Consider the following 136,496-nt stretch of genomic DNA (forward strand, 5'->3'; position numbering starts at 1 on the left):
GGCTGGAGTACAATGGTGTGGTCTCGGCTCACCGCAACCTCCGCCTCCTGGGTTCAGGCAATTCTCCTGCCTCAGCCTCCTGAGTAGCTGGGATTACAGGCACGCGCCACCACGCCCAGCTAATTTTTTGTATTTTTAGTACAGACGGGGTTTCACCTTGTTGACCAGGATGGTCTCGATCTCTTGACCTCGTGATCCACCTGCCTCGGCCTCCCAAAGTGCTGGGATTACAGGCGTGAGCCACCGCGCCCGGCTCATTTTTTTTTTTGAGACAGAGTCTCATTCTGTTGCCAGGTGCCAGGCTAGAGTGCAGTGGCACGATCTCTGCTCACTGCAACCTCCACCTCCCGGGTTTAAGCAATTCTCCTGTCTCAGCCTCCCAAGTAGCTGGGATTACAGGCACGTGCCACCATGCCCAGCTAATTTTTGTATTTTTAGTAGAGATGGGGTTTCACCATGTTGGCCAGGATGGTCTCGATCTCCTGACCTCAGGTGATCCAGCTGCCTTGGCCTCCCAAAGTGCTGGGATTACAGATGTGAGCCACTGTGGCCAGTCTCAAGCACATCACATTTATCGTGCACTTTATTTCTATTATTATTACATTGTACTATATAATGAAATAATGATACAACCATAATGTAGAATCACTGGGAGCCCTGAGCTTGTTTTCCTGAAACTAGAGAGTCCCATCTAAGGGCGATGGGAGACAGTGACACACATCAGGCACGAGATTGTTGTAAGGAGTGTGCAACCTAGATTCCATGCATGCACAGTTCACAGTAGGGTTCACACTCCTATGAGACTCTAATGCCGCTGCTCATCTGACAGGAGGCAGAGCTCAGGTGGTAATGCCAGTGATGGAGAGCAGCTGTAAACACAGATGGAGTCTCAGTGGCTCTCCTGCCACTCAGCTGCTGCTGTATGTCCCCATTCCTCTGTGGTCTGAGTTTTGGGGACCCCTGCCCTAACTGCTCGTTTTTGCATTCCTCGCCCCAGAAGCTTGTCCTCCTTCCTGTAGGGATGCCACTTGTCCCCACTGTCCCAGCTGCTTTTCCTCCTACTTGAGAGATGAGGAGCTGCTCCTCTGGACTTTTTTTTTTTTTTTTTTTCATGTAGTCTCACTCTGTCACCCAGGCTGGAGTGCAGTGGCGCAATCTCGGCTCACTGCAACCTCCACCTCCAAGGTTCAAGCAATTCTCTGCCTCAGCCTCCTGAGTAGCTGAGATTACAGGCGCCCACCATCATACCTGGCTAATATTTTTGTATTTTTAGTAGAGACAGGGTTTCACCATCTTAGCCAGGCTGATCTTGAACGTCTGACCTCGTGATCCACCCGCCTCAGCCTCCCAAAGTGCTGGGATTACAGGCATGAGCCACCGTGCCCGGCCTTCTCAGGGGCTTTTGAGGCCAGGAAATACATCCCTATTCCCTGACACTCCTCCCTCCTCCATTCCTGGGACATCATGTTTGCCTGGTTCACCTCCTACCTTTGTGGCATCTCTCCTCTGCCTGTCTCTGAGGTGTTGGGGACCCTCAGGAGTCAGTCTCGAGTCTTGTTCTCCACTCTGTTCTAGGGAGACTTCACCCTGGCTCCCAGCTTCAGAGCCTCTCTGCTCCACAATACATCGATGCTTTCTGGGCTTTTTATCTTTTTTAGACGGAGTCCCACCCTGTCACCCAGGCTGGAGTGCAATGGCGAAATCTTGGCTCACTGCTACCTCTCTCTCCCAGGTTCAAGCGATTCTCTTGCCTCAGTCTCTCGAGTAGCTGGGATTACAGGTGTCTGCCACCACGCCCAGCTAATTTTTTGTATGTTTAGTAGAGATGGGGGTTTCACCATATTTGCCAGGCTGGTCTCGAACTTCTAACCTCGTGATCCACCCGCCAGAGCCTCCCAAAGTGCTGGGATGCTGGGCTATTTTGTCTTTAGCCCATAATATGCTTCTAGGTCCCTACCCCGGGATCCAGACCCATCAGACTGAATATATCACAAATCTGCCTCTGTACCTTCTCAGCGTATCTGGTCCTCTTGCCTGGACTTGAGGGTCTTTCTCCACTGCCTAGACCACGCCCATTCCCCCTCTGAGGCCTCCCCTCCCTCCGTCGGCCCCTCGGGTCAGGCCTTTTCACCACCCTCCAAGTAACATTCCAGACACACAGATCTGTCTGAGACCCTCCCCTGCTGGCCTAGGAAGGCTTTTACAGTCCCACGTCTTCCTATCCCAAACCTTCCTTCCAGTCTCACGGAAATGCTAAATCATCCCTGCGTGGGTGGCTTCTGTGGGTCGGAGCCCAGCTTTGCAAAGTTCAGCTCCAAGACTGCTTCCTCCAGGGAGCCTTCCCTCCCTCCCTCAGGTAAGTGCTCCTAGTTGCTCTTTCCGCCCGTGCCTGACCACACCCTGCAGGCAGTGTCTGAGCCGGGCTTTGTCTTCCACCACGTCTCCTGGAACTGGTGGCAGGGACAGATGAATGAATGATTGAATGAATGGAAAGAGAGAATTCTACTACTGAACCACCAATGCAGCTCTCTGAATAAGTGAGTGAGTGAGTGATGGAAAGTGGTCTGGAGGCAGGGAGACGGACCGGCCGATCTTGGGAGGAACCCCAGCCTGAGCCCGCGAGGTCCCAGCTCCCGCCCGAAAAGTTGCGCGCGCTAAGGCCTTGAGCCAGGAGGAAAAAAAAAAAAAAAAAAAAAAGCGCCGGGATTGGCTCAGGCTGGGGGAGGCGGGTCTAGGACGATACACGAGTTTCTATTGGCTTATCCGCCAGGAATCTGCCCAATCGACGGGATCGCCTTCTTCAGAAGACCCCGCCTCCCTCACTCCCTCCCGCAACCGCGGAGGCGGAAGAAGGCGCCTTTCCATCGTCTTAGCAACCGTCAGCGGACCCCAGTCGCCCGGGCAACTGTCCCAGGCCTCCCGTCAGCCTTTGCCTGGGCCCCTCCAGTCACCCGGACAACCACTACCCGTTCCGGTCAACCATCAACCCGTCCCCCGTCACCCCGGCAACCGTCGCCGGACCCACCGCCCCCTGGACACCGTCCTGGTCCGGTCCGCCGACCTCCTCGCCCCAACGACCTCCTCGCCCCAAATCTCCGCCGCAGGCTCGGAAGTCCCGGGGCCCCACGTCTCAAGGGTCCCCTCCTCCTCCCGCCCGTCTCCTCGCCTCCCCGGGGCGGGGGACCTTGCTCCTACCCCGGCAGGGGCCCCGGGTTGGGCCGGGCCCCGGGGGTCCCTGCTCAGTCCGGGCGGTAGGACCGCCCTGTGCTGTGGCCGCGCGCAGCCCCCTGCAGGCCTCGGCGCTCGCACTTTTGCGTGGGACTGTCCAACCGCCACAGGGAGCTCTTCAAAATGCAAGCCATGTCCCTCCCCTGCTGAAAAACCTCCCCGGCTCCCCTTGAGAACCGAATCCAAGCTCCTGGCAGCCCCTGGCGGTTCCGGCTGTGTGGCCTCTTCTCTGAAGCCTCCTTGCTCACTGTTAGCAAGCCCCTGGCCTGCGTGTTGTGACTCCAGTGACCCAAGGTTCTTCCAGCCTGGGACCTTCCTAGTCACTGCTTCCCACTCCCCCAAAAAAGTGCATCCCAAGACGAGCGTTGTGGCTCATGCCTGGAGTCCCAGCGCTTTGGGATGCTGAGGTGGGAGGATCACTTGAGCCCAGGAATTTGAGACCAGCCTGGGCAACATAGACCTCTGTCTCTGTAAAAAAAATTTTGGCAGGCCAAGGCAGGCGGATTGCTTGAGGTCAGGAGTTCCAGATCAACCTGGCCAACATGGTAAAACTCCATCTCCACTACAAATAGAAAAATTAGCCAGGCTTGGTGGAGCGTGCCTGTAATCCTAGCTACTGGGGAGGCTGAGACAAGAGAATCGCTTGAACCCAGGAGGTGGAGGTTGCCGTGAGCCGAGATCTCACCACTGCACTCTAGCCTGGGCAACAGAGCACGACTCCATTCTCAAAAAGATTTTTTTTTTTTTTTTTTAAATTAGCCTGGCATGGTGGTATGTCCCTATAGTCCCAGCTACTTGGGAGGCTGAAGCAAGAGGATTGATTGAGCCAGGGAGGTCGAGGCTACTGTGAGCCAAGATCACACCACTGCACCCCAGCCTGGGCAACAGAGTGAGACCCGGTCTCAAAACAACAAAACAGTGCATCTCTCAGCTAGGGTCCCACCTGTGGGTCTTCAGAGAAGCCTTCCCTGATCCCTGTCAGCTCTCTCCTCCTAAAACTCTTTCTGGCTCATGCTGTATCCCTAGGACCAAGAACACTGCATGGTATCTATGTTGAGTAAAAGCGTGTTGTGCCTGGGACCAGGAGGGCGGAGGGGGATGACCAGCAGGCAGGCTCATCTCAGAGACAGAAGAATGTATGTATTTCTTAGGGCCCCTCAGTCTTCATGGTACAGGTGATGACAGCAACGTCCCCCAAAAACCGGGCAAAAGCCAGGGAAATACAAGCTAATGCTATGATCAGCCTGGGGCTGGGTGGCCCACCCTCCACTTGTAACCCCGACCCCAGAGGGCTCCAGAGTCAGCGGAAACTGTGGCTAATTTGGAGCAGAAGTTTCCAGGAGCTGGAGAGGCAGGACTCAGATCCCAGATGGCTGTTCTGGGACCTGGTTCCTTCCTGCCCCCAATCCAGAATCGCCTGCTCTAACAGACCCGAAAGCTGTTTTCCCAGGGATCTGGAGCAGGCCAGCCCAGGCTGGGGCGAGAGAAGTTGACCTGACCAGGCCTTGGGTCATGGGGGATGGGTAAGGAAAGGGGATTGCAGGAGCTCCCCTGGGACAGGCTGGAGAGGAATCTGCACATCCACCTGCCTGCTGATGAGGGTCTGCCCTTGGGGAGGTTGTCAGGAGCCAGACAGGGAGGCCCCCAGCTCTTAGGCTAGGATTACCCTCAGCAGCTCTGCCTAACAGAACGTTCTTCACTGATGTGGCAATCAAGCACTTCAAATACAGCTGGTGTGGCCAAGCACCGTGGCTTCTGCCTGTAATCCCAGCACTGTGAGGGGCCAAGGTGGGCAGATCATTTGAGGTCAGCATTTCGATACCAGCCTGGTCAACATGGTGAAACCTCATCTCTACTGAAAATACAAAGATTAGTCAGGCATGGTGACACGCCTGTAGTCTCAGCTACTCGGGAGGCAGAGACAAGAATTGCTTGAACCCAGGAGGTGGAGGTTGCAGTGAGCCGAGATTGCACCACTGCACTCCATCCAGCCTGGGTGACAGAGCGAGACTCCGTCTCAAGTTAAAAAGAAAAGAAAAGAAATACAGCAGGTGTAACTGAGCAGAGCATTTTCATTGTATTTCATTTCTATGAACATACCTTTAAGTTGAAGTAGCCAAATGCACCCAGCAGGATCGTATTTAGAGTAGCATTGAGCTGAAAACCCAGGCAGAAGGTGGAAGGCAGGGACAGGAAGGTCAGGGTTTAAGGTTTGTGCAGTTATTCCAGGGGCTGACTTTGGCAAGGAGCAGGGTGAGGCCCCAGGGAGGGGAGAGGTGGGATACTTGGTCCCGGCATCTGGCTCTGCTGGAGAAGAGGCATACCCAGGGTCAGAGCTTGTCACACATGCACTCGTCGATGCCTGCGTGTGAGCACAGGGGATGGTGTGTCCCAAAGCACCCATAGGTACACTTGGGTGAGATCCAGGAATCCCACGCCTAGGAGCGATTCAAGAATCCACCCATGTATGGACATTCTATGGACTCCCAGGTACACGCAGATGACGAGGGTGTGTTCCTTCCAGAGTATCCGTGCTTCCCGGGCAGGCCAGCAAGGGCCACTAGTCCAGCAGGTCTTGCAAGAAAGCCCACATGTACTGGTGCATCTCCTGAGGGTGGCTCTGTGGGATCCAATGCCCCGCGCCTGGCAGGATGTGAGCCTCCAACCGGCCCGGCACAAAGCGGCTGCCGATGGCTTCCACCAGCCCCAGCTCAAAGTAAATGTCCTTCTCCCCCCACAGCAGCAATGTGGGTGTGGCCAGCTCCTGGGGTTCTAGGGGGAAGTTCCTGTGGCCAGGAAAGACAGACAGGCAGAAGGATGACTACCTCCCACCTGCCTGCCCTGCAAATCTCCTGAGCTTATGCCTGGTGTCTGGTCTCACCTGAAGAGGTTTCGGTAGTAGTTGATGGGCCCGGTGAGACCACCAGGCTGTGAGAAGTGATAAAGGAAGGCCTCAAGCTCGTTGGGGGTCAAGCGTGGGATGCCTGTCTTGCGGTGGGCGAGGGTGGTCTTCAAAATCTGGGTACACAGCAGGACTCTGGCGTCAGTGCCCTGCCCGCCCACCCCCAAGCTGCTTCCCTCCCCACCCTCAACCCACACTGTCTGTACCTGGAAGTCAGACATAGACAGCAACTTCTCTGGCAGCCAGGGGAGCTGGAACAGGAACATGTAGTTGGAACGGAAGAACTGGCCAGGGTGGCGCATGGAGTAGTCTGGGGTGGGAGGGTTGGGGGAGAGCGATTCAAGAGTCCGCCTGTGTGTGGACACTGTGTAGACTCCCAGGCACACAGAGATAACAGGAGGTTAATGGCAGAGTATGTGAGGCCTGCTCCTGGTGTGGCCCCACACACCTGCACCCCTACACCACCCAGGTCATGCACACAGGACTCAGGAATGCCACTGCTGCCTGCTTGAGTCTGTGAAGGTACTAGGCACCCCTCCCGGCCTGGGCACCAGCTACATACTCTCCCGCCATGTGTGACTATTCACAGAATGGGAGTATCTCCCAGGAACCCCCATATCCACTGGTGTGCATTCCCTGCAGGATGCCTTTCCTCTGCCTTATTCAGCTAACATTTATTGAGCAACTACTGCGTGCCAGGCCTTGTTCTAGACATAGCAGTGAATGAGGCAGACAAAACTCCCTGTTCATCCTAGGCGACTTAATAACACCCCTCTTTCTACAAAAAATAAATCTTTAAAAATGAGCAGGATGTGGTGATGTGTGCCTATAGTCCCAGCTATTTGGGAAGCTGAAATGGGAGGACTGCTGGAGCCCAGGAGTCTGAGGCTACAGAGAACTTCGATTGTAGCACTACACTCTAGCCTGGGCCACAGAGCAAGACTGTCTCAAAGAGAAAAAACCCACAAAACCAAAAACTCCCTGCCCTCAGGGAGGTGACAGTCTAGCTGGGGAGACAGACAAGTAAACAATGACAGGCCGGGCGCAGTGGCTCACTCCTATAATCCCAGCCCTTTGGGAGGCCAAGGCAGGTGAATCACTTGAGGTCAGGAGTTACAGACCAACCTGGCCAACATAGTGAAACTCTGTCTCTCCTAAAAATACAAAAATTAGCCAGGCGTGGTGGCGCATGTCTGTAGTCCCCACTACTCTGGAGGCCGAGGAAGGAGAGTCACTTGAACCCGGGAGGCAGAGGTTGCAGTGAGCCAACACTGCACCGCTGCACTCCAGCCTGGGTGACAGAGTGAGACTCCGTCTCACACACACACAAAAAAAAAAAAAGAAAGAAAACGAGAGCACAGTTATGACCATAACGCTGCGTATTAACATCAGGTGATATGACAGATATTATTAACCTCCGCAGCCTGTTTCCTCCAGCTAGAACATGGGGATAATAAAACTTTTGGCCGGGTGTGGTGGCTCATGACTGTAATCTCAGCACTTTGGGAGGCTGAGGCGGGCGGATCACAAGGTCAGGCCTTGGCCAACATGGTGAAACCCCATCTCTACTAAAAATACAAAAATTAGCTGGGCGTGGTGGTGCACACCTGTAATCCCAGCTACTGGAGAAGCTGAGGCAGGAGAATCGCTTGAACCCAGGAGGTAGAGGTTGCAGTGAGCCGAGATCGTGCCATTACACTCCACCCTAGGCAACAGAGCAAGACTCTGTCTCAAAACAAAACAAAAGAAAAACCTTTCATAAGCCCAGGACCCTTAAGTAGGTTACTGTGTATACGTTCCTTGTTGCTACAAGTGCTTAAAAAGCATAAGGATTACTCCTAAGTGTATTGCCATTGATTTTTATTTTATTTTTTTGAGACGGAGTCTCATGTCATCCAGGCTAGAGTGCAATGGCACGATCTCGGCTCACTGCAACCTACACTTCCAGAGTTCAAGCAATTCTCCTGCCTCAGCCTCCTGAGTAGCTGGGACTACAGGCGCCTGCCACCACGTCTGGCTAATTTTTTGTGTTTTGTATTTTTAGTAGAGACAGGATTTTACCAACTTGGCCAGGCTGGTCTTGAACTCCTGACCTCCTGATCCACCTGCCTCAGCCTCCCAAAGTGTTGGGATTACAGGCGTGAGCCACCACACCTGACTTACTTTATTTTTGAAACAGATCTCACTATGTCATCTGGGCTGGAGTACAGCAGTGCGATCTTGGCTCACTGCAACCTCTGCCTCTTAGGTTCAAGTGATTCTCTTGCCTCAGCCTCCTGAGTAGCTGGGACTACAGACATGCACACCATGCCTGGCTAATTTTTTTGTATTTTTAGTAGAGACAGGGTTTCGCCATGTTGGCCAGGCTGTGTTAAACTCCTGGCCTCAAGCAATCCACCAGCCTCGGCCTCCCAAAGTGCTGGGATTACAAGCATAAGCCACCATGCCTGGCCATATTTTATGTATTTATTTTTTTGAGACGGAGTTTCTCTCTCGTTGCCGAGGCTGGAGTGTAATGGGGCGATCTCAGCTCACTGCAACCTTCACCTCCTGGGTTCAAGAGATTCTTCTGTATCAGCCTCCCCAGTACCTGGGATTACAGGCATGCACCACCATGCCTGGGTAATTCTGTATTTTTAGTAGAGACGGGGTTTCTCCATGTTGGTCAGGCTGCTCTCGAACTCCCTACCTCAGGTGATCTGCCCACCTTGGCCTCCCAAAGTGCTGGGATTACCGGCACGAGCCACCATGCCAAGCCTATTTATTTACTTTTGAGACAGGTTTGCTCTGTCACCACCCAGGCTGGAGTGCAGTGGTGTGATCATAGCTCACTACAGCCTCAAACTCCAGGGCAAAAGCAATCCTCCCACGTCAGCCTTCTGAGTAGCTGGGACTACAGGCATGCACCACCAATGCCTGGCTAATTAAAAAAAAAAAAAATCTGTAGAGACAGGTCGGGTCTTGCTATGTTGACCAGACTGGTCTTGAATTCATGGCCTCAAGTGATCCTCCCACCTCCGCCTCCCAGAGGGCTGGGTTTACAGGTGTGAACCACTGAGCCTGGCGTGTCATTAATTTCTGAATGAGGAGTTCCATGAGGGAAGAGACCGGGGATGACTGCCCCTGATGTGCTGATAGGTATACACAGAATTGCAAACACAGATACACGCCCCTGCCCCCTTGCACACAAGTACATCCCAGCGTCCCAGTCTCTTACACACACCTTGGTACACTGACATGGGGGCACCACCGACCACAACCATCCGCTCGACCAGGGATGGGTAGTAGATGGAGAAATTCCAGGCAAGGAGGGCACCCCAGTCGTGGGCCACAAGTACGCACTTGGAGTAACCTGTGGGAATCCGAGGAGCTGGTATCAATGAGGTGCCAGGTGGGGCTGAAGCAGGGGTGGGGGAGGTTGGTCCCAGCAAGGACAAAGCAGGGTATGTGTGATGTGTGGGACGAGGGAGGCCACACCCAGGATGGGGGTATGTCTGCACCCAAGCCTAGGATGACATCCTTGATGTCGGCCAGCAGCAGGTCAGTCTTGTAGTAGTCCACATCTCCAGGTGCATCCGAGGGGCCATAGCCTCGCAAGTCCACAGCCACAACGTGGAAGCGGCTCTGGAACTCCCGGAGCTGGAAACGCCAGGAGAACCTGCCAGGCAGGTGGAGGAGGGAGATTGAGTCAGGGCCCTCAGGTTGTACCTGCACCCTACACCCATCAGGGACCATTGGCAACCCTTCCTTCCTGCTCTAAACTTCCCCTAAAAGGAGGATGGGGAATCCCAGGCAGAGGGAGAGGCTGAGGCTGAAGCCAGCTACACCCTGAATCCAGGGAGCTTTAATTAGCCTCAATACCCCTCTGTCCCATCCTTTCAGGGCCTAGGGATCCTGGGTACGCTGGCTCAAGTACCCCTGTCCTCCTCTATGTTCAGCCTGTCCTGATCTACGCAGCCCTCCTCCCTCCTTCCAGGGAGCCGGGGCTCTACCTGCCGCCAAGTCCCGTACACCTCAAAGCCCCTGGGTCCCAGACTTACCAGTTTTCAGGGAAGCCGTGCAGAAACAGCATGAGGGGTCCGTTGCCTCGTCCAGCTGAGACATAGTGCAGACGCAGGCCCGAGCTCTAGGGGGAGGGCATGGCCTGAAGCCTGGGGAACCCTCCCTCCCAAGGCTTGAACCGCCTCGACGCCACACGACCCCGCAGCCCGGATGGCGCCGCCGTGCTCTCACCTCGAGGTTCAGGAAGCCATGGTCGCCCAGCGAGGGGTCGCTCAGGCAGGCTGGGGGTGCGCTCCGGCGGCGCCCGCAGCAGCCGCGCCGTGGCCGGCACAGCACGTGCGTGAGCGCGATGCAGCCGTAGACCGCCGCGGCCACCAGCGCCGCCGAGAACACGAGGCTCCACATGAAGGCGCGCAGCAGCTTCAGAGACAGGCGTGACGGCGCCAGCAGCGCGGTCACCACCAGCTCGGGCATGTCGCCGCGCTCTGGGGCCACAGCTTCGCTGCCGGCCGGGGGCACCTGCAGCGGCGGCGAGGCGGTGTCAGGGCTCAGGAGCCCACCGCCTTTGGCCTGACACCCCTCCGTGCTGTTGGGGCTTGTGGGACGCGATGAGAGAAGAGGCAGGCAGCTCAGGAGTGCACAACTCACCTGAGTGCCAGGTAAACACCTGGGCGCGACAGGGGCGGGAAACAAGGCTAGGGTGCGTGAGCTGGAGAGGGAGAGGTTGGAAAGGGGGGAAAGAAATGAGCGGGGCCTAGAAGGGCTTGGGCGGGGCTTAGGGTTGGGGCGGGGCCCAGCGAGACTCCGCAGTAGGTGGGTGTGGGTCTAAAGAAGGTTTTTCCAGGCCAGGCGCGTGGGGCCACGCCTGTGATACCAGCACTTTGGGAGGCCGAGGCGGGCGGATCACCTGAGGTCAGGAGTTTGAGACCAGCCTGGCCAACATGGTGAAACCCCGTCTCTACTAAAAATACAAAAATTAGCTGGCTGTGGTGGCGCGTGCCTGTAATCCCAGCTAGTTGGGAAGGCTGAGGCAGGAGAATCTCTTGAACCTGGGAGGTGGAGGTTGCAGTGAGCTGAGATCGCGCCATTGCACTCCAGCCTGGGCAACAAGAGTGAAACTCCGTCTTAAAAAAAAAAAAAAAAGGCAATTCCGATTCCAGACAAACCTTGGGGAGGGGTCCTGTGTCAAGTGAGCGGCACCTGGAGTGAGGGGCGGGCATATGCAGAGCAGGTGTGGCCCACAAGCCAGAAAAGAGGGAAGAGTTGAAGTGGTAGGCATGGCTTCCGCGGGTGGGCGGGGAGAGGGTGGAGCCTAGAGGAGGTGAAGCCTAACATTGGGCGGAGAAGGCGGGAGCCTGGGCCAATGAACTGAGGGTCGGCCTGGAGGTCTATGAGGCCGAGGGCGGGGTGGGAACCTAATATGGCGGGTCCGGCGGGCCCGGAAGCGGAAGAAGAGGGACAGGCAATGCCAGCTCTAGGACTAGAAGGGAGGCGCGGGCGGTGTTAGCTGACCGAGGAGGCTTCGGGAGGCCTGGGCGCTACCCGCCTGGTGCTCCCTACCCCGGGGCGCGGGACCCTCCCCTTGGTCTGGCTCCAAAGACCTAGCAGCACTGACTTTACCCAGCTCCGGTTCCAACGGCGGGTCCGGCGGCCTCGGCCCGGCGCGGTCCTCCTGTTGGCCCAACAGACCAGCCGGCCCACCCCTATACGTCTGTGATTGGACAGCGGCGGCCACTGATGTCCAAGCGACAGGCCCTGGCCCGGGAGTCAATCGACAGGTGTTGAGGCCCAGGCTCCTAGAGTGGGCAGAGGAGGCGGAGATACCCTGTTTCCTAGAGGGCCTGCCTGGTTCCCCCAGGAGGACCCAGCCTATTGAGTGACTAGGGTTCTAGCCGAAAAAGGAAGTGGGACAGAGCCGGGTGTGATGGGGCCTAGAGTCACAGAGCCTTGCGGCTCTGCTGTCCCTGCAAGAAGCCAGCTTCCTCCTATTTTGCAACCTTCTCCCGGTATCCTTAAACATTTTAGGGACACCCATTACTTAACCCGTATAGCAACCCTATTAAATGTAAGTAGTAGTATCACATCACTGTAATACAGAACATGAACCTGAATTTCGAGGCTGAAGTCATTTGCCTGAAACCATACATCTTGTTAATCAGCCATCCACAAAGACGTAAGGAAAAAGGCAGCTATCTGTGGCTACACCTCCCCTTCCTCCCGGAAGCAGCCGTTGGAACATTTTTAGCTTTTTCTTTTTCTTTTTTCAGATGGGATCTCAAAGCTCACTGCAGCCTCGAACTCTTGGGCTCAAACCTATATTTGGGACCACAGGTCTGTGCCACCACACTGTGCTCATTTTTCAAAAACTTTTAATAGAGATGACCTGCTATGTTGTATAGGTTGGTCTCAAATTCCTGGCCTGTGTCACCATACTCAGCTAATTTTTCAAAAACTTTTAATAAAGGCGACTTCCTATGTTGTCTAGGCTGTTCTCAAACTTCTGGCCTCAAACAATCCTCCAGCCTCGGCCTTCCAAAGTGGGATTTCTAAGTATGAGCCACCATGCCTGGCCTCTGTTTCTTGACTTAACCAATTTGTGACATTAGCTACAGACTTGCTCACGGCACTACCCCGGCACTGAATATGCTTTTTATCTATCAGCTTCCTTTTAAAAAACTCCACTTGTCACCTCCTGCCCCTTTTGACCTCCCACTTTTGTCCATATACCTTTGTGCTGTCAAAGCTGCTCAACATTATACTACCCTGGGTTCACAATTATGTCCATGAAGTTGCTAAAGGTAAATAGTGGTTTACGTTCTGCCTCAGTAAACAATGCATCTCAGAGCTGAGAAGATGTCTATGATTACATTGCTCACAGTGTACAAACTTTTGTTTTCCCTGGGCTACTTAACCACCACCTTTCTTTTGTTGTGTGATTAGCCTACAGCATAGCTTTGGTTTTTCTTTTTTTGAGATGGGACTCTCCACCATGTTGCCCAAGCTGGAGTACAGTGGTGTGATCTCGGCTCACTCAACCTCTGCCTCCAAGGTTCAAGCGATTCTCCTGCCTCAGCTTCTGGAGTAGCCAGAACTACAGGTATGCACCACCACAGCTGGCTAATTTTTTTTGTATTTTTTAGTAGAGACGGGGTTTCAGCATGTTGGCCAGGCTAGTCTCTAAGGGATCTGATCTCAAGCAATTCACCCACCTTGGCCTCCCAAAGTGCTGGGATTACAGGAGTTAGCCACCGCACCTGGCATTTTTTTTTTTTTTTTTTTTGACAGTCTCATTCTATCGCCAGGCACCAGGCTGGAACGCAGTGGTGCAAGCTCAGCTCACTGTAACCTCTGCCTCCCAGGTTCAAGCAATGTTTCTGCTTCAGCCTCCGAAGTAGTTGGGACTACAGGTGCGTGCCACCACGCTCAGCTAAATTTTTTTTAGGAGACGGGGTTTCACCATGTTGGCCAGGATGGTCTCGATCTCTTGCCCTTGTGATCCACCCGCCTCGGCCTCCCAAAGTGCTGAGATTACAGGCGTGAGCCACCGCACCCGGCCAGCTTTTGTTTCTTTTACACCCTCCATTAAATCAATTCTGACAATTTGATGTTCCCAGGATCTCTTCCTGACTCCACTAATCTGGCCGCATGGCTGGTGGGCACCTGAGGACCCTCCCTTCTTCCTCTGCTACACATCACTGACCCACACCCTCACCTCCCCACTCCTCCCACGTCTACCCTCAAACAAAAAGACAGCAGCCATCACAGGAGAGTAACTTTATATTCAGTACAAATGTTTATTTTCGCAATGAGAACTGCACAAAAAAAAAAAAAAGAAAAAAAGGAACCTTTCGTATATAAGTGAAAAGTCTACGAATTCCCTTCTACAAATGTCTAAAGTGTTTAATACAAGTCTCAGATTCACTGACATGATTATTGGCCAAGCGATCCGTGCATACAGTACATGAGGGGCTTGTACACACCTCTTACTCTGGTATAGGACTAAGGTTTCCAGTACTGTGGGAAGGATTGGGAAATGGCTGGAGAAACCAAATAGATCCCACTTCTAATTACAACCCAGTTAGAGAGACACCCATTAGGGAGGTGTGGAGAAGGCCATGGCAGAGTTACATCTTCAGCAGGAAGGTGCAGACAAAACTATCACTCCAGCTCAGCAGTTGGACCCAGCCTGGTGAAGTGTCTCAACAAAACCAGGAACAAAAATGAGGGGATGGGATGAGATGGAAAAAACCCCGAAGAACCTAAATACGTCACACTTGAAGTGTCACAGAGGTCTTTGAGGAAGTGCCTGGGTGGGCAGGGACATCGAAGAAGTGGAGGGGGAGCTCTGGCTGGATGCCTAAACAATACCCTCGAAGGGAGGTTTGGCCCATCCAAAGACAACAAAGGACCTTTCAGGTAGAAAAGTGGGGATGTAGGTTAATAAACAGTGCTAGAAATGTTTGTCTCTGCATACATATAAATTATATACTTCTATCTTACATCTTAGGGGCTCTTGTTGGGCATCACCCGTGCCTTGTGGCTGGGGCATGTGCGTATAGGTGGGCACACAGGGAGGGCAGCCACCTGTGGGCTTTCTTGGGCAGGAATATGTGTGCATCTGTGTGTTATGTGCATGGCAGGGTGAGGATTCTAATGGGGGGAGGAGAATGTAGATTTCTCTAAGAATATCTGATTAACCCTGAGCTTAAATGAAAGGAGTTAGGTCGAGGCAGGCAAAAAGTCGCCCGAGTCCTTTGGCGAGTGGGAGATGGGATGAAGGAGGGTGGATGGGAAGAATATTGTCTGGAGTTTGGCCAGGGTTCTGCTGGAGCATACCCTCCATCTCGGCCAGGGTCCACAAGGATGAGTACCCGGCTCTGGTCACAGCTTCAGCTTGCGGTGGCCGCTATGAGCCTGCGTGGCTCCTGCCCAAGGCAGGCAGGGATAGGCCATAGGAGAGGGGCTAGGTAATTCCTGGTGATAGTTCTTGTAGAGGGGTGGTCCGGGGTCCGGGGGGGGGGCCCTGGGCCTAGCCTAGGCAACAATTGGTTCACAAAGAAATGTCAGGGAGACGCCAGCATTAAAAAAGAGAGATGTGTTTATTCCATGATCAGTACAGACCAAATGCATATTCACTGTATGAAAGTCAAACCAGTCAGTGACTCCAGAGTTTGGCCAACACTGAGGCACCAGCGTCGTGGTGTAGAGTGGGTTCTCATGGCACACGTAACCTCACCAAGGGCTCCAATTATAAAATTAAAAAAAAAAAAAAAAAAAGCATGGGCAGGAGCAAGCGGCCGCTGGTTGGGGCTGGGCGCCAGGTGGGGGAATCTTTGCCTCAGTCTGTGGCGCCCCTAGGGCCTGGTGCCCACCTTGTCCCTTGGCCCGCCCTTCCTTTCTCAGTTTAAAAACAAAACAAAACAACAACAAAAAACCCTCATAACAGATCTGACATTAAAAAACAAGCCAACAAATGAGGGGTGGGGTGGGAGGAGGGGAAGGAAAAGAAATTGCAGCTTTCTGGTTTTATAATTAAAAATAGACTAATGAAGTTTGAAACTGAGTAAAATATAGGCAGGATTTTTTTGTGTTTTGTCTTTTTTGTGGATTTTTTTGAGCTTTTTTTTTCTTTTTTTACACCAGTTTGGTGGAGTCACCAACAAACTTCAAAGATATGCCAACTATGTTCACTATACAGTACAGCCACGGTCACACACTACCCACAGCGCGGTGGCAGCCGCCGCTCAATGAGGAGACGATCACACCATTTCAGAGATAAGCAGTGCCATTGTGTCTGGAGAAGAGATAATTAAAAATAAAATAGAATTCAACAAAAAATATATATAGGAAAAAAAACAAAACAAAACAAAACCAGAAACACAGGTGGGAAGGAACTGACTTTGGTTGGTGGCCTCACTCCCCGGGCAAGGCCTGCCCACACGGGACAGCCGCCTCACTCCGGATGCCATGGACCCACACACCTCCACGGCACTATTCCCTTTTGCACAAGCAAACACTTACAGAGAGCGGCTCTCGATTAAAGGCTTGTGGGGGAGGGTTTGGGGGGTCTGTTCAAGGCAAAGTCAGTGCCAGCGAGGGGGTGGGCTGGCCTCACCCACCTCCAGCCCACTTGGGCCTGCCCTGTCCTCCTGGGAGCGGGCAGCGATGGCTGGGGTGTGGGGAAGGACTCCTGGTGGGCAGGACGTCACGAATGTCATGTTCTTGGGGACAGAAAACCAGTCATGGTGGCGACAGCAACGATGTCCTGTGTATACTGTGTAGACATCTGGCGGAGAGAGGACCTCTGCCCCGCATGTGGGGATGCAGGGCTTGGGTCCAGCCGGCACTTGCTCATAACGAGGCGTGTGCTGAGCGGGCGTCCGGTGCGGCGTGGGTGGCAGGACGTCTGTCCGGCTGTCCGTAAGGCAGACAGGCTCTGCGATCCTCAGCTGCCCGTCAGGCCAGCCCCGGGCATAGCATGCAGGAGGGCCAGGCCCAGAGGCCTCCCCTGGCCGCTGCCCCTACCTCCACTGCCGCCCCTAACACTATGGAAAGTCAACATTTTGCCAGAAAATCAAAGTCAGAAGCCACCTAGGTGCGCTCAGAAAAGATTTTCTTCAAATATTGACAATAGATCACTCTGGAAATTCATGTCAATGGTAGCTGCCATCTGGAGGAGAAAGGAAGGAGTCAGGAGGATAACCTAGCCACCCCAAAGTTCCAAGCCCTCCCCAGGGCTGACCCCTCACAGCACCCCACCCCGATACAGCACTCAGGCCCCTACATCTAAGCCCAGAGGACTGCATGCCAGCCGGCAGGGCCTGGGCTTCCCCACTGCCCCTCCCTGTCCAGGCTCCAGTCCCCACTTCCCAGCTTCCCAAGGGGCTAACCCTTACACAGGGGTCCCCACCAGGCCCCCAGACTCACGGCTTCCCGGCGTCTTCGCTCCTGCTCCCGCTTCCGAGCCAACTCCCTCTGCTGGTCCAGCATGGACTGGGGCTGGGAGCTCTGGGCCTGGGGGGTGGCAGCGGCAGCCACTGCGGCTGCTTGTTGTTGCTGTTGCTGCTGCTGCTCCTGGCGCTGCTGCTGTTGCTGCTGCTGCTCCTGGCGTCGGCGTGCCTCCTCATGGGCCCGCCGGGCCTGCTCCAGCGCATCCTCGTCCTCTCGGCTCCTGGGCAGAGGGTCCTGGTCAGCCTGGGGACCTGTGTGGCCCCAGGAGTCCCCACACCCTGCCCAGAGCCTTTGCCCACCTCATGCGCTCCTGCCGTAGCCGCTCCTTCTCCTTCTCAGCGTGCTCAGCCTGAGCCTTCAGGGCCTTCTCACGCTCCTCCTTCTCCCGAGCAGCGCGGCGGAACTGCTCGAAGCTGTCGCTGGATGACTTGGCAGTAGAGGAGGGGGTGGTCGGATGCTTCTGCACTAGGCTGGCCCAGGAGCCCATGTTTTTGATTTTTAGGTCCTGCAGAACCGAAAGATTGGGGTGGGTGAGGGGCCTGCTGTGTCCAAAGGGCATGGCAGGGAACATGCCAAGCATAGCACCCTCCAGGGTCAAGGGGCAAATAGCACCCATGGGCCTCCCTTCCCGACCTTTTTGGGGGCAACAGGAGTCTTCGGCTCCTGTTTCTGTTTGTCCTTGTCAGGGGCCCCTGGTGGTGGTGCGTTCTGCTCGGGGGGCCGGATTACAGGCCTCCCGACATCCACAGGCTTCATCTCTGGCCCTGGAAGATAAACACAGCCGGTAGGCCCAGGCTCACCTCACCCCGGCGGGGCACGGTCCACCAGCCCCACAGCAAGGTCATGTCCAACATGGGCCTGGGGGCCTGAGCCCTGGCTGTGGGCAGGGAGGGCACTCACGCTGGGGCAGGTGGACGGGGGCCTTGATGCTCTCCGGATGCTTGGGGGGCTCCGGCCGCAGCGAGGGGCTGAAGGGCTCGCTGCGGATGATGGGTGAGTGGATCTTCTCCTCCTTCACCACTACCAGGGGCTGGGGCTGGACCACGGAGGCCGCACGCAGCTCCTGGGATGGCACAGGCACAGCGGCTGGTGAGGTGGGCAGGCACCCCTGGCCCCGGCCCACACCTGGCTCTGGGGGCTGTGGCCCAGCCCTGCCCGTTACCTGCTTCTTAGGCTGGACGTTTTGCTGGGGTGGAGACTGGTGGGTCAGGCTCTGGAACTGTGACATCTGGGGGGAATGTATCATAAGCGGGGAGGGGGCTTCACGGAGATGACCTAGGAGAGGGGACAAGGAATGTGTTATGGGGCTGGCCTAGAGCTGCTGCCCCTGGGCCACTTGGGCCTTGAGAGAATTGTCGGGAAGGAAAAGATGGGCTGGATGAAGAGCCTGCATGTGGCTGCCCAGGCCCAGGGGCAAGGGTCCATCAGCCCAGCTCCAAAAGAGTGAAGACCCACGCAAGTGACTAGGACTGGTGAGGACATGACCCCTCCCCCAAAAAGCTGAGTGCTCCCTGTCCCCCTGCACGTGGGACCTATGTCATATCCTTAAACTCAGTGCACAGCAGGGCTTTCTGGGGCCCTGTGGCACCAGGGCTGGTGTTTAGACCTCCTGTGTGCATCAGAACCACCTGGGACACTGTGGAAAACTCAGATCCTGACACATGTGGGCTTAGCAGGGCCTGGGCCCTAATAGTTTTTAACCCCAGAGTTCAGCCTGGGTTCCCGCCAACTAGCCTGGCCCACCTGGATGCTTACAGAAGGTGAAGAACCCAGTCTTGGGGGTAGCGAACCTCAGGACCCTCCCCATGGCCCTATTCCCCACTCAGCCTGCATGCCCCACAGAAGGGGCAAGCCTGGAACTGGCCTCTAACTGGGCCAAGTGGGGAGCAGGCAAAACAGGGCCTGGAGCTGTCTCTTCTGGGAAATGGGCCAGCCTGCCACCTGCATCCAACCCAAGGCTGGGAGGGATCCAGCAGACACAGGGACCCTGAATCACAGTGAGCCAGCACCTCAGGACTGTGAGCTGGAGGAGCCGAGTCCTGCCCATCCAACATGTGGCCTCCCTCTGCTGGAATCCCTGCAGGCAAGGGGCCTCACCGCCCCTTCACTAGCTCTAGCTTAGGACAAGCTACACTGTCCACAGAGGCAGGCAGCCTCTCTGCAAAGCTTCTGCTCCCAGCCTGGCCTCACACCCATCTCCTTCCACTGTCTGCCAGCACAGATACCCTTGGGATTTCCATGAGCCCTGCTGGCTGGAGGCACCCATTTTCATAGGCCTGGAGCAGACCACAATGCCCCAGGTGCGGTGGACCCTCCAGACTCTCTATAGAGCCAGGACCCACTTCTAATGCCAGAAGACATCTTGGAGCCTGCTGGAGCCCACATCGTGTCCAGGCCCACCCTGTCCTTGTGGCCCTCTGCTCTGTGTGGCTGGTTTTGCTGGCCTTGATGTCTCCTCCAATTCTAGCACAATAGAACCACTCTGGGCACTGCCATCCCCATGCACTGCTGGAGGGCCCCAGGCCCAGCCTGCCAGGGATCCACAGACATGTGACTGCAGCAGCTTCCCACCCATCTAGGGAAGTGCCTTCAGTAGCACCTGTTGAGGCTGATCCAGGCAACAGTAGGCTCTGGAGGCTGTGGTTTATAGAAACCACCTGCCTGCTGGTGGGTTCAGAGGGTGGCTCAGGGATGGCTTCTGAAAGCTGGCTGTGGGCCGAGGGATGCCTGTTAAGTCTCTTTGGGAGTCTTAACAACTTGACTTTTGGCCCAATGGCCCCAGAAGGATACCAACCCACACTGCTCTTGATGCTCCATCCTAGCCTGCTGGGGCTTGTATTGGGGCCGGGGCCTAAAGTAGAGCCGGCTGGAGGAGACCTGCCTCAGTCCATTGGGGCGCACGGTGCACCCTAAGCCTGGCGTCCCCTGTCCATCACACCCAACAGGAGACTGGTCCTGCTTTGTGTGAGAACAGGCACAGCCAGCAGGCTCAACACCAGTGTTTCCCAGGGAGGACAGACAGCTGTTCTTGGCTCAGGGCATGCAGTGATCCACTTGGCACCCAGCAGCTTTTTTTTTTTTTTTTTTGAGATGGAGTCTCATTCTGTCACCCAGGCTGGAGTGCCGTGGCACAATCTCGGCTCACTGCAACCTCTGATGCCCAGGTTTAAGCGATCCTCCTACCTCAGCCTCCCAAGTAGCTGGAACTACAGGTGCCTGCCACCGTGCCCGGCTAATTTTTGTATTTTCAGTAGAGACAGGGTTCCACCATCTTGGTCAGGCTGGTCATGAACTCCTGACCTTGTAATCCACCCGCCTCGGCCTCCCAAAGTACTGAGATTCTGGGCAAGAGCCACCATGCCTGGCCTGCACCCATCAGCACCTGGTACGCCCAAGACAGATGGCACATCTACATTGCTGAGGCCAGGACCCTCCACCCTGACCCTGCAGCACCACATTGGGAGGCACTGACCGGAACGTTCCCCTGCCGGAGCCAGCCAGGACATTTTGGCTACTGACATTTAAACAAGTGCCCCGGAAAGGCAAGAAGGCGTGGTTTGGCCAATGCTGTTGATGAGAAAAGGGTGGCCCGGACTGGGCTGGAGGCTGGGAGCAGGCAATGAGGTCAGCTCCCAGGCAGGCTCTGAGCTGCCTTTGAGCTTCCAGCTCAGTGCTCCCCATCATGGTTCTGGCTCCCCCTGAACCTTATTCCTCACCCTGCTTTCTATGTTGGCTGCTGCCTATCTGTAATCATCACCTCTGGAAGCATACCCTGACCCCCAGAGGTGGATCAGGTGCCTTGCCTGGGCTCTTAGCTTCCCCACCTAGCAAGGAGTCACCTAGCACTGTTGTGCTCCTGACTGTAAGAGAGGGTAAAGAGGGAGCTGCTTCTGGGTCATCTCGGCTCACAAGCAAGACAGAAACCTGATAAACACACTGCAGGAAGCACCAATGACCCTTCCAGGTCCCCCTCCAACCAGCCAGAGCCTTTGAGGCTCAGCTCTGAACCCACTGCAGCCTGAAGCATGAGTTAACCCTTCCAGCTCCCGGAGGACAAAACTACAGGCCCACCATCAGCCTCCCTAGACATCATGGGTGCGGGCTACTTACCAGTTGAATAGGGGTCCGACTTGTGGTGTCGGGGCGAGTGGTGGTGCTGCTGGATGACTTGTTGAGGCTTGGCAGGCTGCGGCGGGGGAGGCTGCTGGCCCGGTGGAGGGTGGGGGGGCTGTTGGCCCTGGGGTGGTGGGGGCTGTTGGATGTGGGTGGAGAACTGCATGGGCTGCAAGTGCACGGGCCGTGGAGGGGGCTGATGCTGCTGCTGGGGTGGGGGCTGGGGCTGGGGTGGTGGTGGTGGTGGCTGCTGCTGTAGCTGTTGCTGCACAGAGGGGTGGGATGGGGGCGGCAGGGGGGGTGGGGGCTGGGACTGCACCTTCACGGAAGGGAGTAGTGGCGTAGGGGGCTGCACCTTCTGCAGCTGCTGCAGGTACAGCTGCATCTGCATGGAGGTGAGGGGTGGGGCAGGTGGCTCTTCATCCTCCAGCAGCACTTGCGGGGGCTGGGCCATAGGGGGCTGTGGAAGCAGAGGTGGTTGGGTCAAGGCTGGTGACACGGCTGGAGGCCGGGCGGGCTTGGGAGGCAGGGCAGCAGCTCGGTTGCTGGGCCGTGATGGCTGCTGGGGCAGTGCGTTGTGCAAAGCTGGAAGGACACAAAACCAAGGCAGTGAGGCCTGAGCACCTGTGGCCCTAGCCTGGCCTTTCTGCTCTATCCTGGCCTCATCTGGACTCCAGTGGCCTCCTACTGGCCTCCCTCCAACTGGCGCTCCCTCCCCAACGACTGTGGCCTCACACAAACTCCAGAACAGAAGCAGCTTTCAGAAAGGGCTCTAGGGCAGTGTCATCCTGCCCTATGTTCTGTGCCCCAGCTCCTGCTCCCCATGCTCACAATGGCCCTTCAGGCCTAAGTGCAGAGCTCCATCACTCACTTGCCCAGCTGGTTCCCCAGGCCCCAGGAAGGTGGCCCTGTCTCCGTATCCCCCACGTGCATGCTGTCCAGGCTCCATGGGAGGAATCCCATCAGCATGAGTGCATGCCCCAACCCCTGATGAGAAAAGCTGCAGAGGGGTCCCAGCTTTTCTCATCTTACAGACATCTGGCCCAGAGAAGAACTGAGTCAAAATCTTCTAGATTGTTACGCAAATGATCTCAGATGTTTAACACAATAACAAAAATCTTCTGAAGCAACGTGTTAATAACTCCACGCAGGACCTGTCTTGATACATCTCCTTTAACTTCCAAGATGGCCCTGAGAAGCTGTGGACCTGCCTGCTAGAGACCAGAGCAGCTCGGGCCAAGAGGCCGCCCAGCCACAGTGCTCGGGAACTGCATGGGAGAAACTAGGTGGGAAAGGGTCTCAGCCCACACTAAGGCAGGCCATGGCTCACCTGGAGGAGAGACCACGGCGTGCTGGTTGAGATGGGGTGGAGTGCTGTGCTCAGGCGGCTGGGGCAGGTGAGGGGGCAGCTCAGGCTGCGGCAGGTGCAGGATGGGCTGGGTGAAGTGGCCGATGGGGTCAAAGACGCTGCCTGGGAGCTGAGGCTCCAGGACGGGCACCTGGGCGGCGATAAAGGGTGGGGGCGAGGACTTCATTGCCGGGGCTGCCTGCTGCGACATGGAGGGCGGGGGAGGCGGGGGTGGCGGCTGCTGTTGCTGCTGCGGAGGTGGAGGCGGTGGGGGCTGCTGGGGAGGCGGGGGCGGCTGCTGGGGCACAGGAGCTGGGGCCTGCTGCATCTGCTGATGGTGGTGGTGATGGTGCTGCAGACAGAGAGACAGACAGGCTGACGTGAGCCAGGCAGAATCGGCCAAGGCCAGACCCAACGTTCCAGCTAATGGAGGATGCCCCTGAGCCCATGTACCTTCTTCTGCTCCCTCCCGGGGTGCCCCTTCTTTTTTGACTTCGGAGCCATCTCTGCAGAGGAAAAGAGAAGGTAGTGAGGCTCTGGGAGAGAAGACGAGTGAGCTGGCCTTGGATGGAGAAAGGGGAGAAAACAGGGCACATTCAGGAGAAGGACCGGTGACCCCAAGAGAGGGCAGCTGGGTTCGATATGGGATGCTGGTCATTAAAGGGAGGGAGAGACATGCGAGGCATCACCTACCCACTTGCCTGCTGCTTTTCCTAGCGGGGACCATGCCTGAAAATGCCTCCCCTGCCAAGCTTCAGACCACCACGGCCACAAGGGAAGTTGAGACCTCCTTGCCCAACGCCTCCCACTGCCCACAGGCCAGTCACTCACTCTAGTGACAGAGTGCATGGCCTGGACCGCAACCTGCTGTTTTCAAACAACCTATGATGGCTGCAATGATCACATTCATCTGACAGTTGAGAAAAGTGGGGCTCTGAGAAGGGAGGGGACTTATCTATGGTCACACAGCTAAAAAGCAGCTACTCAGGGATCTCCAATTGCATGGCTGTTGAGGCCCACTCCTTTCCATCCTCCAGGGGAAGCAGAGCAGCTCAGCTGGGGCTGAGAGAGGCACAGGACGGGGAGGAACTTATTGGCAAGGGAGAACGCAGAGGGCTCAGTCCTGGGAGGAAAAAAAGGAGTAGACTGCCCCCCTGGGAACGACCACCAACTAAAGGGGTAGATGGACCTCAGAAGTCCCTGCCTTGGGACACAGTCACTGTGCTGCAGACTTAAGACAGCATGCGCCCTTGCTCCTGTGGGCCAACGGCCTGGCGCCACAGCAGGGTGGATAGGTTCAGGGTGTGACTGCTCCTTAGAGGTATACTTGAGAGCCAGCGCACTCATCTCTGTCCCCCACCCCGAGATTTACACCAAGGGACTTTCGCTAGCTGGATGTCCCCTCGCCAAACACAAATGGTGTACAAGCCCCAGATGAGGATGTGAGCCCTAGCCAGCGCTCACAGGTTGGCAGGTCACACAGTCGACAGCCACTGAATGGGAGGCGGGGCCCACGGTATGGCGCCTTTTGGATTCCTGTCACTGAGAAGCACCTCGTGGCACTGCCTGGCTTCACCTGAGCTCCTCGCCACGGTGCTGCCTCTTGCTGCTTGTGTTGCAGGACACATGCTTTGCCCAAACTGAGGGTCCTTCCACTTGGATCTGCTTCGTGGAGGGCCACGCTAAGCTTCTGTGAGGCATGTGGCCCTCAGTGCAGCATGGCACCAAAAGAAATGGGGAAGGACCTTGTGCCCTGTTAAGAGCTCACCATTCCATGCGAGACAAGACACAGACACAGACCTCAGCAGCTACAGACACACGTCCTCGTACAAATGGCCAGGGGTTGCAACTGGGGACACTGGGGCCCCGTCTCAAACCTTCATATGGGGCTCGGGATGCACTGGGTCAGAGTATGATCTCCTGAGAGGGATACTGTTGTGGGTTAGACATGCCAAAAGGGGACAGCTCGGGTAGATTTGCAGGGTCAAGGCAATGGGTCATCTGACTGCTGTGGTGCAGGGGGAGGAGCACTGGCTGCAGAGGTTGGCAGCGCCAGGACCAGGGGAACCCTGCACACTAGAGAAGTGGGAAGAAGAGGCCAGGGCTTCTCTCCCAGCACTAATGCCAGCACGAGGAAGTGATAGAGCCATGGTGTCTGGGGGCATGCCTTGGAGAGGATCTGGGGCAGGAAGGGCAAGTTAGGGGGAAGAAGCAGGGCCACCATGTGAAGTCAGACTAGGAAAAGCCCCAGGGATGTGTCCAAACGCACAGCTGAGGGAGAAAGTGTGTGTGGAGGGGAGAGACAGGCTGGGGTTCGCCTGCTGTCTCGTGGCCTTGGAAGGAACCTTGTTTTTTCTGTTGTAGAAGAGGGATGGTCACTCTAATCCCTCACAGTCTTCCTGCAGGCTGTGAGCAGAGGCCCACAGGAGGAGATGTAGGGACAAAGTGCAGCAGGGCCTGTGGGGGTTCCCGGGGCATGTCAGCTGCCTTTGAAAGGCCACAGGGAGTATCCTGGGAACTTGTCTCCAGGGCCCCTTGCAAGTGCTGGGGCCCCCAGGCAGGGCAAGCCTAGAGAGTTGGGGAGAGAAGGTGGGAGGCACACGGCAGACCCCAGGACCAGATGACTAAAGGGGCTGCTAGTAGAGGTAGCCCCATCTGGCCCACGTGGTCTGAGCCTGTGTCAGTTACCAGTAAAAGACAAGACAGGAAGTGCACAGCTTCACAACACACCAGGCCCAAGACACCCCCACACAAAACTCTCTAGAAAGGGTTACATGAAGATGGCCTCAAGTACGGTGTGATCTTTATTCCATGACAATCTTCAACTCAACACAAATTTCAGTCTTTACATAGGATGGTAATTGTACAAAGAAATAAAATGTTTTTGTAAAATCCGATTAAAACACTGATTCCGCCCACCCCCCAGACCCACTCCAGTGAAGGAGACAGGATGGAGGGTAAAGTCAGAGCAGAGGAGTTGAGTCTCCGCCTGCACTGAGCAGCTACCTCCCGCCCCTTCTCAGGACCCACGGCCAGCTGGTGCGTCGAGGCCTGGCTGGCACTTCCTGCACAGGAGGCTGCCAACAAGGAGAAGTGAGTGGGCACTGTTCTCTCTGGCTCTGTTCCTGGGGCACCAAGCAAAGGTGACAGCTTGTCTAATGAGCTTTCAAGTTCAACGAGCCCTGAGTGTTCTCTGCCAGATGGAAGCCCCATAGGCAAGAAGGACAGGGACCCTGGAGGAGAGCTGTCCTGTGGCTATGGCCCATGTGCGCACACACACAAGTTGTGTGTGGGGGTGGGGTGGGGGTGGGGGTGGCAGCAGAGGCAGCAAGCAGGCCCTACATTGGGAATCCAGGCTGCCAATTGGTCCAAGAAAGCAGAATCTTCCCAGAAAGACAATGCCAGCAGCTCCCCAACTGTCCTATGGGAATCTCTGGACATGAAGGCTCCCCCGCCTGCTCCTGACCCAGCCAGGCTGGGCTGCAATGGGAACACATCAGGCGCAGGCCAAAGGGCAGCTCAGAATGGTTGGTTTGGCCAACAGAGCTTGACTGGAAGCTGGATGTCCAGAGAAGATCATGAGCAGTCCAGGAACTCCTGAGCATCAATGCAGGGCCCTGGGAGGCTCCAGTGAGGCCAAGGCTAGCCCCTGCTTCCACAGCAAACCTGGGGCAGTTGCAGCTGCTGAAGCCCAAGGAGCTGGGGAGAGCTGCCAGGGCTCCCAGGTGGGTGGGGAGCCGGCACCTGAGGGCCTGCCCATGGCGACCAGCCCACTTCTAGTTCCAGGAGAAGGCAGGCCTTTAAGAAGCACCCACAAACTACACTTTAAAAAAAAAGAAAAAATGAAAAGCCCCTGAAACACAGATGCAGTTCCTTAAGGGACTTTTCACATCAGGCAGTTTTCTGCTGAGATGCTAGATTTGTGACCAAAAAAGGGCTGGTATTTATTTTTAGAGTGAAATAGCCTATTCAGTGCCTCTGGGAGGGCTTGGATGATGTGGCCATCCTCGCCTGCCCCAACCCCAGGGACTGTCGTCATTCTAAGGGACTGAAGACCAGGAAAATGTTCACACTGCTAACACCAATCAGAGGTGTTCACAGGGCAGTCCTAGTCCACTAGCCCAGATCCACCCCCTCTCTAAAGGAGGGAGGTGAAGTGGGATGGGGTGGCAGGGGGATAGTGGGCCTGAGGCCTATAATCAGTGCCTGCCTGGCAGGTCCTGCACACTGCAGCCTGGTTCCAGGAGGGACTTTCCCTATGTGACTTGAGAAGAGGGAGGCCAAAGAAACGGGAAATGCCCATCAGGCAACTTAAGCTTTTGGAAATGCACGGGAACAGTGGAAACGGAGGAGAGACTCCAAAAGGCTGAGAGTCAGCTGTGGCTCAAGCCTCACAGGGTATCAGTGAGAAGCATGCTGCGGGAAGAGTCCCACTGAGCCTTTCAGGGTTTCGAGGCCTTGCCTCTAAAGCTCCCCACTCCTTATCTGGGACAGCTCTAGAGGTCAGAGTGTTCTTTCTCACACTGAACAAGAGCTCTCCTGGGCTAATGTCACTTCGAGGTTCAGGAGGGAAGCAATTAGGGTTCAAAGTCCCAGAAAAAGAGGGATGGGACAAAGAGAGAGAACATACTTGGGGTCTAGATTTGCACACAGAGCAGCACCACATGAACGCATGTGTGGGGGATTGTCATCACCCTCCAGGAGATGCCACCCACCCAGAAGACCCAGATGACCAGGGAGGCTGGGCAGGACAGCCAGGCAGTCTTTACACAGGGAGGCTTGGGGAGCTGGCCAGGCAGGCAGCCTTCCCGAAGGCGGGACTAGGCATGTGCTGCTGGACATGACTAATCCACCCCGGGGGACAGGCCCAGGGCTCTGAGGAATTCCATAACTTGATGGAGTCCTGTCCCTTTCACGGAAGAAAATGGACTTAAGCTATAGCTTGCTGGGAAGGAATCTGGAACTGAAGACCGTTTTATTAAGAGTCCGTGTCCAATGATTAGGCAGGACCTACGTAGAGGGAGAGAGAAACCAGTGTGAGAGAAATGGTGTGGAATGTACCGTTTAAGTCACAAGAACAGAAGAACTGCAGACCGAGCCAGCCTCCTGCGCCCTGGTGGCTGATGGGCACAAGAACGGCACTGGAGACCGGAGCCCTGCCCGCCGCCTAGCTAATCTAGGATAGGGACAGACCCACCTCCCCCTTAGAAAGGCCACATAGGCAATACGTGTGGATGCCCTGGAAATCACCCCAGCCTCCTAAGCTTCTACAGAGTGGGCTTGGCTCCCACGGACAAACTCCATGTGTGCCCTGAATGAGCACACACCATCATTTCCTTTACTGTTCCTCAAGTGGCTTCTTTGGAACTTGAGTGGTGCCCCTGCCCTGTCCCCCCCCAGCCAGGTACAGCAAGCCCACCAGGCCCCCTGCTGACTCTGAGCTCATCTCGCCTAGGGGCTGTGCACTGTCTAGTCTCAGGGAGTCCATGTCAGCCCTTCCTCCTGGGTTCCCAAGGAAAGAGGTACCAGAGTGCAGAACCCCCAGTGGAGGAGAAGGAGCAAACTGCCTCATCTCTGCATTCCTCCAGATTGCCCAAACAAAAAGCTCAAACTCTAAAAAACACTATTATATACACTGTTGAGGAGGGAAAAAAGAAACAGAAACAGGCCAAGAAGAGTCTTTGTCCTTTCTTTCCTTTTCCGGGGCATCCAGCATGGCTCCCTGGACCAGGGAGGGGCGCTGGGCTTGTTCCCACCCACACAACAGAGTGGATGCCCCTGCTGGAGTCAGGGATGCAACTGACGCGCGCAACTCCCTGGCCCCTGAGTGCAGGCATGGGAAAAACCCGCCCACCGGCGGCCTCTCACTCAGGGCCACATTCCACACGGCTCGCCCTAACCCGCCCGCCCGTGAAGCCCCAGAATCCCTCCAGCTGTAAACGCTGAGTGTGTGCGGGGGGTGGGGGTTGGGCGGGTGTCACCTGGCTGTGCAGACAGACCAGCCACTGTCCCACCTTCAAGTCTTTTCGTACTCCCCCACCTCCAGGGTCCTCACCCTTCCCTGAGGAAAGCACCACACTCTGGAGCAGGCAAGCAGCAGGCCTGGAGATGTGACTAAGTCCATGAAAGACTCTTGGGTTCAGGAAGCTGAGACTGGTTGTGTGGTAAGAACGCCCCATGGCCTCTGTCTGCACTTCCCAGCTCAAATCTTTCCAAAACATTAAGCATTCCTTTTTCCCCTGGAGCTATTAAGAAACACCCACAAGTTCCAATCCTGGGAAAAGGAAGCCAGGAGACTAAAATAGCTGGACTGTGCTCTTGCTCCAACTAGAAGACCATAACAAAGCCCAGGAGAAGACCCTGTCCCAGTCCAGGTAGCTGAGGTTAAGGGAATATTCCTAAGAGGGACATAAGCTGTGGGTCTACCTTTGCCCACGAAGATCTGGGCATGACAGGTGGGAAGAGCCAGATATCAGCAATGTGACAAGTTAAAACTAGCAGATTGCTAGGACATGCTCTGCCCCATGTGCTGGGCAGACCCAACCCCAGTACTGATGACAGCAAAGCCACAGTGCTATCCACAGCCCACCTGGGACAGTATCCTCCTACAGCCTGCACCACCCAAATCTGCAGATGCCCTAGAAATGGTGGGTGGCATTTGTACCCTACCCCTGCCTGTCTCAGTATAGAACCCTCAAGCAGCTCCAGGTTTTGGCTGGAATCACAGCTCAATGAAAGACCACAGCAAAAGCAATGTGGGGGTTCAGAGGAAGTGGTGGGGCTTGCCCACTGCACTGCATGCTGCCAGGGCAGAAGTGGGGAAATACATGGTGGCCTGGGACCCAGCTGGGAAAGCAGCACCCACCCCCGCCATCCTCTTCCTGCCTGTGTTCCATGGCTCTGTCAACTGTAGCCTGGCCCCAGAGGACTGCCCCACGCCTGCATCGGTCCATAGCATCCTGGTCTATGGATAGCTGCCAGGAGGGGTATCTATGTATCGCACCCGCCAGCCTCAATCTAGTGCCTCCGTTTGGTTTCTTTTGGCGACTCATGTCTCAGGGCCTAACCCCATAGTAAGTGACAAAAATAGGCCCTTTCAGGAATTTCGGCTCTAATCCAAATAGAAACACAAGAACAAGGGGGGCGGGAGGGGGCAAAACAATTAGGCCCTGGGAGACCAATGGGAAATACCTTCAATGTCCCCCCACCCTGCCCCACTCCCTCAAGGCAGAGCTGCCTGTAACTGGCCACAGACATCAAGACTGCCCGGCTTCCTGGACCCAGGAGAGCAGCTGCTGCAGGACCTATGCCCCCTTTGCCCCCCGCCCACAGAGTATAGAGTCCTGTGTGGGACAGGGCAGCAGAAGGCTGCATTCATTGGTGTCAGGGTGTGAGTTCCCGCTTTGGGATCTGCCACACGAAACCCTTGTAGCAGACCCTCCTGAGAGCAGAACGCTGCTAGCCCATGACAGAGCTCACTCAGTGCACACAGAAGGCAAAGGAAAGCCCCTGGTGGCCAGGACTGCCAAGACAAAAGGGAGCCAGGCAAAACCCAAGGTGGGGAGGGCGCCTGGGAAGGGGAAGGCCAGAGCCCAGGCAGCTGCACAAGCGGCCAGGGCTGGACCGCCAGAGCCTGGGAACCTGGGAGCCAGAGGCTCTGAGACTGTAAATCTCGCCCTCCTTCCCGCCAGGACAGCTGTTCCCAGGACTCTCAGATTACTTCTTGCACAATCTTTCCACTTTTTTTGAAAGTGGGGGAGTGAAAAAATAATAATCGCGGCAGTGGCAGGAGGGGTGTGGGGCACTCACTCAGTAAGCCAGGAGCGCTAAGCCAGGAGCGCTCCCAACTCCTCTCCCAAAGCAGAGGAGTCCAGAAGAGGGTGCAGAGGCCAAGGGCAAAGGCCACGATCACAGACTGGAAATCAGGATGTGATGTCCACAGCCCCCTAAAGCGTCTTGTCTTGTGAGGGCTAAAGCAGCAACCCCACCATGGCCACGCCACATCATTTTAGTAATCAGGTCCCCTGCCAATTTCAGCATCTGGGGTTTCCACTTGGTCACTCAGATCCTTAAGACGAAAAGGCAACAAAACCCCTGGTGACAGCAGTCGGCTAGAAAAGAGGAGGTGCAAAAACCCAGAGGAAGGCAGGCTGGAGGCTCGGCTGGCACCAAAAGTGAAAAGTCAGCAGCCACCAGGAATGCTAATTGGATCCAAGAATACAGCCATTCACCCCACTCACCCTGCTGCGAGTGGAGGCTCTAGCATGGGGTGGCAGAGCCAGCCCTTTCTGGGCAGCCATAGGGTACAGCGCCTCCTGCTGGCTGATGGATTACAAAAACAGTGTGGGGAGAGTGCCGGTTAGAGATCAAAGCGTAAAAGATGGCGACAGGGAAGGCCAGAAGGATGGTGAGCTGCCCAGGGCATTCTCCACACAGTTGTGCTAGAAAATGTGGGCACGTGGAGTCCTGGAGGGTCCTTTAGCCCACTTCATGGCAAGTCTCCTCACTCACTGGGAAGCAGAGGGCACCAGGGGAAGAACAATACTGACAGGGACCGAGGTGCCACCTGCTCCTGCCGTATCTGTGCGCACACACCTCAGAGCAACATGGCTCTCTGCAGTTGCTGTGAAGGATGCCCAATCACCCTTGGCAAGATCAAGTAATTTACATGCACGGATTACTGAGGGTTAGCATTTATTTCTAGTTAGAATAAAATTCCTGGGGTGGCACAAGTCTGGGAGAACAGACAGGAGTCTACTGCCAAAACACACATTCCCAATGTAGATCCCCACTCCCCAGCCTGCCTGAGACCCTAGGGCCAGCTCTCAGGTGGCTGGCTGCAGCACGCTGGCTCATTGATGCAGCTGCATCAGCCTAGTGGCAACCCCATCGGCCCTGGACACAGAATGTTAGCACTGTCTCTCAGCAGGAGCTGGTCACCAGGCCTCCTGGGCACCATGGCTTCCTCCTCCCTATCCTCTCCTCTGGGCCAGTCTGAGTATCTATGGCCCTGAGAATAATGAGGAAAACACACACTTGGAGGACAGCAGCCCCCTCCCCACCCCTGCCAACACCCAGCATTGCTATCCACCTCTACCTCCCACTGAGGCTGCTGTCCCGAAGGTGGGCTCTAATGGGGAACCCAGGGACAGATGTGCAGGCCAATGGGGCATGAAAAGAAGGGACTGTTAGTTAGACTTCGAGTGGGACACGCAGGTCCTGGTGTGCGTGGAGTTAGGGCAGATTCAGGAGCAGCCAACACAGCAATGAGCACACTCTGGGGAGGAGCAGGCAATGGCTGGGGCCCAAGTGATGGCAGGGCCAGCTGCAGTCTGCTCCACATCCACCAGAAACCAGCGAAGCATCTCCCTGAAGCAGTCACACTGCGTGTGACTGGGATATGGGGAAGGCTCTGGGGACATGGAGTCTCCCCTGGGGCAGAAAGCTGGGTGCGGTCACATCAAGGTCCACACCAACGCCTGGGCCCCCACGCCCACAGTCCTCACAACCCAGCCTCCCCACCTGCCACCCAGAGCTCCACAGTGTCAATGCCCTTGGCCATTCGTCCTCCACGTCCAGCCCCTGGCAGGGACAGCAACAGAGTCACGCTGAGAGAATGGACACTGCGGCACAGAGTGCAGGGCTATCCCCGGCCCCAGGGAGACAGTTAACACAGACACAGGCAGACAGAGGGCCTAAGTTCTGGGAATGCTGTCCCTAGGTTCTAGCATCCTGGACACAAGACTGAGCTGCTATTGGGCACAGGTGGGAGGAGTTTGATAAGACAGGTAAGACACAAGTCACCTAACCTGTTTCGGAGTCTTCACTGTCAGAGGAACTGGACTCACTGGAGCTCTCAGACTCTGAGGACGAGAAGCCCTTCATCTTGGAGGAGCCGGCAATCACATCAACTTTCTCAGCTGCAACCCAAGCAATGGGAGCTGGTTAGGCAGGGCCCTGGCCCAGGAGGCTGCTCTTAGCCATGGGAACACCCCATCCATCTAGAGTAAGAACCAGCGAGGTGCCTGAGCACTGTGGGCCCCTAGGCTAATCCTAACTGCCAGCTGCCACTCCCAGAATCGAAACAGACTCAGTTCCCATGGGTAGACTGCTTACACTGGAATTACAAGGTTCCTTCAAACTCTCAAAGTCCCCTTTGGAGGGTTTATCAAGAATTCAAGAGACCAAGCAGAGGGATAATTTCTTAACACAAGGTACCGCTCAGCATGCGGCTTTGATTCTCTCACTTTTCTGGTAGAGGAAGAGGAGGACCCAAAAGGAACAAGCTACCCAGAGGTAATGCAAGGCAGGGAGAGGCCTGGGGGTCTCCCAGCATAGCTGTTCAGATGCACGCTGGAAATCATCATGTGGTATGCCCCAGGGAAGGGCCCAAAGGACCCCAAAGAGCCAGTATGGGCTCAGGACAAAGACTGTGTGCAATGCTGTAACACCAATCCTAATTCCTATGGTCCTAAGACGTAAGCTGCGGGCCAAAATGAGCTGTGACACAAAAGAGCTGCTTGGAAGAGTCCAGAGAGAACGCCACACTGAATTGTCCCTCCTACAAGGACAGAGGCTGGCTCAGTGCTGCATTAATGCATCAGTACGCAGGTCCTGGGACCCTGCAGACCCGCCTTTCCTCCTTCCCCCAAGAGGCCAGAGGAAGACTCAGCAGCAGGCAGTTGAGGTTGAAAGCAGCTGTGGCTCAGAACACAGCTTCAGCTGTGGCTTATAACAAGGTGCAGAGGGGCCCCAGACACATCGAGCCAGAGATCTACAAAGACACTGACAGCAACCTAGGGGTGAGTATGATGTCACAACCTTCCAGGTTTCTGTGTCAAGAACAGAAATGTTATAATTGGAAAAAAGGCACACAGAGAGAATGGACTGAGTAAGGAAGGGGAAGTGACACTTGGGGTCGACAGAAGAACCCCCATCCCCAGAGGGCTCAAACACACCTTGAGGTTTCCTTTTCTTCCGCAAACAGGAGGTGACATAGCGCTCCAGCTCACGCAGTGTGGATGGCTTCAGGGTCTCAAAGTCGATCTCGATCTCGTCGGGGTTGGAGTTCTTCAGTGAGGGCTCCCGTGACTGGATGATGTGCACCACTCGGCCCAGCTTCTCTCCGGGGAGCTTGTTGATGTCCAGGCTGAGCTGCCGCTTCTCCTCATAGGACATAGGCTTGCACTTGTCCTCTTCCTCTGACTCATACGTGGGAGGGGGCTTGCTCTTCATGGGCGCTGGCTCCTTCTTGCTATGAAGGGACGATGCAGACACCATCAAGAACGGGCCTCCTGAGGAAGCCAGGCACTCATTCCTCCACATGTATGCTGGGGAGAAGGGGTGCAGGGGGTGTCCTTCCCATACTCCTCACCTACTGGCCTTCACAGGAAACGAGGCATGGGCAACCCAATCTGTGGGAACACCCAGTGGACACTGAAAACAAACTGGCTTGAGGCTACCTGAGTTGCGGTGGTGTTACAGCCCTATCCTTGCTGCCTATCCTTCCCCGACCAAATGTGGTGAGCCCCAAAGGCTGACCCCACAGAAAAGGGCAGAAGCAGTGCAGCTAAAGTCCTGCATGCAAGCGGCCACCAGCCCACCCTGGGGAGCTATGGCTGCAGGGGCCCACATGGTGTCTCAGGGGAGACAGTGGAAGGAGGATCCTCACCCAGGGCAAACTCAGGGGACACAGACCTCGAATTGCTGTTGCTGCTATTATTTTTCTTTGTCTTTTTGGGAGGAGGTTCCTTGGCTTTACTCTTTTTATTCTCTTCTACTTCCTCTTTCTTTTTGTGCTTTTCTTTTTTCTTTTCCTTCTTGTCTTTCTCCTTTTTCTTTGGTTTGTTCTGCTGGGGCTGAGAGAGGGCTGCAAGCTGCTCGTGCACGGCTTTGAGCTGTGGACCAGACAAGCAAGACACACACCCAGGGCTGAGATGGTCTTCCCGTCACCCAAGACCCAGGCGTCTGCTCCAAAAAACATGACAGCATGCGCCTGAAGCATCAGGGTGTGGGCATAGGGGAGGTAGAGGGAGAGATGGCCCCCAGTTGTGGGCCTGTCATGTTAACCAGATTCCTAACATGCCTATGCCCACACCATTCCCTCAACTCCAAAGACTGCCTGTGTCCTCCTCACCAGAGGAGCCCATCAAGCCAACAGACACTAAGTGTCATGGCCATCCTGATCCCAGAAGGGCCCTTAAGAGGCTAAATAAGAGCATACATGTCAGGTACAAAGGGCCTGATGACTGGCTGCAGGGAGAGGAGCAACCAGGTAGGTTTGGGAGAAAAGAACATCCTGGCTCAACCTCCTCCTTCCCAAAACTGACAGGATCAAGAAGCCTCCTCTCTGCCCAGAAAATGGCCATTTCCCTTCCGCTCCCCAACTGCAAGCTCAACACATACACCATACATACGTGTATGATCAACATGCACTTGACCTAGCAGAGAGGTAAAGGCCACAGGTGGTCCAGTGGGTATTCTGCTCCCTTGGGAACTCAGTGCCAAGAACATCTCTTAGAAACTTCTGGGGAGGCCACCCAGGTCCATGGACTTTGGGGATTGGGAATAGAGCCACCAACACCCTCACCTGCTCCTGGAGCTCAGCCAGCCGCTGAGCTCGCTCCTCCTCAGAGTCATCAGTCGAACTGTCACTGTCTGAGGAGCTATCGCTGCTGCTGTCGCTGGATGAGGGTGGGGCCACAACCTTGGTGGGAGGGGGCACTGCCGGGGATGATACAGCCACCACTGGCTCCTCAGGCTCATCTGGCATCTTGGCAAAACGCATTTCGAACACGTCCTGGTAAGGAAAAGCCATGCCATAATGAGGGCTGCTGGGTACCCAGGCCACAGCCTAGTATCACCCTGGCCTCACTGGCTGCTGAGGCCAACTCAACAGTAAGCAACAGAGGGCAAAAGAGGATGGTGGCCCTCTCTCTCTGACACCAAGACAGGGAGGGGCAAGGACCAGCTGAGGGCCTCTGACAACTCTTGCAACACTCCTCTCTCAAAGCTCACTATGAAGAGCAAGGTGGTCCAGATGTAGCTGGGCACTCACTCCCTGGGGGACACAGCCCAGGTAAGGGCATGTGACCCAGGCCACCAAGGCAGCCAGCCCACTGAAATCTGGGGGTGCTTGACAGATGGCACTGGGCCAAGGGTACCCACAGTCCCCAAAAGAGTTAGCTGAGGATCCCGCCAGATACATGGCTCACACACCAGTGGGGAGCAGGAGGAGTCTGTAGTTTGGGAGGGTGTTCCAGGCAGAGGGCAGGGCAGGTGCAGAGGCCCCGGGTAGGAGTGTGCCTGCTACAAGTGCACCTCCTCTAAGAGGCGAAGCTCTGCTGTAGCAGACACGGGTCTAAGACAGTCTCCTCACACTCCTCACTCAGATCTGCCTTGGAGCACTTAACCAAGCAGGGCTGCACCACTGGTGTAGGCATTTCCAGGGCACGCAGGACAAGGTAAGAGAGGACCAGGCAGCAGGTGTGGGGCACTGAGGATAGGCTACAAGAGGGAGCCATCATGTGCAGGAGACCCTAAGACCTTTCAACCCTAAGATCCAGCAATTGGATGGAACCACGTGGGATCACTGAGCTCAAGTCAGAGCAGCCATGCGTGAACACTGGGGTCTGGCCGCACATACTGCCAACCAGCTGGCAAATCCCTGCCCCACCCTGGGAGCACTGAGCGCAATCCAGTGACGGCTCAGGACAGAGGCAGAAGCACCGGGCTGGCTTCCCAGGATTCTGGGAACTGCTTTAAACCGGGAATAAACTGATCAACGTGGAAAACACACTACGGCAAAGACCCTTCCCTAAATGTGTGTCAATGCTTCAGAGAACATCACGGCTCTGGAATCCCCTCCTGATGGCTCAGGAAACACACCTTGAGGTTTCCTCTGAAGGCTGCTAGAGCAGGCATGCCATATAGCTGTGGTGTGGATTCCCTCCCCTCTAGGCCACCATCAGTAAGACTTCCTTTAGCCAGTAACTTTTTCTTTTCTTTTTTTCTTTTTTTTGAGATAGAGTCTCGCTGTCACCCAAGCCGGAGTGTAGTGGTGCTATCTCAGTTCACTGTAACCTCTGCCTCCCAAGTAGCTGAAGTTATAGGGACACGCCACCATACCCAGCTAATTTTTGTATTTTTAACAGAGAGGGGTTCTACCATTTTAGGCTAGGCTGGTCTTGAACTCCTGACTTCAAGAGATCCCCATCTGCCGTGGCCTCCCAAAGTGTTGGGATTACCAGCGCTGAGTCACTGTGTCCAACCCAACCCAATAACTTTCTTTTCTTTCTTCTACTTTTTTTTTTTTTTTTTTTTTGAGATAGGGCCTTGCTGTCGCCCAGGATGGAATGCAGTCAATGGCTCAATCATGGCTCACTACAGCCTCATCCTCCTGGGCTCAACAGATCTTCCTGCCTCAGCCTCCTGAGTAACTGAGACCACCATGCCCAGCTAAATGTTTGTACAGACAGGATTCTGCCATGTTGCCCAGACTGGTCTCCAACTCCTGGGATAAAGGAATCCTCCCACCTTGGCCTCCAAAAAGTGCCAGGATTACAGGCATAAGCCACACTGCACCCAGCAAAGTAGTAACTCCTTGAGCAGGTCTGATGCAAGGAGTAAGACACACAAGAAGGGATGACCAGAAACCATCACCAGTTAGCCTGACAGAAGAAGGGCCCAGGCAGGAAAAGGTAGGGGGCTTCACATCAGAGTGGAGGCCCCAGTAAGAGTGTAACACAGACCTCTAGCCCTGCAGCACCTGGCCACATACCAGGTGAATAGTGCCCTGGATGTGGGTAGGCTCAGGTCCCAAACTGACTCCAAAGGACATCTGGGGCCACATGAGCTTCTGGAAGAGCCAGGCCTGCTGCCAAGCAGCAGCAAGCAGGTTAGAGGAGAAGTGGGCCTCAGAAGTGCTAGGATATCATGGAGGGAGATGATCAGCTCTCCTTCCCAGGACAGAGGGAGTACCCTCTACTGAGTGGCAGCTGCTTCAGTGAACTGATCTGTGAGCCTCAGCCAGCTTCAAGACATGAGGACATCCTCATTCCTCCCTGTCAGGTGATGACTGTTGTGTAAATGGTGGAGTGGAGGTGTGTGGTGTTCACTCTTGAGGCCTCCTTCCATTCCCTGGGTGCCCATGGCCCTGGCTCTCCAAAGGCCCCAAGAACAAAGAGCAAAGAATACAAGACATGAAGCCAGCTGGGATGAGAAACTAACATTGGCGGGGCTGGGAATTGCCGGCTGCTTGGCATGTCCAGTTGCATGACCCTGTCATGTCTTGGATGTGAGAACTCTGTTGCAGACTGAGTCAGGGGCATCCTGGGAAACCTACAAGCCACTGGGCCCAGGTCTGCTGTAGGAAAACCTTGCTGTGTGGCTGCAACAGTCACACGATCCCAAGTACCAGCTTGATGGTAAACAGAAACGAGCTCCCTGATCAAGGAGCTCATAGTCTAGTGGGAAACAGAAAGGCAAATGAATGGGCAGCAAGGGGTCACTATGAGCTGGAAGTGTGCTGAGACCTGAGGGTGAAAGAACACAGTTGGGGGTGCTGTGAGGCCAGCGAGAGGACAGTAACACAAGACTCAAGATGCACCGAGGGCAACCATCTCACAAGGGAGGCTGTGATGGTGAGCAGTAGTAGACAGTAGTAGTCACAAAGGAACACGGAGTGCAGGCATTCTGCTGTTGGCTTGACAGTGTCTTGAGATCCAGGTGAGGTCCAGCCCCCTGCCCGGCATCCCAGAACCTCCACCCAACTCCTCTAGAGATCTGAGTCATGAAGTCATGGTTCTCAGCTTCAGCACAGCCGCACTAGTTTCAGACAGTGAAACTAGCGGCTGTCAGGCTGTGGAACGTAGGTTTTCTCAAGGATCCCAGAATTTAGAGGCAGAGAGAGAAAAATGAAGTGGATCCTTTTCCAAGTAACTTTCAGGGACCCAGCCAAATTAAGAGACCCAACTAAGCAGGTCCCAACAGCTCCTGAACAGGTGAGCAAGGGCTGGCTGGCGCTTTGTCCCTCCCCTTCCCTGATGGGGAATTTGCTCTACCCTGTGCTGATGCAGAGAACTTAGAAATAAGAAAAACAGGCCGGGCGCGGTGGCTCAAGCCTGTAATCCCAGCACTTTGGGAGGCCGAGGCGGGTGGATCACAAGGTCAAGAGATCGAGACCAACCTGGTCAACATGGTGAAACCCCGTCTCTACTAAAAATACAAAAAATTAGCTGGGCATGGTGGCGCATGCCTGTAATCCCAGCTACTCAGGAGGCTGAGGCAGGAGAATTGCCTGAACCCAGGAGGCGGAGGTTGCGGTGAGCCAGGATCGCGCCATTGCACTCCAGCCTGGGTAACAAGAGCGAAACTCTTGTCTCCAAAAAAAAAAAAAAAGAAATAAGAAAAACAAAGACTGAAATGCCACAGACACAAATGCTCACTAGAATAAAAGCCTGCCCTGAAACCCCTCCAAATCAATTCTGTTGTTGAAGCAGAAACACCTCTACCAAGTGCTGGCACAGAGAGGTGCCATACCCAAGGACAGTCAAAGTGGTTTGGGGCAGAGGAAGTCCACCCGCAGCACCCCCTACCCCTTGCCTGAACTGGTCCCACCCCTTGAGAGCAAGGCCTGTGTCTACTCCAGTCCAGCACCTGGAGTCCATTATGTAGGAAGAAACTCTTCTGCTGCAGGCCCTGGTGTGGCAGACATCCTAGTGGCCTTGCTATTGGTAAATTCCACGTTCAGGCAGGCTTATTCCCCTCCCAGAAGGAGAAAAATGCAAAAAACACTTGAAACCCCAAAATCTTTGTTGGAGAAAATTGTGAAAAGGAGGTGGCTCCATGGGGTCAGGAGAGGAAAAGGAAAAGGGACAAAAATGAGGAAGGAAGAGCTAAACATGGAATCAGAGGGTGCTTTCTATCTTTGTAAAGTAGCTCAAAAAAGTCACCTTTGGTACTGAGAGAGAATCTGTTTCTGATGAGCTGTTCCTATGAAGGTAGATGAAGGGCATGAGTATCAATGTGAGCAGAGTGGGCAAGAGCTGTGCACCTGTCTTCTCAAGACAGCAGAAGAGGGAGAGAGAGCACGACGGAGGAGCTGAAGACACAAATCTGAGGGCACCACTGCCACTGGGTGGCTCTGAACAAAAACTGCATAGAAATTAAAAAGCCTGAACTTCTTCAAGGATGGGAAATACAAACATGAATGATGAGGGGGCAATGTTGCTTGTGAAGAATGCACACAAACAGCAAAGCGAAGAGAGGGCAACAACTCCCCAAGCCCCAAGTCACAGAAAATAAAAACTAAGAAATGGGCAAGGCACCGTTTGCAGGATTGCTAATGCCTGCAATCCTGACAGTTTGGGAGGCTGAGGTGGGTGGATCACCTAAGCCCAGGAGTTTCAGACCAGCCTGGACAACATAATCAGACACCATCTCTACCAAAAAAATACAAAAATTAGCCAGGCATGGGAGCACATGCTATCCTAACTACCTGGGGAGGCTCAACTGAGCACAGCAGGTTGAGGCTGCAGTAAGCAGAATGAGAATCTGTTGCCAAAAAATAAAAACAAAAACAGTAGAAATAAAAAGCTCCAAGCCTGAGCATGCATTTAAATAACAAGAGCCACGTCCATACTAGTAAGAAAGAGCCCAACAAACCTCACAAGGGAAGTGTTTATCCTACTTCAAGAGTTTGAGCGGATGTCCTCTGAACCAAAGGCCGCCCCTGATCCACAGCGAACAGGAAAGATAGTGCCTTAGGTCTGGTGGGAGTAGGTAGGGTATGCTATGGTGGGGAGTCTGGGACAACATGGGGAACTGGTGCAGCTGAGAGGCAAGCAGGCAGGGGGGCTCTGGTGACCTCTGCCTGGCACAGATCATCAAAGGCTTTCCAAGTCCTTACTTCTGCCTGGGAAGCAGATGGCTGCGACAGCCAGGTGTGCAGAAACCCGCTTAAGCCTACAATGAGCACATCAGCACCTCGTGATGGCAGGTGGCCCAGCCAACAGCCTGTTGGTCTGTAACTCCAGCACTTAGGGAGTCTAAGGCAGGTGGATCACTTAAGCCTAGGGGTTCCAGACCAGCCCGTGCAACATGGCAAAACCCCATCTCTTTAAAAAAAAAAAAGGGAGGGGGGCACTAAATTAGCCAGGCATGGTGGTGCAAGCCTACAGTCCCAGCTACTCAAGAGGCTGAGGCAGAGACCTGCTTAACACAGGAGATGGAGGTTGCAGCAAGCCAAGACAGCACCACTGCACTCTAGCTTGGGTGACAGAGCAAGACTCTGTTTCCCAAAAACTAAAAAACAAAAAACAAACAAAAAAAGGGCCAGGCTCAGTGGCTCACACCTGTAATCTCAGCACTTTGGGAGGCCAAGGTGGGCAGATCATCTGAGGTTGGAAGTTAGAGACCAGCCTGACCAACATGGTAAAATCCCATCTGTACTAAAAATACAAAATTAGCCATGTGTAGTGGTACATGCCAGTAATCCCAGCTACTCGGGAGGCTGAGGGAGAAGAACTGCTCGAACCCAGGAGGCGGAGGTTGCAGTGAGCCAAGATCAAGCCACTGCACTCCAGCCTGGGCAACAAGAGCGAAACTCCATCTAAAACAAAACAAAACAAACAAAAAAAACCCAGAAAAAAAAATTAGAAAAGATGATAACGACAGTACTAAATCGTGATGTCATTCTCCAAAAACTTTAATCCAACCTTATTAACCAAGAAAAGACATTGTTTAGACTTAGGTATTTTTCCTTTTTTAAAAAAATATTAGTAGAGTTAGTCTATACATCTATGCTATAATCTCCCCTCCTTGCCCACATGTGCTCGTCACAGTGTGCACCACCCAGGCTCTCAACTTGAAGGAAGTGGCCCAGGACCCACCATGAGAATTGTGGCCATGTGGAAACAACTTCTCTGCAGCTAGAAGGCTCTCTTAAGGCTCTGGTGAAGAGATGTCCACAGTGCAGATGTCCTCAGCTCATGACTGTGACAGTGCCTACTTTGCAAGAATACCCTCCATGCCCAACCCACCTGAGACAGGTCTGTTATACAGAAGAGACTGGGCTATGCACAGCACACACCCATTCTTCCAGCCAAAAGCAACTGAGTGCTGGTGGAGGGTGGGGAGGGAGGGCTTCCAGTAGAACACCCACTCTGCTTTAATTATAATCAAATAACCCCAAATTAAAAGGTAGGTACTAGGCTGAGTTTAGGCACTTTTCTAAAGCAACATGGCATTATCCCAAGGAAGGTGACAGAGGCCCACAGAGGTCTACTACCACGACTACCTCAGCCTGCTCTGCTGAGGGTGGCTGGGTCCTCCTGATCCTCACCTGGAGCTTGCGGGCCATAGCCACCACCTCATGGTCGGGAGGGTTGTATTTATAGCAGTTGGAGAACATCAATCGGACGTCAGCACCGAACTCCTGAGCATCACGGTACTCACGGGCCTCCAGTTTAGACTGGAAAACAAGACAGGTCCCTGTCAGCTGTGTCTGCCACATGACAGTGGAGAGGTGGCTGGCAGCAGACAAAAGGGTTGCCTAGAGGAGCACGCTGGTTTCTCAATGGCTCTCAAGTTTGGTCCAGGCTGTAGTGGGGGGACATGCCATCACCACAGATCCTAACCTCAGGGCTGGGATTGGCCCTGCCAGCATCTCAACTCACCCACCTGGCTCAAAGGCAGGTAGACTCAGAACCCACAAAAAGCAGAGCGTGAACCAGAACTGAGGGGAAGAAATGATGGAGAGGGCTGGGCCCACCTCATCATGATGACACAGTATGGGAACCGGTCAAAGGGAGACAGCACTGTCCCCTGCTCTGCCTGCCCCATGTTTAGAACTCCACTCCCAGAAGAAACATGTAACAAGTCATAAAACCAAAAAGGCCTCAAAACACTATGGTGACAGTGTTAGCACTTACAGCGTGCCTCCCACACGGTGAAGACAGCAAGGTCCTCCCCATCACAAAGAGCCTGGAGAGGCCACTAAGCCCCAAACTCTCATGAAGCATCTACAGTGTGTGCAAGGCCAAAGGGCTTGTCTTGCTTTTCCTCAGACAGGAGAAGAGGCAGCACAGCTGCCTACAGTCACAATGGCCAAGCACTGGGTCTTGGAGCGTGTCCCAAAGCACCCAGCAGGGGGCGCTGAGTTTCTCTGGGTTTTGGGGAAAAGCCCATGCAGCCCTTGTTCCAGGCCTGGGTCTCCTCTTGGACCGGAAGGTCTGGGGAGATTCCATTGTGGAGAGAGGGCCTGCCCACCTTGTCCCACCCTGCTAAGGCACATCCAGCTCACCTTGATTGTGCTCATGTCCATGGGGTGCTTGATGATGTCACAGTAGTCGTGCAGGCCCAGCGCCTCCACATCCACAGGCTTGTAGAAGGGCCAGGCATAGGCGGCGTGCTTCTTAGCAAACATTTCCTTGAGGATGCCGCTGCAGCACTTGAGCTGCTCTGAGACCTTGCTGCTCTTCTCTGATGCTGGGTGCTGCTGAGAGTCGGGCACATCCTTCTTTGGAGGTTTCACAGGCCGGCTGCTCTCCCGCCTCGGGCCCAGTTTGGTGGTCTTAGGCTCCGGGGGTAGTGAGGGTGGCTCGTGAATGGGGTCAATGGTGGTAGGGGTGGTGGTGTCTGCTTTCCTCTTCACTCCTTTCTTTGTCTGCCAAGAACACGGGGGCCAATAGGCAGAGTCAGAAACAGCAGCTGGCACAGCTGCTCCTTGGGGTTACCTGCAAAGCCAGGTCCCGTCTAGGGGCCCAACATTCACGTAGGATGGACCCAAAGATAACTGCATAGGCAAAGGGCCAAGGACAGGCAGACCCTGTCCCACCACTCTGCTCTGCAGCTGGGACAGGACCTGCCTGTGGCAGGAGAAAGCTTACAACCAAGCGCTCACTTGAAGTCAAAGAACCTCTGGAGGCTGCTTCCTACCTAACACCAGGGCATCTCCCCAGCTTCCTAGGGGGGAGGCAGGATTCAGAGACTACTTAGATGGCACAGCTGCAAATATGTGCAGTCTAAATTAGAGAGAGGGGCAAAGGATAGGAACCCACTAGGAGGTGTGACACAATTATGGGATCTTTGAGTCAGCGAGGCATCTGCTTCTGGGCTGCAATTTCAGCACAGCAAGATCTCCCCAGAAACACCCTCCAGTGCCTGGGACCCAGGACAGGCTCTGTGCAAAGAATAGGCAAGGACAGGGGCCACTCTCCTCCCTGGTGACAGCAGCCCTCCATAGCCCAGGACACTCACCTTTACAGGCTGCGGGGTGGCCGCAATGATGGGTGGGTGGCTCTGTACAGGCTGGGGAGCTGGAGCAGGTGGGGGCTGTGGCTGAGGGGGCACCGGCGGGGGCGTCTGCAGTGGCTGGGGAGGCACCACTGTCATGACAGGGGTCTGGACGATGAGGTCTGGGGTGACAGCAGGGAAGGGGTGAGGTGTGGCCTGTACAGGAGGAGGATTTGGCTGAGGGGTCTGGGTCTGCGGAGGAGTTGATGCTTGAGTTGTGTTTGGTACCGTGGAAACACCAGGTTTTGCTGTCCCTACGAATCATAATAAGACAGGGAGTTAGAGGCCATGCTGATATCCACATGCTGACTTTGTAGGGATATACACCACACATAGTGAACGCAATCTGTGTGTTGCGTTTATTTGCCTGAGAGACAAACATCCCAGATTCCACTTTGCCAAACCCGTCCACCTGTCCCTGGGGCTCTGAGAACAGCGGAAAACTGCACTTCCATTTCCTAAGGCGTCAGGGCTGCACTCCCAACTCAGGCACAAAGACCCCTTCATGAAGCCTGGAGGCCCGGGCTCAAGGAGCAGGAAACACACACCGACTGTGAACAGAGAGCGGGAAAACGCTTCTCCTAGCTTCCAGGAACAGCTGCCCTTGTTCCCAGAAGTGCTGCTTTCTGAGTAAGAGCTTCTGGCAGGGAGCCGGCAGTAGCCGCCCTCGCCAAGGTTTCTGGAAACTGGCAGGCCCCTACCTCCTGGAGCCACAAGGGACAGCTGAACTGTTGCCCTTCATGACTGGCTCAGGCGCTGCCTCCTAGCAGCTGTGCAGGGACTCTGAACACACAATGGTCACACAGCCCACCCAACCAGCTACAAAAAGTGAGGGGTTATGGCCAGAGCTCTAAAAAGAGTGGGTGGACTGGGGAGCCAGTGTCTAGGAGCATAATCTGGGACACCACATCCTTGGTGTGCACACTGGCTACCATGAAAACAGACAAAGACACTCAGCGCCCTCATATGCAGGCTCAAGCAGCACCCATGTTCCAGGTGCATCTCAAGGAGCAAGGGTGAGACTCTGCTGACTTTCCCAATTCTCCTTCCCCAGGTACAGCTCCTGGGCTTCTCCCAGATTGGAACAGGAGGTGCCACCATGTCTGCCCAGCATTCAGCCCAAACCTCTGGTCACAGGGAGCGAGGACCAATATCCTCATCTAAGGATAAGGGATATGACTTACATGAGGATCAGGGATGTGACCTGATATGTACAACAGCCACAGGGTGACACGTGAGACTAGTTCTCCTTGGTTGCCCTTGGGTGCAGCAGGGGACATAGCAATCCCCTTTCTGCCACTACTTCAAAACAGAGTGGGAGACCAGGTGAAAGGCTGCTGCTCAGAGAAGCAAACAACTCACACTCAGGAAACACCTTGCAAATGTCACCCTTCTGCAGCATGGAGCTGCAAAGGACAAGATGTAGACAGCAGCTGCTGGAGAGTTTCCTAGATAGAATCATTTCCTGGAGTGGGCAGCTCTGCCAGCTGGCCCCTGGAAACCTGGGTCAGTTGAGGGGTGGTGACAAGCAGAGATGGACAAGGAGGGCTTTCGTTTCAGAAAACTGAGCATCAGAAGCAGAGATGGCTGACACCAGTGCATCAAAGTAATTCCAATAACAAACCTCAAGGTTTAGAACTGAGATATTACTTAAAATGATTTCTGGTCATGTTAACGTCCTTTAAATGGAAAAGTAAAAATCACCTACAACACTAGCAGGGTGAAGCATTCAAACAATGTCAAAGTGTTTTGACAAGTTACAACTTCTTTTTATCGTTAAGTCCATCACCTACCCTCAAAAAAGGCAGGGCCCGATTATTTCTGCTTACAAAAGAACACAGGGCCACATGACCCTGTGGGATGGATCTAACACTGAACCCAATTCCACCAAGTCCAAACACCAACAGGGCCTGCAGTATATAATGTCACCATTCCTCCCACTCCCAGGCCCCCACCGAACTTGAAAAAGGGACAAAGCCAATTTACTTGCTATTTCAGTACTGTACTCTACCTGTTTCTTTCCTCCCACGTCCTCTTCCTTTTGCCTGTACTATCATGATCTCGGTTTCTTCTGTGGGTAGTTCATTTATTTTTTGCAAGAAGAGCTTCTCCAGAGCTTCTGCCATTAAGACTATGTCATCTCCAGGCTGGATAAGGAAACACATGGGCAGAGTCAGAGGGCCCTCCCCTCCCCACCTCTGTAGACAGGGCACCCCATGCCACCCCCTGCCCCAAAGCATGAAGCGTCGTATTCCAGGTCCTTCCCCGATCTGCACCCAAAGGAGCCACAATGGCTACACTACCAAGTATCACAGAGGCTTGTGTTCCCACAGGTGTGCTGAGCCTACACTTGTCTACCTGCACCTCCCTCATGTTTTAAGCTCTGACCTGTCTGAGAAGCCATCCTAATGCCTTAAGCATCTGCCAAGCTCAGCCGATCACTGAAAGGGGCCCTCCTTTGACACAATTCAGTTTCACCAGAAATACTTGAATGACACAGGATTTCTTGCCATGATACATTAGCAGGGCCCCAACAATGCTCCCCAACGTACCCCCATGGCAGCTCACCAAGACTCTGGGCACTGCACATCTCACGCTAGTTTAGGGGTCCCACTCTGTCACCTCATCTGTAACATGCTGTTCCCACTCAGTTCTAAACTGAGAGCCTGGTCTGCACATTTTGCTCAAACCTAAGTGGTGAGAGCTGAGACTTTAAAAAACACAGTAAACTTCAAGAAACTCACCTACCCATCTCTTCTGGGCATTTTTACCCACTACACCAGCAGAGGTCAAAAGCTGAGTTCTGTATAGTGTCTCCCTCCAGAGTCGTTCTATTTGAAAGGGTTGATTTTAATCACATCTGTGGTCTGAACTGTAAACAAATGATCTGGCTTCATGGCACAGCCGAGCCGAAAGGTTTGGCTACGGGGTTAGGAAGTGACCTTCAGGTCTACATGTAGGATCAGGGGGACACTTGATCTATGGCCAAGAGTTATCGACAGTCATGTCCACAGTTCCAGCAGACCAACACCCACAGAGCAGCCGAGCTCTGCGCCGGCCCCATCACACCCTCTCTCACGTGGAGGTCTCTTTTGGGCACACCTCTGCACAACTACATTTTAGCAGGCTCTTTCCTAACAATTTACATCACCCAAATGGACTTAGTCATGAGTCGCCACTATTCTCCTCGCACCTTCTCTACTAGACATGCTTAGGAACCAAAATCCCAAGGGCACCAGAAGCACATGCTTCAGGCCAAGAAGGACGGCTTGTAAGTTCAACATGGCCAGCACCTTCCTCCCAGAAAAAAAATCCCACACCCAGCCACAGGCACCACCACAGGTCTCATTACCTCTACCTCCAAGGGTCTCCTCTTGCCAAACTCGAAGCCTAGCCACGCCTAGCACCCCTGCCCACGGGCTCCTGACATGCCCACTGCCGCGGCCTCCCCTCTTTTCTCCCCAGGGCAGCTGGACACCCACACCCATATCTCACCTTGTTGTAGATGTAACAATTTGTAAACATAGTGTTGAAGTCCTGGATACATTCCTGAGCATTCCAATAGTAGTTGTTTTCCAAGCGCTTCTTTATTGTTCCCATATCCATAGGTGTTTTAATGATCTTATAGTAATCCTGGAGAGCAAAGAACAAAAGGCCAGTGTCACCTAGGGAGCCAGGCAGCACAAACACTGAGCTGGCCAGACTGGCCTGGGGACCTCACCCCGGGCTGCTCCACAGGTAAATCCACGGGAGCCATAGCTCCTAATGGCAACAGCAAGTGATCTCAAGGGGGAACACCAAAAGTGGGGCAGGGAAGGATTTCTGAATGCTGGGGAGTAATTCAGAGGGAAAAGGTACAAGTTTCCAACTGCCCTGTCTTGGACCAGGTTGGCTTTATTGAAATGCACGTTTTTTCCTTTTCTTTTTAAAATATTCTTTCATTTTTAATAAATAAGGGGGAAAACCAGGCAGCCTTTTAAAAGCAATTCTCACCCAGTGAAACAACCATGGCAGGTCCTACTTGTCCCTACCACTTGAAATTCTACCTGTCCATAAAATGCAAATCTCCGCAGCACCAACGATGGAGCCCACTCTTGACCACAGCACTCACGCCTTCTCGTCACCATGAAAAGCTGTGGAGCATAAGCTTCCACCCTTAGTCTAAGTTCACTGGACTTATGTTTCTGACACTTGCATACAGTCTACCACTGTATCCAGATACAGCTAAATGACCAGGTTAACTGCCAAATGACAAATCTGGACAACCTTCAAAATCCTCAGTTTAAAAAAAAAAATCCACCATCTCAATCCTCAAGCCTTCAGATCTTACTCTCTAAGTGCCAAACAGAAGTAGACAGATAACATATGTAAATGACTTAAAGTGCCTGAAATCAAACTGCATTATCTTCACAACTTTTACTCTAAATCTAAACTCTGTTTTAGAACCAAGTTCATTTTTAAAAACAACCACAGAAGGAATGCAGGGACAGAGCAAGCCGTGCCTCGGTTTCCAGGTATGAGGATCACAGAGGGCCAGGCAGGGGGGCTGCATAGAGGCAGCAAGCCCCTAATGACTAGACCGGCTCAGGCTGTTGGCCTGACCCACTGAGAGCTATCACACTGAGTGAAGACAGGTGCTCCCATAGTTAAGCTCGAGTGGCGTTAACAGAATCAAATGCAAGTGGAGTCCCACTGTAGAGGGGCAAGCTGCAGATGGAGAGGCTGTTGCAGGGAGGAGAGAGCAGTATGCTGCTAGATGTCAATTCCTGAAGCCCTGCTCAGGAATGGTAGTGGACAGTATTAGAAAGGGCCGCACAGGGTATGGGTGTGGGGTTTTTGAGATGTTGTGACATATACGAGAAAGAGACAGGGCCACCTGCTTACATGTAAGGGTTTGCCACAGTCATGGCACTGCCCTGGGGGTGAAGGCTACAAGTGCACACTCTGGTACCTTAGGCAAGTGGTCAGGAGGGGAGACTGGAAGCAGACTATCAGTGCCACTTCCTTTGCTCTGACTTCCTTTACCAAGTCCAAATAGATCTAACCCAGTGGAAATTTAGATTTTACTCTATGGCCAAAGGGTACTGAATTGCCCACAGTGTATTACGTGGCTCAAGAGCAAACAGGACAGTGGGGAGGAAGTGGGTGAAGGGAGAGAGAAACGTGGGGGAAGTGGAAGTGCCAGCTTACATAGTAGGTTTAGGGGCATGACAGGAGTCCAAAATGTGGGTGAAGACTTGGAAGGCATCAGAAAACAGACAAGGAATACTTTTTGGGGTGGCCTTATTAACATCTCCAGAGGGAGTTCCAAGAAAACAACTTTAGCATGACAATGCTCCTGACCAAGGACCCCCTTTAGCTCAGCCCCCTCCAAACGCCCTGAGACCACTCTTGCCCACCAAGCTCCCTCCTCAGCTCCTTACTCTCCCATCTCTGAAGACATCAGATCAGGGCCACCATGGATTGACCTCTTCTTCCTATATCAGAACTAATGAAGGCAACATCAGTCATAGGGACAGGTAGATTCACACTCTGCCCAGAGCAGAATGTCCTGCCACTCTCCAGCCTGCACTTCAGAAACTGATCCTGAACTCCAAAACCCCATGGCCTAACCAAATACCCATACCTGTCTGTCCTGCTGGCTGGCACTGTTTCCTCAACCTCACCTGGGATGCTGGTGTCAGCAATCTCAAGACCCTCAGCTCTCCCTTCTCCTGTCTTCACCTTCTGAGCCCTCCCTGCATTTTCTTGTAATAAGCAGACCCCTCTGCTATTCTGGCACTGATACATTTCCATTCAAAGCCAAGCTTCTTGAAATGGTGGCTTCACATCCTCACCTTCTCATTCACACTGTTACAAATCTGGTTTCTACTTCTGTGTCATGTCTTCCTAAGGTCACCAATGCCCTCCTAAAGGTCAACAGGACGGTCAGGTCGGAATCCTCATCTCCTTAACCTCCCTGTAGCTTCTGATATGGGCATCTGGGGAAATGCTCTCTTCTGTAGGCCTACTGCCTTCCCAGCAACCCCCAAGGGCCTCAGAGAACTCTGGGTTCCACTCCAGCCCCCAACTACTTCTCTCCTGGTTCTGTGTTATGAGAATGTCACTCTCAACTATGGACCCTGTCCAGCCCAGCTAGACATTGGTGCAGTGAGCTCCCTCAACAGTCTCCCTCCCGCAGGCCACCACAGCTGACTGCCTCCACTCCTCATCTCAGTCAATGAAGACTGTGGCCCCTCTTTTGCCTCTGTACTTTGCCTGAGCCAATTCAAGACCCAGACCCACAGTGCCCTCTTCTGATTATTTTCCCCTGAGTGCATGACAGGTACTCAGTGAACCAGTAACACCAGGAGTTCTTACAAACACATCGGCTTTAAACTTGGGAGTCTAGACGCCTGACAGAGGCTAAGGCCACTCTTACACACGAGTAGCTCTAGTGTGCACACAGCAGCCTGGGTCAGTGGCTGTAACCACCTAATGAACTCACCAGGGGGTGTATGGGACTTGGCAAACAGCAAAGGACCATTTAAAGACAATTAGTCCTTGGTGCTTTAAAGAAAATTTAAAAAATGAAAGCATTTATTCCATCTGCTCCCTGAGGTTCAGTTGGAGAAACAAGTTGTGCTTGCAGAACAGTTTGCTAGGGATATGGGAAAATGGAAGTCTCTCTAGGGAAAGAAAAGAGGGGTGGGCTCACAAAAGCACAAAGAGTGAATGTGCTACAGCCACAGGGAGGAAGGGAAACACCCCTGTGCAGCTGCAACCACAGCTACCTTTCTCCAGCCGGGGGCTGCCTCCACATACTTGCTCCTTGCGACATAATCCACTACCTTTCCCCACCGTGTGCTCTGGGTGACAGTGATCACGATGCCAGGCGACTGCTACTGCAGCAAACAAATCCTCCTCTTACAGTTTGATCAACTACGTCTACTTATCCTTAATCAACTATGTCCACACTTGGGAAAGGGCCAGGATGGCCAAGTGCTCTGACTTCAACTCATCATGGAAGTGGAAATAGATCTGTGGGCCTCCCTTCCTCCCACTGCTTCAACCTCTAAACAGTTTTCCCCAGGACTCCAGTATCTAAGAAATCAGCTATCGTTAAGTCAATTAGCTCGTTCTTTCTCCCCAGTTTCAACTGATCAGAACTGCTGAAACCACTCACTCAAGGGCCCTGCAGCTCACATTATGAATCCAAATGTATCTCCTACCCTGCCCCAGAGTCTGTCCTGACCAGGAGACATGCAGGAGAGAGGAGACCTTGAGGACGGCAGACGGCAGACAGCAGACAGCAGCCCTGGGCCCTACCCATGCTACTCACAGGGAGGTTCAGCTTGACGGCATCCACAGGCTGCTGGAAAGGCCACGCAAACTGGTGTTTCCATAGTGTCTTGAGCACCACTCTGAGCAGGTATTGCAGTTGGTTGGTCTGCCTCTTGGGCTTGTTAGGGTTGGAGGTCTCTGGGGGAGGGGGGTTGGTGCTGGCTGCATTGGCTGGCTGGGGTTGGGCCTGGGCCTGCGTTGTAGACATTTGGGAAGTTTCTAGTCCATCCCCCATTACTGGCAGATTTCTCAATCTCGTCCCAGGGCCGCTCTCCGCAGACATGCTAGTGATCCCATCACATTCTTCACCAGGCACTCTACAAAGGAAGAGAAGAGTCCCCATGAGAGACCAGTTAGCAGATGAACACCGCTTGGAACACCTCAGGCTGTGGGCTCCAAGGGCTGAGCTCCCCTGGCAGCAGCTGGTCAGGTTGGTGAGGGGGGCGGGCAGGAGACACCTCATGTTTTGTCTACAATGTATGTTTTGGTTACAATGTCTTTTCTCCGCAGACTTACCCTCTAGCAGGGAGGAGAGCAGGTACCAACAGAGGCGGCAAAGTGAGGTGGTGAGAGCCCACTAGGAGCCAGCAGGGGTTCTGGGAACTACGGAGGTTATAGGGAAGGAGGTACAATGAAGCCACACCTCACAAACCTGCACATTCCTTTTCCCACCTGTGAGCTTTTAGGAGATGCTGCCTGTGTGTGGAGAAAAATGATTTGCAGGCTCCCAAATATGACATTTACATTAAAATTGTTTGCATTTGTCGCTTACAAAGCATTGAGCTAAGTCAGTAATTCCATTTGATGGGCCAGGCAGGGAGAAGCAGGAAGGTCAGGTCTGCCCATCCGTGGATGGCCCACCCAGTCCACTGCTCAGGGCAAAGCCACAAACTTACTACGAATATTTTCTTGGTAATTTAAATAATGCAGGTTTGCTGAGGAAAGAATCTGTATGTTTACTGCAGATAAGATAAAAATGAATCCATACTAGTCCTACCATTTTCCTAACTATAAGGTGCACCTCCAGTGGCAACACAGGCCCCTGCTGTTAGTGCCTGAGCACCCACTCTGATGCCCTTCCCTCATCTGAACAACCCCTACTGAGGGCCACCCCAACTTTGCAAACCCTGCCAGAAGCATCCTCACAAGAGTGATTCTGAACACCTGTCCAGTTTTTCCAGTGGGACAAACGCCAAGATGAACAGCCCCAAGTCAAGGGTATGCAAGTTTTTATTGCCAAATTGCCCTCCGGAAACACAACCCACCCCTTGCAGTGATGTGAATTTCCATTCTGATGATTCATTCATTTGCTCAGATGTATACTGGCCGTTTGCATCCTTTTTGTGACACTTTTCTACTGGCAGTAAATACATACATATAGTTGGCTTTTTAAACCCAGTTCCAGTAGTAAGAAAAACTCTGAAAGCTAAGGGCTGACTACACCTATCAAGCATCTCTAGTAATAAACCTAAGAGTTCAGTGAGGATACCATTCTGGAATAAACTTTTACTGGGTCCAGAAGCAGCTTTATGCCTATCGCACAGTAGGGACCCTAGCTGACAGTGAATTACTTTTTGTAATTTATTTAAACCAAGGTTACACAAACTTTTTTTGTAAATATGGTTCTGGCAAATAATCCTATTTTAAAAGCACCAAACGGAGAATTTGGTACATAAAGCAAATCCACGGACTAGGCTGTGGAGATAGGCGGCCAGTGAGATAGAAGACACAGGGACAAATGACACCAGCCACATACCCGCTCGCTGGGAACCTTGGATCTAGTGTACCAGTTTTGGTCCACGCATAGATAGATTACAGGACACACCAAGTGACTGGACACAAATATTGGTAGGACGACAGTGATCACAGACAAGGAAACACATTAGTGGGGTTTCAACCCCACTCATATGTGGAGTCGGCTGGAGAGGGCTTCCAGGCAGCATAACCAGCAAGTCCAAAGGGACCAAAGGGGACAAGTGTGATGGAGCCCCATCACAAGAGAAGGGGAGGCCTAAAGGCACCGGGGAAGCCTAGATCCTGGGATAGAGGGTACACAGAGTGAGGCCAAGGAATGCCATGTACTTTGGTTTCTACGAGTACATTTATCCTAGAAAGCAGCTCCAGAAACATACAGCTGATGCTGTGCACCAAGCACATGCCAGCTGACTGATGGCAGGCAGTTGAGGGGGCAGCCCAGCCACAAGGACACAGGTCACCAGGGGGCAAAGCCAAGTTGTCCCAAAAGGAAGCAGCCCCCATACATTTTTCATTAAGCAATGACATTCTGGATATCTCCAAGCACTGTCCCTGAGACAAGATGAGGCCAAGGAAACACTTCTAGTACTTCTGGGTTGTGCCATGCCTGTCTCTTTCCAGAAAGACTTGCGGCAAAGCCAAGGGATGAAGGACTCGTGTGCTGTGGGCCAGTGACCACTCTTCTTCACCTTCTCATCAGGCTCAAACAGGACCTTGAGCCAAGAAAGCTGAATTTTCTTATTATATTTTTCCTTTTTGAGAAAGAGGGTCTGTTACCCAGGCTGGAGTGTAGTTGTGCAATCCTGGCTCACTGCAACCTCTGTCTTCCGGGGGTCAAGTGATTCTCCTACCTCGGCCTCCCCAGTAGCTGGGATCAGCTGTGTGAGACCATGCCTGGCTAATTTTTGTATTTTCAGTAGAGATGGGTATTACCATGTTGGTCAGGCTGGTCTCGAACTCCCAACCTCAGGTGATCCGCCCGCCACAGCCTCCCAAAGTGCTGGGATTACAGGCATAAGCTACCATGCCCAGCCAGAAGCTGGATTGAGGAAAAAAACAACTGTCTACAGGAAACCTGACTCTTGAACCTTGCCTCATTTGGTGTTTTAAGTCACTACAGAAGCCAAAACACCTCTCCCTAGCCAGCCAGCTCACAAGAGATGCACATCAGTTAAATCCTCAACAATGCCAACATTGCTTCTGGCCTCATTGCCACTTTATAGATAGGGAAACCAAGGCAGAGAGAAGTAGCTGACCCAGGAGTGGAAAGACCATGTCTAAGCAGACAGGGTGGCCCAAAACGTTGCATCTGATTCCTGGGCAGTTTAAGTTGGCCTTTAACTAAGGAAGTCCTCACTAGTGAGCTGCACACGCACACATGCACACAGACACACACACACGAAGTGCCCAACACAGTCACGATACAGTGGCCATCATCCTTAACACACACCCATAATGACCAAGGGCAGGCCCCCGACGAAAGAAACTGCTAGAGGTTGTTTGAATGTTAAGGTATGACAAGTTCAACACATGAGACAAACCTGGGAACTAAAAGTACCCCAAAGTTTCTTTAAGGAGGCTCTGAAGATAGCCAGTGAAAGTGACATCTGGCTGGGCTCAGTAGCTGACGCCTATAATCCCAGCACTTCAGGAGGCCAAGAAGGGTGGATCACCTGAGGTCAAGGAGTTTTAGATCAGCCTGGCCAACATGGTGAAACCTCTTTCTACTAAAAATACAAGAAATGAGCCAGGCATAGTGGCAGGTGCCTGTAACCCCAGCTACTTGGGAGGCCAAGGCAGTAGAATTGCTTGAACCCAGGAGGCAGAGACTGCAGTGAGCCAAGACTGCACCATTGCACGCCAGCCTGGGTAACAAGAGTGAAACTACGTTTAAAAAAAAAAAAAAAAAAAAGACCAGCAAGAAAGACAGACATAAAGACAGAAAAGAGACAGAAAGAGGGGGGAGGGAGGGAAAGAAAGAAAGAAAGAGAGACACATTCATGGCCCCACAAGAGGAGTCACCAAAAGATGCCTGTGACTCCTGTTCTGCACTCACTCTAGGCCTGTGTAGCACCTGCACCTCAAGAGGCCACACTGATCTGCTGCTATGCCCGCAGCCTTCCCATGACTACGGAAATTTCAAGAGCCCATTCTTACTGCAGTGACAAGAAACATGAGGAAAACCAATCACTTCTAGTCTGCTATGGGGAAAGAAAGAGAAGTACACTGAGACGTCCTATGTGAGAGCCAGATGACTTTTCCAAGACCCAAATCTGATGAGGTCAGCCTCCATGGTTGAATTCTTCCCCACAGTGGTTGCCCCCAGCCGACACTGCTCCCAGGCCATTAGCATCTATGCTCCAACAACAAATCGGCCACGCCTGTCACCTTCAGCCTTTGATCTGCTACCCCTGCTGCCAGACAAGACAGATGGATAGACAGACCTAGGCTCACAGTCTCTCTCTCTCTGTCTGGCCCACAGCATCTGGTGCTTCCTTAGTCTCCATCTAGTGAGTTCCATGGTCAGCCCCATGGTAGGCACACCTGGGAACCTGCAGGCAGGTTCATCTTTATTTCACTTTTGTCCTCCTACCTAGCACACAGGAGATGTACCCTCAGCAACCGCCCCCAGATTGTCATCCTGGGGCTTCCAGCTAGATCTCAAAGCTCTTGGAAAGAAAAACAGTTCATGCTCTTAACATGGATAATGTGGAGACCACCAGACTGTCACTTCCTCAGGCAACAGGTCCTAACATGCCTTGCTCTGGGACTCAGCGGCTGAGGTGGCATTTTCCCGAGTGATTAGGGAACACTTAAGGGTGAATACCATGGAGGAGAAGGACGGGGCTGCTCTGGCCGTGGACGGGGAGGAAGTGTGTGTGCACTTCTGTGGTGGGGGAGAGGTAGAGGCAGCGGCAAGAGAAGGAATGCCTGGCATAGTTAACAGGAGACAACATTTTCAAAGTTTTCCATTGAAAAGATTAAAAAATGCTGCTCCCTCTCCATTTTCATACTGACTTGTGGCCATTAAAAGCAGGAGCCACCATTGACCATGTTAAGAGTTACCTGAAGGTCAAGGGATAGGAAAAACATTTTGCTTATTGTTTCCAATCCAAAGAAGGCTACATAATTGAACTGGATGTCCTATTTTTGTATCTACCTCTAACAGATAGATATGTTCTCAGTGCAGAAGAAAAGGATGAAGCGAGGTTAGACAAGGCCATGGTTGCCAAACTGAGTACCCAGGTGCCCTGGGGAAGTCATGGTAAACTCAGATGGCACTGCAGAAGTATTAGTACAAGGCAATTGATCATTTCAACATCAGATTGCATTATACCCCTTTCAACAATGTCATGGCTTGCAACACTTGGTGATCAGCAATTGCTATAATAAAAAGCAAAGACTGCCTTGGCGCAGTGGCTCATGCCTCATCTCAGCATTTTGGGAGGCCAGGGCAGGTGGATCACCTGAAATCAGGAAATTGAGACCAGCCTGGCCAACATAGTGCAACCCTGTCTCTATTAAAAATACAAAAACAAAACAAAACAAAACCAAGGTGTGGTGGTTTACATCTGTGGTCCCAGCTATTTGGGAGGCTGAGGCAGGATAACTGCTTCAACCCAGGAGGCAGAGGTTGCAGTGAGCCAAGATGGCACCACCATATTCCAGCCTAGGTGACAGAGTGAGACTACACCTCAAAACAAACAAACAAAATAAGCAAAAGTTACATAAAAATATATAAAAATCAACATTAACAGGAAACACAGGTAGTGACACGCAACCTGGTTCTGAGGTTTGAGGATCTGCGTGGTGTCCAACAGGCAGACACAACCTTTAGAAAGTAACTATGGGCCGGCACAGTGGGTCACACCTGTAATTCCAGCACTTTGGGAGCTTGAGGCAAGTGGATCACTCAAGGTCAGGAGTTCGAGACCAGCCTGGCCAATCCAGTGAAACCCTGCCTCTACTAAAAATACAAAAAAATAGGCCGGGCGCGGTGGCTCAAGCCTGTAATCCCAGCACTTTGGGAGGCCGAGGCGGGTGGATCACGAGGTCAAGAGATCGAGACCATCCTGGTCAACATGGTGAAACGCCGTTTCTACTAAAAATCCAAAAAATGAGCTGGGCATGGTGGCACATGCCTGTAATCCCAGCTACTCAGGAGGCTGAGGCAGGAGAACAGGAGGCGGACATTGCGGTGAGCCGAGATCGCGCCATTGCACTCCAGCCTGGGTAACGAGCGAAACTCCGCCTCAAAAAAAAAAAAGATGCAAAAAACAAAAAATCCAAAACAAGTTCAGAAAGTTTGAACACTTTCTGCAATGATTAAGTCCCTACTTGCAAAGTGGATGGCAGCAGGCCCTCTTCATTGGCATCCTCCAACAAGGCAACGTTCTCTTCATCGCCTACCCCAATTAGCTCCTATTCTTTGACAGGGCTTTCAGGGTCTCCAGACAGGCTTTGTTCTGAGCCCACTCATCACAAAGAAGCCTGGCCCCAAGCAACCTTTTCCCAGACCAGGAAAGGGGATTAGAAAGCAAATAGAGATAGATACAGACATGCAGGGCAGGCTTAGTTCTGGGACTCTGAAGGCAAGCTAGAGAAGAAAAGAGAAAGATCACAAACAACCGCCCAGAATCTGTGGATTGCTGGAGATTGAGTTCCCAGTTCCAACCATCCAACCTTGGTTTTCACTGAGAAAACCAAGTGGGTTGGGACCAGCTATATTCTGCATTTGTGTTTCTACCTCAAGTCCTGGCCTCCCAGTGGGCCTCCTGAAACCCAAGTGATCCTACTTCCATTCTGTCTGATCTTTTCAGACTCATCCGTCTCCTAAAGTGACGGAGCACACTGGCAGAAAGACGCCAGAGAAGGCAGGAGCGGTCGCCAAGATGATGGCTGGTTAACAGAAGGCTTTCTGAACTCTCCCGTAAAATATGGTGACCACACTTAGCACAGATTTACACAAGCCATCATCACACAAACATGCACTAGGGCCTAGCTAAGCTCCACAGTAGCTACCTGTCACTTCCTAGGCTGATGCTGTTATCTGGCACTTCATCTATACTGGCTTGGTTATCCACACAGCAACTCTAAAGCGCAGGCTGCAACTTCATAATCTTCATCATCATTCTCATGGTGACAGTGGCAGAGTGGATGGTGGCCTGGTTAGCTGCACGTCACTTGGAGCAGCATGTGCTTCAAGTCCTCTGCTCTGCAGCTGTCTCCACTCACCAAGCACAGTGGCAACACCTCCAAGGGGCAGAGGCTCATCACCCCACACTGTCTTTGGCTTGGACTGTAGCACCATACTTTGCTGTACACATCAGTGGCCTGCCTTCTCCACAGAAGCAGCTGAGTGCCATGTGGCCCATAAGCTGGGTCTTAAGTCAGACTTTCAGCAGTAATATTTCCAAAGAATTTCATCCTCATAAACAAATCAGGGCTGAGACCACTTCCTACAGCACCTGACCATCTGCTTGCAATGAGATACCCCATGTCATAGGCGAAATCTAAAACATACTATTCTGCTGAAGCTATGAGGTATGGGAGAGCAACGGGAAAGGACACCAAGTTATCATTCACGCTTCCCAGGCAGTAAGATGCCTGTGGCGACATGGCTTAAATTTGTTTTATTCCATACAGAGTGCTAGCCAATGCCAACTGACTACAGTCCCTTATGAAATCACAAGGTCACACAGTCGCACATAACCTTCAGGTAGAGGAGGTCACCTCTCTACTGCTCCTAGGCTCTTGTATAAACAAGTATTTGTGGGGAATGCTAGATTCTGCCCAGGGACAAACACAAGGGGATGAGGGACCCTGACTGGTAAAAGCCTGGTAATTCCTCAATACTATTCATTTACAGCAATTTACATCTTATCTTGTTCTAGAAACATCTTTGCTGAAATGCTGTTTACACAACATCAATATCAGAAGGTCTATTCCCCTCCTAGGCACTAGAGCCTCGGCTTCTTCAAATTCATGACTGCTTCAAATTCATGACGCAGCCCTGTTCAATTGTGCAATCTATGTCAGTGGGGAAGCACAAACAGGATTACTTTTCTATCTGACCGGCTCAGGCAGCTGGTGAGAACAGCACTCGTCAGCCAGACTGCGCTGCCTGGAGCCGGGCCAGTCCGAGGCAGCTCTTAGAAGCCTTAATTCTCCTTCATGCAGCTTGTACACACCCTGCCCCCAACCCCTTGGACCAGCCAAGTGGTGGAGCCCCATTACCTCTGACTGTGCGGTACCACAGACCCTGCAGCTTGCCTTGAATCAGACAAGCCAAGGCAGAGATATACCAGCATTCCTGCTAAGAGAGAGTGTCAGCCACACTCGTGCTCTCTGTCCCCCACTGGAGGGGACACAGGCACGCAAGGACCTTGTAGCCAGGAGGACCAGGAAACTAGGCAGGCCACAATCCCACCAACCAGAATCCCAGTCTCTCTGCTTTAGAAACTCATCAGCAGGCTAATTAAACTAGGAGCACTGAAAACGCTGCAACAACTTTTCCCTGCAAAAGCTGCCAGCAGCTGGAGGGACAAGTGGCTCAGGTACAGTGAAAGGTTTCATTGTTACAGGCGGGTTACGTCATGTTGCTGACAGTTAAATCTGGGTGGATGGATTCATGAATGTACAATGTTCCTGGGAAAAGCATGCAGCAAAAACAAAACAAAACCAAACCTTGACATAGACAGGATCAAAACTTTTGGGTTTGCTGGACACGGCTCATGCCTGTAATCCCAGCACTTTGGGAGGCTGAGGCAGGTGGATTGCCTGAGCTCAGGAGTTCAAGACCAGCCTGGGGAATGCGGTGAAACCCAGTCTCTACAAAAATACAAAAAAAAATTAGCGGGGTATGGCGGCATGCGCCTGTAGTCCCAGCTACTCAGGAGGCTGAGGCAGGAGAACTGCTTGAACCCAGGAGGCAGAGGTTGCAGTGAGCCAAGATCTCACCAGTGCACCCCAGCCTGGGCAACAGAGGAAGACTCTGTCTCCAAAAATAGGGGAAAAAAAACCAACAACAAAAAACTGTTGTGTTGGGCCGGGCGCGGTGGCTCAAGCCTGTAATCCCAGCACGTTGGGACGCCGAGGCGGGTGGATCACAAGGTCAAGAGATCGAGACCATCCTGGTCAACATGGTGAAACCCCGTCTCTACTAAAAATACAAAAAATTAGCTGGGCATGGTGGCGCGTGCCTGTAATCCCAGCTACTCAGGAGGCCGAGGCAGGAGAATTGCCTGAACCCAGGAGGCGGAGGTTGCGGTGAGCCAAGATTGCGCCATCGCACTCCAGCCTGGGTAACAGGAGTGAAACTCCGTCTCAAAAAAAAAAAAAAAAAAACTGTTGTGTTAAAACATATTCCAGCAGGGGCAGGCTAGGCTACCTTTTCCTATAAAGGACCAGAGAGCAAATACTGTCAGCTGTGCAGGACAAAGTCTGTTAAAATAGTCCATTCTGCCATCGTAACAATAAAGCAGCCACAAATAATCCTGAAAGAAATGAGCCTCACTGAGTGCGAATAAAAGTAACTGGGCTGTAAGCCATAATTTGCAGCCCATTCCACAGATTTCTCGACTTTGTGAAGGGGAGGGGGAATGCGTATGTTACATTAGAAAAGCAGAATGAGGCCGGGCCCGGTGGCTCACGCAGTCAAGAGATCAAGACCATCCTGGTCAACATGGTGAAACCCCGTCTCTACTAAAAATACAAAAAATTAGCTGGGCATGGTGGCGCATGCCTGTAATCCCAGCTACTCAGGAGGCTGAGGCAGGAGAATTGCCTGAACCCGGGAGGCGGAGGTTGCGATGAGCCGAGATCGCGCCATTGCACTCCAGCCTGGGTAACAAGCGCGAAACTCTGTCTCAAAAAAAAAAGAAAAGCAGAATGAAGGGCCGGGCGCAGTGGCTCAAGCCTGTAATCCCAGCACTTTGGGAGGCCGAGACAGGTGGATCACGAGGTCGAAAGATCAAGACCATCCTGGTCAACATGGTGAAACCCCGTCTCTACTAAAAATACAAAAAAAAATTAGCTGGGCATGGTGGCACGTGCCTGTAATCCCAGCTACTAAGGAGGCTGAGGCAGGAGAATTGCCTGAACCCAGGAGGCGGATGTTGTGGTGAGCCGAGATCGCTCCATTGCACACCAGCCTGGGTAACAAGAGCGAAACTCCGTCTCAAAAAAAAAAAAAAAAAAAGGAAAAGCAGAATGTAAAAACACAGACAAGACAAAATTAGCTAACGATGCCAACTGGGTGGGCACACAGACCTACAGAATGAAGTTGGAGGTGGTGGCAGGTGTGTAGATGACACCACCAACTTACAACTGAAGACCAACCAACCACCCAGCAAAAATGTAAAAACTACTGAGTCTCTATGCAATCTGTCTGTCCCCTTTCACAAGCCCGTACCGGCCTCTTGGTGTCTGTCTACTTCTACCTGATTGAGCTGGTCCTCCAGGCACTACACCTAGCCAAATTAAAGGCTGAAAGATTATGACAGAAATATGTCATTAATTCAAACTATGCATTCTCACTGACTCAGCTGTGCCCTTCACAGGTAAGAGTGACATTTTCTCCTGGTTGCCTCTTAGCCATTACCACCGTTGGGCGCAGTGGCTCATGGCTGTAATCCCAGCACTTTGGGAGGCCGAGGTGGGTGGATCACGAGGTCAACAGTTTGAGACCAGCCTGACCAACATAGTGAAATCCCATCTCTACTAAAAATATAAAAATACAAAAATGAGCCAGGCATGGTGTGTGTGCCTGTAATCACAGCTACATGGGAGGATGAGGCAGGAGAAATCGCTTGAACCTGGGATCTGGCAGTTGTGGTGAGCTGAGATCGAGCCACTGCACTCCAGCCTGGGCAACAGAGTGACTCTCCATCTCAGGGAGGAAAAAAAAGCCATTACCCCATCTCTTTTACCTGCCTTCACTTTACACCTTTTTAGTTATCATCTTTTTCAACAGAACTGGTGTGGGTGATGTGGCACTGAGATTTATCCACACCATAATGTGAATCACAGCTGGACATGCTGGCACACAGAGTCCTAAGCTCTGGGGAGGCTAAGGCTGGAGGATCACTTGAGCTCAGAAGTTCGAGGCTGCCGCCACTGCACTCCAGCCTAGGTAACAGAGTAAGACTCTGCCTTTAATAATGATAATTACGAAACACAGTATGACATGACTCTAAATTTATGGATTGAAACCCTGCTTTGAGAGAGACTCCAAGATGGCCGGAGACCAATGCATATCACAATGTGGGGGCTGGCAGTGAGCTGGGCACTTCACTCTGCTTAAGAAGGGTATTTCCTAGGAGGAAGGAAACACAGGGACACACTGGAGAATGAAAGACTCTACAAAGGCACCAAGAGCGGGGAGGAAGTTCACTTCTTAGCACAAATAATTAAAATGAGATGAAAGTTTAAGAGTAAAAAACAGGTTTAAACTCAGTCTTGGGCTGCCCCTGGTGTCAATCAGAACATTTCTCAGGATGACATCACACCGGTCTTCTGGAATTTTCCCATCTCAAACAAAAGCATGAGAACTAAGCTCATAATCTTCATTTAAGTTTAAAACTGTATGCCAACTTCCATGTAAGTAGTCAAGATCATGCCCTTTGGGAATTTGGGAAGCCAAGAGGGAGATGAGTGAATGACAATCTGCATGGTTCATGACCACACTGCCAGGGGCTGCAATGTTCCAAAACGCACCAGCTTAACCCACAGGCCTGTTACGCATAAGTGGAAACAAAACTGAGCTCCTGAAACAGACCCACAAGTGGGAAAGCTGTTATTTCAATCAACTGCTCTAAATTTCACCCACTGGGAAGCAGCCTGGATGGGTAAGCCAAGAGTGTATCATGCCTCTAAGTTTCTTCTCAAAGCAGCAAAGCAGCTGCTGGCTGACTCAAGGTGTCCTTGGAACCTGCCTACACTCACTGGGGACACAAAGGGTACAGGGCTAGCACAAGTGTTTCTAGAGACACCATGACCCAACACACCCAGCAACATTTTAACCATGACCACCAAGAGCCCGTGCTGGGTGGGAAAGCCAAACTAGACCTTTGATGGCCATGAGGAGAGATAGGGCCATGCCAAGAAGCCAGGAATACACACATGAAAGGCAATGACACACACTGTACTCAGGGTGCAGAGATACTGGAGCCTGCGTATCTTGATGAAGAGGTGATGTTAATCTTTTCTTCAATGATCTTTTCTTCAATGATATTACCCTGGGCACTTCATTGTAATTTTAAAAGAAAGATCTGGAAAAAAGGTTATAGAAGTCAGTGTTCACACACTCAAGAAGTGTCTTCAGGCAAGATGACTTTTCTTCTCATCTTGCCCTCACCACTCATCAACTACAGAATCCAATCTATGGGGAATCAGGGGGAGGAAAAGCATGGCTTTTTTTTTTTTTTTTTTTTTTTTGAGAAAAGGGAACACAGAAAGCTACGCTAAATTAACATCAAGGCTTCCAGCTTCCAAAGACCCTCAAGTTCCTGGTTGACAAAGTAGGAACTGAAGACTGACCTAAGGCCCAAAGATGACCAGTCAGTGAGAGTGGACAGTGTCTAAATTGCTGGATTTATATCTGATACACACCAACAAGGGTACACAAAAGGCCATTCCTACATCTTCTTTGATGGTCAATGCTGTCCTAGGCCAAGGGGTCCCCACCTTCCAGGCAATGTTAACCTCACTTTCAGGCTTCTCTTTCTTCAGGTAAAAACAAGCCAGCCAGATAACTCCCTCCATGCACTGCTGGGAGGCCTTCTTGCAGACTGAGTCCATCATACAAGAAGCAGACACATCCAGCGTCTACTTCTGTCCAGACAATCGACCTGAATCGGCTGCAGAGGGATGCTTGGATGTAAACAGCTGTCATCCTCTCATCTCAGTAACTTTCAGAATATAAAAGCAGCAGAATAAAATGAAACTTAAACCATTTCAGATGAGAACAGCTAAGGAAGCAAAAAACTTGGCAGGGATCTATCGCTTTATGAGAACCATGTTCTTGTCTGCCTTTAATTCCACCCTAACTTCCACAAAATAAGTAACTCACAGAAGTCAAGCCGCCCAACTCTCACCCTGACAGGTCAGTGTATGGAGGTGCTGGAGAGAAAAGACACAAAGCGTGCCTCATCTCCTCAGCACCCTCCCTCCTGTCTCCAGTGTTTGTAGGCTGCAGTCACTTGAAGAGCAGCCCTGGATGCTCTGCCCCAAGGGAGCCTCAGGTGCAGCCGAACTGGCATCTTGCAGACTCAAGAGTCCATCATACTACCTAAGTTTACTCCCCTACAGATGTGGCCAGCTTGTCCTTTGAGTCCACTGAAGAGTAACAGCCACTTACTGGTAAGGAACTTTGAGACCGACAGAAACCAAAACCCAGGGCAGAGACTATCACACTCCCAAGGAATGCCTCATCACCCTTCTACTAAAAATGTGACTGGATTCAGGAGTTCAAGTCCAGACTGGGCAACATGACAAAACCATCTCTACCCAAAATACAAAAAATTAGCTAATTTTTTTTTTGTATATTTGGTAGAGATGGTTTTGCACACCTATGGTGTGCACACCTGTGGTCCCAGGTACTCTGGAGGCTGAGGAGGAAGGATGGTGCACACCTCTGGTCCCAGGTACACTGGAGCCTGGGAGGCAGAGCCGAAAATGTGCCACTGCACTCCAACTTAAGTGACAGAGTGAGACCCATGTCAAAAAACAAGCAAAGGGAAGAAATACCTAAGGATGCAGAAATAAGGTACATCAGATAAAGCTTTAGACTCGAGTCTAGCATACAGAATGAAAGAATAAAAGAAAACATGCACATCCCTGAGTAGAAAAAAGATGGCAAGATAATAGATATCTTTGGCTAATTTTTATTACTACTTTATACATGTTTTTTCCAACTCCATGAAACACCATGTACACATAGTTATCAATCAGAAACTAAGGGGAAAAATACTTTAAAGGAGGACTTAAATGGCCAGGATGGGTGGGAGCCCAAGGCACAGCAGGAGAGACACGTGGCTTAGTCAGGATGGTGCCCACTCTGAGTTTAATAACTGCTTTAGTGGGCGTGTGTGGGGAGAGTCAGAGAGCAACATGCTGGGCAACATGAGGTCCACGGGCCTTCCCCAGCTTCCTATGTCATTCCTAGGTTCTCTCAGATGCCATGCTGGGCTTGCCTCGTCCAGGGAGGGAGCCTTATCAAGCAGGTGCCCCATTACCCAATGCCCAGTTCTTACCATGCCTCTGTCCTGTCTTCGGACCCACGGCCAAAAGCCAGACAGTAGGGGGCAAAGGTCTTTCCTCAGGTATCCAGTAACACAAATCAGTCCAGTCCCCTCCACCCCCAGCAGATGAGGAAAGCAGTAGAGCTCCTTCCCTGGCCTAACATGGAGGAGCCAGCATGGTGCTATAACAAGGCCATAATCAGGCACCATGGTATCACAGGGTGGAGGCCTTATTAGCACAGAAGATGAGAAAGAGACTTCAGCAGCAGAGACGGGGAAGTAAGAGGGGGATCAGGTGCAGGGCATGAGAAAGGAAGATGGCTGGTGCATGGAGGAAGTGGAACTCCATGCTTGCACATCTGTGCATATCCAACAGAAATCTAATGTGGCTACTCGGGCTATTTTAAATTTTCTAGGAGCCACATTAACAGAGAAAGTAGGTAAGTTTATGAGTGTATTTCACTGAACTCAACATATCCAAAACACCATTTCAACATGTAAATGTGTAACATTTTTTCTCCCCACTAAATCTGTGAAATCTACGTGTGTATGCCCCACAGTCACAGCACAATTTGGGTGCTTTTTTTTTTTTTTTTTTAAGACGGAGTTTTGCTCTGTCACCCAGGCTGGAGGGCAATGGTGCTATCTTGGCTCACTGCAACCTCCCCCTCCTGAGTTCAAGCGATCCTCTTGTCTCAGCACCCCAGTAGCTGAGATTACAGGCACCTGCCACCATGCCGGGCTAATTATTGTATATTTAGTAGGAACAGGGTTTCACCATGTTGACCAAGCTGGTCTTGAACTCCTGACCTCAGGTGATCCACCCACCTAGGCCTCCCAAAGTGCTGGGATTACAGGCGTGACCCACCACACCCGGCCTCGGGTGCTAAATTTTTATGCAAAATATGTGATCTGCATTTAGATTCCATAAAACTTGCAGCTAAAAAAGTAGATTCACATACTCAAGGTATCCCCAACACATCTGAATATTTTTCATTAACTCAATTGAGCATCAGTTTTGAAAATTAAGTAGAACTTGATTAAAGTAATTCATTTCCTCAGTAGCACTAGCCACATTTTTTGATGCTCAAAAGACACGAGGTTAGTGCTGACCTCTGAAGATCTACGATTTACTGGCTAGGAGGGGAAGGGCAGGCATTTTTAAAACTCTGCTCTGGGGCCACGGGGATGGGGAATACTACACATTCAGGCTGGTTAGACCCCAGTCAGTTTCATACCCACCACATTCATTACCCACAAACCCACCTGTGCTTTAAATCAACCTGCTCAACTAAATATACCTATGTAAGAGAAAACATTAACATAGCATTACTATTAACACATCACCTGTGATGTGTGAACCTGTGTGAGTGGGAGAAACACATGGGAACTATCAACATGGGATACAATCATTGTTGAGTTTCCCGTATGCAAAAATATTTATGTTTCAGACGACAGTATCTTTAATCTTTTTAAAAAGAAATAGTAACAACTTTAATAACCTCATGGCAAAATAAATGTAACATAAAATCTACCACTTAAACAATTTTTTTACTCGACAGTTTGGTGGCATTAAGTACATTTACACTGTTATGCAATCAGGATCCAGAACCTTTGAATTTACGTTTTTTTTTTTTTTTTTTTTTTTTTTTTAAGACAGGGTCTTGCTATGTTGCTCAGACTGGTCTCAAATTCCTGGGCTCAAGCAATCTTCCTGCCTAAGCCTCCCAAAGGGCTGGGACTATAGATGAACCACCACACTGGGTGCTTCAGAACTCGTTCACCTTGCAAAACAAAATCTGTAGCCTATATATCCATTAAATAATTCCAGCAACCACCATTCTACTTTCTGTCTCTATGAAAAGTGACTCCTATCGGTACCTCGAGTGAGTGAAATCACACAGTATTTGTCCTTTTGGGGTTGTCGTATTTCACTTGGCATGATGTCTTCAAAGTTTATCCACATTGTAGCACCTCTGAATTTTCTTTTTGTTTTTAAAAGAGAATCTCTCCCTTTGTCACCCAGGCTGGAGTGCAGTGGTGTGATATAGGCTGACTGCAACCTCCACCTCCCAGGTTCATCAATTCTTGTGCCTCTGCCTTCTTGAGCAGCTAGGACTACAGATTAGTGCCACTATGCCTGGCTAATTTCTGTTGTAGAGATGGGGTTTCACCATGTTGGTCAGACTGGTCTCAAACTCCTGACCTCAGGTGACCTGCCTGAATTTCATTCCATTTTAAGGCTGATTATGATTAATACTTCACATTTTGCCTATTTATCCATCCATCAATGGACATGGTCATACAAATGCATGTTCCAGTCCCTGCTTTCAAAAGAGAATGCCCTTAAGAGATGTTTGCTGAAGTACATAAGAATTAATATCACATCTGCAACTTTGAAAGGATTTATGGAGGGCTGGGAAGGATCACCTGACGCTAGGAGTTCTAGGCTGCAGTGAGCTATATAATCTGCACTCCAGACTGGATGACAGAGCAAGACCCTGTCTCAAAAGATAATAAATAAATAGAAGGAAAGAACTGAAAAACAGGATCCAGTTATAAACTTGGACAATTACCCATCAAAAGTCAGCTCCTACCCAGAAGCTGTTTAAGAGGCACAAGCAGAATTCAGCCAGAACTACAGACACTGCTCTAAGCCCATCCACACCCTCAGCTGACTTCTCCTGCTGGTGTGCAGATAACAGAACACGTTCACAGTCTTCTCTTGTTCTTACCAAACCAGCCGAGCAGCTGGTGCTACACAGGCTGGTGTGCTGCCCACCAGACATGCAGGGCTGCTGAAAGGAGGAAGTCAACGCCCGAGGGTGGCCACTAAGCAAAGTGGCCGGTGCCTGCCCCAGCAGATTGAGGAGGGCTGAGTTCTGAGCAGACTACTCTGTGAATGGCATGAATGAGCTCTTTCACTGGCATCAGAGAGAGAACATGCAACAGTATCATCTGCTGAGGGGAGGGAAAGGTCAGAGGAGCAGGCACCGACTCCTTAGCCCTCCACAGCCACCAGGTCCCCACTGTGCCAAGGCAGCTGCAACAGGCAAGCCCCCTCCTCCTCCTCTGAACATGAGAGCTAAACAAAGTCAGGTAGTTTCTTGGTTCATTACCCAGGGAAAGCAAACTACAGAGCCACATTAGAAATGCTTCATGTCTTTTACCTCTGGTTACCTTTGTTCAGCAGCTGCCGACTTCCCAGCCCAGGCCCCACAGTTCTATTTCTGCGTTCTGACAACTAGTGCCCTGAGGCAGAGGCCGTGCCCTGAGGCAGAGGCCAGGCCCTGAAGAGACAACCTAGGCAAGCTTGAGACGTTTCTCCCATGACCTTTCCAAATGATTCCAGTAGAAGGCTAGACTCCTTGGCTACTTAAAATCAGAAAATAGATGGGCATTACTTTCCTACTCAAAACCACTCTCATGGTAGCTAGGTTGGTGCGAAAGTAATTGCTGTTTTGGCAAAAAAAAAAAAAAAAAAAAAAAAAGAACCCGCAATTACTTTTGCACCACCCTTACAGATGTGATAAAACCAGGAGAATGGAAGCTAGGAAAGGCCCGGAGAAGTGTGCTTCCAAGGACAATGGAGCCCCCGGTGTCTGGGTTCTGCCCACAGGGCACCATCCACAGCCAAGTCCCTGCCTGCACATACAGGAAGGAAAAGAGGGGCACTTCACAGGATGCTAAAGCCTATCAGCAAGGGGCTCAAGTCAGTGAAGGCTTTCCGACAAAGCAGCCTGAAGGGCAAGGTATAATTCACTTTTTTTTTTTTTTTTTTTTTTTTTTTTGAGATGGAGTTTCGCTCTTGTTACCCAGGCTACATTTTTGTTTTAGTTCTTAGGTTTGGTTTCAAGGCAGGACAGACACATAAAAACCATTTGACTCCCTTAGGCTTAAGTGTGGGGCAGGGGCCACAGGCTGGGCGCATGAATCCCTAATGACAGAGGTGTACGTTACTTCCGAAACGCAAAAAATGAAATCCCTAAGGACTATACTGGGGATATACTGGGGATTAAAAAGAAGCTCCCATCCAGCACCCTCTCCCTCCTGCCCAAATGACATTTAACACCAAGAGTAAGCTGACATGTAGATTATTGGAAGTGTATTCAAAGTCAATGTTAAAAAGTTAGTACTGGACCATTTCAATTCTCTTCAAAACACAGCACAGATTTATAATGGAGTTTTCGGTGTGCCTCCACTAATCCTGTTACCACATTAGAACACAAAGATAGAGTTTGTTCCATTGGCGTTCACTGGTTGCCATAGAAATACCATCAAAATGCATTATACTTTCAGGTGAAGAAATGCATCACGGATACTGAAAAAGAAAAACCCTCATCAAATCCACTACAAACTCAAACCCCTTTAATAATAAATGGGTGCAAGTATCTACCCAGAACAACACCCAAACAGATGTGTTCCAGGCCTGGGGAAGCAATTTCATTCATTTCAAGATACAAAACACCAACCCACAGAAAGATGCTCTGGGCAAACAGCTAATCTGGCCAGGCTGGGACTCTGCCTCAGATGGTAAAGCTTCACAACACAATACACTGGCTTCTCAAAGCCTGCAGTTTTCACATTTCCAGACTGTTCCATTCTTGTACCCATATGTATGAAAACGTAAGTGTAGCCCCCTTCTTCCTCATAAACACAGTCTCCCTCATGAGTTGGGTTCGCTATCTCCAGCGGATGACGTACAAGCTATTATAAATTTGATTTCAACCCAGGGAAAACATTTGAGACATTTTAATAATAAGTGTTCGTTATAAATGAAAAAGAAAAAAGTCTACTGCATTAAAGAGGTAGATGGTATTTTTTTTACTGGTCCCAGATGGCAAGAAGTGGATTTAATGGCACTTCAGATCCTGCAAAACTCCCAAGTCGATGGGTTATTTTAACTGTGACCTGATCATTGCTTATCACACACCACCACCATCCCCATCCCCTTTGCTAACATGTGTCTACTATGCCCTGCTTCAGAAGTGGGTCTATAAAGAGACGGTGTGTGCGTGAAGAACAGACTGCAAATTGGCTCTTGGTTGAGGCTAGCCAAGCAGCAGGTGCCTGGGGATGACTCGGTATTCCCATAATTTGAAGTGTTCCTGGTTTAGGTGAAAACATTGGGAGTTCTGACTCATCCTACTACATATCTTGGGAGACCGTGGGTTCAGGAGATTCAACACAAAGACATCTGCCCTTGTGGGTTCACAGGGACAGAGACACAATCAAGAATGAAAATAACAACTAAAATTAGGAGATGGTAAACACTATGGAAAAAAGAAATGTAGGCAGCACATGGGATGGTGCTTTTAAAATTCCTACTCCTTATGACTTCCATTAAGTGAGGCTCTGTAGTTCCTAATCTCTTCTCATTGTCTCCGTACTATGCATTAAACAGGATGGCAGTCCACCTAGAGAATACATTTTCTCCAGTGGAACATCACATTCACGTGCAAATTGCTCTAAAGCTGGTTCCCCTGATATATAACTATTCTGAACACAGGGGCTTGTGGCTTACTTAAAACCGCAGCTTCCATTTGGTTATAGCATCTTTATACTACCATCTTTAAAGATAATGAGAAAGGACTGAATTTACCTTTGAGAATTAATGTACATATAACAAGAGCAGCTCATTAAGCCAATCCCGTATGACTTCAGTAGTTCACATGCCTCTCCTTTGCCTAGACATTGATTATAACAAGTGTATGTACATTTCCCTGAGTCAAATGAAGGTTCAATCATCCTTGACTCTACCCTTCAGGCAGGTTATAGTGACAGCAAACCCTAGGTTTACACTGTAACAGCCAGAAGGATGGTAATTCCTTCCAGCATATCAGTTATTTTGCTAGGCAGTAACAAAATGATTTGCTAAATAAATTGTAAGCAGTGCTGAATGCCAGCCACTCAGCTCATCAATAACACATTTTTCATTTTACAAATATGTCCCACCTTTAATTGGGAAAGCAAGCCAAAAGGAGACCCGCTAGTTATCACAACATGCCACCATGCCTAATGATCCCACCCTGGTGTTCTCTGTATGCTGGGAATTCTCAGAAGTTACATGGCTCCCACAGGTCAAAGGCAAAAGAGCTTCATTTCATAGCCACCTGGAGGTGCTTTCATGACACTTACCTATGTGTAAGGGTCCCTCTCTGCTGCTGGAAACGCTGGACCCAGAAGCCCTTGGCACTAATTTGGACCACACAATGGACTATGGGGAAAACTGCCTGCCTAATAGGGCATTGTGAGCAAACGAGAAAACCTCTGTAGATGTTTCTTTAAAAAGCCCAAAACATCCCCAAACTAAAAGTCTAGTTTTAGGTTTCACAATTTTGGATGTGAAAGGACCGCAGAAATAGAAGGAGGGAAACTCTGCTCACTGCTGGGTGTTAATGTCCTACTCTCTAACTCCTCTTAGAGTTAAGTGCCCCTGAAAGGGTGCTTCCTGCTAGACCACACCAAGTGCATGCCTGGGTGCCTCCACAACAGCCGTCTACTGTTGATGCCAAAAGTTCAAGGTTATCAATGGCATCACCACTCAAAAGAACGACATTCGGGCTGGGAAAAAAAAAAATTTATATAAGAGCATCTTTAACTGAAAACAAGATTAGCTGAACCTCAGGTGTCAATGTAAAAACTGAAGCTAAAAAACAAGCCTGAAACTATACCGTTTCTCGTTAAAGACACTAAATAGGTTATTTTAAGGGCTCCTGGCTACCTCAGCCCAAACCAGAAGTCCCAGGAGGGTGGCACTGGGTAAGGCCACCAGAAAGCCCACACCACTGAACAGCCTGGCTTATCTCAATTTCCAGGACACCAGATCATTAAGTAGTCCATTAAAAGGAGAATAGCAGTTAAAGGCAAAGGATGGGAAGCAACAGCTGGCAACTTGACAGCAGGAAAGGAGACAGCTACATCCTCTTGCCAAAAGAAAAATCAGCCAAAAGTTTAACCGCCATGGCAGAGGGCAAGAGCTTTAGTCAATCAGTGCAGGCACCACTCCGTTACACTCTCTGGCAGATATGAGTGATACAGTATGGTGTCCCCAAGCTAGCAACCTGAAAGAGGTAAAGTACACGTATGTTTTAAATGTTACTTAATTTATTGTAAAACACACAGAACATAAAATTTGCCATCGTAACAATTTTTAGGTTTACCATTCGGTGGCATTAAGCACATTTACATGGTTGTGCAACCATCAACACTATCCTCCCCTGAAACTTTTTCATCATTCCAAATAGAAACTCAAGCCACTTAACAGTAACTCCTCAATCTCCCTGCTCAGTAACCACTATTCTGTTTATGAATTTGACTATTTTAGGTAATCATGTAAGTGGAATCACAATATTTGCCCTGTGTCTGGCTTCTTTCACTTAGCATAATGTCTTAAGATTCATCCAAGTTGTACCATGTGATATGGTGAAATACACATTTGGTCTTCACTGTCTGCTGGTATACAACTGCTGGGAATCCTCAAAATGGTGTCTTTTTGTATCCCAATGAGTAGACAGACTGATGGCTGGGGGCTCCTGGATAGCCTCAGGCTGGGGGGCGTTGCCAGAGGAAACGAATCATCTGATTAGAAAGCTGCGACTTTCACTTTCAGCTCTACCTCCGAAGTGGGAGGAGTAAGTGTTAGGTTAAACTGAACATCATTTGTCAATGATGTAATCAATCATACATATGTAACAGGGCCTCCAAAAAAACGAGAAGAACAGAGGCCAGAAAGCTTCTCAAAGATGAACACAGGAAGGCTCCCACACTCAGAGAAGGCACTGAAGTTCCGTGCCCCTTCCCCTGTAACTCGCCCTATGCAGCTCTTCATCTGCACCCTTTGTGACATCCTTTATAATAAACTGCTCAGTGTTTCAGTTCTGTGCCACTCTATTAACTGAATCCAACCAAGGAGGGGGTCGTGCAAACTCCCTTTAATATATGTGGCCAGTCAGAAGGACAGGCAAAAACAATCTGGGGTTTGTGCTCAGCACCTGAAGTAGGAGACAATCTTGTGTGACTGAGCCCTCAATCTGTGGAATCTGATACTATCTCCAGGTAGAGAGTGTCAAAACTGAATTAAGGTGTCTACTGAAGAAGTGAGCTCACTGAAGCTGGTATCCACTGAAGAACTGAAATGACTGGCTGTTAGTGGGGAGAAATCCCCACACATTTCTTGGTGATCAGAGGTCACAGAAGTTTTTTGTGTTGGGTGCTGAGTGAGAATTTTTTAACAAATAAAAATCATGTGGTTTTTTAATTACCCTATATCCACAGAGAGTATATGTCAGAACTGCATTCCTTTTTAAGGCTGAATAATATTCCATTGTATGGTGGGTCATATTTTGTGTATCCATTCATCTGTGACAGACATCTGGATTGCTTCTACCTTTTGGCTACTGTCAACAGTGCTGCTATAAACAATGAAGGCACACTCAGTTTATCTCAGGACAAAGTTTCCCCTCTCAAATGACTAGCAGAAAGAGCTTCAGCCTTCTTCTCAGATTTCCTCAGGACTGAAATGCAGCCCAAATTAGTCACCTGGGCCTGAATGAACCAGACCACCATTCTTTCTCTCCATTCTCAGAATAAGGAGGTGATTCCGCGATGAAAACAGCAAAGGAAAACTCCAGGAGCAAGTATAAATAAAAGTATTTAGCCAAACATGTCCAAGAAGAGTCTGCAGCTTGCCCAGGCTCCGTCTCTTCTCACTAGACTGTGTGGCTTCTGGATTCTCTCTCTTTTTTTTTTTTTGAGACGGAGTTTTGCTCTTGTTACCCAGGCTGGAGTGCAATGGCGCGATCTCGGCTCACCGCAACCTCTGCCTCCTGGGCTCAGGCAATTCTCCTGCTTCAGCCTCCTGAGTAGCTGGGATTACAGGCACGCGCCACCATGCCCAGCTAGTTTTTTGTATTTTTAGTAGAGACGGGGTTTCACCATGTTGACCAGGATGGTCTCGATCTCTCGACCTCGTGATCCACCCGCCTCGGCCTCCCAAAGTGCTGGGATTACAGGCTTGAGCCATCGTGCCCGGCCCCTGCTTCTGGATTCTCAAAACACAGCACCCAGCCCAGGTTGAGGCCTGGTACAAAGCTGCACTGTACATAACTGGCAGCATCAGGGAAACATTACAAAAACACTGATGCCTGAGCTCCTTTCTCAGAAAGATTCCAACAAAAAAGGGTCCCGGCTGGGGGCCAAAGTACTGGGATTTTTAAAAGCTCCCAGATGATTCTAACATTTAAGACATGATTTTGAACCACGGCACAATCATGAAATGCAGCACCTTGCTAGGACACACCAGGAGTCTGAGTTTTAGCAAACGTAACAAACCTAACAATTTTCTTATAATCTGAAACTAAACATTTCTGTGTTGAGTAAAACATAAACAAAAACGCCAAGGCAAAATTGTTCTTGTTCCCTTGCATGTCTGCAGCTGTAACTGATAAAGGTCTGGACATGCAGTTTACAGCAGAGGAGAGAGACTGTGGCTGCTCTGGATACATCTGAAGGACAGGCACCCAGCCCTCACACGGTGCTTTCCATTGGCTAGGTGGAAACACTTTCTATGAAGATTTCCTAGGCCCATTTACTTCCTCTCCACTCCAAAAAGGGATAAGAAGAGAAATGTTGGTAAGTGATTTTTGCAGCTAGCACTGAACATAAGTGAAGCTTGGTTATCTTGCCACCTGGAAGGTTACCTGAGGGGAGAATGACACTAAAGGAACTGGCCCAGAAATGCAGGGCTAATTTTGTTCCCTTTTCCCACTATTTTTGCAGAAATCTTGTCAATATACCACAGGCAGCCAATAGCTCAGGAGAGGCTTGTGTTCCAAAGTTTCATTGAGCCAATTCTTGGGACTTCTTTGCTGGTTTCTGAGGGAACAATGTTGTAAATGATGGCTGGGTACCATGGCTAATCCAGAATGAACAGAACTGCTGATCTCAAGAGCCTGGGGCTCCAGGGCCTGGCTGACATCCAAGATGCCTAGGATACAGAGAGCCAGTGAGGGGCATCTGAAGCCCTGTGCGGTGAAGTAGCACGCAGTCAAGGACACTGAAAGGTGTGCAGGCTGCACCAAGCCCCACGCCCAGAAGGCCATTCACAGACCAAAGCACATGACCAGCTCCAAAACGAAGATAAAACTACAGTTTAACTATGAATATGTTCCCTGACTGTCTCAACACTCAACACCATACTACTTACCATTTTATGCTGTTTACAATTTCCTAGCCTGCTATTAAATAGAGGTTTCATGAAGGGGAACAACAGCCCAGAGGACAAACCACATTGTTGAAACAGAACCTCTATCCGTCCCAGAAAACTCAGCTTGCTGAAGAAAGCTGTGCCATGTCCCACTGCAGCCTGAAAGTGCCACAGTGTATGTCTGGTGTCTATGCAGACTGTATCCCTGGCACCTCAGGGCACCAGGTATGTGACAAGAGCCCAAGGACTAGACAGATTCTCCCATCTCTCCCACGGATGTACTTGCTGTTGCTAGCTCACGTGGCCTCCTGACCCTTGATCCTTTCTATCCCTGCAATAGCTTATCCTCCATGGCACTCCATCTGGCTAAACCTTTTCCTTCAAGAGGCTTTCCTTGTGTCCTCTACTTTTGTCAACTTGAAGCCTGCCTTGGGTGGCCCTTCCAACTGTTCCTGTGACCAGAATTTGTCTTATTACAATCACAAGGTCTACTTAATGCTGAAAAACTAGATGCTTTCCCTCTACATCTGGAACAAGGCAAGGATAACCTTTCTTAGCACACCTTTTCAATCATCATACTTTAAATTCAAACTAACGTATTAAGAAAAGGAAGGCCGGGCGCGGTGGCTCAAGCCTGTAATCCCAGCACTTTGGGAGGCCGAGGCGGGTGGATCATGAGGTCAAGAGATCGAGACCATCCTGGTCAACACAGGGAAACCCCGTCTCTACTAAAAATACAAAAAAAAAAAAAAAAAATTAGCTGGGCATGGTGGCGCGTGCCTGTAATCCCAGCTACTCAGGAGGCTGAGGCAGGAGAATTGCCTGAGCCCAGGAGGCGGAGGTTGCAGTGAGCCGAGATCGCACCATTGCACTCCAGCCTGGGTAACAAGAGCAAAACTCCGTCCCCCACCCCACCCCCCAAAAAAGAAAAGGAAATGAGAGGGGCACAAAATGGGAAGGAAGAAATAAAACAGTCTTTGTTGGGACTGGGCACAGTGGCTCATGCCTGTAATCCCAGCACTTTGAGAAGCTGAGGTGGGTGGATTACCTGAGGTCAGGAGTTCAAGGCCAGCCTGGCCAACACAGTGAAACTCCATCTCTACTAAAAATACAAAAATTAGCTGGACATAGTGGCACATGCCTGTAATCCCAGTTATTTGGAAGGCTGAGGCAGGAGAATCACTTGAACCTGGGAAGAGGAGGTTGCAGTAAGCCAAGATCATGCCACTGCACTCCAGCCTGTGCAACAAGAGTGAAACTCAGTCTCAAAAAAAAAAAAAACCAAAAAAGCCTGTCTTTGTTCACAGATGACATGATTGTTTAGGTAAAGAATCCCAACAGGGCACAGTGGCTCACACCTGTAATCCCAGCACTTTGGGAGACTGGGACAAGCAGATCACAAGGTCAGAAGTTTGAGACCAGACTGGCCAACATGGTGAAACCCAGTTCCTACTAAAAAAAATATATATATACACAAAAATTACCTGGGCATGGTAGCATTTGCCTATAATCCCACTACTTGGGAGGCTGAGGGAGAAGTGCTTGAACCTGGGAGGCAGAGACTGCAGTGAGCCAAGATTCCACCACTGCATTCCAGTCTGGTGACAGAGCAAAGAAAAAAAAAGAATCCCGAAGACTCCCAGAACTAAGAAGCAAGGCTGCAGCATACACAAACATCAACTGCTTCCTTATATACCAGCAATGCACAATTACAAACAACCACAGCATCTACCACACTGTAATGCTGTGATTGTGTTTGTTCCCCTTCTTCCAAGTTCATACTGGCATAGACACCATCTAGTGAGTGCTTCTCAGGCTGACAGGCCTCAATTTGTGTTTGAAGAAAGCCAGAGATTAGCCACGATGGTCAGCCACACAAAGCTCAAAGCCTGGGGCAGAGACCAGAGCATGATGTCTGCAGACCAGCCAGTCGTCTTTAGATAGCAGTGGCGCAAAGAGTAAACCATGGCTGCTAAAGTGGGCAGGAAGTCAAAAGGATCTAAGATGTGAAGCAGCACCCCAAAGTGCAATCTCTTGACATTCCAGCCACACCAAGGTTCTGAAGTACCACTCTGCTCAATGGCAGAGATTTAAGTTTGAAAATCCAGGAGCATAAGGGAGGACAAATCAACTTACTTTAAATGTTCTGAAAATCCCCTCAGCAAAGGAGTTGTGTTGACAGAGACTTCTCTAATCTGAAGAACAAGTGTTTCTCCCTGGTTCTCTAGGCATATGACCCTTTCTCCCCACCCCCCTGCCTCCCCCACCACCCCCCTTCTCATGGAGGGTAGGCTAAGACACCAATAGCCCCTCCACCAACCACCACCACCTGAAACAAACAGATACTTCAAAGCCAGGAAGAACTTTGTTCAGATCCTGCCCTTGTGACCCTGGGCAGGCACCTCAGTCCCAGGTCCATCTTCTAGGCAGATTTTGTAATATCTACCTTGTATCTTTGTGAGGAGTAAACAAAAGATACATAAAAGCAGCCAGCATAGCTTCTAACAGATGATGTTTAAAAGTTCCTTCCCCTCTGACACACAAAATCACAGGATGTGAAACACTAGTAGCCCTTAACTACATTAACCCTCAGCTACATTCTTGACAAAAGACACAACATAGCATGGCAGCCAGACATGGCATGGTCTCCAAGTTGTGCCCTCCCATTGACCAGGCTGCACAGACTGCAGAACCTTCCAAGCTGCTCTTTATGCAGTCCTGAATCTACTTGAGAGCTGTTGCTAAGAAACATCAGATGGACTACACTGCTGGTCCCGACCTTCCTGAATAAACAATGTAGGCACAATACAGAGAAGCAAGCACTGAGCCACCACCACCGCTCCCTGCCCACCACCCCTGGCTTCGCAGTTTTAAAATCGCCTTGGGGTACTTCAGTCGCTCTTCAAGTCTTTTACCCATCAAAGCCTGATATACTTCAGCACATTCCTTTGTAGTGTTTACTGGACAAACGCAAGAAACTAAGATACATTCTGTATTTACAGAGCTAATGGGCCTCTTTCAGAGCAAGTTGACATCTCATCTGCTTTCGGAGGTGACTATGCTCAGGGATCAGGTTTAGTGAGAGACGCCCCACCTGCTGGCAAACAGAATAGGCTGTGGGCTCTAACCACGAGCCCTAATCGAGCCTTCATCACAGGAGATGATGTTAAGAGGCACAAAGTAGTTGGAAAATTGCAGGTGAAATAGTAACGACAGCATATAAGGACCAAGCCCAGGAAACCCAAGGCACCAACGGCAGGGGGAAAGAGGTGCTACCTACATGCATGCCCGGCCACAACCTCAACCATTCCTGCAATCTCACCTGCAAGGTGAAAGAAAGGGAAGCATTACAGTAGATTCTATTACAACCAGTGGTGTCTGCAGCTGGGAGAGCCACTATGAGGCATAAGACAATGACCTGCCTCACGCAGGGTACAGCAGCACCCAATAATCCTGAGAAAAGATCCCTCTATTTCTGCCTCTGCAGGCCCAATGACTCACAGCCAAATTTGAACTTTATTATAAGCAACAGTTTAAAGTTTAAGATGGGCTCTGCAAAAGACACAAACATGGGTGGATGTCCACAAACAAAAACACTGTAAGCACTGCTGGAATATTTGGTTTGTTTTTGCCTGATTTTTAGCTAAATCTGCAGAGGACTGTGGTTAACTTAAACGGCTTTCAAGAAAAATACAAAACACTTCACTTTCTTTCCTTTTTTTTTTTTTTTTGAAACGGAGTTTCACTCTTGTTGCCTAGGCTGGAATGCAATGGCGCGATCTCGGCTAACCTTGTAACCTCCACCTCCTGGGTTTAAGCAACTCTCCTGCCTCAGCCTCCCGAGTAGCTGGGATTACAGGCATGTGCCACCACACCCAGCTTTTTTTTTGTATTTTTAGTGAAGATGGAGTTTATCCATGTTGGTCGGGCTAGTCTCAAACTCCCAACCACAGGTGATCCACTGCGCCCAGCCTGCATTCTTAAAAGCTGGCAGTCACAACCTTCTCTCCCCGCTCCACCCTGAAAAAGAGATGAAAGAAATTCTATACAGCTTCCCTGACACTTTGAACTAAGCCAAAATTATAACAATCTACTTCCTACAACCAGCAAATCAGCTTAACAGAAAGAATGTCCAATCATTAATGTCTAGTTAAATAATCTATCTGACTCTGCCTAAGGCCCAAAGAAAGAAAAATAGGTCCCACACTAAGAGATCCCCAAGCAGCACAGAATAATTTCCTGGGATTCTGAACATTTGGCTAACTGCTGACACATCATTATCACCTTTACGAGTCACAACCCTCTTCTGCTGGCACGAAGCCCTTCCCCAGTCAGAGTGGCACCACAAACACTTGCAGAAGCGGACACACGGGGAGTAAACATGCTCAGCTACCATGGCTGCTCACCAGGGTGGCTAGGTATCCCCCACTTCGTAGAAATAGGCAGTGTCTTCTATCTGGGACAGAAGAGAGGCTCTCATCAGTCTCCTCTATTCGTGATCCACGTGCCTGTCTTAAGGGACAAGGCGCCATCACCCTATGAAAAGTGATCACGACACAGAAAAGGGAAAGACTGCCAACATTTAAAAAAGAATTCCCCTAGACTAATGGTTGCTGAAGAGTTCTGCAACTTTCACAGAAAGTCACACAATACCTTTGCATGATGTATGTGTTCAGTCAACACAGCAATCAATATGAAAAGTGATGATGCAGAAAAGGGACAGAATGCCGACATTTCGAAAAGAATTCCCCATCCAAGATGGCTGATCACTAGCAGCTCGGGATTGTAGCTCCCACTGAAAGCGCAAAGAAGGAGAGGACGCCACACCTTCACATGAATTCTTGTTGCTCACGCACCAGGAGATTCCCAGCGGAGGAGCCCCACGGGTCGCCAGCGCGACTCTTGTGACCGGCGAGGCGGTTTTGCGGGCGCCTCGGAGCGTCGGTTCTCGGTGCAGAGTCGGAAAAGCACCCTCAATCTTAACGCCGCTGATTTAGTCGGTGCAGTGGGTTGCTCAGATTTCGGCGCTGAGAATCAGTAAGTTGGACGTCCACTCAGAAACCCAATTACAAAGACGGTAATTATAAAGACCACAGATGGATAAATCTACAACGAAGGGAGGAAAACGGTCAAAAAAGGCTGAGAATACCCAAGATCAGAACGCCTCTTCCTCAGCTGAGGATCCCAGTTCCTCATCAGCAACGAAACAAGGCTTGATGGAGAACGAGTGGGTTCCAATTACAGAAGCAGGCTTCAAAACGTGGATAATAAGAAACTTCTCTGAATTAAAAGAACTTGTTATAACACAATCTAAAGAAACTAAGAACTTTGAAAAAAGGTTTGACGAAATGTCAACAAGAATACAAAATTTAGAGAGGAAAATAAGTGAATTCATGGAGCTGAAAAACACAATACGAGAACTACGTGAAGTATGTACAAGTTTTAACAGCCGAATTGATCAAGCAGAAGAAAGGATATCAGAGGTCGAAGATCAACTCAATGAAATAAAACAAGAAGACAAGACGAGAGAAAAAAGGATAAAAAGGAACGAGCAAAGTCTCCAAGAAATATGGGACTATGTGAAAAGACCTAATCTACGCTTGATAGGTGTACCTGAATGTGACGAAGAGAATGAATCCAAGCTGGAAAATACGCTTCAGGACATTATTCAGGAAAATTTTCCCAGCCTAGTAAGGCAGGATAATATTCAACTCCAGGTAATACAGAGAACACCACAGAGATATTCCTCAAGAAGAGCAACTCCAAGGCACATAATCGTCAGATTCACCAGGGTTGAAATGAAGGAGAAAATACTAAGGGCAGCCAGAGAGAAAGGTCAGGTTACCCACAAAGGGAAGCCTATCAGACTTACAGCAGATCTCTCAGCAGAAACCCTACAAGCCAGAAGAGAGTGGGGGCCAATATTCAACATCCTTAAAGAAAAGAATTTTCTTTCTTTTTTTTTTTTTTTTTTTGAGACGGAGTTTCGCTCTTGTTACCCAGGCTGGAGTGCAATGGCGCGATCTCGGCTCACCGCAACCTCCGCCTCCTGGGTTTAGGCAATTCTCCTGCCTCAGCCTCCTGAGTAGCTGGGATTACAGGCACGTGCCACCATGCCCAGCTAATTTTTTGTATTTTTTAGTAGAGACGGGGTTTCACCATGTTGACCAGGATGGTCTCGATCTCTCGACCTCGTGATCCACCCGCCTCGGCCTCCCAAAGTGCTGGGATTACAGGCTTGAGCCACCGTGCCCAGAATTTTCAACCCAGAATTTCACATCCAGCCAAGCTAAGCTTCACATGTGAAGGAAAAATAAAGTTTTTTGTGAATAAGCAAGCACTCAGAGATTTCATCACCACCAGGCCTGCTTTGCAAGAGCTTCTGAAAGAACCACTACACATATGAAAGGAACAAACAGTATCAGCCTTTCTAAAAAAATTATCAAAAAGAGCATCAATATAATGAAGAATTTACATCAACTAATGGACAAAATAGCCAGCTAAAGACAGTATTAAACTCACATATATTATTATTAATTCTAAATTTAAATTGACTAAATTCCCCAATTCAAAGACAGACAGGCAATTTGAATAAAAAACCAAAACCCATCAGTATGCTGCATCCAGATCCATCTCACATTCAAGGATACACAAAGACTCTAAACAAGGGATGGAGAAAGATTTACCAACCAAACAGCTAAAATAAATAAATAAAAAGCAGAAGTTACAATTAAGCAACAAAGATCAAAAGAAGCAAAGAAGGACATTATATAATGATAAAAGGATCAATGCAACAACAAGAAGAGCTAAAGATCCTAAATATATACGCACCCAATACAGGAATACCTAGACATATAGGACTTATAAAAAGAGACTTAGACTCCCACATAATAATAGTGGGAGACTTCAACATTAATATTAGACAGATCAATGAGACAGAAAATTAACAACGAGCCGGGCGCGGTGGCTCAAGCCTGTAATCCCAGCACTTTGGGAGGCCGAGGCGGGTGGATCACGAGGTCGAGAGATCGAGACCAACCTGGTCAACATGGTGAAACCCCGTCTCTACTAAAAATACAAAAAATTAGCTGGGCATGGTGGCGCGTGCCTGTAATCCCAGCTACTTAGGAGGCTGAGGCAGGAGAATTGCCTGAACCCAGGAGGCGGAGGTTGCGGTGAGCCGAGATCGCGCCATTGCACTCCAGCCTGGGTAACAAGAGCGAAACTCCGTCTCAAAAAAAAAAAAAAAAAAAAGAAAATTAACAACGATATTCAGGTCTTGAACTTAGATCTGGAACAAGTAAATGTAATTAACATTTATAGAACTCTCCACTTTAAATACACAAAATATACACTCTTATCAGTACCACATCATATCAATTTAGAAGTTTAAATGAAATCTTGGTTGGCTCCTTGTTTGTTATTCTCTTCCCACATTTTCTTTCATGTCTCCATTATTAAAGACAATTATAGGCATACCCATATTTAGACTGCATTCTAGCCTGGGCAATAAAGCAATACCCCCATCCTCTCTCCCTCTTTCTCTTTCTCCCTCTTCTTTAAAAAAAAAAAAAAAAATAGCTATCAAATTTGTGAGGACAGTGTAAAAAAAAAAAAAAAAAAAAAAGAAAAGAATTCCCCAAGCCTAATGGTTGCTGAAGAGTTCTACAACTTTCACAGAAAGTCACACAATTCCTTTGCGTGATATATGTGTTAATTAATGAGGGTGGAGAGGGGTAAATGAAGGAGAGGCAAACATGTAGGGCCTGGGGCATCCCCGCCACAGCCAAGTCCCACTAAGAAGCTGATCTTCACAATTTTTGGTTTATTTTGTGATCCCTAGCTTCAGGCAGAACTCTCAAGATGCACACATGTAGAGAGACACACAGAACAGGGACACATTTATAGGGATGTGTTTCCATGGTTCCTTCAGTGGCCCAGCCTAAGTGGACTCCTTGGCATGATGTTCTGTTTCCTTTTCCCCAGGACAAGGCTGCAGTAACCAGCTGGCTTCACTCAGGGGAGCCGGGCCCAGCATTCCAGTGCTATCTGTCCTAACAGCAAGTGGCCACCCACTTCTGCACCTCACCCAGCCAGGCCTGTTAAGGTTCATAAGCAAAACACATGACTTAATTGCTGCTCTACAGAATTGCTGTTCTACATAGAACATATCAAGAGCTGCCTCTCCAGCTACAAAGAGAATCCCTTGTAAATTTTCACCTGGCCAGGCACGGTGACTCATGCCTGCAATCCAAGCACTTTGGAAGGCTGAGCTGGGAGAACCACCTGAGCCCAGGAACTGGAGACCCGCTGGACAACATAGTGAAACCCCACCTCTACTAAAAAATTTAAAAATTAGCTGAGTGTGGTGGTATGTGCCTGTAGTTCCAGCTACTCTGGGGGCTGAGATGGAAGGAAAACTTGAACCTGGAAGGTCAGAGATTGCAGTGAGCCATGATAGCCACTGCAACTGCTGCCTGGGTGACAGAGCAAGACCCTGACCCAATAAATAAACAAAACCCATGTGTGGGCAGGACGTGGTGGCACACGCCAGTAATCCTAGCACTTTAGGAGACTGATTACTTGAGGTCAGGAGTTCAAGACCAGCCTGGCCAACAAGGTGAAACCCCATCTCCATTAAAAAAAAAAAAAAAAAAAAAACAAGAGCCAGGCGCGGTGGCTCAAGCCTGTAATCCCAGCACTTTGGGAGGCTGAGGAGGGTGGATCAGGAGGTCAGGAGATCGAGACCATCCTGGTCAACACGGTGAAACCCCGTCTCTACTAAAAATACAAAAAATTAGCTAGGCATGGTGGTGCGTGCCTGTAATCCCAGCTACTCAGGAGGCTGAGGCAGGAGAATTGCCTGAACCCAGGAGGCAGAGGTTGCGGTGAGCCGAGATCGTGCCATTGCACTCCAGCCTGGGTAACAAGTGCCAAACTCCGTCTCAAAAAAAAAAAAACAACGACAACAATAAACAAAAAGGCAGGCGTGGTCGTGGATGCCTGTAATCCCAGCTACTTGGGAAGCTGAGGTGGGAGAATTGCTTTAACTTAGGAGGCAGAGGTTGCAGTGAGCCGAGACTGCACCACTGCACTCCAGCCAGGGTGATAGAGCAAGACTCCATCTTAATAAAAAAAAAAAAAGCAAAAAAACCATGTGTGGGGTAGGGCAGATCGCCTGTAAGACAAATATAAGAAGATAAATACATACCAAAAAAATAAAGAAAGAAAATGCACACGGAAAGATGCTCCCTGCCACTAGTTATGAGGAAATTCAAATTTAAGACACACTGATTACCACTGTACAACTATGTGAATCCACTGCTTCCCACCCCCAAAATTCTGACAATACCAAGTGCTAGTGAAGATGTACAACTAAAACTCTCACCCACCGCTGATGAGCATGAAAAATGGTGCAGACCCTTCAGAAATATCTGACAGTTTCCTATAAAGCTAAACACGTATTTATTCTAATAACCTAGCCATCTCACTTATAGGTCTTAAACTAAAAGAAAAACATGTTCACGCAAAGAACTGTATGTGAATAGTTTTAGTAGTTTCATTGAGAATCACCAGAAACTAGGGACCATTCAAGTGTCCTTCAACTGAGAAATGCAGAAAAGACTGGGACCTATCAACACAATGAAACTACTCAGCAATGAAAAGGAACAACTAAAACACTCCCACTAAGTAGTCAGATGACTCTAATGAACTATATTAACTGAAAGAAGCCTGACTCAATGCCCATCTCCCCTAAATTGTATGATTCCATTTAACACAATATTCTAGAAAAGGCAAAATCATAGACATCACAGACACAGAAAACAGATCAATAGTTGCTGCGATGGGCATGGTCTCATGTCTGTGATCCCAGCACATTAGGAGGCTGAGGCAGGAGGATCACTTGAGGTCAGGAGTTTGAGACCAGCCTGTCCAACATGGTAAAAATCCCCATCTCTACTAAAGATACAAATAGCCGGATATGATGGCACAGGCCTGTAATTCCAGCTACTTGAAAGGTGGAGACTCAAGAATGGCTTGAACCCAGGAGGTAGAGGCTGCAGTGAGCCAAGCTGCTCCACTGCCCTCCAGTCTGGGAGACAGAGTGAGACTTCATCTCTTAACCAAGAAATATAAAGTGAATTTTACTGCATATAAACTTAAGAGAATAAACAAACCAACAAACCACAGACAGTACCCCCTGCCTTCAGACCTGGTACAGAGACACCGCCTGCCCCCCAGTACTGGGAAATGTTCCTTTGCAGGGAAGGCAGACAGACCTGCAAGTGCAGCAGGCAAGGACAGCCTAGTCCGAACCCCAAACTTCCATGCTAACCTAAGGGACTCTGAGCAACAGACGTTGTCAACCTTGTGTTTCCTGTCTGTAAAACAGAGCAGTTCGACCAGGCCATGGTGCCTCACGCCTGTAATCCCAGCACTTTGGGAGGCCGAAGCGGGTGGATCATGAGGTCAAGAGATTGAGATCATCCTGACCAACATGGTGAAAACCCTGTCTCTACTAAAAAACCCAAATTAGCTGGGTACGGTGGCATGCGCCTGTAGTCCCAGCTACTCAAGAGGCTGAGGTAGAAGAACTGCTTGAACTGGGAAGGCAGAGGTTGTGGTCAGCTGAGATGCAACTGCACTCCAGCCTGGGTGACAGACCCTGTCTTTAAAAAAAAAAAAGCAGTTCACAGGACCCTCGGGGATGTCCCAAGGATAATCACACTTACAAATGGTGCCTGATGAGGCTGGGCACGGTAGCTCAAGCCTGTAATCCCAGCACTTTGGGAGGCCGAGGCGGGTGGATCCGAGGTCAAGAGATCGAGACCATCCTGGTCATCATGGTGAAACCCCGTCTCTACTAAAAATACAAAAAATTAGCTGGGCATGGTGGTGTGTGCCTGTAATCCCAGCTACTCAGGAGGCTGAGGCAGGAGAATTGCTTGAACCCAGGAGGCGGAGGTTGCGGTGAGCCAAGATCGTGCCATTGCACTCCAGCCTGGGTAACAAGAGTGAAACTCCGCCGCAAAAAAAAAAAAAAAAGTGCCTGATGTATGTGAAGTGCTTTACGTTCAATCACAGAGACTGATGGGGGATAAACCTAAACTATTCTACTTTCTAGAATGAGCCATCTACCTCGGGTAAACTGGGAATTCAAAGAAAAAAAAAAAAAAAAAAAAAAAAAAAAGCACAACTGTAACACTGTAGAAAAACTAAGAATTAAAAAGTGGGCCAGGCATGGTGGCTCACGCCTGTAATCCCCACATTTTGAGAGGCCAAGGCGGGTGAATCACCTTAAGTCGGGAGTTGAAGACCAGCCTGGCAAACATGGTAAAACCCTATCTCTACCAAAAATACAAAAATTAGCCAAGTGTCATGGCACATACTTGTAATCCCAGCTACTCAGGAGGCTGCAGCAGAATTGCTTGAGCTCAGGAGGTGGAGGCTGCAGTGAGGTGAGATTGTGCCACTGCACTCCAGACTGAACAACAGAGCAGGATTCCATCTCAAAAAAAAAAAAAAAAAAGAATTAAAAAGGGCTTTTCTGAATGGAAGGCTCTAATTAAGGTAAACTATGAATTCTGTGACTTGCGGTTTACACTTAAGAGAACAAAGCAGCAAGACTAACAATCTTAAAGGAGTAATACAGAGTCTACGTGGTGTACATGACCCCTGTATTCACATCAACTGGAGAAGAGAAGCTACTCCCAGCTCAGAGTAAGGGAAAATTAATACAGTTATTCAAGAGTGTTTAAGGTACAGACAATTAATCTTGAGAAATCCAAACAGTGTGGATAGAACAAAGCTACTGTTTAAAATATTTTTCTCTTTTTTTTTTTTTTTGAGACGGAGTTTGGCTCTTGTTACCCAGGCTGGAGTGCAATGGCGCGATCTCGGTTCACTGCAACCTCCGCCTCCTGGGTTCAGGCAATTCTCCTGCCTCAGCTTTTGTATTTTTAGTAGAGACGGGGTTTCACCATGATGACCAGGATGGTCTCCATCTCTCGACCTCGTGATCCACCCGCCCCGGCCTCCCAAAGTGCTGGGATTACAGACTTGAGCTACCGCGCCCGGCCTAAAATATTTTTCATATTAATGCTTCCTGTAGGACTTGGCTCTATGTTTAAGTTTTGATTAAACGTCAAACTAGTAAAACTGCCTATGCAGGGATGGAGAGAAGACGCCTCGTCAACACAGCACCAGATTCAAAATTCCCCACTTGCTCCGACAGTGAACATCTTCAGATTCAGAGGGGAAAAGTAGCCTTACAAAGACAATTCAGCCTATCTACTGAGATCATCTTATTAAATGTATAACTGTCATTACAATAAAATGCAATACAACAATACAATAAAACACAACAAAGCCACGAAGAGAGAAAAGGCTGCCCAGTATTCTAGCACCTATTTGCACAATTAGCCCAGAGTTACTTGCAAACAATATTCCTCTTACATAGTCTGTGTTCTGATTTTGATGGGACACTGTACAGAGCCTATCTACCACCTTTAAGTGGGATGTGGCAACCAGAGCTACCACAACCACTTCCTGTTTCTGTCAGGATGTTTCTGGTTTTTAAGTATGAACATTACAGGGTTAAGAGAAAGACCAACAAGCATTTGATGGCTAATTATGACAAAGTCCCTGATCAAGATGCCAGCAAGAATATTCACTACAACAGACTCCATGCACAATGCTTGCCCTCTGAACCCCAAAGCACTTGCTCTCACATCTGACCACCAAAGTAAGATGAAAGAGCTCAGATACAAAGAATTATCCCCTCATCTGTCATAGTAAAGCATTACCTTCATTACCTCCTCTCCAGAGATAAAGTCTCTCTGATCGCTTTTTCACATTTAACCATAGCATCCTAGCCCATTCTATTCTTTCGCAAGTCATTCAGAGAAGGCATACGGTGGTGACATAGTTGATGACGACCACCAGGTCCCCCGATCTCCAGCCTCTCCAGCCGTCCGTTTGTTTACCCACAGGGACACACACTCTGTGCCTGGCAATAACTAAACAAGCTTTTCTGCCCCAAGAGGCTGAGCTCAGTGCCTCCAGGCTCCCCACCATGAAGTGCTGGCCTAACCAAGCTGTGCCTGGATCCAGCTTTGTGACTGTACCAGGGGCATAGGAAGCATTAAAACACATTTTTTTTTGAGACACAGTCTCACTCTGTTGCCCAGGCTGGAGTGCAGTGGTGCGATCTTGGCTCACTGCAACCTCTGCAGTGAGATTCAAGCGATTCTCCTGCCTCAGCCACCCGAGTAGCTGGGAGGGACTACAGGTGCATGCCACCACACTCGGTTATTTTTTTATTTTTTGTAGAGATGGGGTTTCATCATGTTGGCTAGGCTAGTCATAAACTCCTGATCTCAGGTAATCCGCTCACCTCGGCCTCCCAAAGTGCCAGGATTACAGGCGTGAGCCACTGTGCCTGGCCAAAACACATTTTTATGCTTTCTTTTCTATAACAAATGCATCGGATATCACATGAAATCAGCCATAGGGCTGACTGAGCACTTGCCTGCTATACATTTTCCAAGTCACCAGTACCCTGTAGGGGGATATGCTGAGCAGCCAAACCCAGCCTGGTCATGCCTGCAGTAAACTGGCAGGCAATGTACCAGCAGCAACTTTCCCTGTTAAGCACCAACTTTCCCTGCGTGTCCACATGCTTAGAGAACAAGGCTGGACTGAAACCAACACAGTTGGACTGAAACCAACAAGCAATTACTGAATGCCTGCCTACTGAGACATGGGGCTCAATGTGTCTGTATGCTGTATTCCGACCTCACAAGAACCTTGCACACAGCAGGGATTAGGGTCTCAGTTTTGCACCCAAGAAAGCTAATGCTAGAAGAGACTGTTAATTCATCTAAGGTCACATCTGACTCCTCACCTTCTACTCCAAAAAAATCACTTCCTGATGGATCAAGGGCATAAATTGGAAACGCAAAACCTTACAACTTTCAGAAGAAAATATAAAATATATTTCATTTCAGGGAAGTGTTCTTCCCACCAACCGAAACACAAAAGATTCATAAATTCACCTACATTAAATTAAGACCTTTGTTTTGTTTTTTTTTTTTTAAGATGGAGTTTTCCTTATGTTGCCCAGGCTGAAGTGCAATGGCATGGTCTTGGCTAACTGCAACCTCCACCTCCGAGGTTCAAGCAACTCTCCTGCCTTAGGCTCCCAAGTACCTGGGATTACAGGCACAAGCCACCAAACCTGGCTAATTTTTGCATTTTTAGTAGAGATGGCATTTCTCCATGTTTGTCAGGCTGGTCTGGAACTATGGACCTCAGGTGATCCGCCCACCTTGGCCTCCCAGAGTGCTGGGATTATAGGTGTGAGCCACTGCGCCCAGCCAAGACCTTCCTTTTTAAGTTTTGAGATAGAGTCTCACTCTTATCGCCCAGGCTGGAGTGCAGTAGCGTGATCTCACTAAAACCTCTGCCTCACGGGTTCAAGCACTTCTCCCTCCTCAAGCTCCAGAATAGCTGGGATTATAGGCGCTACTGTGCCTGGCTAATCTGGGTATTTTTAGTAGAGACAGGGTTTCACCATATTGGCCAGGCAGATCTCTCAACTCTTGACCTCAAGTGATCCACCATGCCCAGCCTGAAATGTATTTCTTTTCTTTTTTTTTTTTTTTTTTTTTTTTGAGACGGAGTTTTGCTCTTGTTACCCAGACTGGAGTGCAGTGGCGCGATCTTGGCTCACCGCAACCTCTGCCTCCTGGGTTCAAGCAATTCTCCTGCCTCAGCCTCCTGAGTAGCTGGGACTACAGGCACGTGCCACCATGCCCAGCTAATTTTTTGTATTTTTAGCAGAGACAGGGTTTCACCACGTTGACCAGGATGGTCTCGATCTGTTGACCTCGTGATCCACCCGCCTCGGCCTCCCAAAGTGCTGGGATTACAGGTGTGAGCTACCGCGCCCAGCATATTTCTTAAATAATAAGACTTGAGGCCAGGTGCGGTGGCTCACGCCTGTAATCCCAGCACTTTGGGAGGTCAAGGCAGGCGGATCACAAGGTCAGGAGATGGGAGACAAATGTGGCCAACATGGTGAAACCCTGTCTCTACTAAAAATACAAAAAACTTAGCTGGGCATGGTGGTGTGCACCTGTACACCCAGCTACTCGGGAGGCTGAGGCAGGAGAACTGCTTGAACCCAGGAGGAGGAGAGGTTGCAGTGAGCCAAGATCACGCCACTGCACTCCAGCCTGGGGACAGAACGAGACTCTGTCTTTAAAAAAAAAAAAAAAAAGAGCTGGAGAATGGATGTTTTAGCAGGCATGAAAACATTCTTCTCCTTGGACATCTCCATCAGAGCTCTTGGGTGACAAGGTGCATTATCAATGAGTTGTAATATTTGGAAAACAATTTCTCTAAGCAGTAGGTTTTAACAGTGGGCTTAAAATATTCTGTAAATGATATTATAAACAAATGTGCTGTTTCTCCGTTTATACAGCACAAGCAGAAAAGATTTAGAATAATTCAGAGTTAGCATAATTCTTAAGGCCTCTGGATATTCAGAACAGTGAATGAGCAGTAGCTTCCACTTCAAGTCACCAGCTACAGTTGCCCCTAATGAGAGGCAGCCTGTCCTTTGAAGCCAAGTACTGATTTTTCTCTAGCTATGAAAGTCCTAAATGGCATTATCTTCCAATAGAAGACAATTCTGTCTACACAAAAATGTTTACGGTAGCCACCTTTATCAATTATCTTAGCTAGATCTAGATAACTTGCTGCAGTTTTTCCATCAGCACTTGCTGCTTCACCTTGCACTTTTATGTTATGGAGATGGCTTTTCTTTCCTTAAATCTCATGAACCAACCTCTGCTGGCTTCACTTTTCTTCTGCAGCTTTCTCATCTCTCTCAGCCTCCACAGAATTGAACCTAGTTTTTTATGGCCTTGTCTAGATTAGGCTTCGGTGTAAAGGAATATTGTGGCTGGCTTGATCTATCCAGACCACTACAACTTTCTCCGTTATCAGTAAAAAGGCTGTTTAACTTTATTGTTCGAGCATTCACTGAAGCAGCATTTTTAAATTTCCTTTCAGAACTTCTCCTTTGCTTTCACAACCTGGATAACTATCTGGCTCAAGCAGCCTAGCTTTTGGCCTATTTCAGCTTTCAAAATGTGTTCCTGGTTTGTTGTTGTTGTTGTTGTTGTTGTTAAAGAAAGGGTATTGCTCTGTCATCCAGGCTGGAGTGCAGTGGTGTGATCACTGCTGGCTGCAGCCTCAACCTCCTGGGCTCAAGCAATCCTCCCATCTCAGCCTCCTGAGTAACTGGGATCACAAGCATGTGCCGCCACACGTGGCTAATTTTTCCTTTTTTTTTTTTTTTTTTTTTGTAGAGGAGTGGCCTCACTGTTTCCCAGGCTGGTCTCAAACTCCTGTCCTCAAGTGATTCTCCCACCTCTGCCTGCCAAAATGCTAGGATTACAGGCATGAACTACCATGTCTGGCCATTTTAGCTTTTGACTTGGTGTGAGCAACATGAGACTCCTCCTTTCACCTGAACACTCTAAAGGCCATTACAGGGTTATTAACTGGCTTCATTTCAATATAGTTGTGTCTCAAGGAATAGGGAGGTCTGAGGAGAGGAAAAGAGACAGAAAATAGCCAGTAGCTGGAGCAGTGAGAAAAAACATTGCTAGATTAAGTTCACCTTCTTATATGGACATGGTTTGTGGTTCCCTAAAACGACGATACTAACACCCAAAATCATTGATCACAAATCGTAACATAATATTCTGAACCACTGAGCACACTACCAAAATGTGACAGAGATGAAGTGAGCACACTCTGTTGGAAAAATCGTACCAATACAGACTTGCTCAACACTGGGTCACCACAAATCCTCAACTTGTAAATAAACAAAAAAACTGCAATTATCTGCAAAGCATAATAAAATGAGATGCAGCTATACATGGAACCAAGACAAAACTGGTAAATTCAGAAATCAGGATGGGCAAGGAAATGAAGTAGGGAAAAGAACACAAAGGAAGCAGAGGCAACTGAGTTGGTGAGGCCAAGTCTTCTCAAGTTGGGTGACACAAATCAGAATCACTCAAAATTGAAGTGCTAACCCAGGCGTCCCCAAACTGCGGCCCCCTGAGGCCATTTATCCGGCCCCCCCGCCACACTTCAGGAAGGGGCACCTCTTTCACTGGTGGTCAGTGAGAGGAGCACAGTACGTGGCGGCCCTCCAACGGTCTGAGGGACAGTGAAATGGCCCCCTGTGTAAAAAGTTTGGGGACGCCTGTGCTAACCAAATCACTGCACCATTAATCACCTATGACAGAGCACCTTCAGCAGAGTATGGGCACTACAGGGTGAGTAGAAGCAATTCTCTCTTCTGTGCTTGACCCTCATCAGTAACCAGCAGAGCTAACCCTGAAGGTGGATGGACTGCTTTTGCTACCCAATCTCACTAACAGAGAAACAGGCTCAAAGATTAGGCAACCTGTTCCAGATCACTGCCAATTTTTCCAAATTCCACTGGGTGAATGTCCATTTTGAGCTTTATTACCAGTAGTCACATTAGTACTCACCTGCTGACCTGTTTAGATATTATATTCCATTTTCAGCAGTTCTAATCGCCGGCATAAAACACACAGAGGCACAGAGATCTTCAACTACGCACGAAATGCAACACTGAGTGACTATCTCATACCCTTTTAGGACAAGACAATGCCAAAAAGAAAAAAAGCCTGGGTGCAGTAGTAAGCACCTACACTCCCAGCTACTTGAGAGGCCAAGGAGGGAGGACTGGCTGAGCCCAGGAGTTCTGGGCTATACTGCACTACGCCAATCAGGTGGCTGCACTAAGTTTGGCATCAATGGTTAACCTCCGGAGTGGGGACTACCAGACGGCCTAAGAAGGGGTGAACCAGCCCAGGTCGGCCAGGCATGGTGGCTCACACCTGTAATCCCAGAAATTTGGGAGGCCCAGGAAGGCAAATTGCTTAAAGCCAGGAGTTCAAGACCAGCCTGGCCTTGAGGCAAAAATTCCGTCTCTACTAAAAATACAAACATTAACTGGGAATAATGGTATGCTCTGTAATCCCAACTACTCGGGAAGCTGAGGCAGAAACTGCTTGAACCCAGGAGACAGAGGTTGCAGTGAGCCAAGATTATGCCACTGCAATCCATCCTGGGCAAGAGAGTGAGTCAGACTCCATGTCAAAAAAGAAAAAGGTGTGTGTGGGGGGGGGTGCGAGGAGGAGAAGAAAAAAAAAGGAATAGGGCAAGTCAAAACTCCCATGCCTATGAGTAGTGGAGTCAGGCATGTGCATCACCACTGTATTCCAGCCTGGGCAACACAGTGGAGACCTTATTTCTTAAAAGAGCAGGTTAGGCCAGGCATGGTGGCTCATGTCTGTACTGTCAACAGTTTGGGAGGCGGGCAGACTGCTTGAGGCCAGGAGTTTGAGACCAACCTGGGAAACATGGTGCATCCCTCTCCCTACAAAAGTTAGCTGGGCGTGGCCGTGTACTTTGGGAGGCTGAGGCAGGCAGAACAATTGAGGTCAGGAGTTGAGACCAACCTGGTCAACATGGTAAAACCTTGTCTCTACTAAAAATACAAAAATTGCCGGGCACAGTGGCTCAAGCCTGTAATCCCAGCACTTTGGGAGGCCGAGGCGGGTGGATCACGGGGTCAAGAGATCGAGACCATCCTGGTCAACATGGTGAAACCCCGTCTCTACTAAAAATATAAAAAAATGCCGGGCGCGGTGGCTCAAGCCTGTAATCCCAGCACTTTGGGAGGCTGAGGCGGGTGGATCACGAGGTCAAGAGATCGAGACCATCCTGGTCAACATGGTGAAACCCCGTCTCTACCAAAAATACAAAAAATTAGCTGGGCATGGTGGCGCGTGCCTGTAACCCCAGCTACTCAGGAGGCTGAGGCAGGAGAATTGCCTGAACCCAGGAGGCGGAGGTTGCGGTGAGCCGAGATCGCGCCATTGCACTCCAGCCTGGGTAACAAGAGCGAAACTCCCTCTCATAAAAATAAATAAATAAATAAATAAATAAATAAATAAATAAATAAATAAATAAGCTGGGCATGGTGGTGCACGCCTGTAGTCCCAGCTACTCGGGAGGCTGAGGGAGGAGAATTGCTTGAACCCAGGAGACGGAGGTTGCGGTGAGCCGAGATCGTGCCATTGCACTCCAGCCTGGATAACAAGAGTGAAACTCCGTCTCAAAAAAAAAAAAAAAAATTAGCCAGACATGGTGGTGGAAGGCTGTAATCTCAGCTATTCGGGAAGCTGAGGCAGAAAAATTCCTTGAACCCACAAGGCCAAGGTTGCAGTGAGCTGAGATCATGCCACTGCACTCCAGCCTGGGCAACAGAGTGAGACTCCGTCTCAAAATAAAAAAAAGGATGTAAGCCGGGCGCGGTGGATCACAAGGTCAAGAGATGGAGACCATCCTGGTCAATATGGTGAAATCCCGTCTCTACTAAAAATACAACAAAAATTAGCTGGGCATGGTGGTGCATGCCTGTAATCCCAGCTACTCAGGAGGCTGAGGCAGGAGAATTGCTTGAACCCAAGAGGTGGAGGTTGCGGTGAGCTGAGATCCCGCCATTGCACTCCAGCCTGGGTAACAAGAGTGAAACTCCGCCTCAAAAAAAAAAAAAAAAAAAGGATGTGGCAGTTTAACAATGAGGCACTTCCTGTAAAAGTCTTCATCCTCTACCCTCAACCAGATCTGTTAGGAACAAGTACAGTGAGTGAAATAGGTTCTGACACGTATTTTTAGCCTCAGGTACACATGTGTGCTTGTGAGCAAAAAACAAGAGGGAGAATGATGTGGATTGGAACCCTTTACTTCAAGATCTCAGCACCATACTGCCTAAAAAGATTAATTAAATCTTTTTTAAAAGCACAAAGAAAGTCCGTAATATAGACTTAAAATTCTATCTCTTGACCACACCATGACATTCCGGTCTACACACAGAGCCACCTTGCAATTGATATGTCACTTGACAAGACTCATCTGAGCAGGAGCAGCCACTAAAACCACTGAGAAAACATGACTTGATAGGAAAAAAAGAAAAATTAATAAAAACTAGGAAAGATATTTTAAAAAATTATTAAGGCCAGGCTCAGTGGCACATGCCTGTAATCTCAGCACTTTAGGAGGCAAAGGCAGGCGCATCACCTAAGGTCAGGAGTTCGAGAACAGCCTGGTCAATATGGTAAAACCCCATCTCTACTAAAAATACAAAAATCAGTCAGGCACGGTGGCAGATGCCTACAGTCCCGCTAGTTGGGAGGCTCAGGCAGGAAAATTGTTTGAAACCAGGAGGTGGAGGCTGCAGTGAGCTGAGATTGCACCACGGCGACAGAGCTAGACCGCAACTCAAAAAATAATTTTTAAAAAAACCCACAAGAGCTGGGCATGGTAGCTTACACCTGTAATCCCAGCACTTTGGGCGGCTGAGGCAGGTGGATCACAAGGTCGGGAGATCGGGACCATCCTGGCCAACATGGTGAAACCCCGTCTCTACTAAAATACAAAAAAATCAGCCGGGCGTGGTGGCGGGCATCTGTAGTCCCAGCTACTTGGGAGGCTGTAGTAGGGGAATCGCTTGAACCAGGAGGTGGAAGTTACAGTGAGCCAAGATCACACCACTGCACTCCAGCCTGGCAACAGAGCAAGATTCCATCTCAAAAAAACAAACAAAAAACAAATCCACAAGAGTTATCCTGTAATTGCTGCTCCAAGTGATAAGAGGGCAAGAATAAAAAGTATAATGGCTGGACACAGTGGCTCACAGCTGTAATCCCAGCATTTTGGAAGGCTGAGGTGGGCAGATCATGAGGTCAGTAGTTCGAGACCAGCCTGGCCAACATGGAGAAACCCTGTCTCTACCAAAAATTCAAAAATTAGCCAGGCGTGGTGGCGCACGCCTGTAGCCCCAGCTATTTGAGAGGCTGAGGCAGAAGCATCGCTTCAATCTAGGGGGCGGAGGTTGCAGTGGGCCTAGATGGCATTAATGCACTCCAGCCTGGGTGACAGAGTGAGTGAGTCTCCATCTCAAAAAAAAAAAAAAAAAAAAAAAAAAAAAAAAAGTATAAGCTGTGACACTGGAGGAAGAAAAATGGCAAAAGTAAAAATAAAATGATAAATTTTTATAAAGGGGGAAAAAAGCATCAGCTAAAAATTCTTAAACTTTAAACCTCTGGTAGGTTTAAAAGGAATCTGTGCTATCATCTAAAAGATAATTGTTGGCAAGGATGTGGAGAAACTGGAGACCTCATATGTCCAGCAATGTAAAATAGGGTAGCCACTTTGGAAAAGTCTGGCAGTTCCTCAAAAGGTTAAACATATGTAATGAATGTCCCAGAAATTCCACCCCTATGTATATGCCAAGAGAAGAGAAAACATTTCGACAGAAAAAGTATATATGTGGGCACTCACAGAAGTATTATTCATAAGAGCCAAAAAGCAGAAACAAATATCCACAAACTTATGAACGGATGGTGTCATTTCTAAGGACATAACCAGATTTTCTGAAATTGCAGGGGTAGGGAAGGGGAATTAAAGATGCTTCCTTTTGGAGGAGCAAACTGTGCAGTGTAGCAATCAATCCTGAGGCTCCATGCTGCCCTTCCAAGGACTGAGGTACCATACCCAAGCACTACTGTGCAAGAGTAAAGGACAAAGCAATCTAGTCATCTAGGCACAAGTCACAGAACACTGAGTGCAGAGAGAGGCAGAGCTTGCCAATCTGGCTTCACTGGAGGTTCCTCTCACCTCTGCTGTCTGCTCAAGAGTCAGTAAGTGCCCCTGCACTTAAAACATTCCAAAACCTAAGCTGTTCTGGTTACATTCTGAGGCAACGCACAGAGAAATGTTAAATGTTGATTCCATGAGCCTTTTCAGGGTGAAATCAAGAGAGAATCAAACTACTTGCTGTGGAAATTATTGTACAAAGTGGATTGGAGTGAGAAGCCCACTGATAGGATGAGACCCTGGGAAGTGAGGAAAGGGACTTTCCTTAAATATAGATTGGATCTCACTACCCAATTTATATTTAATCAATATAAAGATCCAATCCACACTTACCAGTTTTTTTTTTTTTGTTTTGTTTTTTGTTTTTGAAACAAAGTCTTGCTCTGTTGCCCAGGCTAGAGTGCAGTGGCACAATCTCAGCTCACTGTAACCTTTGCCTCCGGAGTGGCTGGAACTATAGGCGCACACCACCATATCCAGCTGATTTTTTGTATTTTTTATTAGAGACGGGTTTTCACCATGTTGGTCAGGCTGGCCTCGAACTCGTGAACTCAGGTGATCCATCCACCTTGGCCTCCCAAAGTGCTAGGATTACAGGCATGAGCCACTGCACCCCGCTTAAACAGTCCTTTAGTGTCCTGACAAATAACTGGCTGGACACTGCTGTGCTACTGCTTGAACCACCTGAAACTGAACGTCTACTTTTCACAGGTGCCCAATAAAATAGTCCATCCTCAAATCAGTTTCGGCATGGAGGCAGGATATAGGGAATTTAAAGTCCCCCAGCAGGCTTCTGCGATCAAGTTCTTAAGTCCTAACCCGTGTTCAAAAAGTAGGCAATAGAGAAAGAGGAATTCACACAGCAGGTCATTTTAAAAAAGAAAAAAGAAAAGTAAGCAAGATGGCAGGGAGCGGAGGCTCAGGCCTGTAATCCCAGCACTCTGGGAGGCTGAGGCAGGTGGATCATCTGAGGGCAGAAGTTCGAGACCAGCCTGGCCAACATGGTAAAACCCTGCCTCTACTAAAAATACAAAAATTAGCTGGGCGTGGTGGAAGGGGCCTGTAGTCCCAGCTACTTGAGAGGCTGAGGCTGGAGAATGACTTGAGCCCAGGAGGCGGAGATTGCGCCACTGCACTCCAACCAGGGCAACAGAGAGAGACTGTGTCTCAAAATTAAAAAAAAAAAAAAAAGCAGGGACAAGTGGATATTTGCACACTCATGTTCACTGCTGCATTATTCACAACCCAAATATCCATTAATAAAGGAGTCGAATTCTGACATGCTACAACACAGATGAACCTGGAGAACATTATGCTTAGTGAAATAAGCCAATCACAAAAAGACAAATTCTAAATACTGCCTAATTCTACTTATATGAAGTAACTACAGTAGTCAAACTCATAGAAACAGAAAGTGGAACACTGGCTCCCACAGGTTAGGGGAAGAAGGGAAAGGGAAATCAAAACGACATAGTGTCAACTTTGCAAGATGAAAACTTTCTAGCAACCTGCTGCACAACAATATGCATATAGTTAACATTATACTTTAAAATGGTTAGGATGGTACATTTTGTTTTGAATACACACACACACACACACAGAGGGAAATGGGTTCAGTCCATATTCCTCAATACGAACATGAGAGAATGGCTTCACAGGCCTAGGTCAAATGAGATGCTATACAGAGCAAGTGTTCAATAAACACCCACTACTAATAAAAACAAATGTTGGTCAGGCACAGTAGCTTGTACCTCTTACTGCAATCCCAGCACTTTGGGAGGCCAAGGCAATTGGATCACTTGAACTCAGGAGTTTGACACTAGCCTAGGCAACATGGCGAGACCCCATCTCTACTAAAAACACAAAAAAGGCCAGGTGTGGTGGCTCATGCCTGTAATCTCAGCACTTTGGGAGGCTGATGGATCACCTGAGGTCAGCAGTTTGAGACCAGCCTGGTCAACCTGAGGAAACCCTGTCTCTACTAAAAATACAAAATCAGCCAGGCGTGAAGGAGCACACCTGTAATCTCAGCTACTCTGGAGGCTGAGGTAGGAGAATCACTTAGAACCTGGGAGGCAGAAAATGCAGTGAGCCCAGATTGTGCCACTGCACTCCAGCATGGTCAAGAGAACAAGACTCTGTCTCAAAACAAAACAAACAAACAAAGAAACAAATGCCAGGCACAGCTACATGGGAGGCTGAGGTGGGAGGACTGCTGGAAGGTGGAGGTTGCAGTGAGCCAATATTGCACCACTGCACTCCAGCCTGGAGGAGACAGACTCTGTCTCCAAAAAAAAAGTGCAAATATCATGATATAGTAATAACTATTTAATATATTAATATTTACATTTCATAATCTGCAATCATGTAGTAAAAGCAAGCGGGCTGTGTCATTTGCCCTGCAGTCTCCTAGCACATGAATTCGGCAGGCAGGAGGGTGGGCTCCATCCACCCTGCTTACTGCTGACCTCCAGCACCTATACAGTTCCTGGCACTCAGCACAAATAACTGCTCAATTACCAGAAACCTCAAGTGCTTAACAAAAAAACTCCAGGATGAGGGAGGGGGAGGACTGAATACACAGGCCAAATTCAAGAATCTCCACCTTAGGAACTCAGGGGCCATCCTGCCTGAACCATCAGGTTATATTTTCTCAAGTCATCCCAACTACTGGTTGACCACTCCAGGTGTACCCACCACCGGCACCTTCTAGAACCACAGCTCAGCCTTGGGTATGTGCTTGAACCTTCGTCTGCATTTCACATTTTCCACACACAAAGGTAATGTGCCAAAATGAGCCCGTCCTGCTCCCAAAACCTTGCTCCCAAAATGGGGGATGCAGGGATGTGGAGGCATAGAATGAATGAAATGAAAGATGTGAGATAAACCAAATTCCAAAGAGAAGTGGGGAATTTTCTAGGTTCCAAGAACAGAGGGCAAAACTAGAAAACATGATGCTTATCTGGGTCATTGGAGTTCACTCTAGGACACATCGTTTTGGAAAGAAAAGCCCTTCGCCCGTCCCCAGATGAAAGCAAATTCACTAACCTGTGTTCTTACTACACATGGGCCTGGCTTTCTCAAGTCTGGGGCCCGGCTGGGCCTCTATTTCCGATGTCCTATTGTAAGGAGAGATCTCACCCATCCTCCTGGTGATGCCCAATGCCCCCAAGTCTGGTCTAGATCCACCCCTGCATTCCAGGCTTGCACTCCAACTGCTCAAATGACAGTATCCATGAGGCTGTCCCACACACTCCACATGGTTAAGGAACTAAAGTGGCCTCATTTTCTCTAAAATCTGTCAAAGCAGGTTGACAACAGCATTACTGAGTGTTCTAAACCCCCTTCAAAGGCTCACTTACCACAGGGGGCAGTGGCTACCAGGCTGGATAACCCAGCTGCAGAGTGTTCCCGACCCTGCAGCAAGTACCCCTAGACAGCACTGCTAAAATAAGTAAGGTCCAAAACAGACCTTTGAAGATGGAGGGAGTGGGGTTTAGGAGACACCTGGAAGAAGTGAAGAATTAAAGGAACTGAATGAGGCAACTGTGTGTCACAGAACCCAGAAGCCCAAGGTGCCACGTGATAGGAGTGTAGATCTTATCCCATATGCAGTGGGGTTTCAGGGTGGCATAATCATGCTGCAGTCATATATTCTATTTTCATCTGTACTTTTCAACTAGCTTACTAGCAGCACTGTGCGTGGAGTTTAACCACTTCTACCATTTTCTCTGAACTCAGGTTTTTTTTCACAGCTATTCAGAGCCAATTTCCTATGGAAGATCATGTGTCATTTTACAAAGTCAAAGAAAAGATGTAAACGAATCACCACCTTTCCAGCACAGGGGCATTAGGATCTTGTGCAACAATTTCCACCACTGGAGACATTACAATCCCTGAAACACCTGCCTCACTCAGTCATGTCTACAGTGTACGAAGGACACACACAGAAAACCTCTGTTAACCATCACTCCATATGCAGAATGCAAAACACTGTCTGATTACCAAGTGTATCCAGCACATGCATTGGACGTGGATGTTGACTGAGTCCCATTTGATGTGCCTTAGGCAGGCAGGAAATTCCCTTTGAAACAGAATCCTTAATGGGGTGGCTGAAGCACCCATGAGCTGGAACTCAATTCTACCCTACAGTAAGCAGCACTTCAAGGACCAGGCATAGTGGCTCACACCTGTAATCCTAGCATTTTGGGAGGTCGAGGAGGTATGTGGATCACTTGAGGTCAGAAGTTAAAGACCAACCTGACAATATAGTGAAGCCTCATCTCTACTAAAAACATGTAAAAATCAGCTGGGTGTGGTAGTGGGCACCTGAAGTCCCAGCTACTCTGAGAGGCTGAGGCATGAGAATCACTTAAACCTGGGAAGTGAAGGCTGCTGTGAGCTGAGATCACACCACTGCACTCTAGCCTGGGCGACTTGTCTCAAAAACAAAAAAGCGCTTCAAGACTGAGAAGCTCACCTGAAAGATCATCCAGTTCATACCCGAATTTTAACACACCTGGGGCACCTGGACTAAAGAGGCACTCCAGTTAACTGACTTCCCCCACAACCCTCTCACATCTGGACTCAAAGACTTTCACAGAGTAGCAAAGGAAAAAATGGAAGTGAAACCAAATAAAAGCAATTTGGTGCTCTAGGGGAAACTTTTTCAAGATGAGGTTAAATTCCACTCTTGTGACTGTCTTCATGAGAAACTCATGAAGACATTAGGGTAGCACTGTTTTTACTAACCAGATATCTCCCGTCCAGTCAGCATTCTTCATCCCAGTTCTGGCCATCCCCTCACCCTGGTGAGCACCTCCAAGGAACAGTTACTTGCTTTCAGACCTGTCCAGGTCTCTGTTCAAATCTCTGCTGTTGCCACTGAAGAACCAGACTAAACACTAGCCTGCTTCCTGTGCTCCCAGTTGGAAAGTCTCTTCCCTCTCAGGCTGCCTGCCTGGACATCTTGGAGAGTACTTCTGTCCTCATCACGTATCATCCAAACCATCTGAGTTCACTGAGAGCAAAGCTGAACATGGTGGACAGCTTGCAGCACAGCAGTCAAGAAGTAGTGAGCTCTGGAGACAGGTGCTCCCACTTACCAGCTCTGTGACCCTGTAACCCTGCCCAACTGGCAGCTCCCCAAGCATCAGCTTCCTTATCTGCAAACTGGGATGTACTAGTGGCCAGTGCATACAGTTGTTTCTTGAGGACTTAAGGAACACATAGAGGCTTGGAAACATTCGCCAAAATGCAACAATCAGCGGCGGTGTGCTCAAGCTCAGGGTCTGGGGAGGGGAACGTGGCAGCGAAGTGACCGGCTCTGCAGCTCCCTACAACATCATAGCTGACACAGAAATTGGAATGATGGATGTCTGGCTTCATCCATTACTTCAGAAAAGGTATGCAGTAAGGACTAAGAAAAAAATTAATGAAGATGTCAAGCATTCAGTGAGAAAATGTAGTTTTCTCACTTTACAGGGAAGCCTACTCATAGGCAGCTATTTGCTACAAACCCTGAACTTTTCAGAGTCAACAATCAAAGATGTTAAGGGCTGCCTTAAGGTGAACAATGGGGGTGCGGTGGGGGGCGGGCGGAGGAAGGCCAGGAGAAAGAGATACAGGCCAGAAAGGGTAACCAGCTCTCATGAGTGCAAAGGACATCAGTTACCAGAGCAGACAAGCCCAGAAACTGAAGACAGGCAAGCTACAGGGAGCATGCTGTGCAACTCAAAAGGGCCCAATAGAGAGACCACTCGAACACTGGTAATTTAAAACTGCATTCCTGGGATTACACACAGGTGAGCTATTATTTTGAAATAGATGAACATGAAAGTGGTATTATTTCAGCCGGGCGCGGTGGCTCAAGCCTGTAATCCCAGCACTTTGGGAGGCCGAGGCGGGTGGATCACGAGGTCGAGACTTCGAGACCATCCTGGTCAACATGGTGAAACCCCGTCTCTACTAAAAATACAAAAAATCAGCTGGGCATGGTGGCGTCTGCCTGTAATCCCAGCTACTCAGGAGGCTGAGGCAGGAGAATTGCCTGAACCCAGGAGGCGGAGGTTGCGGTGAGCCGAGATCGCGCCATTGCACTCCAGCCTGAGTAACAAGAGCAAAACTCCGTCTCAAAAAAAAAAAAAAAAAAGAAAAGAAAGTGGTATTATTTCCAAGCAGCTAATCTATCAGCTCAATGGTTTCCTACTGTCAAAAGGAAAACAAATGAAGAGTATCACACACATGGAACTCTATTACTTGGCAGCTTTTTATAAATCAAAGTGCTTCAGAGCCAAGTAATTTTTAATGAAGATTATAAATGAAAACAACCTACACAAAGATAGCATCACCTTTCACAAAACTCCTTCACGTACATGATCTTATTTCTCTTAATTACAGAATAGAAAGGGGAATTTGCTTTAGTAACAAAAATCACACCTGTACACTGCAATTCAACTGAGCAGAGAAATGGGATTAATACAAGCCAAGACCAACAGTAAACGAATGAGGGAAAACATCCATTAGCACATACAAGTTTAATCTTCAAACTATAGAGATTAGGTGAAGGAGTCTGTAATACGTGCTATTTTTTTTTTTTTTTTTTTTTTTTTTTTTGAGACGGAGTTTCGCTCTTGTTACCCAGGCTGGAATGCAATGGCGCGATCTTGGCTCACCGCAACCTCCGCCTCCTGGGTTCAGGCAATTCTCCTGCCTCAGCCTCCTGAGTAGCTGGGATTACAGGCACGCGCCACCATGCCCAGCTAATTTTTTGTATTTTTAGTAGAGACGGGGTTTCACCATGTTGATCAGGATGGTCTCAATCTCTTGACCTCGTGATCCACCCGCCTCGGCCTCCCATAGTGCTGGGATTACAAGCTTGAGCCACTGCGCCCGGCCACGTGCTATTCTTAATAAGATTTATTTTCCATCCTCTGACTCAAATCTGCCCCAATTACAGAAGTATGAATTATTCAAGTTTATGGCATCGTGCACACTGCCTGGTGTAGCATGTCGGTATCCCTAAATATAAGCATGTCATGCTGAAGAATGGCACTTCCCCACAGGCTTTCTTCCTCAATCTGCAGGTTCAAGTGCATGCAAAAGCAAATGTCCCACAGCAAAGAGCAGGCGTTAAGGGACATAAGGGACCTTATAAGGGACCCACATAAGGGACCCCGCAACATAAATTTTGTAAGCCTACCCACATCCAACACCATCAGATAAATAACCAGGCTGGCTATGGACCCATTCAGTTACCTTCTGCAACAAAGACTCCATATAAACAGCAAATTACAGAGACAGTTTACAAACAGCAGCAGCTTCAAAGAAGAGCCCTAGTACCACGAACTTCATCTGTGGCCTCTGCAACAGACCCTTTCTGGTACATTCTGAAATTCCTCAACCCCAGGAAAAAGCACAAGCTGACAAAGTTGGGGGAATAGGGGCCTTGGGCAGATTCGCATCATTGCTGACACTTTTACCTCACAACTCTGTGAAACCTCTGGATAATTTTTACAAGGACAAACCAAAATGGGTGCTCCACCCTGTTTCCAAGTCATAAAGTTGTAAATGTCTACAAAAGCAAAATGCATAGGAAAACCAGCTAGGCATAGTGGCTCACCCATGTAATCCTAACACTATGGTAGGCAAAGACAGGAGGCTTGCTCATGTCCAGAAGTTCAAGACCAGTGTGGGCAACACAGTGAGACCTTGTCTCTATAGAAAAACAAAAATAGGCTTGGGAGGCCTCACGCCTGTAATCTTAGCACTGTGGGAGGCTGAAGTGGGCAGATCATTTGAGCCCAGAGTTGGAGAGTGTGGGTAACATGATGAAACCCCATCTCCACAAAAATGCAAAAGATTAGATGGGCATGGTGGCTCACACCTGTAGTTCCAGCTACCTGGGAGGATGAAGTAGGAGGATCACCTAGGTCCGGGAGGCTGATGCTGCAGTGAGCAATTGCACTCCAGCCTGAGTGACAGAGTGAGGCCTTGTCTCAAAAAAAATAAAAATAAAAATAAGCTGGATATGGTGACACACACCTGTAGTTCCAGCTACTCAGGAGGCTGAGGTGGGAGAATCACTTGAGCCTGGGAGGTCAAAGCTGCAGTGAGCCAACATCACGCCACTGTACTCCAGCCTGAGCAACAGAGCAAGACCCTGTCTTAAAAAAATAAAAAATAAAGGACAGACACAGTGTTTCACACCTGTAATCCCAGCACTTTGGGAGGCCGAGAAAGGCAGATCATGAGGTCAAGAGATTGAGACTATCCTGGCCAACATGGTGAAACTCTGTCTCTACTAAAAATACAAAAATTAACTGGGTGTGGTGGTGGTGCCTGTAGTCCCACCTACTCAGGAGGCTGAGGCAGGAAAATCACTTGAATCCAGGAAGCAGAGGTTGCAGTGAGCCAAGATCACACCATTGCATTCCAGCCTAACAGAGCGAGACTCCATCTTAAATTAAAAAAAAAAAAAAAAAAAAAAAGAAGTCTTCAAAGCCATCAAGAGGCAGTGTGAGGTGGCTCATGCGTATAATCCCCGAACTTTGGGAGGTCAATGCAGATTAATTGCTTGAGCCCAGGATGCCAGATCAGACTACCTGAGCAACATGGCAAAACCCTGTCTCTACAAACAAACAAAATATAAAAATAAATAAAAATAAAAATAAAAATTACCCGGGTGTGGTGGCCCATACCTGTAGCCGTAGGTATTCGGGAGGGTGAAGTGGGAGGATTACCTGAGGTTTAGACTACAGTTAGCCATAATCACGCCACTGCACTTCAACCTGGGCTGAAGTGAGTGAGACTGTCTCCAAAACAAAAAAACAAGCCATCAATACCCTTTTAACCAACATGGTAATAAATCTGTCTTCCTCAGAGTAAAATCAGGAAATTCACTCTGGTACCTTGTCTTTACAGTTCAATGTTTATGCATATGTGCATTTTTGTGGAGAGAAGATCCAAAGCATTCATCACATGCTTAAGGAGACCTCCAGCCTCCTCTTGAGAAGTGATGATCTAAGGAGAAGCAGGGCCAGTCCCATTCTTGGCTACTAGACACAATTATTTTGAGTCCCCTAGAGGAATGAATGTTTCCAATAGTGAGAACTGTAGGAAAACGATTATTACATCAAGACTTGACACTTGTTTTTGATTATGGAAATCTGAGGCTTTTTGTAGTACCAGAGGAATGCCTAGCAGCAAACTACAAGAACTTGAGTATTAAAACAGTTTAGCAAATAGCAAAATTACAACTGCAGCTTTTGCAGGCATGGAAGATAGATGAATCCCACCTCCTGAAGTAACAATAGTTATCTGTTATTTATATGGGAGAGAGACCTAACAGGACTAATACAATTTCAATTTTGTAAGCATTTATTGAAACTTTTTATCTACCTGGTCTCTTATCCAAGACTTTTCTTTAACACTTCCTCATTTCCTGAACACTTCCTCAATAGTCTAAGCTGATCTCACTCCTGAGCTCCCTTCAGGGCTCTTTACTGGCCACCTGCATCCTTCAGCTCGCCCAAGTGTCTCCTGAGACTTAGCTTAACTTCTCCCAGCGCTCCTCCTATGCTTGACACAGGTAAGATAAACTGTGTCTTTCACCTTCTACAAAAATATTTGGGATACACACATCCTTAACTCTCAACTATCTTCATTCCACATTTTGTGACTAACTCAATTCTGAACTGATTTCCACTAACTCTGGGTTACACACTAGTATGAAAACCTCCTTTCAGCCATCTAAAATTTCCTGCTTCAAGTTTTGGGGTACATTTTACTTCTAGTATAGAACTCTTGGCCAGGCGTGGTGGTTCATGCATGTAATCCCCAGCACTTCGGGAGGCCAAGGATCACCTAAGGTCAGGTGCTCAAGACCAGCCTGGCCAACGGGGTGAAACCCTGCCTCTACTAAAAACACAAAAATTAGCCAGGCATGGTGGCACACGCCTGTAATCCCAGCTACTCTGGAGGCTGAGATGGGAGAATCACTTGAACCAGGAGGCAAAGGTTGCAATGAGCCAAGATGGTGCCACCGTACTCCAGCCTAGGTGACAGAATGAGACACCTACTCAAAAACAAAATTAAATTAAATTAAAAAAAAAAAAGAACTGTCAGTTGGACAAAACATCCCATCTAGCATGCCTCAGATCAATGCGCGAGATGCTGCTGGAGCTACTACTTGTGTGAGGGAGTTGAGGGCAGAGACCGCTACAGGCGCCATGCTTGATGCAAGCCAGTTAAGAATTCCCATTCTGCACATGGTCAGGGATGGGCAATGATGCAACCTAGAGTCCTCTGCCATCAGAAGGCACTACTGGGGAAGACTCACTCTTGACCTTGAGGTCAGAACATTAGTGACAGGGAACAAGTTCTGAAGTCATTGTGGAGCCCCTAGATTCAACTACTCCTGAGCCTCTTGTCGCCATCAGGCAACAAATTCCCTTCTGCTCCAACTAATTTTGTTTATTTATACCAGAGAGAGACCTATTTAATATAACCATTTCCTAACAGTAATCTAAATAAAGTTAGAAGGACAACATCTGAGAATAATGGACAGTAGCTTACCACACATACGCACAAATGACATGCTATATACTTCTTGTTTTGCCTGTGGCAAACTACCAGATCTTGATCACTACATGCTTCTTCAATTTTCCTCACTCCACCCCCTACAAAGCTTCTAAAAACCAGTGGGTACAGGAAAGAAAAGAAACTAATGATCTATGCATTTTACCTGCTACTAGAAGGCATATTGAGGACAGTCATCCTTGGGCAAATGATGAAGAAGCAGATCACAAAATGGCCAGAAAGATAAAACAAAATAAAACAAATTAAGGTACTCATAATTGCCACCAAGTAGCACGAAATACACTCCTCTGACATGACCTCCTCTCCCCAGTAAGAAACACATTTTATCATGTACACAACACCTAAAATCAAAGCAAAGGTTTTAGGACATATCCTTGAAAAATGTGACACCCTTTCACATTTCCCTTTTCTCCCCTATACACCAATTGCAACCCACTGAATTTGTTTCATGACCCATGGTTTTAAGAATACACATATAAATAATTATTTTCTTCCAGCTAATTGGGAGGCTGAGGCAGGAGGACCACTTGAATCCAGAAATTCAAGTACAGCATGAACAACACAGCAAGACCCCATCTGTTAAAAAAAAAAAAAAAAAAAAGCAAAAAAAGCAAACTACTTTCTTTTAAAATCAAGATTCTGATCAAATTTCTCTGGAACCAAAAAAACCTATCTGCCCCACTTTATATATGAAAAACTGAGGCTAGAGTGGATAGGCAATGGGTCCATTGACACAGGTGCATGTCCCGAGTGTGCCCCAGCCACAGTGTATGGCCCAAACTAGCACCCACCACTGGGCTAGCAGTTTCCACCTCCATGTATTTTTTGTTTGTTTCAACTCTCATGATAATGATCTGCTCCCACAAACATACATTTCGTCAAACAGCATGGAAAATTTTCTAGTATGATGTCCCCAAATTTTTCTCACCCTCTTCCCTTTCCTTCACACAAAACCTTGAAGTCTAATCCACCCATAGACATGTATGTGTTACTGCCTGAGGAGGAAATAGGGACATTAACCACACACAAGGACAGGATAATTACTACTTCACGTTTCTGAAAACTGTGTAATACCAAGTCCAACACCTCTCCCCTCCCGCTGGCTCCACAATGCACCAGTGTCTCTTGACCTAACAACAGCTAGTAACAAAGATTTCAGCCTTGAGCAGAGACCAAGACAAGGAAGGTGACCAAGCACACAAAGCAGGAAGGGCCTGGACAGCATTTCTCACACTCTTTCAGGAAGACAGCAGAGCCAGCACTCCTTAGTCCCCACCTTTCTTGGGAATCCCTGTCATCTTTATACAATTAGACATGAGGCCCAGGTCAGTACTCACATGGTCTCACTTTTGCCATTGTGCAGGCATACTGATCCCGTTTCACAGAAGAGAAAACTGACTCTTACAAAGATGATGAAACTCCCCTGAGGTCAAGGCCAGAAGTGGGCAGGGCTGGGAATGCACCCAACAGTGAACTCCATGGTGTTCTCTCTCCTCTCCTGGTACATGGCTCCACCCAAGTCCGATCAACCCTATCTGCCACAGCCCAAGGTCCCAGAAACTTCCTACACTGGGCAGAATAGGCTAACACGTGTGTGTGGGGGGGGGGGGGGGGAATCATACAACAGTCTACACCTAGGATTAATGAAAAACAGAATAAATGTCAAATATATTCACGTTCTCTTAATTTGAAGTTAATGCTTAGATAATGTGACAGCCCTCTAAACATATATGTTTCAATTGCATTTCACACAAACAAAAGCAACCCTTGTGGAACTGGATCCCAAGGACTCCTAGTAACAGAGGCTGTAATTAACTGGTTCTTCTGGTCAAAAGGCCCAAAGTCAATCAGCAGTATGACAGGCTCCCAATCAGGACCTCCATACAGCCAGCTGCCAGGATCACTCTACCAAAGTTTTCCAAGGAGAACTTACACCTTTCTGGGGACCAGAATCCTTCCACCAAGCCCTGATGCAATTAGAATCAGGGTCAATGAAGGCCAGAAAAATATGGAAAGATGTTTCTGTGTTCTGGAAAAACTTTGGCCCACCAGTGACTTCTGGCTCCCTGACCATGTCTTTGTATTCAAATAACCAGGTTTCCATAAGATGGGTAAGTTACATTTTAGGCTTGAGAATATACTGGGCCAGCTTTCCCTGCTGGATCATTTCCATGAACTCTGCAGCAAACATCCCAGGGTGGATGCCCCCAAAGCTGCTGTCCCTCTACTAATCCCATAATCACCACTTTTAATCTAATCATCAGATAAAAACAAACTCAATCCCTCTTTCAAGCACCTCTTCCATTGGACTCCACTTCCAGCTCACCTGGTAGAAGCACCTCCGAAGGCACCTGGTGGACCGTAGTGTCACCCAGTGCCATGCCCTGGATCAGGTGATGCATCTCCCTGGCTGCCACTCTACTGGGATCCCTGGCTTCTTCTTCCCACTTCTATTCTTCACTCTGGGTAAGGACAGCAGTAGCTAACCTTGAGAGGGCACAGCACTGCTGCCAAGACCTGTGCTTGTGTGTCCTCTGAGGCATGGTCTCATTTTACCCTAATCTGAAAGATGGGCCAGTGAAACTCTGGGAAGGCTGAGTGACAGACTGAAAGTCACACAGTGGGTAGCAGGGTCAAGATTCTAAGCAAGGCCTGAATATGCTGTACTGGTTTTAATCAGTCTTTGGAGCAAGACAGCAAAAATGAGACAGCCAAGAGGCTGCTCAAGCCCTCCAGGGTCACACTCCCTAGAGCATTCCAGTTAACACTGGGCTCATAGTGTCAGGTCAGGAGATTTGATTTCAGGAAACAAAGTCCAACTCTGGGCAGGAGAGGGCAGAAAAGTCAAAGGGCAAGAGCCTAGAGACACTTCTACTTCTCACCACATTCAAAAAAACACATTTTGTTTTCATACATCATCATTTGTAGGGAAAAAAATGTTTAAAATCTCACCCCTGCCGGGTGCGGTGGCTCAAGCCTGTAATCCCAGCACTTTGGGAGGCTGAGGCAGGTGGATCACGAGGTCGAGAGATCGAGACCATCCTGGTCAACATGGTGAAACCCCGTCTCTACTAAAGATACAAAAAATTAGCTGGGCATGGTGGCACGTGCCTGTAATCCCAGCTACTCAGGAGGTTGAGGCAGAAGAACTGCTTGAAGCCAGGAGGTGGAGGTTGCGGTGAGCCGAGATCGCACCATTGCACTCCAGCCTGGGTAACAAGAGCGAAACTCCGTCTCAAAAAAAAAAAAAAAATCTCACCCCTATAAACAAGACACTGTCTGGAGAAATGAAAATACATGCAACCTTTCCAGAAAATAATTTAAATCAAGTTTTCAAAAATATACACCCATTGATCTAGTGACACCCCTTAATTCTAAGACAAAAAAAGAGAAAACTTGGAAATTAACATCCAAATGTCCAAAAATACCAGGATTAAGTTATGGTACATTCACAGGATAGCTAAGCAGCCAGTTAAAATGGAACATTTTGGAAATGTTCACAATACAGTATTTAATCTAAAACAAACAAAAAAGGCCAGGAGAGGCTGGGTGCAGTGGCTCACACCTGTAATCCCAACACTTTGGGAGGCTGAGGTGGGTGATCACCTGAGGTCAGAAGTTCAAGACTAGCCTGGCCAACATAGTGAAACTCTGCCTCTACTAAAAATACAATAATTAAGTGGGCATGGTCGCAGGTGTCTGTAGTCCCAGCTACTCAGAAGGCAGAGGTTGCAGTAAGCCAATCTCTCCAGGGATGACAGAGCATGACTCCAGCATGGGTAACAGAGCGAAACTGTCTCAAAAAAATAAATAAAGTATTAAAAAATTTTAAAAGAACTTCACTACAGATACAGAAAAATGACTGGAAGAAAATGGAATTGAGATGATTTTTACCATTTTAACAGTCTGTATTTTCCAAATGCCTTAAAATGACCATGCACACTTGTTTAAGAAAAAAAAAAAAGTCGGGCTGGGCGCGGTGGCTCACGCCTGTAATCCCAGCACTTTGGGAGGCCGAGGCGGATGGATCACGAGGTCAAGAGATCGAGACCATCCTGGTCAACATGGTGAAACCCCGTCTCTACTAAAAATACAAAAAAATTAGCTGGGCATGGTGGCGTGTGCCTGTAGTCCCAGCTACTCAGGAGGCAGAGGCAGGAGAATTGCCTGAACCCAGGAGGCGGAGGTTGCGGTGAGCCGAGATCGCGCCATTGCACTCCAGCCTGGGTAACGAGCGAAATTCCATCTCAAAAAAACAAAAACAAAAATAATAAAGTAAAATAAAATAAATAAAATAATAAAAAAAAAAGTCTTACAATCTCCATTTCAAATGATGTGGACCAATGTTCCCCTTCAGGGCATGGACAAGAATGAGACACATGGCTGCTTTGCCCTAACCCTGACACGGACTCTCTTCTTCTACTTCTTCAGAGTGGAATGTATCCCATGAATTACGCTGTGACATGTGGACATGGTTTAATTAAGGTGGGTAGCTTGTTCAGACTGAAAACAAATTGCTTTAAAACATTACCCTTTACAATAACAGAGGTGCCAGTATGGGGTGCATCTTCGAGACTGTTCTCTATGGAGTAGCATTTCAAACTGTTCTGTAACCATGCACAATTTAAAAAACCAAACGGTGACCAAACCATGCATGCAGTAGGATTACAACATGTCAACCTGCTGGTATCTATCCATGCAGTTCCATTTCCTCAGTATACCATTAAGCTTTAATTTTAACCCTTCTACCTAAGTACTAGAAAAACCAATGCCATTAAAAAGTCACCGTCCATCCTCAAAAACTTAAACGTAGACATATGACCCAGCTATTCCACTCCCAGATATCTGTCCCAGAGAAAAATCTGTACACAGGCCAGGTGTGGTGGCTCATGCCTGTTAATCCCAGCACTTTGGGAGACCGAGGTCAGGAGTTCAAGACCAGCCCAACCAACATGGAGAAACCCCGTCTCTACTAAAAATACAGTCTTAGGCAGGTATGGTGGCACATGCCTGTCATCCCAGCTACTCTGGAGGCTGAGGCGGGAAAAATCACTTGAACCCAGGAGGCAGAGGTTGTGCTGAGCTGAGATTGCACCATTCCATTCCAGCCTGGGCAACAAGAACATAACTCCATCTCAACAATAAAATAAAATAAAATCTGTACACAAAAGGTCATGCACTATGGCTCACACCTGTAATCCCAGCACTTTGGGAGGCCAAGGCAGGTGGATGACTTGAGTGCATGCGTTTAAGACCAGCCTGAGGCCGGGCACAGTGGCTCAGGCCTATAAACCCAGCACTTTGGGAGATGGGTGGATCACGAGGTCAAGAGATGGAGACCATCCTGGTCAACATGGTGAAACCCCGTCTCTACTAAAAACACAAAAATTAGCTGGGCATGGTGACACACGCCGGTAGTCCCAGCTACTCGGGAGGCTGAGGCAGGAGAATTGCTTGAACCCAGGAGATGGAGGTTGCGGTGAGCTCAGATTGCACCATTGCACTCCAGCCTGGGTAACAAGAGCAAAATTCCATCTCAAAAAAAAAAAAAAAAAGACCAGCTTGGCCAACATGGTGAAACACAGTCTCTAAAAATACAAAAATTAGCCAGCATGGTGGCCAGCACCTGTAATCCCCACTACTTGGGAGGCTGAGACAGGAGAATGGCTTGAACCCAGGAGGTGGAGGCTTCAGTAAAGACAGAGAGAAGACTGTCTCAAAAAAAAAAGTAAACAAATGTGTTTTAACAGCACTATTCACAATTGCCAAAAAGTGAAAACAACCCAAATGTTCACCACTAACGAATGGGTAAACAAAATGCAGCAGAGCCATATAATAAAATTTTCAGTGATAAAAAGGAATGAAGTACTGATTCATGAACCTTTTTAAGCCAGTACAGTGAGTGAAAGATGCCAGACACAAAAAGTTACATATTGTAGGATTCCTGAAATAACCAGAACCAGCAGATGTATAGAGACAGAGAGTATATGAGTGGTTTCCAGAGGCTAAGGGGGCAGGAGAATGGGGAATAACACGTAATGCATTTCTTTTGGGGGCTGGAAATGTCCCTAAATTGGTTGCACTGATGGCTGCAAATCTCTGTGAATATATTTAACAACTGATGACTGTATCATATACAATACAATGTTTACCTCAAAATTATTATTCTTAAAAAATATGCCTGGTAGGATTTTTAAGATAGTATTATGCTCAAATTATAAACGATATTCAATAAACATGGGGAGAGAACACATTAATAATAAAGACTATGCATATTAAAGTCATTATACAAACATCTTTTGGTCTTGGTACATAGTAAGGGCTCAGGGACTAACTGTAAAGACAGACTGGCCAATCATGCGCACACAAAATCAAAATATTTAAAAATCACATTTCAGAAAGTGATCAGATTTTTACTGACAACATGAGATTCACATTAAGAAATGCTACCTATGTGTGTATCACGTACTTCATCTCCCTCTTAAAAATACTCTGCAGGTGAGGGTTGCACCACAGTGCAAAGCCACTCACCCCACTTCAAACTGTTAAGTGGGAAACATACAGTAGTGCGTGGAAACACTGCACGCCAGGCTGCTCAGATTAGTAATAAACTTACTGCAATTCCAAGGGACCTCATCGTCATCTTAGTTAAAACTCACATTCCTTTTAAGTCACTACTGAACAATTATGTTCACGGCTAACAACATTTTCAAAGAGGGATTTGGCATTATAGCATGCAAAATTCTTGCATGCTCAATTATTTCTCCGGCTTATACTCACTGAAAGACTATTTAAGGTGCTATTTCCAGGAATAAGATACAAAAGAAAAAAATAGCAAAGCCAAGCAAACAAAACCCTGTCCTCATCAAACTTACATTCCGACTTTTTTTTTTTTTTTTTTTTTTGAGACGGAGTCACGCTCTGTCGCCCAGGCTGGAGTGCAATAGCGAGATATTGGCTCACGGAAACCTCTGCCTCCCGGGTTCAAGGGACTCTCCTGTCTCAGCACCCAAGTAGCAGGGATTGTAAGCACCTGCCACCACGCCCGGCTAATTTTGTATTTTTAGTAGAGATAGGGTTTCTCCACGTTGGTCGGGCTGGTCTTGAACTCCCTATCTCATGGAATCCACCCGCCTTGCTGCCTCGGCCTCCCACAGGGCTGGAATTAATAGGTGTGAGCCACAGCTCTCAGCCCATCTTTTTTATTTTCTCTAGGTAACAAGGAAATTTTTTCTTTCCAAACTCGCCTCCTATGTATTAAATGTTAGCACCAACAAGGAATTCCCCCACAATTCTCACCTTGCAAATGTACTCTTCTCTAAATACTTAAAATCACAAAGATTTATAAAACATTAGGAGCCGCCTCCAATGACAAGCTTCTCTTTCCTTTTTACCAATTTGCCAGGACCATAAAGACAAACATCACAAAGATTTATAAAACATTAGGAGCCGCCTCCAATGACAAGCTTCTCTTTCCTTTTTACCAATTTGCCAGGACCATAAAGACAAACATCACAAAGATTTATAAAACATTAGGAGCCGCCTCCAATGACAAGCTTATCTTTCCTTTTTACCAATTTGCCAGGACCATAAAGACAAACATGCCCTACTCTACAAGTTTATTCAAAATCTGAAACCAGAACGTTTTACATTCACAAAACACGACAGACAGCAGGTTGTCAGAAGCAGATTTAACCGCCTAGGGTCTTCGAATCACTGAGGTGCCAAATGGTTTTTTGCTTTAAAAACAACAAAATTCAATCTCTCTCTCAAATCTGTAAATCTCAAGTCATTCAATAACCTGAATTGTGAAACAAGAAAATATTGTTACCCTCAGCTTCTAAAGCAAAAGCGCAATTTAGTACAAAGATCACAACAACTGGCAAAAAGGAAACTTTTGGAAACAAAGTCTAAATTCCTTTAAACAATTCAATAATTTAGTGGAAATTTTACTAAGTGGCCAATGAGTTTCTTGCAATTCTTAGCTACCCTGCCCCGCTGTCAACCACACTAGGGAAGCTAGGCATACAGCACCCAAAATAAGCCAAACAATCCTTACAATGCAGCAGCTACCTTCCTATCTTTAACCTGTAGGCAAAGTTCCTTATCTTCAGCAATTCCACTGGGCAAGATACAGGGAGGTGGGCGCGACTCCTCCCAGTTAAGACCAACTAAAGCCATTCTAAGACCAGTTTATTCCAGCTTGAGCCTATAGATAACTATGTTTCCTACTAAAGTCAGATATATGGAGGATAACAGAAATACCAATACATTTTGTTTCAGGTTAAGCTTTGTCTTCTCCACTTGACCAATGGAAACCATGAGTGGTTTATCTTTTCCTGGCTGAAGTTTTCTGGGGGAAGCAGTTGGTTATCTACAACCCATCAGTGGAAAGACAATCCCCAACCAAAATGAACAGAAAGAAATGTTTTATTAAATTACTGGCGGCGAGGTAGCTCACGCCTGTAATCTCAACACTTTGGAAGTCTGAGGCGGACGGATCATCTTAAGTCAGAAGTTCCAGACCAGCCTGACCAACATGGTGAAACCCCATCTCTACAAAAAATACAAAAATTAGCTGGGCGTGGTGGCAGGCGCCTGTAATCCAGGTAATGGGGGAAGCTGAAGCAGGAGAATCGCTTGAACCGGGGAGGCAGAGGTTGCAGTGATCGCGCCACTGCACTACAGCCTAGGCGACAGAGACGCCATCCCCCCCCCCACAAAAAAAAGTATTGGCAAGGCCATAAAACAGATTGTGCAACAAAAACCTTCTTGAAATTGAAAACACATTGATAAATCCTTTAGAATACTGCTTTCTTTACAACTCCTAAAGACTACAAATTCCTTGGAATTCGTAGGAAACTTGACAGCTCCATTCATTAAAAACAAAACAAACAAAACAAAACAAAAAACAAACTCCTGACCATTATTAAGAGCCTCACAGCCACTGGCTTAGAGGTAAACTGCGACTTGGTTTTTGGAACCACGGACTGTTAAGAGTCCTGTCGAAGGTAAGCAAAGACCTTCCAATCCTCGTGGGGCATAGATTCCAAAGGGTCACTGGCATCCAACACACAGACACAGAGAAATGAGCCCAATGACAAGACCAGAAACCTCACCAAGCTGCACGAAACGTAAAAAGGTAAACAAGCAAATAAAAATCTTAAAAAAATCAAGCATGGTCTTGAGTAAAAGGCAGGTCAGCCACCCAACAGAAGCACATGACTCATGAACCGGCCTGAAGTATTTACATCGTCCACTACACCAGAGGGGGGTTTCCCATCTTCCTGAAAGGCCAAGCTTTGGGGGCATCTTAGACTGTGAAGCCGTGCCATTTCCGTTTGGGAGGAAGGGGATCATTTTATTTCGCTGAATCACAACTCCCCTACGTCCCCACCCCAAACCACCACCACAGCCACACACGACACTGAAAATAAAAAAGAGACAGTTGCAAGGACGTCGGCGAGCACCGACCAAGCAAAACAAAGCGCCCAGCAAGGGGCTACCAGGCTGGGAGTGGGTGCGTCAGGAGGGCCAAGCTCACCTCCCCGGGGCACCGTTCCCCTCCTCTGGGGCCTGTCCTTAGACCGGCGTGAAGCGGCAATCACCTCCTTCCGGAAGGAACCTGCCCCTTTCTCCACAGGGCTCCAAGGACCACCGGGAAGGTGAGGTGATGGGGGCGGGGGCGAGCTGCCCCGGCCCAGGCAAAAGGACCTAAGTGCCAGAGTGAGAGCGCGCCAGGCCCAGCCCACGTGAGCGCCGGGGCCGGGGCCGGGCCCGCCTAAGGGACCGCAGACGGGGACAGCGGCGCTCGCGGGCTCCGCGCCAAGCCCGGACTTACCCGGGCCGGGCGCGCCGCAAACCCCGCGGCGGCCGCTTCCTCCGCTTCCTCCTCCTCCTCCTCCTCCTCCTCCTCCTCCTCACTTGACAAAATGGCGGCGGCAGGAAGTGCCGGGCGCCTCGGCCCGCCCCCCGCCCGCCCCCGGTCGCCCGCCCCGCCGCGGCGCCCGCGCCCCCAGCCCGCGCCCCACTGGCCGGCGCGAGTCCGGGTCCGACGGCGCCAACGGCGGGGCGGCCACGAGCGACCCCGCTGCCCCGAGGCAAACGACGCAGGCTGTCCTGGCCCGGCGCGAGCAGCGCGGGAGGCCAGCAGGCCCGAGCCCGCGTAGCCCCGGCCTTCCCGGCCTTCCCGGCCTCCCCGCCCCCGCGCCGCGCCGATGGCGTAGGTGGCGGCGCACCGGCCCCATTACGCAATGCAGGTTACGCGGGCCGCGCCGTGAGCCCCAGCCGGCAGCCCCGCGCCGTCCGCCGCACCAAACGGCACCGGTCCTCACCTGAGACGCTAGGCCGCACGCCGCCCCCGCCGGCCGTCAGCCCGCTGCCGTAGCCCGCTCCACGGGTTGCCTGTGCGGCGCCGGGGCCTGCCCGCCGCTCCGCCGAGCTCACAGGCCGCGCTCGCCCGCGGGCACCGCCGGCAGCAGCCGCCGCCGCCGCCGCCGCCGCCACTGCTTCGGCTCTTTGGCTGCGGGAGAGCAGAACAAACAGCCCTGCCGCTGCCGCCGCCGCCGCCGCCGCCGCCGCCAGCGCACTGACGTCACCGCGCACGCTGCGCGCGCGGCCCCGCGCCGCTGCCGCCGCCCGGTGTGCGCGCTCCGCCCCCGTGCCCGGCGTGAACGAGCTCCGAAAAGACCGTGCCTGCGAGGTGAGTGGGGGACGCCGCGGACTGAGGGAGGGGACCCCCATTCTGAACGATGGAGGGGGCTGGGGGAAACGCGCGGACTGCAGACTGGGCCTGTGGAAAAAAGATCTGAAGGCTGAGAGAGACCTCCAAAGTACTGAGAAATGTCTGAAGACAGACCCTCACAGGCAGGGAGGTCGGTGAGGAGGAACCCCAAAGACTGATGGTGGAGGCGAAGGACAGAGCCCTGTCTGAGGGAGGACTCCAGGTGGGGAGGCTGAGACGAGAGAGCTGCAATGGGGGCGCCGGGGCTGGGGTGAAATGGAGGAAAGAAGATGAGAGAAGGCTGCAAGCAAGGCCAAGACTGCCCCTGGGATCTAAAGGTGCAGGGAGGTAGCACCTTTCCTCTTTTATGTCCCCCTGCTGACCTTCTTCCAACCCACCCTTTTCCTTTTTTAAAGAGACATGGTCTTGCTCTGTCCTCCAGGCTGGAGTGCAGTGGTACAATCAAAGTTCACTGCAGCCTCAACCTGCTGGCCTCAAGCGATCCTCCCACTTCAGCTTCCCAGGTAGGTGAGACTACAGGTGTGCACCACCATACCCAGCTATTTTTTGTAAAGATGGGGTCTCACTATGTTGCGCAGACTGCTCTCTGTCTTGTGGGCTCAGGTGATCCTTCTGCCTCGGCTTCCCAAAGTGCTAGGATTACAGGCATGAGCCACCACACCCTGCTCTTCCCATTCGTAAGACTCAACCCTGTAATCCCAGGCATGGTGGCTCGGGCCTGTAATCCTAGTACTTTGAGAGGCCTAGGGAGGCAGGTGGCTTGAGGCCAGGGGTTGGAGACCATCCTGGCCAACATAGTGAACCGCGCCTCTACTAAAAATACAAAAATTAGCCTGGCGTGGTGGTGCATGCCTGTACTCCCAGCTACTCAGGAGGCTGAGGCAGGAGAATCACTTTAACCTGGGAGGCGGAGGTTGTGCAGTGAGCTGAGATCATGCCACTGCACTCTAGCCTGGGTGACAGAGCAAGATTCTGTCACAAAAAAAAAAAAAAAAAAAAAAAAAAAGGCACAGCGCAGTGGCTCACGCCTGTAATCCCAGCACTTTGGGATGCTGAGGTGGGCGGATCATGAGCTCAAGATCATACTGACTAATGCTGTGAAACCCCATCCCTACTAAAATTAGAAAAAAATTAGCCAGGTGTGGTGGCGTGCCCCTATAGTCCCAGCTACCCCGGAGGCTGAGGCAGGAAAATCACTTGAACCTGGGAGGCGGAGGTTGCAGTGAGCCAAGATTGTGCCACTGCACTGTATGGCCCGGGTGACAGATCAAGAGTCTCTATTAAAAAAAAAAAAAAAAAAAAAAAACTCAACCCCAAGTCAGCTCTCCAGGTTGTATGTGCTTCCTCTATGTGTGAGTCCGAGGAAAAAAACATCACACGACCTCTTCTGGGACTTGCAAAGCACCCCACCTGGCCATGTGGGTCCAATAAACATGGGTAGTTTTGAGATCCCTAAAAGGAAGAACTTAGGCGTAGGTCTCCTGCAGCTTAAAATTATTCTGTGAAAATTTTCAAACCTGGAAATGTAACCCCTCCTCCTTCCTTTTACATATATATGATCCTATCTCTGTCTCTCTCTCTCTCTCTCCCCCCCTCAGAGAGAGAGAGAGACAGGGACAGGATCTTGCTCTGTCACCCAGGCTGGAGTGCAGGCCAAATCATAGCTCACTGTAACCTCAAACTCTCACTCTCAAGTGATCTTCCCACCTCAGCCTCTTTAGTAGCTGGGACCACAGGCATGTGCCACCATGCCCAGCTAATGTTTGTATTTTTGTGGAGAGGAGGTCTCACCATGTTGCCCTGGCTGGTCTTGAACTACTGGACTCAAGCAATCCACCTCTTTCAGCCTCCCAAAGTTGCTGGAACTACAGGCGTGAGCTACTACACCCAGCCCACTCACTTAATTCTCATCTTTTAAAAATGGAAAGCAGGCCGGATATGTTGGCTCATGCCTGTAATCCCAGCGCTTTGGGAGGCCAAGGCAAGTGGATCACTTTCGTAGATCAGGAGGTTGAGACCAGCATGGCTAACATGGTGAAACCTTGGGTCTACTAAAAATACAAAAATTAAGCCAGGCGCAATGGTTCACGCCTATAATCCCAGCACTTTGGGAGGCTGAGGCAGGCAGATCACCTGAGGTTGGGAGTTCTAAACCAGCCTGACCGACATGGAGAAACCCTGTCTCTACTAAAAATACAAAATTAGCCAGATGTGGTGGTGCATGCCTATAATCCCAGCTACTTGGGAGGCTGAGGCAGGAGAATTGCTTGAACCCTGGAGGCAGAGGTTGTGGTGAGCCAAGATCGCACCATTGCACTCCAGCCTGGGCAACAAGAGTGAAACTCTGTCTCAAAAGAAAAAAAAAATAGACAGGTGTGGTGGCAGGCACTTGTAATCTCAGATACTCAGAAGGCTAAGGCAGAAGAGTCACTTGAACCTGGGAAGTGGAGGTTGCAGTGACCCAAGATTGCACCACTGCACATCAACCTGGGCAATGGAGTGAGACTCTGTCTCAAAAAAAAAAAAGGCCAGGCATGGTGGCTCATGCCTGTAATCCCAGCGCTTTGGGAGGCCAAGGCAGGTGGATTACCTGAGGTCAGGAATTCGAGACCAGCCTGGCCAACATGATGAAAACGCATCTCTACCAAAAATACCAAAAAAAATTAGCCGGACGTGGTGGTGCATGCCTGTAATCCCAGCTACTCTGGAGGCTGAGAATTACTTCAACCTGGGAGGCAGAGGTTGCAGTGAGCAGAGATCATGCCACTGCACTCCAGCCTGGGTGACAAGATGAAACTCTGTCTCAAAAAAAAAAAAACAGTCGCCGGGCGCGGTGGCTCAAGCCTGTAATCCCAGCACTTTGGGAGGCCGAGGCGGGTGGATCACGAGGTCAAGAGATCGAGACCATCCTGGTCAACATGGTGAAACCCCGTCTCTACTAAAAGTGCAAAAAATTAGCTGGGCATGGTGGCACGTGCCTGTAATCCCAGCTACTCGGGAGGCTGAGGCAGGAGAATTGCCTGAGCCCAGGAGGCGGAGGTTGCAGTGAGCCGACATCGCGCCATTGCACTCCAGCCTGGGTAACAAGGGCGAAACTCCGTCTGAAAAAAAAAAAAAAAAAAAAAAAAAAAAACAGTCTACATGGCATTTTCTTTTTTTAAGTCCAAGTAATGAAACATTTCCTTATGGCCCCTGGTTTCAGAATATGTTGATACAATAGGATACCAGTAAAATAGTTTCTTTTCTTTTTTTTTTTTTTTGAGAGAGAGTCTTACTCTGTCACCCAGGCTGGAGTACAGTTGTGCAATCACGGCTCACTACAACCTCCCGCCTCCCAGGTTCAAGCAATTCTCCTGTCTTAGCCTCCCGAGTAGCTGGGACTACAGGCACACGCCACCACACCCAGCTAATTTTTGTATTTTTAGTAGAGACAGGGTTTCACCATATTGGCCAGGATGGTCTCGATCTCTTGACCTCGTGATCCTCCTGCCTTGGCCTCCCAAAGTGCTGGGATTACAGACGTGAACCACTGCCCCCAGCCAAATCGTTTCTTTTCTATCATGTGTTTGCTCATGCTTAACCAGAGGTAATCATAAATCACTAATGGGTCCTAAGCAAAGTTAAAAATTAAATTTTTTTCATTCATTCATTTATCTATTTATTAATTTATTCATTTATGACAGGGTCTTGCTCTGTTGCCTAGGCTCGAGTGCAGTGTTGCATTCATGGTTCACTACAGCCTTGACGTTCTGGGCTCAGGTGATCCTCCCACCTCAGCCTCCCAAGTAGCTGGGACTATAGTCATGTGCCACCACACCCAGCTAATGTTTTAAATTTTTTGCAATTGGCTGGGTGCAGTGACTCACACCTGTAATCCCAGTACTTTGGGAAGCTGAGGCGGGTGGATCACTTGAGGGTGGGAGTTTGAGACCAACTTAGCCAACGTGGTGAAACCCCTTTTCTACTAAAAATACAAAAGTTAGGCCAGGCGCGGTGGCTCAAGCCTGTAATCCCAGCACTTTGCGAGGCCGAGGCGGGTGGATCACGAGGTCAAGAGATTGAGACCATCCTGGTCAACATGGTGAAACCCCGTCTCTACTAAAAATATAAAAAAGTAGCTGGGCATGCGTGCCTGTAATCTCAGCTACTCAGGCGGCTGAGACAGGAGAATTGCCTGAACCCAGGAGGTGGAGGTTGCAGTGAGCCGAGATCGCGCCATTGCACTTCAGCCTGGGTAACAAGAGCAAAACTCCATCTAAAAAAAAAAAAAAAATTTTCAAAAGTTAGAAAAAAAGAAAAAAATTAGAGCCCAGGCATGATGGCTCACATTTGTAATCCCAGTACTTTGGGAGGCCAAGGCAGGAGGATCACGAGGTCAAGAGATCGAGACCATCCTGGCCAATATGGTGAAACCCTGTCTCTACTAAAAATTCCGAGATCAGGAATTCAAGACCAGCCTGGCCAACATGGTGAAACCCCGTCTGCACTAAAAAATTAGCTGGGTACGGTAGCAGTTGCCTGTAATCCCAGCTACTCTGGAGGCTGAGGCAAGAAAATCACTTGAACCTGAGAGGCAGAGGTTGCGATGAGTGGAGATGGCGCCATCGCAGTCCAGTCTGGGCAACAAGAACGAAACTCCATTTCAAAAACAAACAAAATTAGCTGGGCATGGTGGTGCACACCTATAATCCGTTACTTGGGAGGCTGAGGGAGGAGAATTGCTTGAGCCCAAGAGGTGGAGGTTGCAGTGAGCCAAGATTGAACCACTGCACTCCCACCTGGGCGACAGAGCAAGACTCTGTCTCAAAAAAAAAAAAAAAAAAAATTGTAGTCACAGGGTCTCACTATGTTGGCCGAGCTGATCTCAAACTTTGGCCTCAAGTGATTCTCCCTCCTTGGCCTAACCCTTTATCTTAACAAAGCATGAGAAAACAAATTATTACCTGCAAGAAATAAAGAATGTAATTGTAACTCATTCATTGACACTTCATTCTAACTCTGTATTACAGAATATTGAAATCTGTGAATATCTTCTGGCCCCTAGTTTTGCACCCCTGGCAATTATGCAGAAGATGATCAGAAATGGAAAAAAGAACAGGAAGGTATCCAGGGCTGTGTGAATAGGTATTAACAACTAGTTTGTTTTTACTGGGGTTTTTGTTTGTTTTTTAAGGGAACCAGAATGTACCCATTTTAAGCAGTCCTTCCCTGTAGTTACCGTGTCTCGTTGCATTATCCACTTAATTTATCATTGTTGCTGACAATGTTTTTGGAAGTGATTTGGAGCTGCTGCTTTACAAGTCACATGATAAAACCTGTCACTCTACTGTAGAGTCACAATTTTAGACAAAATTACATATCCAGGTTGATAACTAGACCCAACTTGATGGCTTTTGGCCATTGCTACAAATTAAATTCAACCTGGAGAGAATATTCAGGCAGTAAAGTCACTTCCAAAAGCTGTCTCCAGAAACCTTTTAGGACGACAATGTCTCATTCTTTTTGTCTTCCATAGTGCGTAGCCTAACTCCACAAAGATAGCTCCAATGTTTGTCTGGTTGAGTCACTTTAATAAAAATAGTCTTGTTACTTCATGGTTCACATGTTATTTATTTATTTATGAGACAGAGTCCTGCTCTGTTGCCCAGGCTGGAGTGCAGTGGCGCAATATTGGCTTACTGCAACCTCCGCTTCCCAGGTTCAAGAGATTCTCGTGCCTCAGCCTCCCGAGTAGCTGGAATTACTGGCGTGTGCTACCATGCCCAGCTAATTGTTTAGTACTTTTAGTAGAGATGGGGTTTTGTGGTGTTGGCCAGGCTAGTCTCAAACTCCTGGCCTCAGTGGTCCACCCACCTCAGCCTCCCAAAGTGCTGGGATTATGGGCGTGAGCCACAGCACTCAGCTTATTTATTTATTAAGTTATAAAGACAAGATCTCACTCTGTCAGCCATGCTGGAGTGCAGTGGCATGATCACAGTTCAGGGCAGCCTCGCCCTCCTCTACTCAAGCAATTCTCCCTGTTGTACCTGAGCGAGTCAAGGAATATGCCACACTCAGAGAATGATTTATGAGTCCTTTGTTAAGCCTGCGACCGAGAGCTTTTTGAGCTAATGCCCCAAATTCTCTCGGCCCCGAAGAAAAAGTTAGGTGCTCTTTTATACACTAGTTTTACCAGGAAGAGGGGAATCTAGCTGAAACAAAGTTTTAACACAGGCAGAGTAAGCAAAAAGTTAAAAAGAAAAACTGATTTAAGAAATACAACAGTGCCAGGTGTGAGGAGTACCGCTGTCATGAAAGACATACAAATTATAGATAAGGGGGCTCTGGGCGCTCACTGCAGCTGCATTTCCAGGCTCTGCTGATACCACTTTACTCAGCCTCTTATCAACAAAGGCATTTCTGGGTGCCCAGAGTTAGTCTGACCTTGCTTTATGCTATAGTTACACACTTAATGAGGAGAAGGTTACTAAAATGAAGAAGCCAAGATGGAATCTGTTCAGCTCAAAAAGGCTAACATAAAGCCTGAACAGCTTTTAGTCAGGGAAAAGGAGAGTTAGTTTTAGCTGGCAAAAAGCAGGGTATCATCCCTCCTCACCCTCCTGAGTACATAGGACTATACCTATGCCCCAGCACACTTGGCTGTTTTTTAAATTTCTTTCTTTCTTTCTTTTTTTTTTTTTTTTGAGACGGAGTTTCGCGTTGTTACCCAGACTGGAGTGCAATGGCACGATCTCGGCTCACTGCAACCTCCGCCTCCCGGGTTCAGGCAATTCTCCTGCCTCAGTCTCCCGAGCAGCTGGGACTATAGGCATGCACCACCACGCCCGGCTAATTTTTGTATTTTTAGTAGAGACGGGGTTTCACCATGTTGACCAAGATGGTCTCGATCTCTTGACCTTGTGATCCACCCGCCTCGGCCTCCCAAAGTGCTGGGATTATAGGCGTGAGCCACCGCGCCCGGCCTCTTTCTTTATTTTTTCTTTTTGTACCAGTAAGTTTTTGCTATATTGCCCAAGGTAGAATGCAGTGACTATGCACAGGCACAATCACAGCTGACTGCAGCCCTGAACTCCTGGGTCCCAGAAATCCTCTTACTGCAGCTTCCTTAGTCGCTGGACCTATAGCTGCCTGCCCAGCCTAGATTTTTATTCTATGTATCTATATCAATGTATAGAAGTAGTTGTGTTATTTAAACAGAAGGGATCATCCTATATCTGCTGTTTTTTGCTGTTTGTTTGTTTTTAGACAGGGTCTTGCTCTGTCACCCAGGCTGGAGTGCAGTGGTATGATCTCGGCTTACTGCAACCTCTGCCTCCCAGCTTTAAGCGATTCTCGTGCCCCCACCTGCCAACTGTATTTTTTCTTTTTCTTTTCTTTTTTTTTCTAATTACCTTATTAGACTCAATATTCATTGGTAGCATAGCATGCCAACTATCTAGGACTATAGACACATGCCACCACGCCTGGCTAATTGTTATATTTTTACTAGAGACAGGGTTTTGCCATGTTGACCAGACTGGTCTCAAACTCCTGACCTCAAGTGATCTGCCTGCCTGGCCTCCCAAATTGTTGGGATTACAGATGTGAGCCACTGCACCCATCCATCTTTTTAAATTTAATACGTATAGCCCAGAACTCCTAGACTCAAGCGATCCTCCCAGTCTACCTCAGCGTACCAAGTAGCTGGGACTACAGGTGCATACCACTGTACCTGGCTAGAAGTCATTTCCCATGAATACTTGGAGATCTGCCTTATTGGAGATGGTGTCAAGATCATATACAGTATGTTATCATAGTATGACATATCTATCTCAGATAACATGATGGCTCAGCCGAGATTGCGCCATTGTACTCCAGCCTGGGCAAAAAGAGTGAAATTCCATCCCCCCTACCCCCCCCCAAAAAAAATCCCAGCACTTTGGGAGGCTGAGGCAGGTACATCATTTGAGGTCAGGAATTTGAGACGAACCTGGCCAACATTGTGAAACCCCATCTCTACTAAAAAAACACAAAAATTGGTCAGGTGCAGTGGCTGACACCTGTAATCCCCGCACTTCAGGAGGCTAAGATGGGCGGATCATGAGATCAGGAGTTTGAAACCAGCCTGGCCAATATGGTGAAACCCCATCTGTACTAAAAACTAGCTGGGTGTGGTTGTGTGCACTTGTAGTCCCAGCTACTCATGAGGCTGAAGCATGAGAATCGCTTGAACCCAGGAAGTGAAGGTTGCAGTCAGCCGAGATTGCACCACGGCACTCCAGCCTGGGGAATGGAGGGAGACTATGTCTCAAAAAAAAAAGAAAAAAAAAAAAAAAGCCAGGCGCGGTGGCTCAAGCCTGTAATCCCAGCACTTTGGGAGGCCGAGGCGGGTGGATCACGAGGTCGAGAGATCGAGACCATCCTGGTCAACATAGTGAAACCCCGTCTCTACTAAAAATACAAAAAAATAGCTGGGCATGTGGCGCTTGCCGCAATCCCAGCTACTCAGGAGGCTGAGGCAGGAGAATTGCCTGAACCCAGGAAGCGGAGGTTGCGGTGAGCCGAGATGGCGCCATTGCACTCCAGCCTGGGTAACAAGAGCGAAATTCCATCTCAAAAAAAAAAAAAAAAAAAAATTACAAAAATTAGCCAAGTGTGGTGGCACACACCTGTAACCCAGCTACTCTGGAAGCTAAGGCACGAGAATTACTTGAACCCAAGAGATGAAGGTTGCAATGAGCCAAGATTGTGCCACTGCACTCTAGCCTGGGTGACAAAGCAAGATTCTATCTCAACAACAACAACAAAAACTAAACTAAACTGAAAAAGGAAGGGAAAAGAACAGAACCTGGAGTTGTTCCTTTGGCTACATACATGTAGATCTGTAAGAAAAGTAATGTAGACATCCAGGGAATGGGGGAACAGGTGCTGTTGAAAAAGGAATGCCCCACGAGTGTTATCATGGCAAAACTGGAGTAGTCTACAGTATTAACCCAGCATGCTGTTGGCATTTTTGTAAATCGGGCGTCCCCACACTACGGCCTGCGGGCCGCATGCGGCCCCCTGAGGCCATTTATCCGGCCCCCCGCCACACTTCAGGAAGGGGCACCTCTTTCATTGGTGGTCAGTGAGAGGAGCACAGTATGTGGCGACCCTCCAACGGTCTGAGGGACAGTGAACTGGCCCCCTGTGTAAAAAGTTTGGGGACGCCTGTTGTAAATGAACAAGTTAAGGGCAAGATTCTTGCCAAGAGAATTCATGTGAATATTGAGCACATTAATAACTCTAAGAGCTGAGACAGCTTCAAAAGGCCTGAAGGAAAATGATCAAAAAAAGAAGGAAGCCAAAGAGAAAGATACCTAGGTTCAACAGAAGTGCCAGACTGCTTCACCGGGAGAAGCACACTTTGTGATAACCAGTGGAAGGGAGCCTGAGCCGCCCAAAGCTATTCCCTGTTAATTCATGGCTTAATAGATGTCAAAAAACAAAAATAGGCCAGGCATGGTGGCTCATGCCTGTAATCCCGGGACTTTGGGAGGCCAAGGTGGGTGGATCACTTAAGGTTAGGATTTCAAGACCAGGCTGGCCAACATAGTGAAACCCAGTCTCTATTAAAAATAAATACAAAAATTAGCCAGGCAAGATGGTATGCACCCGTAATCCCAGCTACTTGGGAGGCTGTGGCAAGGAGAATCACTTCAACCTGGGAGGTGGAAGTTGCAGTGAGCCAAGATCATGCCACTGTACTCCAGCCTGGGTGATGGAGTGAGACACCGTCTCAAAAAAAAAAAAAAAAAACTAAATAAATAAAAAATAAAAGACCAGCAGACTATTAAAAAAAAAAAAAAAAAAAGCAACTGGACACAGTGGCTCTCACCTGTAACCCTAGCACTTTGGGAGGCCGAGGCAGGCAGATCATGAGGTCAGGAGTTTGAGACCGGCCTGACTAACATGGTGAACCCCATCTCTACTAAAAATACAAAACATTGATTGGGCATGGTGGCGAGCTGCAGTAATCCCAGCTACCCAGGAGGCTGAGGCAGAAGAATCACTTGAACCAAGGAGGCAGAGGTTGCAGTGAGCTGAGATCACGCTACTGCACTCCAGCCTGGGTGACAGAGTAAGACTCTGTCTCAAAAAAAAAAAAAAAGAGAAAAAGAAAAGCAAGGATTAATATATATAGCATGGTCAGCTTTGAAAATGCCAGAGAGGCCAGATTTGGTGGCTCACACCTGTAAAACCAGCACTTTGGGAGGCTGAGGTGGGTGGATCACTTGAATCCAGGAGTTTGAGACCAGCTCGGCCAACATGGCTAAATGCCATCTCTACAGAAAATACAAAAGAAGTTAGCTAGGTATTGCGGCACATGCCTGTTATCCCAGGGAAGCTGGGGCAGGAGGATCACCAGAACCTGGGAGGCAGAGTTTGCAGTAAGCCAAGACTGAGCTGTTGCTTCACTCCAATCTGGGCAACAGAGTAAGACCCTGCCTCTAAAAAAAAAAAAAACAGAAAAAAGAGACCGGGCTCAGTGGCTCACACCTGTAATCGCAGTACTTTGGAATCCTCCAACTGAGGCAGGAGGATCACTTGAGGTCAGGAGTTTAAGACCAGCCTAGCCAACATAGTGAAACCCCATCTCTACAAAAAAATTAAAGAATTAGGCCATGGCCGGGCACGGTGGCTCAAGCCTGTAATCCCAGCACTTTGGGAGGCTGAGGCGGGTGGATCACGAGGTCAAGAGATCAAGACCATCCTGGTCAACATGGTGAAACCTCGTCTCTACTAAAAATACAAAACATTAGCTGGGCATGGTGGCACGTGCCTGTAATCCCAGCTACTCAGGAGGCTGAGGCAGGAGAATTGCCTGAACCCAAGAGGCGGAGGTTGTGGTGAGCCGAGATCGCGCCATTGCACTCCAGTCTGGGTAATAAGAGTGAAACTCTGTCTCAAAAAAAAAGAATTAGGCCACACGTGGTAGCACACTGGTAGTTCCAGCTATTCAGGAGGCTGAGGTAAAAGTATCACTTGAGCCCAAGAGTTTGAGGTTGCAGTGAGTTATGATTATGCTACTACCCCCAAGCCTGGGTGACAGAGTATGACCCGCCCCCTCCTTTCTTTTTTTAGATGTAGTTTCACTCTTGTTGCCCAGGCTGGAATGCAATGGCGTAATCTCGGCTCACCGCAATCTTTGCCTCCAGGTCCAAGGGATTCTCCTGCCTCACCCTCCTAAGTAGCTGGGATTACCGGTGTCCACCACCACACTCCAGCCTGGGTAACAAGAGTGAACCTCTGTCTCAAAAAATAAATAAATAAATAAATAAATAAATGCACAAGCCACAGCCCCACACACACACACACACACACACACACACACACACACGAATGTAGACGATGATTCTTTTTTTTTTAGACGGGTGTTGGGCACGGTGGCTCACACCTGTAATCCCAGCACTTTGGGAGGCTGAGGTGGGTGGATCATGAGGTTAGGAGATCAAGACGGGGTGTTTCTCAGTTGTCCAGGCTGGAATACAATAGTGCAATCATAATTCACTGCAGCCTTGACCTTCCAGACTCAAGTGATTCTCCCAATTAGGCCTCCTAAGTATCTGGGACCACAGGCATGTGCCATCACGACCAGCCAATTTTTTTTGGTAGAGACGGGTCTCACTACGTTAGCCAGGCTGGATGATTCTTACAAACTACGGAATGTGAAACAAGCAATGCCAGTGTCTACCTAATGATCTTATTTTTATGTAGATTTCCAAAGCAGACAAAAACAGACTGTAAGTTTATTATAGGAAAGTAAAACTATAAGGAAAAATAAGCAAGTAATTGCCACTGGTTGCAAGAGGCGGTTATTAAGTGATGAACAGGTTAGATAGGGTTGGTGGATTTCTGAGGTGTAGACAATGTTCTATTTCTTTTAAAAATTTATTTTTGAGATCAAAGACCCATTACAATCATGCTATGGGCTTAAAAAACAAAATTGGCAGGCCAGGCACAGTGGCTTACGCCTGTAATCCCAACACTTTGGGAGGCTGAGGCGGGTAGATCACTTGAGGTCAGGAGTTGGAGACAAGCCTGACCAACATGGAGAAACTCCATCTCTATTAAAAATAGAAAACGGCCGGGTGCGGTGGCTCAAGCCTGTAATCCCAGCACTTTGGGAGGCCGAGGCGGGTGGATCACGAGGTCCAGAGATCGAGACCATCCTGGTCAACATAGTGAAACCCCGTCTCTACTAAAAATACAAAAAATTAGCTGGGCATGGTGGCGCGTGCCTGTAATCCCAGCTACTCAGGAGGCTGAGGCAGGAGAATTGCCTGAACCCAGGAGGCGGAGGTTGCGGTGAGCCGAGATCGCGCCATTGCACTCCAGCCTGGGTAACAAGAGCGAAACTCCGTCTCAAAAAAAAAAAAAAAGAAAAGAAACAACAAATTCTCAGGCAGACCCCCTGAGTACAAAAAAATTTTTAATTTAAAAATTTTTAAATGGGCGGGACACAGTGGCTCACACTTGTAATTCCAGCACTTTGGGGGGTCGAGGCAGGTGGATCGCTCCATCTTTTTTTTTTCTTTTTTTCTTCACTTAGTATGCCTACAGATCTCAGAAAAAACAATCTTGAAAAAGAGGAACAAAGTTGGAGTCATACTTCCTTACTTTATTTATCCATGTATTTATTATTATTGCAATGGAGTCTCACTCTGTTGCCCAGGCTGGAGTGCAGTGGTGCAATCTCAGCTCACTGAAACCTCTGCCTCCCGGATTCAAGTGATTGTTCTGCCTCAGTCTCCTGAGTAGCCAGGATACAGGCATGCACCACCATACCCAGCTAATTTTGTATTTTTAGTAGAGACAGAGTTTTGCCATGTTGGCCAAGCGAGTCTTAAACCCCCGCCGACCTCGGGTGATCTGCCTGCCTCAGCCTCTCAAAGTGTTGAGATTACAGGCATGAGTCACTGCACCCGGCCTTGCATTTATTCATCTATTTGTTTTTCTTGAGTAGGGTCTGTGTCACCCAGGCTAGAGCGCAGTGGTGTGATCTCAGTTCACTGCAACTTCCACCTTCCAGGCTCAGGTGATCCTCCTATCCCAGCCTCTCCACTAACTGGGACTTCAGACAAGTGCCACCATGCCCAGCTAATTTTTTGTATTTTTGGTAGAGAATAGGTTTCATCATGTTGCTCAGGCTGGTCTCCCAACTCCTGAGCTCAGGTGATCCACCTGCCTCAGCCTCCCAAAGTGCTAGGATTACTGGCATGAGCCACTGTGCCTGGCACACTGTTGTATTTGAGTGAGTTAAGGAATGTGTTACATTTTGAGATTGAATTATGAGTTTTTTATTATGTCGATGACTGAGAGGTGGCTAATGCTTAAAATTTTCTCAGCCCTTAAGTTAGGTGGTCTTTTATACTCTAGTTTTGAAGGGGAGGGGGAACCTAGCCGAAGCAAATTTTTCATAAAAGTAAAGTAAAAAAGTTAAAAGATAAACTGGTACATGAGAAATAAAACAGTGCCAGGTACGAGGGGTAAAGTTGTCATGAAAGACATACAACTTATAGGTAATGGGGGCTCTGGGCGCTCAACAGCACCTGCATTCCCAGGCTCTGCTGGTATCACTTAACTCAGCCTCTTATCAACAAATGCATTCCTGGGTGCCCAGTGTCAGCCTGCCCCAGTTACATACTATAGTTACATACTTAAATGGTGGTATGTAGAACTAAAATGAAGAAGCTAAGATGGAGTCTGTCCGGCTCAAAAAGCTAACATAAAGCCTGAACAGCTTATAGTCTGAGAAACATGAGAGTTAGTTTTAGGTAGTAAAAAGCAGGTTATGACACCACTTCCAGTTGGTTTTTCTTGTTTGTTTGTTTTTTGACAGAGTCTCACTCGGTTGCCTAGGCTGGAGTGTAGTGGCGCCATCTAGGCTTGCTGCAACCTCCACCTCCCGAGTTGAAGCAATTTTCCTGCCTCAGCCTCCCGAGTAGCTGGGACTACAGGCACGTGCCACCATGCCTGGCTAATTTTTTGTATTTTTAGTAGAGACAGGGTTTCACCATGTTAGCCAGGATGGTCTCGATCTTCTGACTTGGTGATCCGCCTGCCTCAGCCTCCCAAAGTGCTGGGATTACAGGTGTAAGCCGCTGCACTGGCTGTTTTTTTTTGAGGCAGAGCGTTAACTTTGTCACTCAAGCTGGAGTGCAGTGACACAATCTCAGCTCACTGCAACCTCCACCTCCTGGGCTCAAACAACCCTCCCACCTTAGCCTCCCAAGTAGCTAGCTGGGATTACAGAAGTGTACCATTATGTCCAGTTAATTTTTTTTGAGACAGAGTTTCAGTCTTGTTGCCCATGCTGGAGTGCAGTGTCGTGATCTCAGCTCACTGCAACCTCTGCCTCCCTGCCGGGTTCAAGTGATTCTCCTGCCTCAGCCTCCAGAGTAGCTGGGATTACAGGTGTGTGCCACCATGCCCAGATAATTTTTTTTTTTTGAGACAGAGTCTTGCTCTGTTGCCAGGTGCCAGGCGCCAGGCTGGAGTGCAGTGGCACGATCTTGGCTCACTGCAGCCTCCGCCTCCCGGGTTCATGCAATTCTCCTGCTTCAACCTCCCGGGTAGCTGGGACTACAGGCAAGCTAATTTTTTTGGTATTTTTAGTAGAGACGGGGTTTCACCACATTGGCCAGGGTGGTCTCGATCTCTTGACCTCGTGATCCGCCCGCCTCGGCCTCCCGAAGTGCTGGGATTACAGGCTTGAGCCACTGCACCCAGCCAATTTTTTGTATTTTTAGTAGAGACCAGGTTTCACCATGTTGGCCAGGCTGGTCTCAAACTCCTGACCTCAGGTGATCTGCCCACCTCTGCCTCCCAAAGTCATGGGATTACAGGCTTGAGCCACTGCTCCCAGCCTGTCCAGCTAATTTTTATATTTTTAGTAGAGATGGAGTTTCACCATCTTAGTCATGCTGGTCTCCAACTCCTGGCCTTAAGTATCCGCGTGTCTGTCTCCCAAAGTGTTGGAATTACAGGCATGAGCCACTGCCTGATTTTAAATCTACTTCAAAGCACAGTGACATAAGGATAGATATGTAGAACAATAGAGTAGACCTGACGGTCCAGAAGTAAACCATGTAGTCATGGTCAACTGACTTGACAAGGGTATCAAGACCATTCAGTGGGGGAAAGAACAGTCTCTTCAACAAGTAAGTGTTTAGACAACGGGATAAGCCACATGGAGTCGAGTGAAGTTGGATCCTTGCCTTACACGTATATAAAAACTAACTCGGCAAGGGGTGGTGGTTCACACCTGTAATCCTAGCACTTTGGGAGGCCAAGGTGGGAGCATCACTTGACATCAGGAGTGAGGCCAACCTGGCCAACATAATGAAACCCCATCTCTAGAAAAAATACAAAAAGTAGCCAGACATGGTGGCACAGTTCTGTAATCCCTGCTACTGAGGAGGCGGAGGCAGAATTATTTGAAGCCAGAGGTGGAGGTTGTAGTGAGCCCAGATTGTACCACTGCACTCCAGCCTGGGTAACAGAGTGAGATTCCATCTCAAAAATAAAAAAATTAACTTGAAATGAACTACAGATCTCAGTATGAGCTAAAACTATTAAATTATTAGAATAAAACATAGAGGTAAATTTCTTTTGAGACAGAATCTTGCTCTGTTTTCCAGGCTGGAGTGCAGTGGTACAATTTTGGCTCACTGCAGCCTCTGCCTCCCAGGTTCAAGCAATTCTTCTGCCTCAGCCTCTTGAGTACCTGAGATTACAAGTGTGCCACAACGACCGCGCTATTGTATTTTTAGTAGAGACAGGGTTACACCATGTTGGCCAGGATGGTCTCTATTTCCTGACCTCATGATCCGCTCACCCCGGCCTCCCAAAATGCTGAGGTGGGAGGATTGCTTGAGCCTGGGAGGGGAGGTTGTAGTGAGCTGAGATGGCGCCATTGACCTGCAACCTGGATGAGAGAGACCCATGTCAGAAAAATAAAAATTAAAGGCCGGGTACCATGGCTCAGGCCTGTAATACCAGCACTTTGGGGAGGCCAAGGCAGGTGGATCACGAGGTCAGGAGTTCGAGACCGCTTAACCAATATGGTGAAACCCCATCTATACTAAAAATACAAAAATTAGCCGGGTGTGGTGGCACGTGCCTGTAATCCCAGGTACTCCAGCCTGGGCTACGGAGTGAGACACCATTAAAAAAATAAATAAATAAAAAAATAAATTTGAAAACTGCCTATAGAATGTACATGGCCATTGATGTGTCACAGATCTGCATGTTATTTTGGGGAGCCCATCTTTGCTGTGTGACCCTGAAAGTTACTAATCTCCCTGTCCGGTTTCTTCTCTGCAAATGGGAGAAGTAACTGATAAATATTAGTTCTCCTCCTTTAAATAAGCTTGCAATTTCTGTCATTTTTGGAAAATATAAGAGCACTCCATTTGTGTGACACAAGTATTCCTCATCTTGGGGAATGAGGGCCTGGTTTAACCCTAATTGTGGGACCAAAGTAATGCATGAAGGTTGGGCATAGGGGCTTGCATCCGTAGTCTTAGCTACTTCAGTAGGCTGAAGCAGGAGGATTTCTTGAAGCAAGGAGTTCAAGACCAGCCTCTACAAAACTTTTTCTTTTTTTTGAGATGGAGTCTTGCTCTGCTGCCCAGGTTGAAGTGAAGTGGTGCCATCTCAGCTCACTGCAACCTCCGCTTCCTGAGTAGCTGGAATTGCAGGCATGAGCCACCATGCCTGGATAATTTTTGTCTTTTTAGTAGAGACGGGTTTCATGATGTTGGCGAGGCTGTTCTCAAAACTCCTGACCTCAGGTGATCCAACTGCGTTGGCCTCCCAAAGTGCTGGGATTATAGGAGTGAGCCACCATGCCTAGCCCTACAAGACGACTTAAAAATTAGCTGGGCATGGTGGTGCCCTTCTGTAGTCCCAGCTAATCAGGAGGCTGAGGTGGAGGGATTGCTTGAAATCACGATTTGGAGGCTGCAGTGAGTTATAGTAGTGCTACTGCACTCCAGCCTGGGCAACACAGTGAGACCATGCCTCTAAAAATTTAAAAAAGCAATTATGTAGTTTCACAAGAGATGGAATGTGGAAGAGCCTCACTGACATTCAGATTAATGTAATGACAGGTCTTGGATTGATATTTATTTTTTTGGGACAAAATCTTGCTCTGTCACCCAGGCCGGAGTGCAGTAGTGCAACCTTGACTCATTGCACCCTCTGCCTCCCTGGTTCAACTGCCTCAGCCTCCCCAGTAGCTGCTATTACAGACGTGCACCACCACATCTGGCTGATTTTTAGTATAGACAGTGTTTTGCCATGTTGACCAGGCTGCTTTCAAACTCCTGACCTCAAGTGATCCACCTGCCTTAACCTCCTAAAGTGCTGGGAATACAGGTGTGAGCCACCAAAACTGGCCAGGTCTTGGGTTTTTAGGGGGAAAAAAAAAGGGTGGTCAGGTGGCGGGTGGCTGGTGCAGTAGTTCACACCTGTAATTCCAGCACTTTGGGAGGCTGAGGCGGGCTGATCACCTGAGGTCAGGAGTTCAAGACCAACCTGGCCAACATGGTGAAACCCGTCTGTACTGGCATGTTGGTGGGCGCTTGTAATCCCAGCCACTTGGGAGGCTGAGGCAGGAGAATCATTTGAACCTGGGAGGTGGAGGTTGTAGTAAGCCAAGATTGCGCTACTGCACTCCAGCCTGGACAACGGTGAGAGATTCTGTCTCCAAAAAAAAAAAAGAGAGAAAGTAAAATTAAGGAAATAAAGCAGTTCCACTACTGGTTTTTGTGCTAGTGATGTTCAATGCTACCAACATTTTTGCTTTAAGAGAACAAGCTTTTTAAAATTATTTATTATTATTATTTTTTGAGACGGAGTTTCGCTCGTTACCCAGGCTGGAGTGAAATGGCATGATCTTGGCTCACCACAACCTCTGCCTCCTGGGTTCAGGCAATTCTCCTGCCTCAGCCTCCTGAGTAGCTGGGATTACAGGCATGTGCCAC

At 49.2% G+C, this 136,496-nt stretch overlaps 2 protein-coding genes and 1 long non-coding RNA gene across 10 annotated transcripts; 1 reads left to right on the top strand and 2 right to left on the bottom strand.

The window, feature by feature from the left end:
- Positions 1–5,282: 5,282 nt before the first annotated feature.
- Positions 5,283–11,833, bottom strand: EPHX3 (epoxide hydrolase 3). 5 transcript variants are annotated; one of them, XM_010332824.3, is made up of 9 exons: positions 11,299–11,423; positions 10,781–10,841; positions 10,364–10,651; positions 10,171–10,256; positions 9,631–9,788; positions 9,354–9,482; positions 6,337–6,440; positions 6,110–6,246; positions 5,283–6,014 (listed from the first exon to the last, which is right to left on the bottom strand). In XM_010332824.3, the coding sequence occupies exons 1-9, from the start codon at positions 11,409–11,411 to the stop codon at positions 5,789–5,791; spliced, it is 1,302 nt and encodes a 433-aa protein (XP_010331126.1). In that variant the 5' UTR covers positions 11,412–11,423; the 3' UTR covers positions 5,283–5,788. The 5 variants fall into 5 exon arrangements, with proteins under 5 accessions (XP_010331126.1, XP_010331128.1, XP_010331129.1 ...); XM_010332826.2 differs by lacking the exons at positions 10,781–10,841; positions 11,299–11,423 and adding an exon at positions 11,753–11,833; XM_010332827.2 differs by lacking the exons at positions 10,781–10,841; positions 11,299–11,423 and adding an exon at positions 11,748–11,802.
- A 3,379-nt stretch (positions 11,834–15,212) lies between these two features.
- BRD4 (bromodomain containing 4) lies at positions 15,213–118,341 on the bottom strand. 4 transcript variants are annotated; one of them, XM_039466819.2, is made up of 20 exons: positions 118,076–118,340; positions 51,160–51,478; positions 47,334–47,471; positions 45,850–45,985; positions 43,803–44,092; positions 42,847–43,209; positions 41,887–42,015; positions 35,134–35,343; positions 34,242–34,441; positions 33,503–33,798; positions 32,354–32,464; positions 22,998–23,050; positions 22,527–22,896; positions 21,194–21,781; positions 18,246–18,358; positions 17,984–18,146; positions 17,717–17,847; positions 17,383–17,588; positions 17,060–17,303; positions 15,213–16,802 (listed from the first exon to the last, which is right to left on the bottom strand). In XM_039466819.2, exons 2-20 carry the CDS (start codon positions 51,442–51,444, stop codon positions 16,734–16,736), a joined length of 4,095 nt encoding a protein of 1,364 aa, XP_039322753.1. In that variant the 5' UTR covers positions 51,445–51,478; positions 118,076–118,340; the 3' UTR covers positions 15,213–16,733. The 4 variants fall into 4 exon arrangements, with proteins under 4 accessions (XP_039322753.1, XP_039322752.1, XP_039322751.1 ...); XM_039466818.2 differs by having other exon boundaries at positions 17,984–18,358; positions 118,076–118,341; XM_039466817.2 differs by lacking the exon at positions 118,076–118,340 and adding an exon at positions 117,583–117,659 and having other exon boundaries at positions 17,984–18,358.
- Positions 118,327–119,791, top strand: LOC141581023 (uncharacterized). The gene is made up of 2 exons (XR_012513423.1): positions 118,327–118,443; positions 118,881–119,791. It is a non-coding gene; the product is annotated as an uncharacterized LOC141581023 (long non-coding RNA).
- The last annotated feature ends 16,705 nt before the right edge of the window (positions 119,792–136,496 follow it).

Source organism: Saimiri boliviensis, chromosome 14 (assembly GCF_048565385.1).
Source record: "Saimiri boliviensis isolate mSaiBol1 chromosome 14, mSaiBol1.pri, whole genome shotgun sequence".
NCBI classification, from domain to species: Eukaryota; Metazoa; Chordata; class Mammalia; order Primates; family Cebidae; genus Saimiri; species Saimiri boliviensis.

What these genes read in the sequence shown, in the direction of transcription:
- BRD4 (XM_039466818.2), bottom strand. Translation starts at nt 51,444, where the DNA reads ATGTCTGCGGAGAGCGGCCCTGGGACGAGATTGAGAAATCTGCCAGTA. An exon ending in CCGTCAAGCTGAACCTCCCT is followed by an intron (nt 47,472 to 51,159) that starts GTGAGTAGCATG and finishes TTTGCTCTCCAG; the next exon opens with GATTACTATAAGATCATTAA. An exon ending in GAAGAAAAGGAAACCTCAAG is followed by an intron (nt 32,465 to 33,502) that starts GTGTGTTTGAGC and finishes CTTGGGTTGCAG; the next exon opens with CTGAGAAAGTTGATGTGATT.
- EPHX3 (XM_039466822.2), bottom strand. Translation starts at nt 11,411, where the DNA reads ATGCCTACCACTTCAACTCTTCCCTCTTTTCTGGCTTGTGGGCCACAC. An exon ending in ACACAGGACCCCTCCCCAAG is followed by an intron (nt 10,842 to 11,298) that starts GTTTGTCTGGAA and finishes CTCCCTCTCCAG; the next exon opens with CTCACGCACCCTAGCCTTGT. An exon ending in GGATGTCATCCTAGGCTTGG is followed by an intron (nt 9,483 to 9,630) that starts GTGCAGACATAC and finishes GGATTCCCACAG; the next exon opens with GTTACTCCAAGTGCGTACTT.